Source organism: Schistocerca serialis, chromosome 1 (assembly GCF_023864345.2).
Source record: "Schistocerca serialis cubense isolate TAMUIC-IGC-003099 chromosome 1, iqSchSeri2.2, whole genome shotgun sequence".
Taxonomy (NCBI): domain Eukaryota; kingdom Metazoa; phylum Arthropoda; class Insecta; order Orthoptera; family Acrididae; genus Schistocerca; species Schistocerca serialis.
This window is the reverse complement of record NC_064638.1, coordinates 531,334,872-531,479,050: the sequence shown is the minus strand read 5'-3', so window position 1 is coordinate 531,479,050 and position 144,179 is coordinate 531,334,872. Positions and strand designations below refer to the sequence as shown.

Genomic DNA, 144,179 nt, shown 5'->3' with positions numbered 1-144,179 from the left:
CTAGTGATAGAAAAAATAATGTTCGGTTTAAAAAATACAACTCCTTGTTTTAAATTTTTGAAAATCACTAAACAAATGATGTTCCTAACTCCACAGAAAGAGTAACGTTTCTGAGCAGCCGTCCTAGGTTGTTTGCAGATGACACTGTCGTTTATCGACAAATAAAGTCATCAGAAGATCAAAAGAAATTACAAAACGATTTAGAAAAAAATATCCGAATGGCGCGAAAATTAGCAGCTGATCCTAAATAACGAAAAGTGTGAGGTCATCCACATGAGTGCTAAAAGGAATCCGTTAAACTTCGGTTACACGATAAATCAGTCATATCTAAAGGCCGTAAATTCAGCTAAATACCTGTTGTTGTTGTTGTTGTGGTCTTCAGTCCTGAGACTGGTTTGATGCAGCTCTCCATGCTACTCTATCCTGTGCAAGCTTTTTCATCTCCCAGTACCTACTGCAACCTACATCCTTCTGAATCTGCTTAGTGTATTCATCTCTTGGTCTCCCTCTACGATTTTTACCCTCCACGCTGCCCTCCAATACTAAATTGGTGATCCCTTGATGCCTCAGAACATGTCCTACCAACCGGTCCCTTCTTCTGGTCAAGTTGTGCCACAAACTTCTCTTCTCCCCAATCCTATTCAATACTTCCTCATTAGTTACGTGATCTACCCATCTAATCTTCAGCATTCTTCTGTAGCACCACATTTCGAAAGCTTCTATTCTCTTCTTGTCCAAACTATTTATCGTCCATGTTTCACTTCCATACTTGGCTACACTCCATACGAATACTTTCAGAAATGACTTCCTGACACTTAAATCAATACTGGATGTTAACAAATTTCTCTTCTTCAGAAACGCTTTCCTTGCCATTGCCAGCCTACATTTTATATCCTCTCTACTTCGACCATCATCAGTTATTTTGCTCCCCAAATAGCAAAACTCCTTTACTACTTTAAGTGCCTCATTTCCTAATCTAATTCCCTCACCATCACCCGACTTAATTAGACTACATTCCATTATCCTTGTTTTGCTTTTGTTGATGTTCATCTTATATCCTCCTTTCAAGACACTGTCCATTCCATTCAACTGCTCTTCCAAGTCCTTTGCTGTCTCTGACAGAATTACAATGTCATCGGCGAACCTCAAAGTTTTTATTTCTTCTCCATGAATTTTAATACCTACTCCGAATTTTTCTTTTGTTTCCTTTACTGCTTGCTCAATATACAGATTGAACAACATCGGGGAGAGGCTACAACCCTGTCTTACTCCCTTCCCAACCCCTGCTTCCCTTTCATGTCCCTCGACTCTTATAATTGCCATCTGGTTTCTGTACAAATTGTAAATAGCCATTCGCTCCCTGTATTTTACCCCTGCGACCTTTAGAATTTGAAAGAGAGTATTCCAGTCAACATTGTCAAAAGCTTTCTCTAAGTCTACAAATGCTAGAAACGTAGGTTTGCCTTTCCTTAATCTTTCTTCTTAGATAAGTCGTAAGGTCAGTATTGCCTCACGTGTTCCAGTGTTTCTACGGAATCCAAACTGATCTTCCCCGAGGTTGGCCTCTACCAGTTTTTCCATTCGTCTGTAAATAATTCGTGTTAGTATTTTGCAGCTGTGACTTATTAAGCTGATAGTTCGGTAATTTTCACATCTGTCAACACCTGCTTTCTTTGGGATTGGAATTATTATATTCTTCTTGAAGTCTGAGGGTATTTCGCCTGTTTCATACATCTTGCTCACCAGATGGTAGAGTTTTGTCAGGACTGGCTCTCCCACGGCCGTCAGTAGTTCCAATGGAATATTGTCTACTCCGGGGGCCTTGTTTCGACTCAGGTCTTTCAGTGCTCTGTGAAACTCTTCACGCAGTATCATATCTCCCATTTCATCTTCATCTACATCCTCTTCCATTTCCATCGCCCTTGTATAGACCCTCTATATACTCCTTCCACCTTTCTGCTTTCCCTTCTTTGCTTAGAACTGGGTTTCCATCTGAGCTCTTGATATTCATACAAGTCGTCCTCTTATCTCCAAAGGTCTCTTTAATTTTCCTGTAGGCGGTATCTATCTTACCCCTAGTGAGATAGGCCTCTACATCCTTACATTTGTCCTCTAGCCATCCCTGCTTAGCCATTTTGCACTTCCTGTCGATCTCATTTTTGAGACGTTTGTATTCCTTGTTGCCTGTTTCACTTACTGCATTTTTATATTTCCTCCTTTCATCAATTAAATTCAATATATCTTCTGTTACTCAAGGATTTCTACTAGCCCTCGTCTTTTTACCTACTTGATCCTCTGCTGCCTTCACTACTTCATCCCTCAAAGCTACCCATTCTTCTTCTACTGTATTTATTTCCCCCATTCCTGTCAATTGCTCCCTTATGCTCTCCCTGAATCTCCGTACAACCTCCGGTTCTTTTAGTTTATCCAGGTCCCATCTCCTTAAATTCCCACCTTTTTGCAGCTTCTTCAGTTTTAATCTACAGGCCATAACCAATAGATTGTGGTCAGAGTCCACATCTGGCCCTGGAAATGTCTTACAATTTAAAACCTGGTTCCTAAATCTCTGTCTTACCATTATATAATCTATCTGATACCTTTTAGTATCTCCAGGCTTCTTCCATGTATACAACCTTCTTTCATGATTCTTAAACCAAGTGTTAGTTATGATTATGTTGTGCTCTGTGCAAAATTCTACCAGGTGGCTTCCTCTTTCATTTCTGTCCCCCAATCCATATCCACCTACTATGTTCCCTTCTCTCCCTTTTCCTACACTCGAATTCCAGTCACCCATGACTATTAAATTTTCGTCTCCCTTCACAATCTGAATAATTTCTTTTATTTCATCATACATTTCTTCAATTTCTTCGTCATCTGCATATCTAAATACCTAGGAATTACAATTAAGAACAACTTAAATTGGAAGGAACACACAGAAAATGTTGTGGGCAACGCTAACAAAAGGTTGCGTTTTGTTGGCAGAACGCTTAGTAAATGTAACAGATCTGCTAAGGAGACTGCCTACACTACGCTTGTCCGTTCTCTTTTAGAATACTGTTGCGCGGTGTGCGATCCTTACCAGATAGGATTGAAGGAGTACATCGAAAAAGTTCAAATAAGGTCAGCACGTTTTGTATCATCGCGAAATATGGGAGAGAGTGTCACTGAAATGGTACAGGACTTGGGCTGGAAATCATTAAATCAAAGGCGTTTTTCGTTGCGATGGAATCTTCTCACGAAATTCCAATCACCAACTTTCTCCTCCGAATGTGAAAATATTTTGTTGACGCCGACCTACATAGGAACAAACGGTCACCACGATAAAATAAAGGAAATCAGAGATCGTACGGAAAGATAGAGGTGTTCGTTCTTTCAGAGACTGGAATAAAAGAGAATTGTGATGGCGGCTCGATGAACCCTCAGCCAGGCACTTAATGTGATTTGCAGAGTATCCATGTAGATGTAGATGTAGCCATCTTAATAAATATTCTTTTCGGTCATTGTTTCATCAGTTAAAGAGAATGACACGTTATCTGAAACACCATGTATACAGTTGTGCGAAATTTGAGGTGTTCACTGCGATTTAAATTTAATAACTTCAGTCGTTAGCGAAGCTGACCAACCGACTTTTGAGGTTGTTGTTGTTGTTGTTGTTGTTGTTGTTTGATAATGGTGGTCGTCAGTCTGAAGGCTGACTTGATGCAGTTCTCCACGCTACTGTGTGCTACGCAAGCCTCTTATTTTCTAAATAACTGCTGCAACCTAAATCCATTTGAACCTGCGTACTACATTCACCGTTTACTATTTTTATCCTTCACACTTTCCTCCAATATTAAACCCTTGATTTCTTGACGTCTCAGAATTTGTCCTATCAACCGAAGCCTTCTTTTAGTCAAGCTGAGTCACAATTGTCGGTCCTGCCCGATTCTGTTCAGTACCTTCTCATTATTTACGCGCCCTACCCATCTAATCTTCAACAGTATTATGTAGCAACGCGTTTCAACAGCTTCTATTCTTTTATTGTCTCATTTTCTAATCCATTCTCTCAGAGTTCGGACTACATTCCACTACCCTTGTTTTGCTTTTGTTGATGTTCATCTTATATGCTTCTTATAAGACCGTGTCCATTCCGTTCAACTGCTCTTCTAAGTCTTTTGCTGTCTCAGGTGCAATTAGAATGTCATCGGCAAACCTCAAAGTTTTTATTTGTCCTTCATATTTAATTCATTTCCAAATTTTTTCTTTGGTTCCCTTTAGTGCTTTCTCACTGTACAGACTGAGTAACATTGGAGGTAGGCACTGCCCTGTGTCACTCACTTCTCAGCTACGGCTTTCCTTAAATGCCCTTACAGTCTTATAAGTGAAGTCTGGTTTCGGTACAGGTCATAAATAACTTTTTCGATCCTATATTTTACTCCTGCTATCTTCGCTACCTTCAGAATTGGAAAGAGTTTAGTCCAGTCAACATTGTCAAAGCTTTCTCTAAGTCTATAAATGCTATAAACGTAGGTTTTCTTTTTTGTAACCTAGCGTCTAAGATAAGTCGTAAGATCAGTATCGCCACGCGTTTTCCTACATTTCTCAGGAACACAAGCTAATCTTCCCCGAGGTCGGCTTGTACCACTTTTTCCTTTAGTCTGTGAATAATTCGTGTTGTATTTTGCATCTATGACTTTTGAAGCTGATAGTTCGGCAATATTTACACGTGTCAGCATCTGTTACCTTTGGAATTTTATTATTACATTCTTCTTGAAGTCTGAGGGTATTTCGCCTGTCTCATACATATAGCACACCATGCGAAATATTATCATGGCTGACCCTCGTTAGGATATCAATAGTTCTGAGGAAATGTCGTCTAGTCCTTGGCTATTGTTTCAACTTAGGTCTTTCCTTGCTTAATCAAATTCTTTTCGTAGTATCATATCTCCTATCTCATATTTATCTACTTCCTCTTCTCTTTCTATAATGCTGCCTGCGAATTGGTTTCTCTTGTATTGCTCCTCTGTATATTCCTTCCACCTATCAGCTTTCCCTTCTTTGTTTATAATGGTTGTCCATCTGAGCTCCTAATATTTATACACCTGCTTCTTTTTTTCTAAAAGAAAAAAGGTCCCTTTAATTTTCGTAAAGGCAGCATCTATCTTTCCGCTAACTTCACAAGTTTCTATAGCCTTGCGTTTGTCCTCTAGTCATTCCTGCTTAACCATTTTGCACTTTCTGTCAATCTCTTTCTTTAGACGTCTGCAGTCCCTTTCTCCGATTTCATCTTCTGCAGTTTTATATTTTTCCTTTCATCAATTAAATCCAATGTCTCATGTGATATCGAAGGATTTTTACTCGATCTCGTCCTCTCACCTATGCGATCCTCTGCTCACTTCACTATTTGATATCTCAAAGCTGCCTATTCGTCTCGTAACGTATAATTTTCCCTGTTTCAGTCAATCGTTAGCTAATGCACCCTTTGAAACTCTCAGCAACCTCTACTTATTTCAACCAATACAGTCCGTCTCTCTTGAGTTTCCTACCTTTCTTGCAATTTCTGCAGCTTAATCTACAGTTCATAACCAATAAACTATGCTCAGAAACCAAATCTGCCCCTGGCAAGTCTCAGAGTTTAAAATCCGGTTCCGAAATCTCTGCCTTACCATTATATAACCAATCTTAAAACGTACGAACGCCTCCTGGCCTCTTCCACTACACATTCTTTTCTCATGATTCTTAAACCAAATGTTAGCGATGATGAAATTGTGCTCTCCGCAAAATTCTATCAGATGGCTTCCTTGGATTCCTTCCCCGCCCCGTCTACATTCTCCTATGTTTCCTTCTCTTCCTTTTCCTGCTTTCGTATTTCAGTTCCGCATCATAATTTAATTGTTCTCCCCCTTAACCATCTAAATAATTTCTTTTATCTCATTATACAATCTTTCAATCTCTTCATTATCTATGGAGCTGACTGGCATATAAACCTGTGCTGCTGTGATGGGTGTTGGCTTGGTGTGTATACTGGCTGCGATAATGCGCTCAGTATGTTGTTGATTGTAGTTCACCCACATTCCTTCTTTCTTATTCATTGTTAGACCTACTCATGCGTTACCACTATTGTATTTTTCATTTATAACCTTCCACTCACCTGACCAGAAGTCCTATTGACCCTGCCACCGAACTTCACTAATACCAACTATATCAGCTTCAACCTGTCCATTCTTGTTTTTAAATTCTCTTACCTGCCTACCTGATTAAGAGATCTAACATTCCACGCTTCGACCTGTAGAATGCCAGTTACGTTTTTTCCTGGTGACAACATCCGCCTGAATAGCCCCCCCCCCCCCCGGAATTTTACCTCCAGAATATTTTTCCCAGCAGAATGCCATCATCATAAGAGGTGTGTGAGAAAAGTAGCCAGACTGACAACAGTGTGAGCGACCTGGCAATGCTGTGTTACTTTACTTGTGTAGACCTGTAGCCAGACTGACAACAGTGTGAGCGACCTGGCAATGCTGTGTTACTTTACTTGTGTAGACCTGTGCGTTCATCCCTTCCGGATGCTCAGCTCCGTACAGCCATCACGTGGTTTTTGAGATAGCTGTATTTTTTGTTGTGTGTTAGGAAAATGAAAAAGTGGAATTTAGAACAACATTATGCCACCAAGTTTTGATAGCACTGAGACGTCTACACAAACGCCACTGTTTTCGGTCGTTAAGTGAAGGCCGTCGGCCACTGTGTAGTCCGTGGTGAGAGGTATTGCCTGAAATCTGGTATTTTCGGCACACTCTTGACACTATGGGTAGCGAAGTATTGAATCCTCTAACAATTTCCGAAATGGAAAGTCCCATGCGTCTAGCTCCAACTACCATTTCGCCTCAAAGTCTGTTAATTCCCGTCTGCGAACCTAATCACATCGGAAAGCTTTTCAAGCAAGTCACCTAAGTACAAATGACGGCTCCTCCAATGCACTGCCCTATTACACTTATGCACGTGATATTACCACCATTTGTATATGTTCTTATCGCTGTCCCATGACTTTTGTCACCTCGTTATATGTAAATGATAAGTAGAAAGCGTTAAATGCTCTTTAGGTCTCTTCGCAGATGTTGTGGTTGTGTGTAAGTAAGTAGCATTGCCAGAAGGCAGGTGGTTCATGCTCTGCCAGTTGACCATAAATGGTAATAAACGTAACACATTGCACGTACATAGGAAAAAATTCAATACCGTTCAGCTACCACATATGATGACAAACTGCTGGAAACAATATCTACAGTAAAACATCCAGATCGACCTTAAGTAAAAAGAGAACATAAAACAAAAAGTGGGAAAAGCAGATGCCAGGCTGAGATTTAGGAAGAATCTTAAGAATATGTAACTCATCCACAAAGGAAGTGGCTTATAGGGCATTTATTCGACCGATTCTTAAGTACTGTATAGGCCTGAGACAACCGATAAAGAAGACACAACGGAGAGCGGCGCATTTCCTCACGCGATCGTTTAGTCGGCGCGAGAGCGTTACCGCCGATGCTCAACAAACTCCACTGACAGACGTTACAAGAGAGGAATTGCGCATCACAGAGTGGTTTACTACTGAAATTCCGAAAGAGTACTTTCCGTGAAGAGTGCCGTGCGGTTCTAGGCGCTGCAGTCTGGAACCGGGCGACCGCTACGGTCGCAGGTTCGAATCCTGCCTCGGGCATGGGTGTGTGTGATGTCCTTAGGTTAGTTAGGTTTAATTAGTTCTAAGTTCTAGGCGACTGATGGCCTGAGAAGTTAAGTCGCGTGGTGCTCAGAGCCATTTGAACAGCTCGCCTATCACCGCGAGGAGAAAATTCGGAAACTTGAACCAATACAGAGGCTTCCCGACAATCATTCTTGCCATGCGTCATTCGCTAGTGGAGCAGTGTAGGAGGGACCAGTTAGTGGTAACAGATGTGACCCCCGCCATGCACCATTAGGTGGCCTGCGGACTTTGATGTAGATGTAGAACGATGTATAAAACAAACATAAAGACCTCAACATAGCAACGTCATCGAAATACAAAACTACCTGTACTACAGACTATAAAATTAAATGAAATTGCAATGAAATGAACACCCTTAGCCGCTTACAGGCGTTGACATACGTCAACGGGGACAGATTAAAATGAATGCCCCGACCGGGGCTTTTGTTCGTTGAATCTGCTCGGGGCGGACGTCGTAAGACATCCGTTTAAGTTCGTTGTTGATCGACTGACTCAGTTTTTTTGTTACAGAGGGCAGCTCTGACCGAACACGCTGAGTTACCGTGCCGGCATCCATCTGAGCCACCGAGGACACAGAGGATAGCGCGACTGCAGGGATTTATCTCTAGCACACCTCCCGCGAAAATCACCTTCTCAACGTATTGTCCCGCAGTACATTCGTAGTGCCCCCGCCCATTATACTCATTACTCGCGGCGCGTTGCCGATTCCCGTAAGAGTTCGGGAACTGTTTGTGCATTCGCACAGAAGAAGAAGATGATCAAGTGGCCGGTGAGTCTTAACTATACATACAGGGTGTTACAAAAAGGTACGGCCAAACTTTCAGCAAACATTCCTCACACACAAAGAAAGAAAATATGTTATGTGGACATGTGTCCGGAAACGCATCCTGTCCATGTTAGAGCTCATTTTATTACTTCTCTTCAAATCACATTAATCATGGAATGGAAATACACAGCAACAGAACGTACCAGCGTGACTTCAAACACTCTGTTACAGGAAATCTTCAAAACGTCCTCCGTTAGCGAGGATACATGCATCCACCCTCCGTCGCATGGAATCCCTGATGCGCTGATGCAGCCCTGGAGAATGGCGTATTGTATCACAGCCGTCCACAATACGAGCACAAAGAGTCTCTACATTTGGTACCGGGGTTGCGTAGACAAGAGCTTTCAAATGCCCCCATAAATGAAAGTCAAGAGGGTTGACGTCAGGTGAGCGTGGAGGCCATGGAATTGGTCCGCCTCTACCAATCCATCGGTCACCGAATCTGTTGTTGAGAAGCGTACGGACACTTCGACTGAAATGTGCAGGAGCTCCATCGTGCATGAACCACATGCTGTGTCGTACTTGTAAAGGCACATGTTCTAGCAGCAGAGGTAGAGTATCCCGTATGAAATCATGATAACGTACTCCATTGAGCGTAGGTGGAAGAAACTAAAATGAGCTCTAACATGGAAATTAAGCGTTTCCGGACATATGTCCACATAACATCTTTTCTTTATTTGTGTGTGAGGAATGTTTCCTGAAAGTTTGGCCGTACCTTTTTGTAACACCCTGTATACGAAGATGGTGTCTGTTCTTTCGGACGTCTAAAAATGAGATTGAAAGGTAGTGTAAAATGGCTAAGCAGGAATGGTTAGAGGAGAAATGTAAGAATTTCGAAGCATTTGTCACTAGGGGAAAAACAGATACCGCCTGTCCGAAAGAACAGATACCATCTTAGTATATATAAAATTAAATACCTCTTTGTAGCACGCTGCACTGTAAACCTCCACAAAACAGTACTACCGTTGCTGGAATGATTAAATAGCTACATTATGCATCCCTCACAGAAATTCTAAATCTGTGTCAAAACTGCATGTGAATGAACCTTCTGATTGCTTCACTTGAAATCTGCACCTAAAAATTACACCAGAAAACTCGTCACCTTTACGAAAATATTGCATTGTCAACCAGTGTTATTTGTCGGGTGAGCTTATTTTTACAATATCCGGCTCTGAGGTCACGCCTCTACAAGCAGAACTTTCAGAATTGGTATTTCGCGCTGAAACGGGATCCTGCAGCGAAGGTTTCGTTCGCAGTCACGCCGTCAATCGCGCAACAGGGAAGCAGTAGCGGGTGGAACTTGCGAGCAGACCAGGTTCCGTGATTAAGGCGACCCCGAGGGTGCCATCGGAAAGCCGGCCGAGTGCTCCTTTCTGCGCTAATGTGATGGCGCCGGCGAGCAGGGGCAGCGCAGCCCACCCGCCGGGCTCTCCATTAGCAGGCTGCCAGAACGGGGGCAGCACACAGGACGTGGCTGGGGCGCAGCCACGGATCTGAAGCTACAGAGAACGAGCCTCGGCTTCCGCACTTATCACAACAGGCGTGTCACACTAATGGTTCACTAACGTCTCTGAATACACCCTATGCTTTTGCGTGTACGAACCATGTTCGCCAGGCAAGAAGTTGGTCACGGACAGAGAAATCGTTACAAGCATCATTTAATACCGAGTAATTCCGCCATTAAGAAAATATAAAAATGCAGCAAATGCACCAGGCGAAAGGGAATACAAAAGTCTAAAAAACGTGATTGAAAGGCGGTGTACAATGGCTAAGCAGCAATGGTTAAAGGAGAAATGTAAGAATTTCGAGGCATATGTCACTAGGGCAAAAACAGATACCGCCTACACGAAAATTAAAGAGAGTTTTAGAGAAAAGAGAAGCAGCTGTATGAATACCAAAAGCTCAGATCGAAAATCAGTACTGAGCAACAAAGGGTAAGCTGAAAAGTGGAAGGAGTAAATAGAGAGGGCAGATGTACTTGAAAGCAGTATCATAAAAATGGAAGAGAACATAGATGAAAATAATATGGGAGCCATGGTACTGCGAGAAGGATTTGACAGAGCACTGAAATACATAAGTCGAAACAAGGCCCCAGAGAGCAGACACCATTCAGTCAGAACTACTGATAGCCTTGGGAGCCAGCCATGACAAAACTTTCACACGTGGTGTGCAAGATACATCAGACTAGCGAAATACCCTCAGAAGAATGCAATAATTAAATTCCAAAATAGCAAGAACTGACTGGTGTGAATATTACAGAACTATTAGGTTGTTTTAAGTCATGACTGCAAGATACTAACACGAATTCTTTAAAGAAGAATGGAAATACTGGTAGAAGCCGACCGCGGAGAAGATCAGTTTGGTTCCCGGGGAAATATAGAAACACGCGAGGCAATACTAAAAAATGGTTCAAATGGCTCTGAGCACTATGGGACGCAACATCTTAGGTCATAAGTCCCCTAGAACTTAGAACTACTTAAACCTAACTAACCTAAGGGCATCACACACACCCATGCCCGAGGCAGGATTCGAACCTGCGACCGTAGCAGTCCCGCGGTTCCGGACTGCAGCGCCAGAACCGCTAGACCACCGCGGCCGGCGCGAGGCAATACTAACCCTACACCTTAGAAGAAAGATTAAGGAAAGGCAAACCAACGTTTATAGCATTTGTAGACATAAAACTTTTGGCAATGTTGACTGGAATATTCTTTTTGAAATTCTGATGGCACCAGTGGTAAAATACAGGGAGCAAAAAGCTATATACATCTTGCACAGAAAGCAGATGCCACTTATAACACTCGATGTATGTGAAAGGGAAGCAATGGTTGAAAAGGATGTGAGACGGGGTAGCAGCCTATTCCTGATGTTATTCAGTCTGTACATTGGGCAAGTAGTAAAAGAAAGCAAAGATAAATTTGGGTAGGGATTAAAGGTCAGGGAGAAGAAACAAAAGCTTTGAGGTTTACCGATCACACTGTAATTCTGTCAAAGACAGCAAAAGACTTCGAAGAGCGCTTGAACGAAACGGACAGTGTTTTGAAAGGACGATATAAGATTAACATGAAAAGAAGCAAAACAAGGATAATGGAATGCAGTCGCATTATATCAGGCGATGCTGAGGGAATTAGCTTAGGAAACAAGACACTTAAAATAGTAGGTAGGTTTTGCTACATGGGCAGCAAGGTAACATGATGGCAGAAGTAGAGAAGATATAAAATTTACACTGCCAGTGGTACGGAAAGCGTTTCTGAAGAAAAAAAAATTGTTGACTTTGAATACAGAATTCAGTGTTACGAAGTCTTTTATGAAAGCATTTGTCTGGAATGTAGGCATATATGAAAGTGAGACATGAACGACGAAAAATTTTGACAAGAAGAGAACAGAAGCTTTTGAAATGTGGCGCTACACAAAAATGCTGAAGATCAGATGGGTAAGAAAGTAATGAGGTACTGAAAGGAATTGGGGAAACAAGAAATGTATGGCACAACTTGTATAAAAGAGGGGCACGTTCTAGGACATCGAGGGATCACCAATTTAGTATTGAAGGAAAGTGCGTGTGCAGGAGGAAGGGCGAGTATAAACTGTAGATGGAGACTAAGAGATGAATACGGTAAGCACATTCAGAACGAAGTTGTTCGCAGTAGTTATTCGGAGATGAAGAGGCTGGCACAGGATAGAGTAACTTAGACAGCTACATCCAACCAGTCCTTGGACTGAAGGACGACAATATCAACAACAATACCGCCCCTGGACTTGATAACCTCCTGGATTTGGTTTGGAAGTGTGTCCACAAGGTTATGCAGGTACGTCGCATGCAGGTTAAGCCACTCGCTGAAGATTTGATCACGTAATTCAACCAATTTGTGGCGATGCTGATGTCGGCGTTCTACCCACTGTTCCAATATGTCCCACATATTTTCTGCGGATTCAGGTCAGGTGGTATTGCAGGTCAATCGATGTGGAATAGGATATTGGTAGTGTTCAGGAAACCAGTCACATATTCTCCCAGCCCGACGAACTCTGCTGTTGTCGTCTTGAAAAACAGGGATATCAATTGCACGCTCATCATGCAAAAGTTGACTGAATGGTAACACTCGATCTGTCGGAATGTTCAAATATACATTTTCATTGATGCTAGTCCCCACCTCAGTGATAAGTAAAACACTCCAAAACTTCCCAGGTCCACCCTCGGCTTAAGCCTGACATTGCACACATTCAAAATGAAATGCTTCATTTGGCCTTCGGTGCCAGAGGCGACGTGCGTCATTTGAGTATAGAAAAAACCATGATTCGTCAGACCACATTACGTTCTGCCAGCCAGCTGCTCTCCACGTTCGATGATTTCTAGACCATAAAGAGGTGCAGTTTTACGTTTCTGTGTGAGAAATGGCCTCTTTCGAGGTGATCGACTCCAAATGTTCATCCCATGAAGTTCCCGTCAAAATGTTCTCTCGCTAACGGGCGGTGATGGACTTTCCTTCACTGCCTGCAGCAATTCCCGTGAGTTTGATTCACAATCCGTGAAACGCACATCCAAGTCCCTCCCCGATGGCATCTTCTTCCGGACCACAATTCTGACGTCTTTTTTCTAGACCACGAGTGTTACAACATAGCTTGTAGACACATTGAACTGTACGCCGCAAAACACCAATAAATCCAACAACTTCACACGCCGTGTGGTCATGGGCTTGGGTAAACACGATTGCCTGTTTTTGCCACTGTGTCACATCCTTACATTTACCCTTGTTTGCATAGAATGTCCACTTGAAACATAAATGTCCCAGTGATCGCTAGTACCTTACGCTCACGTAGAGGCAGAGCGCGCAGGATTGAGCACGTGACTCCATCACTGTGCGATCTGTAAAGACATAACGATTCATCTGCGCGTGCACACTGGAATGTCTAATATTTTGTCAGGTGAGCTTACTTCTCTGAGTTATCAGTGTGCCCGAATCGTTTTTGTGGGTTCTGTTTATTTATTGCCGGCCGGAGTGGCCGTGCGGTTCTAGGCGCTCCAGTCGAGAACCGCGTGACTGCTACGGTCGCAGGTTCGAATCCTGCCTCGGGCATGGATGTGTGTGATGTCCTTAGGTTAGTTAGGTTTAAGTAGTTCTAAGTTCTAGGGGACTGATGACCACAGCAGTTAAGTCCCATAGTGCTCAGAGCCATTTTTTTGTTTATTTATTTATCGTGTGATGACAGGATAAAATACTAGACAAGTACTTACAACTATGAATTACATTTCTACACACAATCTCTAGGTCATAATGGGTTGATGGCGCTAAGTCCAGATTTGAAATACAGTCAGAAGTTACTGCAGACAAATTGTGGAAGTCTTCCATTGTCCCTGAATGCTATGAGAGTACATTGAAATTTCATATGATGTACTATTTGCTGGTCTTCGCCGCAGTCACATTCAAGGGAGAACTTCCATCCCCATTGGTGCAGCAAAGCTCTCCATCAGTCCCAGTCAGTTGTGATCGGCTTCAGAGTGCACCACTGTCGTCGCGGTGGATGAAAACATACCGGGCGCTCGCATTGAGTTTTAATTAGTTGCTGATGCTCCAAGAAAGTTCATTCCTGCCATTGGTTGTTCTAGGCATCTTGCTTGTTCAAATGGCTGTCATGCAGGCTGATTGCCGTGCGCCACAATGGTTTTCTAGCCCTCAGTCGCTGTGGTTCTGATAATGAGGCTTCAAAATGAGCCAGTAATTCTGCGTTGTTTTTTTATTCTTGTCCACACGTTCAGCAGTGACTGTGATCTTCTTACGGATGGTGGAGAAATTTAATAAGAACCCGTAACCAATGCTTGTTTGTGGGACGAATACACCCTGTGTCACCCTGATGCGCATTGATTGATAGAGCTGTGTGCCAGTTATTGGAGTGTGAGGGCTGTTTAGGCAGATGTAACAGCAATATTCTACGACTGAGTACGCAAGAGCTAAAGCTGACGATCTGAGGGCTGTTTCTGTGGCACCCAGGCAGTTTCTGTTAACTTCTACATTGCGCTGTTCCGACTTTTCACTTTAGTTGTCACATTCCGGAGATGGACTTTAATGTCAGGGTCGTATCTACATATTTTTGAGCGTTGCAGTGTGGGAGAGTCTGATCTGTAAATGTGATGCTAGGTTCGTAGTTTCTTTGTGTATATCCAGTGGTGTAGAGTTGATACAAAGGTCTTTTGAGGATTCGATCAGAGAGAGTTATGTTTCAAGTATTCATCCTACGTGGGATGGTCATCAAGTTTGATGTTAATCTTCCGCTTATCTACAGCTTTGATCCTGAGCGATCAGCCTAAATAAATTTCCTGGGCTTTGTTTATGAATGATCGTATGTATACAAATTAAAAAGGAGTGGGGTCGAAATACAACGATTTCTCGATCAGAGGCTACGTAGGAAAGATACAAAAAGAGGTACTTTTCAGGTTCGTAAGATTGAACCATCAGTATCAGTTTACCAACCGAACATGGAAGGAGTAAGCAGAATGGGGTCTATTACATGCACATGATTCTGTGTAAAAAGAAATTTTTTATATCAATTTAACAACACTTTCTGAATAAAACTGACTTCCCGAAAGTGAGAACGACCGTAGTTTTGCCCAAATAACAATTACTTTTTTAAAATAGCTATGATATTCTTATTTTTAAAAGATCCAGCATAAAAAGTCTTTCATGGGTTTACTTCGATTAACTCTCATCAGATACCTCCTAGTGTCGTGTTTTTTAATAGTTTTATCTCCATTTCCTTTGTTATTACTGTAGTTTATCATAGATAATTTCAGTTGCAAATTTGTTCCACTGTTTTCTAGACTGTTCGAAACTGATTCTAAGTTTTTTGTCGTGTTTTCTTTACTGATCATATAGATGAATGGCAACTGGAAGTAATAAATCATCAACTGACTCCTTTTGTTATGTTTGTGGGTATTAAATTGGTCTTAAACAAGTTAAACAGAAGATTCTGTTACGCACAAACTTTTATGATGCATATGAAGCTTACTTTGCAAATGCCAGTTGGAGATCTGGGTGTTTCTTTGGCTCCCCATGTGTCATGTGGAAACTGTAGATCTACTTATTGATTGGAGACTCCATAAAGTCCGTAGAGTTAGGATAATAACTTGACACCAGTGCCTATGAGTTTAATTTGTAAACCACAGCATAGAAGATGATCATTATGTGGTTGAAAATCGATTTTGCTGTCAATAAACCATCAATATTACGGCCAACGCTGACCTTCCTTCTAATTTCTGTAGATCTACATACGAAGGATGGGTCTGTGGGACTTTAAAGAGTCCTTCGAATTTAGAAGGAGCCCACAAACCATCATGATGTTTGCTGCTTTTGAACTGTGAACATTTTAGACTACAAAAGCGCAAAGAAAAGGACAAATTTGGTTTACCCTACTATAGCTCATATATTGCTCCAGGGCCGTACAGTGCGGGAATTGCCTGTTCCATTACCACCAAGCCATTTACCAGACGAACAGTAACCAGATAGTGATAGTGACTCTGATTTCAGCGACTGTGACGAAGACTCAGCTCTGGAACCATATTTTCCGAAAAAGGAAAATTTGGATGACTTAATAGGCGATTTGCAGTTAACGAAAGCAAAGGTGAACTTTCATTTCTTTTAAAAGATTCTTCGCGCAGGACATGTCGAAAACTCTGACAAGGAAAAGTGATATGATGACAGGACATCTGTTAAGACATCTGGGAATGACTTCCATGGTATTAGAGGGAGCTGTAGAGGGCACAAACTGTAGAGAAAGACAGAGATTGGAATACATCCAGCAAATAGTTGCAAATGCTGCCTAGATGAAGAGGTTGGCACAGGATAGGAAATCATGGTGGGCAACATCAAACCAGTCTGATGACTGAAAGAAAAACTCCACGACATTGGCCCCTTATTTAGCTTATATTTTTCATGAATTTCTCGCACAGCATAGAGTTCCAAGCGACTGGAAAACGGCGTGGGTGACTTCTGTATATAATATGGGTAAAAGAAAGGACCCACAAAATTACAGACCAATATCTTTAATATCGGTTTGCCACAGAATTCTTGGACATATTCTCAATCCAATATAACAAGTTTCCTAGAGACGGAAAAGCTTATGTCCACGAATCAGCACGGTTTTAGAAAGCATCGCGCCGACCAGAGTGGCCGAGCGGTTAAAGGCGCTACAGTCTGGAGCCGCACGATCGCTACGGTCGCAGGTTCGAATCCTGCCTCGGGCATGGATGTGTGTGATGTCCTTAGGTTAGTTAGGTTTAAGTAGTTCTAAGTTCTAGGGGACTTATGACCACAGCAGTTGAGTCCCATAGTGCTCAGAGCCATTTGAACCATTACAAAGCATCGCTCATGCGAAACGCAGTTTGCCCGTTTCTCACGTGACATAATGCGATCTATCGACGGAAGGGCAAGAGGCAGATTTGATATTTCTAGATTTCTGAAAAGCCTTTGCAGTGATGCTTCACTGTAAGCTATTACCGATGATATTGGCATACGGAATAGGTTTCCAAATATGTGAGTAGTTCTAGGACTTCTTAAGTAATAGAACCCATACGTTGTCGTCGATGCCGAGTGTTCATCAGAGACAGGGGTTTTGTCAGGAATGATCTAGGGAAGTGTTATAGGACCCTTTTATTCTCTCTACAGAGCGATTCTTATTAACGTTGAAAAAAGCATCGTAGATGGCGCTGAATCAAGTAATTTAATATGAGACACGGCACCGCAAATATCGAGAAACGCCCCAAAAGTGGATGACAAATGCTGAACATGTGACTTTACCAGGTGACAGACCTCGCCGCAAGTGCAGCTATCGGTATTGTCGATACTACTCTCGTCAATAGGGAACAGTGCTACACATCGCTGGGCTAGGCTACTCCATTTTCGAAAATGTAAACCGATTCATCGCAAGCTTGTATTACCTCTGCCGCAAGCACTACTGCATCACATCTGACAGCGCAACAACGAAAACAGAGTGCCCAAGCGGAGCTATGTGCAGCACTGCCCCTACCGTCGGGAGTGGGATCGACAAGCCCAACAGCTGCACCTGCGGCTAGGGACATCACATAGTAATGTCACATGTTCAACATTTCTCATCCACTTTTATGCTGATTCCCGACATTTGCGACCGCTTGCGTCTTGTATTACATTATACATTATGTACTACTGTTGTGGCTCCCTTGGATACTGCCCACATTGAGGCTGACCCATCAGGCCGTCTCGAGGTGTGGCAGGGGGCGAAAGACATTCTGGAGGGCTGAACGGTAGGCCTCTCCAGTTTGTCTGACGAACAGGTTTCAGGATCTGTCTCCGGCTGATACTGATCTTGGGCCGGACATGGCTGCTTGCCCTGTTCCAGAGGTTGCCCCTCAGTCTGCAAGATATGGGCGGTCGCAGAGGGTGGGCTTTCTGGTAGTTGGGAGCTCCAACGTCAGGCGCATAATGGGGCCCCTTAGGGATACGGCAGCAAGAGGGGGGAAGAAAACCAATGTGCTCTCCGTGTGCATACCGGGGGGATTCATTCCAGATGTGGAAATGGTCCTTCCGGATGCCATGAAGGGTACAGGGCGCACCCATCTGCAGGTGGTTGCTCATGTCGGCACCACTGATGTGTGTCGCTATGGATCGGAGGAAATCCTCTCTGGCTTCCCGCGGCTATCTGATTTGGTGAAGACTGCCAGTCTCGCTAGCGGGATGAAAGCAGAGCTCACCATCTGCAGCATCATCGACAGGACTGACTGCGGACCTTTGGTACAGAGCCGAGTGGAGGGTCTGGATCAGAGGCTGAGACAGTTCTGCGACCGTGTGGCCTGCAGATTCCTCGACTTGCGCCATGGGGTGGTGGGGTTTCGGGTTCCTCTGGATAGGTCAGGAGTCCACTACACACAGCAGGCGGCTACACAGGTAGCATGAGTTGTGTGGCGTGGACTGGGCGGTTTTTTAGGTTAGATGGCCTCGGGCAGGTACAGAAAGGGCAACAGCCTCAAAGGGTGTGGGGCAAAGTCAGGACATGCGGGGACCAAGCAGCAATCGGTATTGTAATTGTAAACTGTCGAAGCTGCGTTAGTAAAATACCGGAACTTCAAGTGCTGATAGGAAGCACCAAAGCTGAAATCGTTATAGGTACGGAAAGCTGGCTGAAGCCAGAGATAAATTTTGCCGAAATTTTTACAAAGGCACAGACAGTGTTTAGAAAGGATAGATTGCATGCAACCGGTGGTGGCGAATTTGTCGCTGTTAGTAGTAGTTTATCCTGTAGTGAAGTAGAAGTGGATAGTTCCTGTGAATTATTATGGGTGGAAGTTACACTCAACAACCGAGCTAGGTTAATAATAAACTCCGTTCACCGACCGCCCGACTCAGCAGCATTAGTGGCAGAACTACTGAGAGAAAATCTGGAATATATTACACATAAATTTTCTCAGCATGTTATAGTCTTAGGTGGAGATTTCAATTTACCGGATATAAACTTGGACACTCAGATGTTTAGGACGGGTGGTAGGGACAGAGCATCGTGTGACATTGTACTGAGTGCACTATCCGAAAATTACCTCGAGCAATTAAACAGAGAACCGACTCGTGGAGATAACATCTTGGACCTACTGATAACAAACAGACCCGAACTTTTCGACTCTGTAAATAGGAATATAAAAAAGGGAGGAAGGTTTATCTGTTTAGCAAGAGTAATAGAAGGCAGAATTCAGACTACCTAACAGATCAAAACAAAAAAATTCTGTCCCGACACTGACAATGTTGAGTGTTTATGGAAAAATTCAAGGCAATCGTAAAATGCGTTTTAGACAGGTACGTGCCGAGTAAAACTGTGAGGGACGGGAAAAACCCACCGTGGCTCAACAACAAAGTTAGGAAACTACTGCGAAAGTAAAGACAGCTTCACTGCAAGTTTAAACGCAGCCAAAACCTCTCAGACAAACAAAAGGTAAACGATGGCAAAGTTAACGTAAGGAGGTCTATGCGTGAAGCGTTCAGTGAATTCGAAAATAAAATTCTATGTACCGACTTGACAGAAAATCCTAGGAAGTTCTGGTCTTACGTTAAATCAGTAAGTGGCTCGAAACAGCATATCCAGACACTCTGGGATGATGATGGAACTGAAACGGAGGATGACACGCGTAAAGCTGAAATACTAAACACCTTTTTCCAAAGCTGTTTCGCAGAGGAAGACCGCACTGCAGTTCCTTCTCTACATCCTCGCACAAACGAAAAAATGGCTGACATCGAAATAAGTATCCAAGGAATAGAAAAGCAACTGAAATCACTCAACAGAGGATAGTCCACTGGACCTGACGGGATACCAATTCGATTCTACATAGAGTACGCGAAAGAACTTGCCCCCCTTCTAATAGCCGTGTACCGCAAGTCTATAGAGGAACGGAAGGTTCCAAATGATTGGAAAAGAGCACAGGTAGCCCCAGTCTTCAAGAAGGGTCGTCGAGCAGATGCGCAAAACTATAGACCTATATCTCTGACATCGATCTGTTGTAGAATTTTAGAACATGTTTTTTCCTCGCGTATCATGACATTTCTGGAAACCCAGAATCTACTCTGTAGGAATCAACATGGATTCCAGAAACAGCGATCGTGTGAGACCCAACTCGCTTTATTTGTTCATGAGACCCAGAAAATATTAGATACAGGCTCCCAGGTAGATACCATTTTCCTTGACTTCCGGAAAGCGTTCGATACAGTTCCGCACTGTCGTCTGCTAAACAAAGTAAGAGCCTACGGAATATCAGACCAGCTGTGTGGCTGGATTGAAGAGTTTTTAGCAAACAGAACACAGCATATTGTTCTCAATGGAGAGACGTCTACAGACGTTAAAGTAACCTCTGGCGTGCCACAGGGGAGTGTTATGGGACCATTGCTTTTCACAATATATATAAATGACCTAGTGGATAGCGTCGGAAGCTCCATGATGCTGTAGTATACAGAGAAGTTGCAGCATTACAAAATTGCAGCGAAATGCAGGAAGATCTGCAGCGGATAGGCACTTGGTGCAGGGAGTGGCAACTGACCCTTAACATAGACAAATGTAATGTATTGCGTATACATAGAAAGAGGGGTCCTTTATTGTATGATTATATGATAGGGGAACAAACACTGGTAGCAGTTACTTCTGTAAAATATCTGGGAGTATGCGTGCGGAACGATTTGAAGTGGAATGATCATATAAAATTAATTGTTGGTAAGGCGGGTACCAGGTTGAGATTCATTGGGAGAGTCATTATAAAATGAAGTCCATCAACAAAGGAGGTGGCTTACAAAATACTCGTTCGACCTATACTTGAGTACTGCTCATCAGTGTGGGATCCGTACCAGGTCGGGTTGACAGAGGAGATAGAGAAAATCCAAAGAAGAGCGGCGTGTTTCGTCACAGGATTATTTGGTAAGCTTGATAGCGTTACGGAAATGTTTAGCAAACTCAAGTGGCAGACTGTGCAAGAGAGGCGCTCTACATCACGGTGTAGCTTGCTGTCCAGGTTTCGAGAGGGTGTGTTTCTGGATGAGGTATCGAATATATTGCTTCCCCCTACTTATACCTCCAGAGGAGATCACGAATGTAAAATTAGAGAGATTCGAGCGCGCACGGAGGCTTTCCGGCAGTCGTTCTTCCCGCGAACCATACGCGACTGGAACAGGAAAGGGAGGTAATGACAGTGGCACGTAAAGTGCCCTCCGCCACACAGCGTTGGGTGGCTTGCGGAGTATAAATGTAGATGTAGATGTAGATGTAGATTTGTCTCAGCGTCATCTACACTACTGGCCATTAAAATTGCTACACCAGAAGAAATGCAGATGATAAACGGGTATTCATTGGACAAATATATTATACTAGAACCGACATGTGATTACGTTTTTAGGCAATTTGGGTGCATAGATCCTGAGAAATCAGTACCCAGAACAACCACCTCTGTCGTAATAACGGGCTTGATACGCCTGGGCATTCAGTCAAACAGAGCTTGGATGATGTGTACAGGTACAGCTGCCCATGCAGTTCATCAAGAGTACTGACTGGCGTACTGTGACGAGCCGGTTGCTCGGCCACCATTGACCAGACGTTTTCAATTGGTGAGAGATCTGGAGAATGTGCTGGCCACAGCAGCAGTCGAACATTTTCTGTATCCAGAAAGGCCCGTACATGACCTGCAACATGCGGTCGTGCATTATCCTGCTGAAATGTAGGGTTTCGCAGGGATCGAATGAAGGGTAGAGCCACGGGTCGTAAACATCTGAAATGTAACGTCCACTGTTCAAAGTGCCGTCAATTCGAACAAGAGGTGAGCGAGACGTGTAACCAATGGCACCCCATACGATCACGCCAGGTGATACGCCAGTATGGCGATGACGATTACACGCTTCCAATGTGCGTTCACCGCGATGTCGCCAAATACGGATGCGACCATCATGATGCCGTAAACAGAACCTGGATTCATCCGAAAAAAGACGTTTTGCCATTCGTGCACCCAGGTTCGTCGTTGAGTACACCATCGCAGGCGCTTCTGTCTGTGATGCAGTGTCAAGGGTAACCGCAGCCATGGTCTCCGAGCTGATAGTCCATGCTGCTGCAAACGTCGTAGAACTGTTCGTGCAAATGGTTGTTGTCTTGAAAACGTCCCCATCTGTTGACTCAGGGATCGAGACGTGGATGCACGATGCGTTACAGCCATGCGGATAAGAGCCTGTCATCTCGACTGCTAGTGATACTAGGCCGTTGGGATCCAGCGCGGCGTTCCGTATTACCCTCCTGAACCCACCGATTCCATATTCTGCTAACAGTCATTGGATCTCGACCAACGCGACCAGCAATGTCGCGATACGATAAACCGCAATCGCGATAGGCTACAACCCGACCTTTATCAAAGTCGGAAACGTGATGGTACGCATTTCTCCTCCTTACGCGAAGCATCACGACAACGTTTCATCAGGCAACGCCGGTCAACTGCTGTTTGTCTATGAGAAATCGGTTGGAAACTTTACTCATGTCAGCACGTTGTAGGTGTCGCCACCGCTGCCAACCTTTTGTGAATGCTCTCAAAAGCTAATCATTTGCATATGACAGCATCTTCTTCTCGTCGGTTAAATTTCGCGTCTGTAGCACGTAATCTTCGTGGTGTAGCAATTTTAATGGCCAGTAGTGTACATCGCTTAGGGGATTTTAAATGTTAATAAGAATCACCCTGTACACATAATACACGAAAAGGACCTGACGGACGTATGAGTAGCAATCTGCGACTGTTTTTTGATGATGTCGTAGTATACAGGCAGGTGTCATTTCTAAGTGAATGTAGGAGAATACAAGACGACTTAGATAGAATTTCCAGTGGGTGTGATGAACGGCAGCCAGCTCTAAGTGTAGAAAAATGTAAATGAAAGCAGGTGAGTAGGAACAACAATTCGGTAAAGTTCAAATAAAGCATTAATAATGCGCTGCTTGACACAGCCATGTCGATTAAACATCCAAGCGTAAAGTTGTGTAGGAACGCCGAATGGTCGACTTCGGTATATTGGAAGACTTTAAGGAAAATGGGGTCACTTGTAAAGGAGACCGGTTATAGAATTCTAGTGTAGCCCATTCTTGAGTAATGATCTATTGTTTTGATCCACAGCAAGTCGAATAAAAGGAAAACATCATAACAATTCAAAAACAGGCTGTTAGGTTTGTGCCGGCCGTTGTGGCCGAGCGGTTCTAGGTGCTTCAGTCTGGAACCGCGCGACCGCTACGGTCGCAGGTTCGAATCCTGCCTCGGGCATGGATGTGTGTGATGTCCTTAGGTTAGTTAGGTTTAAGTAGTTCTAAGTTCTAGGGGACTGATGACCACAGCAGTTAAGTCCCATAGTGCTCAGAGCCATTTGAACCATTTGTTAGGTTTGTTACCGTTAGGTTCGATAACACGTAAATATTAGGGAGACGCTTCTTGAACTCAAATGGAAATGCCTGAAGGGAAGACGACGTTCTTTTCGCGAAACACTACTGAGAAAATTTAGACAACCGGCATTTGAAGGTGACTGAAAAACAATTGTAGTACCGCCAACATACATTTCGCATAAGGACCACGAAGATAAAGTAAGAGGAAGCAAAGCTCGTGCGGTGGCATATGGACAATCGTTTATCCCGACCCTATTTGTCTGTAGAACAGGAAGGGAAATGACTCGTAGTGGTATTAGGTACCCTCTGCCACGCACCATGTGGTGGCTTGTGGAGTATGTATGTGGATGTAGATTTAGGAATACAGTCACACTAACGCTGACTGGCGAGTTTACTAGGTTCAAAGATTTAGAGGTCAGTAGGGCCAGACAACATTATGCCTCCCCACACTATAAGACCTCGACAACTAAACCGACCCTGCTCGATTTGCTGGACGTACCCTCATATGGTGAGAGGTGGAAACACACATTGAACGCAGTGCCACTGAAAAGTGAGAACAACATACATACTGCACCAGCTATTTTCAAAATGGTTCAAATGGCTCTGAGCACTATGGGACTTAACATCTATGGTCATCAGTCCCCTAGAACTTAGAACTACTTAAACCTAACTAACCTAAGGACAGCACACAACACCCAGCCATCACGAGGCAGAGAAAATCTCTGACCCCGCCGGTAATCGAACCCGGGAACCCGGGCGTGGGAAGCGAGAACGCTACCGCACGACCACGAGATGCGGGCAGCTATTTTCAGCGAACAAGTTACTAGTATATCCTCTTGCAAGTAGACACAGACCTACTATAGGTTTATGATGAAATGCCAATAGTACGATTACAGAACACAACTGTACTCACTTGACGTGTCGAAGCTGATAGTATATACAGATGGCTGTATGCGCTATGTGGGTCTTGCAACAGGTGACAAATGTCTGGGAAGTATAGGCCAGTGTTCAGAGTGTCCATCGAGATGGTGTACCGTAGTACCTGACTCATTCGTCGTATATAGCATCGGACGATTGTTTGGGTCCCAAAAACTGATTCCGGTAACTGAATTACTATGCATGCAACCAGCAAGTTGCTTTAAAGCCGTGTATTTGGAGAATTTACGACGGAGTATTTGTTTTTATAGTGTTCAAGTGTTTAATCCGATTAAGCAATGTTTTGTGAGATTTCCTTGTATGTTCAATCATGTCTTATCTGCAAGGCACATAACTCTCAAGGCCGTGAGTGACACAAACAATGCAGCGCCACGGTTCTCCGACGATAACGCTACCCAGAGGCTCGCTTTCCCAGGCTCGCTCTTCCCTGTGACGAACGCCACACCTCGGAAGAACTGAGATATTCAAGATCTGGATGATTCATAATTAGTGCTGTAACAATACAAGGGCGATGTAAAAAAGAAAATGAGTAATAAAATATGCTGTCCGACATCATGTGGACTTAGATAAAGCTAATTATGAACACTAATCACTCAGCCACTTCCAAGTCTTCTCTCTTTAATCAAACAGTAGAAAGGTGTGATTTCTTCACATTATCCGCTCCCTTTTACCCATACTTTAACCTAAAGTAATATTCAAGTCTTTACCCGAAATGAAACATTTTTTATGGCACCCTTATAATACTTATTATCACTTTACACTCTCCGCCGAATTAACAATTCCCTTCCAAGGCCTGAGGCAATTTCATCGTTGACCTCCGTACATATATCCCTGTCTGGGGCAACTTTCTACTACCTTCCTGTCGAACATTTTACCTCACCTGTCTAACTAAAAGCATTATAATTTACATCTGCCTTCATCATCCTACACATATCCTCGCCCGTACTAACTATATATCTGTCTATTTTATTATTTAGAACTCTTGACAGATATAGCTGTTACTGTGCTAAACTTGCATGGTGGCCTCTATTTACTCGTATGTTACAAGATAATCTTGTTCTGTTGTGTCATCGTGAAACGCTTATGTGAATACAAGTCCACTCCAGACATCATACCTGTTTTAGATTCAAATGGTTCAAATGGCTCTGAGCACTATGGGACTTGACATCTGTGGTCCTCAGTCCCCTAGAACTTAGAACTACTTAAACCTAACTGACCTGAGGACATTACACACATCCATGCCCGAGGCAGGATTCGAACCTGCGGCCGTAGCGGTCACGCGGTTCCAGACTGAAGCGCCTAGAACCGCACGGCCACATCAGCCGGCACCTGCTTTAGAAGAGCCCCTTCCACAGACCACTGCATATGTCTTCATCCCAACTGGTCACAGTTCCCTCATCCTTATTAGCATCTCCTACCACATTCCCCGCAGGTAAGTACCTGCAGCATCCACCCTGAACTCGTGCGGTACTGTACAGAGTTATTCGTAAGTACCTCTGCGATTCCAGAAGACGTCTGCACAAAAACTGCAACAAAAAATGAAGTATATCAGAGGATAGAGCATAGCTCCAAGTTTCTATTCGTAATAAGCACCGTGGAGTAGTTTTACCAGTAGACAAGTGTGTCATAATATGTGGACAAATCATCTACATACTCTCGCATCAAATTAGCTCTCGCCTACAGATAGGCAACGAAATGAATAAATTCCAAAAGCGGGCTGCCCTCGAGCCATCTCCGACAATTCAGTGCATTGCGGGCACGTATTAGCATTTGCTGCATCACAAATGGTGCCCAAATGATGTCCTGTAAAGTGTGTTAAAAACTTGGAGAGATGCCCTGTCCACTGATATGAGTCTTTTTCCGCATGTTTTGTAGTTTTCTTGCAGTCGACTTCTGAAATCCTGGAGGTACTAATAAATAACCCCTCCACCCCAATTACAGAGAGCGAAATTGACTGTTGGGAGCAGAACATCACTGTACCAATGCTTCGGCTTCCCTTTATTTGTAATTTTATTTGGCCCTAAATCATGTTTTACGGGGACTAGGCTTCGACCTAGTGCGGCTTGGTCCTCGTGTGTAAGTGCACACTGTTGCCACAGAATCATTTCTGCCACAAGTGCTGTTCTGGTACCACCGTAAGAAGCAATGACTGTCAAACAAATACATGTCACGAATAGGGTTTATATGGCAACATTACGTTTCATTCACAGTCATCATGGTTTTGCAACGTTGTTGTTACGCATCATTCGCATTATGCATTCGATATATTGAAGTGTTGGACGTTGGCAAAAAGAGCTGTGGTTTTCATCATATTTGTACTGTGAATCTGCTATTCACGGCACGTCTTGTTTCATGCCCCCCTCCCCCCACCAACCAGCCGCAGTTGAGGTTGGGTAGGAGTGCGGTCGGCGGCCAGTGCTCCTGGCACCGTTCCGTGCCTGGATGGGGCAGTGTAAGATGGGACAGGGAATCTCGGGCTGGCCGACAGTCAGAGTACTGGACTGACCAGTGAGCGAACCAGAGAGAGAAGTCGGGCCATGGACTGCGAGCGACGGTGCATTCTGACAGTCGAATGTGACTGCCAAGCTGAGTTGTCTAGTGGACGGAGAGAACTATTCCTGTTACCATACGTACCTTAAGCAAGGCTGTCCATGTAGTTCACAAGTTGCGCAGTAAGCAGATGGAGGCAGTCAGTTGGTGGAGAGCCATGAAAAGGAAGCCCTCTCCAAGCTGGTACGCCAAGGAGACCATTGTGTACACAAGAAACCTAGTGGGATGCTTGCTGTCTATCCTTGGCGAGAGGAGAACGATTCCAGCGAAGATGCAGACAGGGTCTTTAAGATTACAAGAGGAGCACTGGCTGGGTGCTTTAGTGACTGACGTCACTATTTCAGTCGGTTGATTGATGCTGTGGTGTCACCGCCAGACACCACAGATGCAATATTGTTATTGTAAAGAGTACACACTGTGTGTGTCAGGTGATCAGTAATAGTGCATACAGGAGATCCATGGTTACACACAGCATTTTATGGTTATTGTGTGGTGGTGTGCTGGGCACCCAGATGTTTATCTAAAACTGATAATCAAATTGATTGTGTGTGTGTGTGTGTGTGTGTGTGTGTGTGTGTGTGTGCGTGCGTGTGTGTGCTGTGAGCATAATTGATTTTGTATGTACCGATGTACAGGTGGTGGTCTTGTTATTATTACACTGAGAGCATGACTGATTGTTTTAGGCCAATATACTGAAAATTATCTTGTTATTTTATCCTGTCTCAGTGATCTATTATGTATGTCAAATTGTACAGGAGAGTGTGTTAAAATTTTGCACAGGTAGTCCTAGAGATGATTGATAGCAGCTTTGCTTTAACGAATATTTGGTGACGGAAGTGGGTATAGATCTATACCAAACTGAGTGCTAATGTAAACAGCCTTAATAAAACCAGAAAGTTGGTTTTCCAGTTGTTAATTTCAGTAATTAAATTGTATCTTTTTCTGCCTGTGGCCAGGGGCCATATACTGTAAACAGTTATTGTAAACTATTATTGGCCCAATTCTATATTCTGGGGTGAAGTCTGTCTGATTTGTTTCCATCTACACCTACATGGAGACTGTACAAATCACACTTAAGTGCCTGGCGGAAGGTTCGTCGAACCACCTTTACAATAATTCTCTGTTATTCCGATCTCCAACAGTGCGCGGAAGAAATGAACACCTGTATCTATCAGTGTGAGCTCTGGTTTCCCTTATTTTATGATGATGATCGTTTCTCCCTGTGTGAGTCGGCGTCAACAAAATATTTTCGCATTCAGAAGAGAAAGTTTGTGATTGAAATCTCTTGAGAAGATCTTGTGTTAAATATATTTTATGTTGTTAGTCTCATGTTAAGCCCTGCCTCCAACAACTACATTGCACTATAAATTTTGTTATCATTTCTCTGCTGTCAACGAGAATACTTTATGCTGTATAAAGTCTGTTCAAATGTGTGGGAATTCCTAAGGGACCAAACTGCTGAGGTCATCGGTCCCTAGACTTACACACAACTTAAACTAACTTATGCTAAGAACAACACACACACACACACACACCCATGCCCGAGGGAGGACACGAAACTTGGCGGGAGGGGCCGCGCAATCCGTGACATGGCGCCTCGAACCGCGCGGCCACTCCGCGCGGCTATGCTGAATAGATTCTTTGTAAAAGGAGACCTCAGCTGCACAACCCACAGCCCAAGCCTCTCTCGACCCAAATCTTACACAACAGTTGGTAGCAGAGTGTGGTTGTACGTTGTGCCAGCAAGGGGTCCGCAGCAAGGTAGCATTAGGGACTGTGTCTTGCCTTCCCCCGTGTTGTCACACATATGGCTACCAGGGATGTGCGGGGCGTGAGTTGGCTGTGCAAGAAGGAGCTCTCATATGAGGTGGCGGTATGGGGAGGCCCCTGCGAGCACAGTGGCACATCTATCCCAGCAGCTTCAGCAGGTCATTGGTGAGCCTGTGGAGTTGACAGCTGGAGAGCACAAGGACATGGTTAGTGAGATTAACAGTATTTGATTGGTCATCCTTGATGACCCATCCAGACAGTCACCTGTTAGCGTGCTGATTCCGAGATTTTGGAAGGCATGCCAGCCCCAGATCGAATCTGTCTGGCAGATTAACAATGAGGGTCAGTCTGTCAGCAAGCCTTGACGTGGTATTTAGGCGGTTTCCCACATCCATCTATGTTAATACCAGCCTGGTACCAACGTCCTACCCCAGTTACACGATTTACAAACAAAATGTTTTCACACTATCACATGGATAACACTAGTTGCAGATAGTTGCAGTACACAAATTCCATTGAGTGGTAATGGGGTGGTAACAGGAAGGGCTCTGTCATCGACAATGCCAATTCTAATAATTAACATGCTGACTCTGTGTACATATGGGATAAAAACCAAAGGAAAAATTGTCAAATATCCTTGAGTTTGAGTTACTACACCTATTCCAAGAGGTGAGTCACTTCCGTGCGACAAATGCATGGTTTGTTAGACAGGACCACACAGTATGTGAATGATGTTGTTGATGTGTTGAGAATTGATGACAGGGTTCAAATGGCTCTGAGCACTATGGGACTCAACATCTGAGGTCATCAGTCCCCTAGAACTTAGAACTACTTAAACCTAACTAACCTAAGGACGACACACACATCCATGCCCGAGGCAGGATTCGAACCTGCGACCGTTGCGGTCGCGCGGTTCCAGACTGAAGCGCCTATAACCGCTCGGCCACTTCGGCCGGGTAGATTACAGGGAAACTGGGTTTGTGTTGCTCGTGTTGCTAGAGATGAACTAGAGTAGAAGTTTTAATTAGTGACTGATGACCTCAGATGTTAAGTCCCATAGTGCTCAGAGCCATTTTTTTTAATTAGTGATGTGTTAACTGCGTCTTCCATGTAGCGCAATGGGAGCTATTTTACTCTGCCTCGTGATGGCTGGGTGTTGTGTGCTGTCCTTAGGTTAGTTAGGTTTAAGTAGTTCTAAGTTCTAGGGGACTGATGACCATAGATGTTAAGTCCCATAGTGCTCAGAACCATCATCAGCTATTTTACTAGGTTGCTAGTTTTGTCAGGGTTTGTTCCACACTTCGTGGTGCCGTTTTTCTGAGCCACTTTGCCTGGTTTCTGGTCACGTGCTTCCTTACGATATTGCGTGGTGTAATATGATGCCCAATCATAAGACAGGGAATGCAGGGTCATCTTTGGTGATGTGCTTCGTGTAGTGGCTATTTGTTGGGATGGCATGTTCTGATCTTGCAGTGTATTGTTTGTTGTACTTGGTATTTCCATGTGGGTTTAAACTGCAGTATAAGTCTGTGTGTCACCCATGTTGGACTGGAGACACGTTGTGTGAGCCAGTTATGTCTCGAGCTCTCGTGCTAGCGCTTGGATAGGGAGAATAGTCGGCGATGACTGTGGCATTGCTGGCGCCGCTCTGTGGCTGAATGGGGCACTGCGAGACAGGAAAGGCGGTCCTGAGCTGACCAGCACTCAAGCTGAAGTAATGGCTTGCCTAGTGGGTTAGCTTGAGAGAGAAATTAGGCCTTGGAGTGCTAGCAGCAGCCCACGGGGCCTTCAGAGCAGTTGAAGGCAGTCACCTGGTGGAAAGCCAAGAACACAAAGCATTCTCCAACATCGTACACCAAGGAGCTGTCTACAGGATGTCACTGAAGGTCATCGAGTGGTAGCAAAAGGACAACGATTCCTATGGAGATGCAGACAGGGTCTTCCATATTACAAGAGGAGCACTATCTGGGTGCTTTAGCGACTGACAATAATATTTTGGTCAGTCGAGTGATGCAACATAGTGTACAGTGAAGAGTGTAGGCTGTGCATTGAGTGTATCAGATGATAAGTAATATTACATGCTGAAGGTTCATGAGTAAAGTGTGGCGTGTTGAGGTTGTGTGGTGGCAAGGTGAGCGTGTGGATAATTCTCTAAAAGCAAGGGCCATATTGATTTTGTTACTTATACGCCGTGAGTGTGATGGATGTCGTACAGAAGGTGATCTTGTCAGTATTACTCTGTGAGTGTAAACGGTTTTGTTTAAGGCGTTTTACCGAAAGTTATCTTGCTATTTTACCCTGTCTGAGTGACCTAGTTTGTATGTCATATTGTACAGAAAAATCCATTAAGAAATTGGCTTAGGTTGTCCTCTAGGTGGTTGATAATAGCTTTGCGTTAGTGACCAGTTGGGGATGGGCATGGTGGTACATCTGTATTTAGTTACGTGCTAACTTAAGTAACCTTAATTAAGTCAGAGAGTTGTATTCTAGTTGGTTGTCCTGCGGTTAATTGAGGAAGTTAAACTGATTGTTACTTTTCTCCCTGTGGCTAGGGGTCACGTATTGTAAATTATGATGGTCCGATTCTATCTGCTGCGGCGAAGTCTATTCGAATTTTGTTTTCATGGAATTAAAGGCATTCTATGTTTTTATTCTCTCGTTGAACCCAGCCTCCATGAACTGAACTGGGTGAAAAGTATTACTGTCATTTTTCTGTTATCAAGAAGAATATTATACGTTTAGTAAATTCTTTGTAAAACTGTCTCCCTATCTGCACGATGCCCAGCACGAACCCCACTCCACCCCGGTCCTACGCTACGACATGTTATGGCTATTCCATCGTGTACTACTGTTATTCGTGCTTGCGAGTTAAGATTACTAAGTTAAAAGACACACTGAGACAAACAGAGGGACTCATGTACGAAGTATAGGAATTTCTTCGCGACCTTAGACAATCTACATCTACATCTACATCCATACTCCGCAAGCTACCTGACGGTGTGTGGGGGAGGGTACCTTGAGTACCTCTATCGGTTCTCCCTTCTATTCCAGTCTCGTATTACTCGTGGAAAGAAGGTTTGTCGGTATACCTCTGCGTGGGCTCTAATCTCTCTGATTTTGTCATGGTCTCTTCGCGAGATATACGTAGGAGGGAGCAATATACTGCTTGACTCCTCGGTGAAGGTATGTTCTCGAAACTTCAACAAAAGCCCGTACCGAGCTACTGAGCGTCTCTCCTGCAGAGTCTTCCACTGGAGTTTATCTATCGTCTCCGTAACGCTTTCGCGATTACTAAATGATCCTGTAACGAATAGCGCTGCTCTCCGTTGGATCTTCTCTATCTCTTCTATCAACCCTATCTGGTACGGATCCCACACTGCTGAGCAGTATTCAAGCAGTGGGCGAACAAGCGTGCTGTAACCTACTTCCTTTGTTTTCGGATTGCATTTCCTTTAGGATTCTTCCAATGAATCTCAGTCTGGCATCTGCTTTATCGACGATCAACTTTATATGATCATTCCATTTTAAATCACTCCTAATGCGTACTCCCAGATAATTTATGGAATTAACTGCTTCCAGTTGCTGACCTGCTATATTGTTGCTAAATGATAATGGATCTTTCTTTCTGTATATTCGCGGCACATTACGCTTGTCTACATTGAGATTCAGTTGCCATTCCTTGCAACATGCGTCAATTCGCTGCAGATCCTCCTGCATTTCAGTACAATTTTCCGTTGTTACAACCTCTCGATATACCACAGCATCATCCGCAAAAAGCCTCAGTGAACTTCCGATGTCATCCACATGGTCATTTATGTATATTGTGAATAGCAACGGTCCTCCGACACTCCCCTGCGGCACACCTGAAATCACTCTTACTTCGGAAGACTTCTCTCCATTGAGAATGACATGCTGCGTTCTGTTGTCTAGGAACTCTTCAATCCAATCACACAATTGGTCTGATAGTCCATATGCTCTTACTTTGTTCATTAAACGACTGTGGGGAACTGTATCGAACGCCATGCGGAAGTCAAGAAACACGGCATCTACCTGGGAATCCGTGTCTATGGCCCTCTGAGTCTCGTGGACGATTAGCGCGAGCTGGGTTTCACACGATCGTCTTTTTCGAAACCCATGCTGATCTCTACAGAGTAGATTTCTAGTCTCAAACATAATACGTGTTCCAAAATTCTACAACTGATCGACGTTAGAGATATAGGCCTACAGTTCTGCACATCTGTTCGACGTCCCATCTTGAAAACGGGGATGACCTGTGCCCTTTTCCAATCCTTTGGAACGCTACGCTCTTCTAGAGACCTACGGTACACCGCTGCAAGAAGGGGGCCAAGTTCCTTTGCGTACTCTGTGTAAAAGCGAACTGGTATCCCATCAGGTCCAGCGGCCTTTCCTCTTTTGAGCGATTTTAATTGTTTCTCTATCCCTCTGTCGTCTATTTCGATATCTACCATTTTGCCATCTGTGCGACAATCTAGAGAAGGAACTACAGTGCAGTCTTCCTCTGTGAAACAGCTTTGGAAAAAGACATTTAGTATTTCGGCCTTTTGTCTGTCATCCTCTGTTTCAGTACCATTTTGGTCACAGAGTTAAAAGAGACGAAATTTTATCATCGATGTAGACTGCAAGAGCAAAGGCGTTTGGTATTTTACTCCGAACATTACACAACCACAGGGAATGGAAACCTGTCGCCAAGAAAGAGGCTGCAATCTCCGAGGAAAGGTATTATTGGAAGAAGAACTGTCACTCATTTTTACGATTTCCAGATTCACGTTATTCGGTCGTACTGTATTGGAATTTTACTACAGTGACGAGTGGGCTATCCCACAAGGCAAATGTGGCAGATGTTTTACACAACACGATGGCTTTCATAACGGCGTGCCATTCAAGTGGAATTCTGAAATCTGTAAGATTCAGGCACAGAAAAAGCAACGACGAAAGAGGTATTCTAATTGTGAAATCCAATAATGTAACACCTAAGGCAGCTTTTCTGAGAAAAATGCACATCACTAAAGAAAATCATCGTCGCTTTGTTACTGTTTATCTTGATGAAGCCTGGCACATTTACAATCTCGCCAGGAAGTACATCTGACAAGATTCGAGGGACAATATCTGTTTAAAAGTGCCCACTGGCAAAAGAAAGAGTCTTTGTTCTGTCATACAGAATCACCTGAATATGGATTTATGAAAGGTATAAGGTTAATATTTAGATCCAGTTACTAACACTGAGGAATGAATTGGAATGTATTTAAACAACAGTTTATTATATTCGTGTCCATTTCCACAGCTGTGTAATCAGCATGGCCGCCTGGCATGCGGAGGACTCTGGTTCAAGTCCTGGTAACACCAGGGATTTTCCCTTGGTGGGAGCACTTGAGAGGCGTCCTCTTAGCCTCGTGATGCCAGCTAAGAACTAACTTGAATGAGAAATAGCGGCTCCAAGGTCTACAAACCCGACAAGACTCGAGGCCCTCCGTACTGTATTCCAATGACGCAATTGGCTGAACACAACACGGCGGCCTTATCACTGCCAGTTAAACCTGACAGAAAATGTACAGGCCTAACTGAAGCGAAAGTTTGCATCATAGCACATTCGTAATTAAAGATGTGGGGAATTTACATGATGAAGACATTACTGATGTCGTAGGAGAAGACTGGATTAGGTACGTACGAGAAAATTGCTTACTAAAGGAAGGCACCTGAGAAAATTTAGTTGAAAACATTGTCATTGCTTCAAATGACTTACTGGATAGTGAGTTTTTGAATGCTCTTCGTTCTTAAGAAGAGAACAATTAAATAACAATACATTCCATTAAATTTTGTTTCCTGTTTCTGCCCCTTCGCCTTCCCCCCCCCCCCCCCCCCCCTTCCTCCTCGAATGCTGTAAACGCTGTTCTTTCTCTCCGATCCCTTTCCAGTCGTCTTCCCTTTTACTCTTTTACTCTCTTCTGATTAATACTATGCAGTACAGCCTCCCAGCTTACGCCGCCTGTGGCGGTAGTATGTTGGTGACAGATACGTGGAACAAAAGACACGTGTCTCTGCTTTCTTACCATGTTTAAAACTAACACGTAAAGCTAGTAAATACTTAAATGTTCAAATAATCGAAACTAGCTTTGCAATTCAACAGACGAGTAGCATTAGTGTAGTTTACTACAATACACCTCATAAATCTTGCGAGAATACATTAATATGGAGAGGTTGCTATTTTACTACTTTACTTTTTAAACATTTTCTTGGAGTACCTTGACGTCCGGAAGAAATTCGATGGAGTTCCGACCTGCCACCTAATGAAAATAATACGACTGTAAGGAATATCAGATAACTGTGTGTTTGGACTGAAGAGTTTCGAGCAAACAGGACAAAGCCTCTCATTCTAAATGGAGAGAAGTCTTCGGGCGTAAAAGTAACTTTGGGCGTGCTCCAGGAGAGTGTTATAGGATCATTACTTTTCACAGTAAATATAAAATGACGAAGCAGATTACGTCGGAAGCTCCATGAGGCTTTACGCGGATGATGCTGTTGTACACAGAGAAGCTGCGACGCTAGAAACCTGTAGCGAAATGCAGTAAGACGTGCAGAGGGTCGACGCTTTGTTCGGATGCAGGCTTAGTTGGAATCCCTTCGCTCCCAGCTTCAGGCAGTGTTGGCTTCGGTCACACAGCTTGAGGCTGTTGCCAATGGGCATCACTGTGGGGTTCCGGATGGGGGTTTGTTGGGGACGGCCAGCTCGTCCCACGCATCCCCCGATCGGACTACGACTGTGGTTGCCCGGGATACTGCCCGCATTGAGGCTGATCCCTCACCTGTGGTAGAGTGGGAGGTCGTCTCAAGGTGTGGCAGGGGGCGAAAGACATTCCGGAGGGCTGAACGGAAGGCCTCTCCAGTTTGTCTGACGAACCGGTTTCAGGCTCTGTCTCAGGCTGATAATGGTCTTCGGCCTGACATGGCTGCTTCTCCTGTTCCAGAGGTTGCCCCTCAGTCTGCAAGATCCGGGCAGTCGCAGAGGGTGGGCTTACTGGTAGTTGGGAGCTCCAACGTCAGGCGCGTAATGGGGCCCCTTAGGAATATGGCAGCAAGAGAGGGGAAGAAAACCAATGTGCACTCCGTGTGCATACTGGGGGGAGTCATTCCAGATGTGGAAAGGGTCCTTCCGGATGCCATGAAGGGTACAGGGTGCACCCATCTGCAGGTGGTCGCTCATGTCGGCACCAATGATGTGTGTCGCAATGGATCCGAGGAAATCCTCTCTGGCTTCCGGCGGCTATCTGATTTGGTGAAGACTGCCAGTCTCGCTAGCGGGATGAAAGCAGAGCTCACCATCTGCAGCATCGTCGACAGGACTGACTGCGGACATTTGGTACAGAGCCGAGTGGAGGGTCTGAATCAGAGGCTGAGACGGTTCTGCGACCATGTGGCCTGCAGATTCCTCGACTTGCGCCATAGGGTGGTGGGGTTTCGGGTTCCGCTGGATAGGTCAGGAGTCCACTACACGCAACAAGCGGCTACACGGGTAGCAGGGGTTGTGTGGCGTGGGCTGGGCGGTATTTTAGGTTAGATGGCCTCGGGAAAGTACAGAAAGGGCAACAGCCTCAACGGGTGCAGGGCAAAGTCAGGACATGCGGGGACCAAGCAGCAATCGGTATTGTAATTATAAACTGTCGAAGCTGCGTTGGTAAAGTACCGGAACTTCAAGCGCTGATAGAAAGCACCGAAGCCGAAATCGTTATAGGTACAGAAAGCTGGTTGAAGCCAGAGATAAATTCTGCCGAAATTTTTACAAAGGTACAGACGGTGTTTAGAAAGGATAGATTGCATGCAACCGGTGGTGGCGAATTTGTCGCTGTTAGTAGCAGTTTATCCTGTAGTGAAATAGAAGTGGATAGTTCCTGTGAATTATTATGGGTGGAGGTTACACTCAACAACCGAGCTAGGTTAATAATTGGCTCCTTTTACCGACCTCCCGACTCAGCAGCATTAGTGGCAGTACAACTGAGAGAAAATTTGGAATACATTTCACATAAATTTTCTCAGCGTGTTATAGTCTTAGGTGGAGATTTCAATTTACCAGATATAGACTGGGACACTCAGATGTTTAGGACGGGTGGTAGCGACAGAGCATCGAGTGACATTATACTGAGTGCACTATCCGAAAATTACCTCGAGCAATTAAACAGAGAACCGACTCGTGGAGATAACATCTTGGACCTACTGATAACAAACATACCCGAAATTTTCGACTCTGATGTACAGAACAGGGAATCTGTGATCATAAGGCCGTTGCAGCATCCCTGAATATGGAAGTTAGTAGGAATATAAAAAAAGGGAGGAAGGTTTATCTGTTTAGCAAGAGTAATAGAAGACTGATTTCAGACTACCTAACAGATCAAAACGAAAATTTCTGTACCGACACTGACAATGTTGAGTGTTTATGGAAAAAGTTCAAGGCAATCGTAAAATGCGTTTTAGACAGGTACGTGCCGAGTAAAACTGTGAGGGACGGGAAAAACCCACCGTGGTACAACAACAAAGTTAGGAAACTACTGCGAAAGCAAAGAGAGCTTCACTCCAAGTTTAAACGCAGCCAAAACCTCTCAGACAAACAGAAGCTAAACGATGACAAAGTTAGCGTAAGGAGGGCTATGCGTGAAGCGTTCAGTGAATTCGAAAGTAAAATTCTATGTACCGACTAGACAGAAAATCCTAGGAAGTTCTGGTCTTACGTTAAATCAGTAAGTGGCTCGAAACAGCATATCCAGACACTCCGGGATGATGGTGGCATTGAAACAGAGGATGACACGCGTAAAGCTGAAATACTAAACACCTTTTTCCAAAGCTGTTTCACAGAGGAAGACCGCACTGCAGTTCCTTCTCTAAGTCCTCGCACAAACGAAAAAATGGCTGACATCGAAATAAGTGTCCAAGGAATAGAAAAGCAACTGGAATCACTCAACAGAGGAAAGTCCACTGGACCTGACGGGATACCAATTCGATTCTACACAGAGTACGCGAAAGAACTTGCCCCCCTTCTAACAGCCGTGTACCGCAAGTCTCTAGAGGAACGGAAGGTTCCAAATGATTGGAAAAGAGCACAGATAGTCCCAGTCTTCAAGAAGGGTCGTCGAGCAGATGCGCAAAACTATAGACCTGTATCTCTTACGTCGATCTCTTGTAGAATTTTAGAACATGTTTTTTGCTCGCGTATCATGTCATTTCTGGAAACCCAGAATCTACTCTGTAGGAATCAACATGGATTCCGGAATCAGCGATCATGTGAGACCCAACTCTCCTTATTTGTTCATGAGACCCAGAAAATATTAGATACAGGCTCCCAGGTAGATGCTATTTTTCTTGACTTCCGGAAGGCGTTCGATACAGTTCCGCACTGTCGCCTGATAAACAAAGTAAGAGCCTACGGAATATCAGACCAGCTGTGTGGCTGGATTGAAGAGTTTTTAGCAAACAGAACACAGCATGTTGTTATCAATGGAGAGACGTCTACAGACGTTAAAGTAAACTCTGGCGTGCCACAGGGGAGTGTTATGGGACCATTGCTTTTCACAATATATATAAATGACTTAGTAGATAGTGTCGGAAGTCCCATGCGGCATTTCGCGGATGATGCTGTAGTATACAGAGAAGTTGCAGCATGAGAAAATTGTAGCGAAATGCAGGAAGATCTGCTGCGGATAAACACTTGGTGCAGGGAGTGGCAACTGACCCTTAACATAGACAAATGTAATGTATTGCGAATACATAGAAAGAAGGATCCTTTATTGTATGATTATATGATAGCGGAACAAACACTGGTAGCAGTTACTTCTGTAAAATATCTGGGAGTATGAGTGCGGAACGATTTGAAATGGAATGATCATATAAAATTAATTGTTGGTAAGGCGGGTACCAGGTTGAGATTCATTGGGAGAGTCCTTAGAAAATGTAGTCCATCAACAAAGGAGGTGGCTTACAAAATACTCGTTCGACCTATACTTGAGTATTGCTCATCAGTGTCGGATCCGTACCAGATCGGGTTGATGGAGGAGATAGAGAAGATCAAAAGAAGAGCGGCGCGTTTCGTCACAGGGTTATTTGGTAACCGTGATAGCGTTACGGAGATGTTTAATAAACTCAAGTGGCAGACTCTGCAAGAGAGGCGCTCTGCATCGCGGTGTAGCTTGCTCGCCAGGTTTCGAGAGGGTGCGTTTCTGGATGAGGTATCGAATATATTGCTTCCCCCTACTTATACCTCCTGAGGAGATCACGAATGTAAAATTAGAGAGATTAGAGCGCGCACGGAGGCTTTCAGACAGTCGTTCTTCCCGCGAACCATACGCGACTGGAACAGGAAAGGGAGTTAATGACAGTGGCACGTAAAGTGCCCTCCGCCACACACCGTTGGGTGGCTTGCGGAGTATAAACGTAGATGTAGATGTAGATGTAGATGTAGGGAGCGGTAATAGACCCTCAATATAAACAAATGTATTGCTAATACAAAGACAGGAAGACCCTTCATTGTATGATTAAAAAATTGCAGAACCTCCACTGGAAGCAATTACATCCTTAAAATATCTAGCAGTATGCGTACGGAGTGATTTGATGTGAGACGACCACATAAAATGATCGCGTGTAAGGTAGATGCCAGTATGAGATCCACTGGAAGAATCCTCAAGAACTTTAGTCCATCAACAAAGTAAGTAGCTTACAAAATTATCTTTCAAGCAATACTTGAGTATGGCTCATCAGTATGGGGTCCGTACAAAATGGCACGGACAGACCAAATAGAAAAGATGCAGAGAAGAGCAGCACGTTTCGTTACAGATTCGTTTAGTAAGCGCGAGTGCGTCACAGAGATGCTCAGGCAACTCCAGCGGCAGACACTGCAAGAGAGGCATTCTGCATCACAGTATGGTCTACTCTCAAAGTTTCGAGAGCGTACGTTCGTAGAAGACTCAACCAATATAATGCTTTTCGCGAAAAGACCATCGAGATAACTTAGAGAAATTCGAGCCCACATGGAGGCTTACCAGCTCTCGTTCTTCCCACGAATCGCACTTGACTAGACACTGGACACTGGTATACAACGTCTCTCCGCCACACACCTATTTGGCTTGCGGATCATAGATGTAGATGCAGGTGTACCGTTTCGCAGCTACCAAAAAATTCTTTAAAATAATTCATTGTCCGATTCTGGATATAAAATCTTTCTTGCAATCTGCTATCTGCCGATTTCGGTTGTCGTATCAGTGTCAGGTGAACGGCTTGTGTATACGTGTGCCAGACGGCATTGATTGATGGCACGGTTGCCAGGTCCGTTTCGACATGCACAAGTACTCAGGCAGAAAGATTCCGATTCGTTAAGACAAACGTTCGACGAGAACACTAGTGGCGGAAGCATGTAGAAAAGGTAGAAGAGATATGTTTCATACTTCTTCCTAAAGCCCATTTCGCTACTCCACGGCATAGTCCCACATCAACAACCATGCCTATCAAGACTGTATCCATGTCGAGATTGATAATGACTTAATCACCAGTCAATACCCTGCTGACATTCTACCCACGAAAAGCTTCAGTCAAGAAGCTTGTCCTGTTCCAGAGGTTGCCCCTCAGTCTGCAAGATCCGGGCAGTTGCAGAGGGTGGGCTTACTGGTAGTTGGGAGCTCCAACGTCAGGCGCGTAATGGGGCCCCTTAGGGAAATGGCAGCAAGAGAGGGGAAGAAAACCAATGTGCACTCCGTGTGCATACCGGGGGGATTCATTCCAGATGTGGAAATGGTCCTTCCGGATGCCATGAAGGGTACAGGGTGCACCCATCTGCAGGTGGTCGCTCATGTCGGCACCACTGATGTGTGTCGCTATGGATCGGAGGAAATCCTCTCTGGCTTCCGGCGGCTATCTGATTTGGTGAAGACTGCCAGTCTCGCTAGCGGGATGAAAGCAGAGCTCACCATCTGCAGCATCGTCGACAGGACTGACTGCGAACCTTTGGTACAGAGCCGAGTGGAGGGTCTGAATCAGAGGCTGAGACGGTTCTGCGACCGTGTGGCCTGCAGATTCCTCGACTTGCGCCATAGGGTGGTGGGGTTTCGGGTTCCGCTGGATAGGTCAGGAGTCCACTACACGCAACATGCGGCTACACGGGTAGCAGGGGTTGTGTGGCGTGGGCTGGGCGGTTTTTTAGGTTAGATGGCCTTGGGCAAGTACAGAAAGGGCAACAGCCTCAACGGGTGCGGGGCAAAGTCAGGACATGCGGGGACCAAGCAGCAATCGGTATTGTAATTGTCAACTGTCGAAGCTGCGTTGGTAAAGTACCGGAACTTCAAGCGCTGATAGAAAGCACCGAAGCTGAAATCGTTATAGGTACAGAAAGCTGGCTTAAGCCAGAGATAAATTCTGCCGAAATTTTTACAAAGGTACAGACGGTGTTTAGAAAGGATAGATTGCATGCAACCGGTGGTGGAGTGTTCGTCGCTGTTAGTAGTAGTTTATCCTGTAGTGAAGTAGAAGTGGATAGTTCCTGTGAATTATTATGGGTGGAGGTTACACTAAACAACCGAACTAGGTTAATAATTGGCTCCTTTTACCGACCTCCCGACTCAGCAGCATTAGTGGCAGTACAACTGAGAGAAAATTTGGAATACATTTCACATAAATTTTCTCAGCATCTTATAGTCTTAGGTGGAGATTTCAATTTACCAGATATAGACTGGGACACTCAGATGTTTAGGACGGGTGGTAGCGACAGAGCATCGAGTGACATTATACTGAGTGCACTATCCGAAAATTACCTCGAGCAATTAAACAGAGAACCGACTCGTGGAGATAACATTTTGGACCTACTGATAACAAACAGACCCGAACTTTTCGACTCTGTATGTACAGAACAGGGAATCAGTGATCATAAGGCCGTTGCAGCATCCCTGAATATGGAAGTTAGTAGGAATATAAAAAAAGGGAGGAAGGTTTACCTGTTTAGCAAGAGTAATAGAAGGCTGATTTCAGACTACCTAACAGATCAAAACGAAAATTTCTGTACCGACACTGACAATGTTGAGTGTTTATGGAAAAAGTTCAAGGCAATCGTAAAATGCGTTTTAGACAGGCACGTGCCGAGTAAAACTGTGAGGGACGGGAAGAACCCACCGTGGTACAACAACAAAGTTAGGAAACTACTGAGAAAGCAAAGAGAGCTCCACTCCAAGTTTAAACGCAGAGAAAACCTCTCAGACAAACAGAAGCTAAACGATGTCAAAGTTAGCGTAAGGAGGGCTATGCGTGAAGCGTTCATTGAATTCGAAAGTAAAATTCTATGTACCGACTAAACAGAAAATCCTAGGAAGTTCTGGTCTTACGTTAAATCAGTAAGTGGCTCGAAACAGCATATCCAGACACTACGGGATGATGATGGCATTGAAACAGAGGAAGACACGCGTAAAGCTGAAATACTAAACACCTTTTTCCAAAGCTGTTTCACAGAGGAAGACCGCACTGCAGTTCCTTCTCTAAATCCTCGCACAAACGAAAAAATGGCTGACATCGAAATAAGTGTCCAAGGAATAGAAAAGCAACTGGAATCACTCAACAGAGGAAAGTCCACGGGACCTGACGGGATACCAATTCGATTCTACACAGAGTACGCGAAAGAACTTGCCCCCCCCTCTAACAGCCGTGTACCACAAGTCTCTAGAGGAACGGAAGGTTCCAAATGATTGGAAAAGAGCACAGATAGTCCCAGTCTTCAAGAAGGGTCGTCGAGCAGATGCGCAAAACTATAGACCTGTATCTCTTACGTCGATCTCTTGTAGAATTTTAGAACATGTTTTTTGCTCGCGTATCATGTCATTTCTGGAAACCCAGAATCTACTCTGTAGGAATCAACATGGATTCCGGAATCAGCGATCATGTGAGACCCAACTCGCCTTATTTGTTCATGAGACCCAGAAAATATTAGATACAGGCTCCCAGGTAGATGCTATTTTTCTTGACTTCCGGAAGGCGTTCGATACAGTTCCGCACTGTCGCCTGATAAACAAAGTAAGAGCCTACGGAATATCAGACCAGCTGTGTGGCTGGATTGAAGAGTTTTTAGCAAACAGAACACAGCATGTTGTTATCAATGGAGAGACGTCTGCAGACGTTAAAGTAACCTCTGGCGTGCCACAGGGGAGTGTTATGGGACCATTGCTTTTCACAATATATATAAATGACTTAGTAGATAGTGTCGGAAGTTCCATGCGGCTTTTCGCGGATGATGCTGTAGTATACAGAGAAGTTGCAGCATTAGAAAATTGTAGCGAAATGCAGGAAGATCTGCAGCGGATAGGCACTTGGTGCAGGGAGTGGCAACTGACCTTTAACATAGACAAATGTAATGTATTGCGAATACATAGAAAGAAGGATCCTTTATTGTATAATTATATGATAGCGGAACAAACACTGGTAGCAGTTACTTCTGTAAAATATCTGGGAGTATGCGTGCGGAACGATTTGAAGTGGAATGATCATATAAAATTAATTGTTGGTAAGGCGGGTACCAGGTTGAGATTCATTGGGAGAGTGCTTAGAAAATGTAGTCCATCAACAAAGGAGGTGGCTTACAAAACACTCGTTCGACCTATACTTGAGTATTGCTCATCAGTGTCGGATCCGTACCAGATCGGTCTGACGGAGGAGATAGAGAAGATCCAAAGAAGAGCGGCGCGTTTCGTCACAGGGTTATTTGGTAACCGTGATAGCGTTACGGAGATGTTTAATAAACTCAAGTGGCAGACTCTGCAAGAGAGGCGCTCTGCATCGCGGTGTAGCTTGCTCGCCAGGTTTCGAGAGGGTGCGTTTCTGGATGAGGTATCGAATATATTGCTTCCCCCTACTTATACCTCCCGAGGAGATCACGAATGTAAAATTAGAGAGATTAGAGCGCGCACGGAGGCTTTCAGACAGTCGTTCTTCCCGCGAACCATACGCGACTGGAACAGGAAAGGGAGGTAATGACAGTGGCACGTAAAGTGCCCTCCGCCACACACCGTTGGGTGGCTTGCGGAGTATCAATGTAGATGTAGATGTAGATGTAGAAACTTTGCTTGAACTTGTAATCACGCAAATTCCTACCGACCGAATTTACTATCAACGGTCCATGGCCCCCTCCTCCCACCACCACCCTCCACCCCTACTTCAAACTGGTTGATAACCCCTGTTTTGCCATCGTCTTAACAACATTTGTACATTTGTAACATTAGCACATCTGCATTCAATGTTCAAGTCCAACAGTTTATACGATCAAAAGTTAGTGTACGTTTTTACTGACGCTCAAATTCCCCACATTTGAATACTTACAGATAATGGGGATTGGGGGGGGGGGGGCACCTGTAACATGACGCCAAATGCCACGGGCGATTACCAGTCAGTCTACCTGACCTGCGTAAATCGTTATCTATGTCTGTTAGATCTGGAAACTAGAGTCGTCTTCCCATTCTAAATAAAAGCTGCGATGAACACTTATGGAGGTGACACGCTTTGCAGGAGGAAACAATATCTTTTTTTGTGTACTGTATGGTCACATGATCAGTGAGATCATTACAGATGTTGCATTAATTCAGTTTGATGAAAGTGAAAATGTTAAGATTTTATCAACAATTTGACGTACAGCATTGGTACATTTGCATCTATATATAGTACATACTGCACAAGCCACCGTACACTGAATGGCAGAAGGTACTCTGTACCCTGTGCCACTACTAGTCATTTCCTTTCCTGTTCCACTCGCAAACAGAACGACGGAAAACCGACTGACTCTACGCCTACGCATGAGCCCTAATTTCTTGTATCTTATCTTCAAGGTCCTTATGCGAAGTTTATGTTTTCAGCAGTAGAATCGTTCTGCATCAGCTTCCATTGCAGGTTCCCCACATTTTCTCAGTAGTGTGCCTCGAAAACAACGTCGCCTTTCCTCCAGGGATTCCCATTGATTAATTTCAGACCACATTAGTTCAAACATTTTATAGGCTCATACATTTCAGTGAGGCTAAATAATTAATACAGCCAGAGTGGAAACACTAGACATTATAGTGTCGCAGAATAGTAAAGAGTTTGAAACGTGGAATATTGTCAAAGTTTCGTTGCCTATGCCGAGAGCCAGAGGCAGTAGGTTAGCCAAGAGGATAGCACATGTATCAGAATGTGTCGTCACGCAGGGGCAGTGGCCTGGTTACACACAACAGGCGAGAGAGAATTGCTTAGCACGCGGGTTTGTGATAGACGGAGACTTTTGTAGAGTGTAAGACAGAGGTAAAGCGTCAGCTGTACTGCATTTCATAACTTCACGTAAGTCTGCCGTAACAAGAGGTAAAGCGTCAGCTGTACTGCATTTCATAACTTCACGTAAGTCTGCCGTAACAATACGTAACTCTGTCACAAGAACACCTAAAGGGCGAGTACGACAGACAAATCAGCAGTATGAGTGGAACGAATTCGTTCGTTACAAACGAGCATGACGTCAGGACCAGCTCTGGTCCTCTCTGCTGCCACTGTCAATCATCAACCCAGGATTAGCAGACATTGCGACAGACTTGCTCGCCGCCAATGCAGACCACATCAGTGAGCCGTAGTCGAGATCGTGCAGGGCCTAGGCCCTGTGCATCCGCCGTCACAACCGGGTGAGCCGACGACGCTGGGGGATTGCAGCCCGTTTCGCCCGTCCACCGCGGCCGAGCCACCAGGAGGAGCAGGGAAGAAGACGGGGTGGGACAGAGTACACTCCGCACTACTAGAACGCCTCTCGTGCCGACAGCGCCGGGACTCCAACACGGAGCCTCCTATGCGCAGCGACCTGCTGTCCGCTGCCGAGCCAGCCGGCCAGCCGGGCGCCGCCAGCCACGCGCGGCCGAAGTAAAGGCATTCCACCTCTATGTCACAGCACGCGGCACTGCGCTAGCAAGACTGGTGCAGTCCGGAGCTGGTGTCATCACTCTGAGTCAGCGAGGACTCGGGGAAGGTCGTTGATATCACCAAGCTCAGCCAGCCTGTGTTACGTGGGCCACATTGTACTCGGCGGGAATAAAGGTGTCATGAATTAATAACGTTTCTTTGGCATTTCTGATGCGTCCACAGTCATTTCCTAGCATCCTGACAGCAGGAGAGGTCACCGTTCGGCTTCCAGTCCACCGTAGGCGACCGCGACCACCGGGGCGCCTACAAAATATTAATTTATATAATTCAGCGTAAGAAAATAAAAAAATGGGCAGAATGGTGCCATTGTTGCTTATACCACTTTTCATTAGTCATCAGCCTCCTGACAGGTGAGATGCAGTCCACCATGAATTCCTGACCAGTGCCAACCACCTCAATTATTTATTAGATACTTTAAAATGTCTCTTACGTTCTCTATTATTTTTGGATGCATTCCAATCTTCCCCTAAAGTTTTTATCCTCTACAGCTCCACCCATTACCGTGGAAGTTATTCCCTGATATCTTAACACATGTCTTACCACCATGCCCCTTCTTCTTGTCCCTGTTTTCCATATGTTCCATTCTTCGACGATTTTGCCAATAACATCCTCATTTCTTATCTTATCGGTCCACCTAATTTTAAACATCCTTCTGGAGCACCATATTTCAAACGCTTCGCTTCTCTTCTTTTCCGGTTTTCCCACAGTGCGTGATTCACTACCATAGTAAACTGTGCTCTGAATGTACGTTCTCAGGAATTTCTTCCTCAAATTAGACCTGAGTTTCGTACTAGTGGATTTCTTTTACACAGTAATGGCCTACTATTTATGCCCCCATGACTTCGACTGTTGTGTGTTATTTTGCTTCCATGGTAACAAAATTCCTTAACTTCGTCTATTATGTGGTCACCAGTTTTGATGGTAGGCTTATAGCTAATCTCATTTCTGCTACTCCTCATTACTTTCGCCTTTCTTTGCTTCATTTTCAATCCATATTCTATAGTCATTAGACCGTTCGTTCCTTTCGCCAGGTCATTCAGTTCTTCATCACTTTCACTGAATATAGCAATGTAATCTGTGTATCTTATAACCGATATCTTTTCAACCTGAATTTTAACCGTACTTTTGAAGCTATGTTTTATTTCCATCATTGCTTCTTCAATGTTTAGACTGACAGTATGGCTGAAAGACTGCATATCTGCCTTATGTTCTTTTTAATCCGAGCACTTCATTCTTGGTCTTCCATTCTTAATTCTCCCTCTCTTGTTTATATTGTATATTATCCGTCTTTTCCTAGAGCTTATTCCTACATTTCTAGGAATTTCGAACATTTGCACCATTTTACGCTGTCGAACCCTTTCTCTTGGTCGGGAAGTCACATGAACGTTTCTTGATCTTTCTTAATTCTTGCTTTCATTATCAGTCGCAATGTTAACAGAGTTAATAAAATCAAAATTGTCGAAAATTCTTACGGGTATCTTCCTCCTCCCCATCCTCCTCCCCAAATCTCTCTCTCTCTCTCTCTCTCTCTCTCTGTCTCTCTCTCTCTCTGTCTCAGAATCACCACAACTGTCGACAGTTCTTACTGGTATCTTCCTCCTTACTTCCTCCCACCTCTCCCTCTGTCTCTTTCCCTCTCTTCCTCCCTCTCTTCCTCCCTCTTTTCCTCCCCCCCCCCCTCTCTCCCTCTCTCTCTCTCTCTACCTATCTCTCTGAATGTGTGTGTGTGTGTGTGTGTGTGTGTGTGTGTGTGTGTGTATTTTTCTGCTTTTCTTTTAATTTTCCCTTTATGTGATTAACAATGGACAACTGAGAAGGCTGTATTATTTCTTATGAAAAATTATGTGCATTTCCACTGTACTGTCTCTGAGCTAGTTCTTGTCTATATTTTCACTTATTTTGTATTACGTTATACAGAGCTTGGACCATCTCGTGGTCGTGCGGTAGCGTTCTCACTTCCCACGCCCGGGTTCCCGGGTTCGATTCCCGGCGGGGTCAGGGATTTTCTCTGCCTCGTGATGGCTGGGTGTTGTGTGCTGTCCTTAGGTTAGTTAGGTTTAAGTAGTTCTAAGTTCTAGGGGACTTATGACCCCAGCAGTTGAGTCCCATAGTGCTCAGAGCCATTTGAACCATTTAGAGCTTGGAAACAACAGAGTAATTTAGTCATAAACTGAGATAAACTCGTATTAATAAACTGCCAGACAAAAAAATGGAGTACCCAGAATGGGAGGAAGAAACGATATGAAACTTCACGGTTTGAAATGGTATAAGGCATTATTTCGGTCATGAGAAAATCGGATCAAATGTAAAAAGAACTTAGCAATATCAACATTCATATCCGTATAACGTTGCATCCCTCTGGCCTGGATATATGCGCTGATTCGGCTGCGAAGAGTGTCATAATGCTGTTGTATCATGTCTTCAGGCAATCTCGTCCAAAAGTGTCAGAACTGGTCCTTGATATCGTTGATACTGGCACTGAGACAGAGTTGACATCCGAGCTGGTCCCACAGACCTGGGATCTTGCTGGTCGCAGAAGTACCCCAGCACCATGCAGACAGTTTATAGAAAAACATCCCATTTGCACCTCCTGCCGAAAAGTAGCACCATGATAATGTAATAGTTAGCACATGACCATGCAGGATGTTCATGATCTATCGCTGTGCCATCAGAGTTCCAGTCATGCCCTGAAATCATACTCAATGGCTCCCCACACCATGCTGCCAAGAGTAACACCGCTGTACCTCTCCAAACGTTGGAAGAATGTGTCCTCCCTCCAGCATACTGCCATAGTCGCCGATGATGGTCATTTGGTAGTGCAGAACCGTGGTACATAGCAGGACATAATGTGGCATCATTCATGAGCTGTCTACGCTTCCTAGTGCCGGCACAACTCGTAACACAACCGTTTGTGTTGTGGTTTTGACGGCTGCCTATGCACGGGATGTTAATTTCGTGTAATGGCTGCTGCTACTCTCTGGCCAATAGTGCAAGAGGGCAAAAATGTGGTAGGGAGTCTATTACTTGTTCTTGCGTTGCAGAACTGAAGTGAAGGGGTTACAATGTGCTTGGTGCATCCTTTTGGCGGTCAGATCTGACGACAAGTATGTCTGCTCACACGTTTCCATGCAGTCCAAGATCAGGGCATTCTCGCATCCAAATGCCCCACAAATTTGGATTCGACCATCTGGTCAAATGAGGAACCACAATGAGGCCCCTTTCAAGCTCCATCAGGTGCTGATAACGCTGTCTCATACCGGTACGCGACATCTCCATCTCCTTCACTGTGATCACTCCATATCTGACACTGTTCAATCCCCATGTGTACCTTACCAGGCCTGGTAATATCACCAAACGTGAACAACATTAATTCATTGTGTTAGCTGTTTTACCTGTCACAGAAGGTTGTAGCTCTAGTCATTTACATACCACCAATGGTGTGTATATATATATATATATATATATATATATATATATATATATATATATATATATATATACGACGTTACATTGATATGCAATCGTGTCTTCTGGGTGATTCACATTCTGGTCGGGCAGTGTATATTACAAAAATATATAGCATTCTTCACAAATTACTCAATTTCTTTAAATCAGATATTTCACAAACTTTATCCAGTGCTGTGAAATGCATGTAGTGCCTTATGCTTCATGGTAGAAAATATGTTTGAACTTCACTCAACATAATCTGTTACTAGTTGTAGTAACCTCTTTTTTTAGAGTTTCGTAATATTTTACAAACAGTTTTATGGTGCATTTAAAATAAGCTTAGTCTTTTGACAGTTCAGTATTGAGTGGTTGTACGGAAGCTGAACATGCCAACAGACAGCAATAACACTACACCTACCTTAGGTCATGGCTGCCAGTCATCTGCCAGGTAAACATTCCCTGGTGGCAAAGAAACGACTTTACTTAACAAAGCAATTGCACCAGTGAATCTTTTATATATACTCACAGGATTAGTGTAAGTGGAGTCATCCCAATAGAAGAATCTTCACTATCCTCTTCCTTGGAACTGGTACTGGAACCAACTGAAATGACCATCTCTTCAACCTGTTCTTCCAGCAGCCCTTCACGAATCCATGACTCTTCAACCGAGAGGGGCAATTAAATGAAAACCAAATACCCACTACAGCAGGACCATTGTGTGCTTCCATTCAAATGTAATCACCACATACATTAAGATATTTATCCCCCTATCAGATGAGATTATCGATTCCTGTTTCACATAGCCTGGTCGGCTGTTGACGGATCCACAACTGCACACACTCTGGCACTTCTCCATTTGGCTGAAAGGGACGTCTACTCATGTCTACCTTCAAGTCTCCAAAGATGTGAAAATTACACAGGGAAAGAACCGGGCTGTGTGAAGGATGCTGCTGTGTTTCCCAACCAACCACTAAAGCATAGGCTTCAGCCAGTTGGTAGTATGGGTGTGGGCATTATTTGCAAAAGGAGATTGCACCTGACAGCATTCCGACTACTCTCCGGCAACAGTACCAAATAAATCCGAAGCTCAGGATACGAGTTCTTCTTCGATTGCAGGGGCCCTCTGTTCGTCCAGTTCCTTGAGCATGGAACTACAATCAATGCACACTGCTATTACGACGCTTTACAGAAACTGTGACATGCCATAAAGTCAGAACATCCAGAAATGCTGTCAGGCAGAATAATCCTGTTGCACTATAATGGCCACCCCCACACCGTTAATCAGATGAATGCTACACTTCAGCATCTTGGGTGGGCATCACTGCAACATCCTCCACACAACCTGGATCTTTCACCATGTGATTTTCACGTCTTTGGAGACCTGAAGGCAGATTTGTGGACATCGGTTTCAGTCAGAGGAGGAAGTTCTAGAGTGTATGTGGTTATGGAGCCATCAGCAGCCGACTGTGTTCTACAAAACAGGAAATGTCTTAATGTGTGTGGTGATTAGTTTCTCCAAACCACTATGTTGCTTCTCTTGATGATACATGTCCGCTACGAAAACTTTACGTGCTGGAAACCAGCTTGTGGGAACAATTTCGAAGTGACGACTTATCCCAACTGAACAGATCTGCTTCTTTGAGGCTGAAAAGATGTTTATTTAAAGTTGGATATTTCTGGCGTTGATAATAAACATACACATGTCTGTGCACTGCGATCAACTGGAATGCGTCCATCTTGATTACAATGTTTTCTTTTCTTGCCCGGAGTCTGTAGTAAAGAAAAAGCAGGCGTTGCTTCTTCGTTCACGCCTTGCTCTCTTTCCTTCTCCTTCCCAGTTCTCAGCTCCATAGATCACTGAATGTTAAATGCAGCAGCTGTTCTGTCCACCACTTTTGTTACATCTAAAATCGTATCGCTACTATTACATTCGAGTTCAAAGTAACTGCGCACTGAGCACGCCAATTCACAGCCTTTTCTACAGGTCGGAATTCCCGTTCCAACGTTCGATATCTACACAGCCGGTGAACGTGTCCTTGGATGGCCTCTTTTATTGTGAGTCACATGTTCATAGAACAATCGTTCTCAACAGTTGACGACTGCAGATCACTTCAACACCAAAAAATACCACTTCACAACGAAAGTTGAGGAACATTATGCATCTAATGCACGGTACCACTTGTTACTGTTCATCCATGGTGTAGTGACAGGGGTGGTTTGCCAACCAAACTGTTGGTTGCGCGGTGGGGAAATCCGGCTTGTCACTGGTGTTACCCAACAATGGCATCGCGTCCGCTCTAGAGAGCCAAACCTCAAAAGTCGCAACTAATTTTGAACGCACTATAATGCACAATGTTGTCTTGGAGGAACAATACTGAATGTATGATTTTTTTAAATCATCAGTCTTATGACTGATTTCATGTGGCCCACAACGAATTCCCATCCTGTGCCAATCTCTTCATCCCCGAGCAGCATTTTCAACCTATGTCCTCAATTATTTGCTGGACATACTCCGTCTTCTATACGGATTTTACCCTCTACATCTCACTCTAGTACCGTGAAAGTTACTCCCTGATGTCTTAACAGATGTCCTACCATCCTGTCCCTTCTTCTTGTCAGTGCTTCCCTCACCGATTCTCCAGAGAACCTCCTCATTCCATATCTCATTAGTCCACCTAATTTTCAATATTCTTCTGTAACATCACATCACAAATACTTAGATTCTCTTCTTTTCCAGTTTTCCCACAGTCCTTCTTTCACTTCCATACAATGCTGTACTCCAAACGCACATTCTCTGCAATTCCTTCCTCAGATTAAGACCGATGTTTTACACTAGTAGACTTCTCTTGGCCACGGATCCCCTTTTTGCCAGTGCTAGACTGCTTCTGATGTCACCCTTACTCCATCTGTCAGTGGGTTATTTTGTTGCCTAGGTAGCAGAATTCCTGAACTTCTTCTACTTTGGGAACACCAACCGCAATGTTAAGTTTCTTTCTGTTCTCATTTAAGCTACTTCTCAATATTTTCATCTTTCTTTGATTTAGTCGCAAGCCGTACTCTGTACTCATTAGACTGTTCATTCCATTCTGCAGAGACTGTAATTCTTCTCCACTGTCACTGAGAATAGCAACTTAGGCAGCATATCTTATCATTGATATCCTTTTACTATTAATTATAATTCCACTCTTGAATCTTTCTTTTGTATACTTCTTCAATGGATAAATTGAACAGTATGGGCAAAAGACTACATTCCTATTTTGTAGCTTTTTAAATCCAAACACTTCGTTCTTGGTCTTCCACTCTTCTTGTTACTTCTTAGTTCTTGTACATATTGTATATTGTCAGTCTTTTCCTACAGCTTACACCTACTTTTCTCAGAATTTCGAACGTCTATCATGTATGAAATAGTAATTGATAAAAGCTTCAGAATATGGTAGCCAGGATGGGTGATTGCAATGGTGGGTGGTGAGGCTGGCAGTCATAGGTCAAGATGCCCACAAATCACCTCCTTGGGCATGGCTGCAGTGAGGTGGCTGTCCAAAGGTGATGAAAATAGGGTTTCAACTAATCTCTTTACTTCATAACAAACTACAGAGTGACGAGGATACTTGAAGTTGATGAAAGATGGACTCTGCTGGCAAAAGTGTACTGTTTGCCAGTAATGAACAGCGTGACGGCGGCAGTTGGCGAAGGCATGCTGCTCTCAGCATGGCAGCCATAGTGCTAATTTAGGTGTGAATGGTACATGAAGGACAATGCACAGAGCCTGCGGCAACTGGGCTCCTTCGTGCTGCTCAGCATGAAGTGTGCTGGGGCAGGCAGGACCCAACTGAGGATGAAGGCAGCCCACAACGGTAAAATATGCCTGCATAGGGTAATGAACAACAATAGTCTTTGCCCATTCAGGGTGAAGATGGCTCGGTATCTAGAGGACAAAGGCTCTTACCACGTCTTATGAGGGTGGACTGTCAATGACAAATGACAGTCACCCAGCCGGCCGGGGTGGCCGAGTGGTTCTAGGCACTACAGTCCGGAACCGCGCGACCGCTACGGTCGCAGGTTCGAATCCTGCCTCGGGCGTGGATGTGTGAGATGTCCTTAGGTTAGTTAGGTTTAAGTAGTTCTAAGTTATAGGGGACTGATAACCTTAGAAGTTTAGTCCCATAGTGCTCAGAGCCATTTGAACAGTCACCCAGCAGGTGCCCCACTGTTTGGAAGTCACTAAATCAGCAGCATTCCTACAGCACAGAGGGTGGTGACCAGCAGCTAGTGAAGAAAGAGTTTGGTGCTGGCAGCTTCCTGATTCATCTCAGTTCTAGCACAGATCTCCCCTTGTGGCTAGTGTCTGTTGATGCCTGACAGTGAGTGTCTAAATTTGACAGTGTACATCCAAATATGGTCAACAATCATTTCTGAAATGGTAGCACTTTTGGCCTCTAAATCATAACAGGATTGAGTAATCATGACATCATTGCTCCAGCTTTCTTATCACGTCAGCAAATTCACAGCCCTGGCAGTGTGGTAATGGTGTCACAACTTCTCCTTTCACAAGCCCTGGTCGATGACTTCCGCAGTGTCAGTGTACAGAACACATCTTCTTGCACAATAATACCTACTACGAATTTTTTGTACAATCCTTTCTATGATGTCTTTTGATATGACAGTCACAGCTGCTGCTTCACCAGACTGAGTCATGGTGCAATACAAACATCAATTTCATATTTTGCTTTCCTATTTTACTGGAAATTCTGTTTTTCATTTGCAGTATCCTGTTAAGCAGAAATAGTCCAGTCCATTGTGAAAGTTCTTTGATCATTATTAGTGGCTGTTATGTATTACATAGTTTCTGTCAAGGCTTCATTTTAAAGCCAGCGAATATCACTACTAGGTAAACAGAATTTGATTAGGGTATGGTAGATTCGACATATTGGCTCTTGTATACAATTTGTGATTAAATGTTGATCTTGTCACATCTTTCACTTAAATGTGTAGTTTTTTCCTTGTTATGCAATACTGACAATGTTTCCATGGTTGTAACAGTACTCAAATATACATAATGATCAATATTGTAGACATATGTCATAATTTTGAGGGTATTGACACATTTGATGTTTGTGATAGCATATAAAATGTTGCCTGTATTGAAAGCACAAATTTTCCTTACTGCACACAAGACCAAAAATTTTGAAGAGTAAATTACAAACCATATTTCAATTTTACTTCATAGTAACAAAGAATAATTTATTTCCCTATAATTTGATTACCTGCGATTTTTGTGAGTTCTGATGGAATGCAGCGATTACTGTTGAAATATAAGTTAATTCATGGCATTAACAATGAGTTTATCTCACTTTTAATAACATAACAACTTTTGTCATCTTGAGCAGGAATTCCACATCATAGAAATCAGACTCAAGTGACCGAAATAGAGTAAAAACAAGTAATCAGTGTTATCAGTGCTATCGAAATATAATCCTCCAATTCTATAGACATGTTTTGCAACTTAAAATTCTGACAGTTAACAATTATTTCTTAATACAGAACACATAAAAATTCTCAGCTTATAATGTTACACAAAGTAAGAGAATTTTAAAAAATGGTATGATAATTTAAATCATTGTTTTTTAGGTCTTCTACTTAGCATATTTTTTTAAAAAAATTATGTATGTATTTCAAGCACATCACATTTAATCACCAGAAGCTATTGAATGAATAATACTGCATTTGCTATTAGTTTCAATGAACATGATTATCGTCAGCTTATGTAAATTTTCTGTGCATAATTACTATCTCCTTCAGATACATACAAGCTGTGGAACAACACATGCATAAAACATTCTGGTTTGCATATTATTGAAGTGTGCTTACCATTTATACAGTAGGGCAAAATTCCAGATATATCAATATTATTAGCAAATCCTATGCTCAGGTTTCAAATACATAACATTTGTATCCATTACTGCCTATCTCTCATATAATGCAAAGGTACAATTTTTATGTACATTCCACCAGAGCACAAGAAAGTTTTGACAGCCTTCAAAATTATGAAATATTGTTAGCAGTTTTAGATCCACAACCAATTTCACTTGGTGCACACCTTACCATTATGGATGGTGCCAATTGCAGGATTATTCTCTTAGTCCCTATGCTATATCCATGGAGCAAGAACCAACTCGCCTTGCCAACTTTTTTATTAAGGAAACTACGATAAACTACCAACAGTAAAAAACTCTTCAAAACCAACAAAACAATAAGGATCTCTTCTGCAGATCAAGCAAATAACACCTAATTCTTATAATGAGAGATCCCTTCGACTCTATACCCATACAACAGTTTGATGTCGAAGTTGGCTGTTAGCAGCTGGTAGATAGCCTAACACAATGGAAGAGACGACTCACAGTCGTTACAGAAGAGAGGATTGTCGAGATGGCATACCACTGGACTGGCCAATCGTCTCTACACTCGGCAAGTCAGGAACTGCCTGCTCAATGCCTAGTTGCCACTTATCTAGCCCCAGGTGGAGGGATATTTCTGGGACTATTTGCATACACGTGATCGCCAGGAAATAGTTCATTTATCGTCGCGCCCCTTTCTCTGCTACTGGCTGATGCCCTCTGAAAGACGTTGGCCATACCTTTGCGTTTCTTGTCAACTGTGGTAATTGCTTGTAAAAACTCCTGCGTTGGCCAGACTTCACAGTGGAGTCAGCAACCCGCATCGCTGGTCTGTCTGCGGAGTTGCCGCTGCAGTAGGCGTCTGTGGTGGCTGCAGCAACCCACATTTTTACAGAGATGAAGCCCATTCCCTACAACTACTCTCACAACTGATGATAGACAAATATATATGCTATTTGTTAATTTTGTACAAATAATTTGCAACAGCAAAAGTCTATAGTCTGAGAGAGCCACACCTCTTTTCCAAATCGCTCATCGAAGAAAGCATGATCCAATAAAGTCATGGAGTAATTGAAGGTATGAGCCATAGCAGTTTCCCGCTCATCTTCACATGTAATGCTCACAAACTGTTCTAACACCTGTATGTAGTGTTTGTTGTCCACTGTGCCATGACTGCAAGCAATATAGTCACGTAAACGATAGTGCACTTGGAAATCGTACTTTTTGTCTATACAGAACGGACTTGAGAAGCTGGCATGAGTTTTTCATAGCCCAAATGCAATAATTCTGTGCACTGAGATATCAATCCAAGTGAAACCACGCCTTGTCAGATCAAAACCAGTCACCAGGGTCCTCTGCTTCTGGCATTGAAGATAACATGAATCCCTGACAGACAGTTGTACAAACCTTAGGTTATCTGTTGGTGAAGATAAATGATTTTATGCATTTCTAAAACTTTTAACTTTATAAAAATTTTTAATTGTCTTCATCACAAAACTACATTGCATTACAATTAATTACTAATTTCACTTGCTAAACAACCACCTTCAGGTCACTAATGGTAAAGATTGTGTCTACATACACTGCAAGCCAGAACACCATCTTCTGAGAGTATATCTTGGGACATGCTCATTAATAGCCAGATTTCAGCACACTGTTGGTTTTACCAAGGAATTTTCAGAGTACAGTTCTGAACTACATTTATAAAGAAGTGTAATTGACTACAAAATTTACGTATCCTTAGTACAAAGTGTAGCCTACAGTATAAGCAGCCACAGCGTCTTTACCATGAATGTTCCAAAGATGGTTAGCTAGCAATCGAAACTAGTAATCAATTGTAATGTAATGCATGTTTGCAATCAAGAAAATTCGAGGATTATATAATTTTTTAAAAGTTTTAGAGACAGTTACAAGTTTTCATTCCCCACAGGAAACTACTCATGAACTGCATGAATTCAGCATCTTTGTATCATCAACCACTTGTAAAATGCCATCTGGACACTAGAAGGGGAAAGACAAGAATGGGTAGAGAGTCATCACACAGACTTCATGGAAAGCAAAGAAATGCAACTTGTACATCGATCAGTGTTTATAGTGTTAGAACTTTTAGTCATTCGCTTTTGTTGCAGTGGTTTCTGTAATTTCGATGGTGGATCTGTTTTCTCCATCCATAGATACTGTACTATGAAGGCATTCAGAGTTTCTACGTAATATCATTGAACAGGTAATTAATTAACATACTGTCAGCTGTACCAAAGTATTTTGGTACTCACAATTTGCTAATGAAATATTTTGCAAAAGGTAGTCTCACTTCACTTTATGTCCACTTACTAGGGAATGGTCCAATAATACATTCGAAACCCACCTTGAATTTTTTTACACAGGAAGAAGACTACTAAAGAAATGCACTGTCAAAACTTTAGCTGCTAAAAGGCAGTGCAAGTATTAAAACAAAAAGCTGAAAGTTGCCAAATTCGTAGCGCGCCAGGCGGCGATAGAAATGTACACCCGCACTGGCGCTGTAGCAACTGCGCATGCGCAGCCAGGCACGCACACACACACACACACACACACACACAGACAAGAAGTCGGGAGGACATATGTAAACAGGAAACACGACACAGCCCGATCGTAATTTGTAAAGGACGTTTCAGGTTACCGTTCGTTGATAATTCCTCTGACACTACAGTACATAGTTGCTATTCTCTCGAATTAGTCACTAAAGTAACATCTATTTCAAGTTATGAGTTGCTTTTTGCAGTATTCGTAATTATTGACAATGCAGATAAAGCTGAATTAATATTTATTGTGCTTTTGTAAGGCATGCCTGTTAATAGTACGGTGCCTTTTGTTTTTTTCCTTCCAGTATCACAGCAATGTGGAATCCAGTTAACATTCTCACTTTAGCAATGATGAAATATGAAGAACGTGGTTTCCAGCCGAAATCACGTACTACTCTTGAGGACATACATATGTGTCATTTCTAGTTGATTTCCTTCACATTTATTCGAATGATATCGCCATTTCGTTTGAAACTGTAGATACATTAAAAGAAATAGGGAATAACTGTCACAGTTCCATGAACTGTGGTTCCGACGACTTCAGTTGTGCCAGTAACAGTTCTGAAGAAAAATACCTTCCAAACCTAAACGAGAAATATGTGCTACAACAGCTTTCAGCGACAAAGAAAAGGCAGTGAAATGTTGGTTAAATGAAGGAGCAGAAAAACGTTTTCAGTTGTGACATTGCATTAATAAGTTATTTGTTAAAACGTATTGTATACCAGGAGTAAATCTAATGATTGTCTCTAACTAGAAGTCTGTAAATGTATGTGTATACGAATTAGCTTATTTTAAATTGGTCTAAACTTGTAAATACTTTGACATGTCCTATATCCTTGTAAAAAGAGATCTACGGATAAATAAAGCTACTGCTACTACTACCAAAAAGTTATGCATTGTACAAAGGCGTTTTCGTTCCGTAAAATTGGAGCGTGAACTGTACAAATTGAAGAATGAATTACATGCAGTAAGAAATATGCGACAAACGGAAACCCGAAACCATCCGAAAGAAAAACTGTTCGAAAAATTCAAAACTGCTCGTGAGAAGATATGCACCGTCACCGATGGAGATCTACAAGAGTGGGTCCTCCAAATTGCACCTGACATGAACATCGCTAATTTTCAGGCTGGCTAAGCAGGTTCAAGAAATCGTACATAATAGGAAGTCGCAAAATTACCAAGTTTACGTCACGTAAACGTGTAGAGCAGCTGACAGTGAGAGACACTGCTATAGAGAAATTCATAGCTGACGTAAAGAAGAAACTTGCTGTTATCCTCGCAACTGTTGTATATAATGCTGATCAGCCATGTTCTGTGGAAGAACTGCGTGCACACCGCACTTTATAATTTCAGGATGAAAAAAAGTTCACGATCTCCACGCATGTCACGCTTCCATACAATCTGAGACACTTAAATGCTTCCTTCCCTGTGCCATTTTGCATACTCTGACAACAACAATGCACTCGCTATGCAAAATAATCCTCACCGAATAACAACGTTTCGTATTGTGGCTCTAACAAGATGGAGTTGTATCCTGTATGCCGAATATTAGCTCCAAAAACTAAAAACTAGTAACACAGCGTTCATAAGCAATGTTATCTACCTCGTGTTCTCTTCCGTTCCATCTAGTATAAACGATTCTACCCATACACAAGCAAATGGTAGTGAATTTTCTGTAAATGCTCATTTGCACATGTTCGCTTCCATTTGCTCCATTGTAAATCAGGTTTTAGGTACTTAAAATTGGTGTCTGTGAATTCCGGATAATTCCACTACATGGCACTGCTTGAGTGATTCGCCGAGTCGCACGCTAGGCGGGTAGGGCTGTACAAACCGCTGTTATAAGTTGTTCTTCAAGTGGCAAAAATGTTTGATTTCAACATTTTTTATGAAATACTTGCAGAACCTCTTAGCCACTAAAATTTTTGTAGTGCATTCCTTTTATTGTCTTCTTCCTGCATGAAAAAATTCAGAATAGGTTTAGACATGTCCTATTGAGCCATCCCCTCGTCAGCTCATCTTCCACCAGCAGAAAACAAAATTACATCCGCATTTTTCATGTTTTAAGACAATTTTAGGCAACTGAAATTCAGACAGGCATAGTGACATTATTGCTCAAATGAGCCATAAGTGATAGTAAAGGACACTTGATGAGAAAAACAGAGATCAAACTTCTACATAAAACTAAATGGAACGAGTTATGTTGCCGCCAGGGTAGAAACAATATATTACAATGATTACTTTTTGTGAGTTCTTTTCTTTTGTCTGCCATATGCTGCTGGTTTGACAACTTAGTGGCATGCCTTTGTGCATGTCAACTACCACCTGAAAATGGCACAACAGCTGAAATTGACCAGTAGTTAAATGTAAACAATAATTACAGTTGATAGCAGAAATGTTGTCCTTTCATGAATTTTGTACAGGTTTGGTGCTTGCCTGAACAAAAATATTTCTTCCTCACTTCATTGCGGATCATATGTCCTCCAAAAGAGAAAGACTCTTCCATAAGGCTGTGTCAAATTTTGACCACTTCATAGTACTGGCTCATGGAGTCAGGTCCATTATGGGAGAGTAAGTAATGGAGATAGTAATAGGCAGAAGGAATCTGTTTAACATCACAGAGGAAAGAGTTGGAGTTCAATTACTCACATATGGTGCATATTCATTTTATGATTGCATTTCATCGTTGGAAACTTCACAGTCAAAGTATTTCTTGTCCCTAGTACATGTCTATCTAAACGTTTTTCGATTAAATATTCTTTTCATATGATATACACATACTGAGGAGATCCTCAAGGACACAGAACATGGCATCAACTAAGAAAACATACTAATAAATATTTACAAGAAAGAAGATTTCAGATTGTTCCTTCCAGAGATCCTTAGTGAAAAGGTCATCATATATGTGGGATAAGGAAATAAGTGAAAAATTTGAAATTTGTTTGCTTTGTGAGGCAGTATATTGTTGTAAGAAATACATAAATATCTATAGAACTACAATAAGTGCATATGACAACTTTTAGACTGAAGTTCATAGCATAGCATGTGACATATGACTAGACATGGAGCCTGTGTCCACTGAATGACAATATCACAGTTTACGCAAAAGTCCTACATACATTATCCATATGTCCCATTAACTGACATAAACCACTTCATGATGGAGGTTCATATTGACCCAACTGGGTAGCCATGCATGTTAAAGTGTCACTTCCATGAAGGGGAGTTGCACCAGCCCCAGATCGAATCAACCCATCTTTGGCTGACGAGTCGTGCACATTTACAGTGCTCATAAAGATATGTGTTTCATTGAGTAATAACAATTAATTAAGGCAATGTTACATCATAATTAAGTAAATTCATGCCTGCTGTAAGCTATCAATTGGAGGTTTCACATTTTTTTGCATACTTTCCGAAAAAAGTGAACATTTCATTGGCACGAATTTTGGACTAGGATTTGTTTGCATTGTGATATACTGTAAGTTACGTGATTGTTTCAGTAAAGTAAAGGTTTGTGTTGTTGCTGTATTCTTATATGCTATCAATTTGATTCTCTAGTAAGTAGCTGAAGTGAAAAGTTCTGAAATAAGTGAAAAGTTTATATAGAGTAGGCTCAGTTCTTTGTTTACTTTTTGTTTTGTCATGTGAACAATACAGGTTATATCAGTTTTTGAATTAGTATCCAAACTTTAGGCCTAAACTTTCTAAGAAATTTAATATATTAATTGAGTAGTCTATGAGGTAATTCTTGCCTTAACTTAGACTAAACCTAAAATTTGTTTTCCATGAATGAGAAGTGTATAACTTGCCATAGGATTGTTAGTTCCGGGATGTGGTGAGAGGGGTTTTGCAGTTTCATTCATGTGGTTGATTGTAGCATCTTGGGAATTGGGGAAATAAACAAAGCTCATTGGATGTGTAGGATTTCCTGTAGAGATAGGAAGATAGCGGAACAGGAGGAGAAGATTGCTGCCCTTCAGGTGGAACTACACTCATGTTCATAAATTAAGGATAATGCTGATACATGTTGAAACAGCGCTCTGGTGGGCGGTTTTTGGGTTTAAATCACCTCGTGGTGTTACCATGTGGGGCATTTGACCTGCAGTCATCACATGGTGGCGCTGGCAGCAGGCCACATACGCAGAGGTGTGTTGGTGCATGTCAGAGTATGGTGCAGCGAGTAAGTGTGCAAACGTTTTCAGACGTGCTAATGGTGACTGTGTGTCGAAAATGGCTCAAAGTACACATATTGATGACGTTATGAGGGGTAGAATACTAGGGCGACTGGAGACTGGTCAAACACAGCAGGTCGTAGCATGGGCCCTCCGTGTGCCACAAAGTGTGATCTCAAGATTGTGGCAACGATTCTAGCAGACAGGAAACGTGTCCAGGCGTTACAGTACGTCACGTCCACAGTGTACAACACCACAAGAAGACCGATATCTCACCATCAGTGTCCGCAGATGGCCACGGAGTACTGCAGGTAGCCTTGCTCGGGACCTTACCGCAGCCAGTGGAACAGTTGTCTCCAGATACAGAGTCTACAGACGACTGAACAGACATGGTTTATTCGCCCAGAGACCTGCAAGGAGCATTCCACTTACCCCTGGTCACATGGGAGCCTGTAAAGCCTGGTGTCAAGAACACAGTACATCGTCACGGGAACAGAGGTCTCAGGTAATGTTCACGGATGAGTCCAGATATAGTCTGAACAGTGTTTCTCGCTGGGTTTTCATCTGGCGTGAACCAGGAATCAGATACCAACCCCTTAATGTCCTTGAAAGGGACCTGTATGGAGGCCATTGTTTGATGGTGTTTGATGGTGTTTGATTGGTTCATGTACACCCCTGCATGTCTTTGACAGAAGAACTATAACAGATCAGGTGTATCGGGATGTCATTTTGCACCAGTATGTCCGCCTCTTCAGGGATGCTGTGGGTCCCACCTTACTCCTGATGGATGATAATGCATGGCCTCACCGAGCTGCCACCATAGAGGAGTGCCTTGAAACAGAAGGTATCAGGCGAATGTAGTGCTGTGCCTGTTCTCCAGACCTAAGCCCCAACGAGCCCATCTGGAATGCTCTCGATCGACTTATTGCTGCACATCTTCAAACCCCTACGACACTTCAGGAGCTCCGACAGGCACTGGTGCAAGAATGGGAGGCCATGCCCCAGCAGCTGCTCGACCACCTGATCCAAAGTATGCCAACCTGTTGTACGGCCTGTGTATGTGCGTATGGTGATCATATCCCATATTGATGTCAGGGTACATGCGCAGGAAACAGTGTTGTTTTGTAGCACATGTGTTTCGGGACGGTTTTCTCAACTTATCACCAATACCATGGACTTACAGATCTGTGTCATGTGTGTTCCTTATGTGCCTATGCTATTAGCGCCAGTTTTGTGTAGCGCCACGTTGTGTGACACCACATTCTGCAATTATCCTTAATTTATGAACATGAGTGTAGATAAAGCGAAACAACGTCGGGAAAGGTTAAGGGGGGAGAAGGGAAAAGAGAGGTGGGAAGAAACAACAGGTTACAGAAGTAATATGAATAGGACATTCTCAGACAGTGTGGTTGTGAATGTGGAAAACAGGTTTGATCTGTTGTCACAGTTGGAAACTGATGAGCCACAAATAGATGTAGGAGTAGGCAGAACACAACAAACTATCAAAAAGTGTTTGAAAAGTAAGAAGTCAGAGAAAGCTGTGAAGAAGAAGAAGAAGAAGAAGAAGAAGAAGAAAGTTTTGTTGTTAAGTAGTTCGCTGGTAGAGGTGTTGGACAATTGTTGCAGGATGAACTAGGGTCAGGTTAACAGGTCACAAGCTTTTTTTTAATTTAGTGCAAGTCTAGATAGGGTGATAGAGGATGTAGGTTCACTTTGCAGAGACTTCACAAAGGAAGACACCATGGTAACAATGGGTGGGGTGGGCAACAACACAGATAGGAACCCTAATTATTCAACTGAGAGTGACCTGGTAAAGATAGCTTCAGCAACAAGACATACTGGTGTTGGACTGTTCTGGGGCGCCATGACCGGTCTCATTTAAACTCTTCTGTTAGGAGAGTTAATTTAGAGGTGGATCGGCTGCTGGGATCAGATATCTCATATCAGTGTGGTTCCTGTTGACTCTATCAGCAGGTGGGACTAATACTAGACATGGTCTTCACCTTAACAGGAAAGGGATGGGAAAACTGTCTGGGTTAATAGCAAATAACTTAAGAAGGGGGGGGGGGGGGGGGGCACTGTCACAAGTGGTAACGTACCAGTGGTTACAAGTGACAGATCAGCAGTTTTTTAGGGTAGTAAGGACATAAAAAAAGGTTCATAGACAGACTGAAAAAGACATTCACATTGATAAAACAGGCAGTCAGAAAGCAAATTTTAATGCACACAATTGATACAGACAGCCTCTGATTGAAACTAGAGTCAATAAAAGAAATGGCAGGAAATTTAGTTTCACCCAGTTATAATTCAGCCAGTGCACAAAATCAGTTATCGTTATTGCCTCAGAAAATTCGAAGACTAAGAGGTAATGTTTCCAGAATGAGATTTTCACTCTGCAGCGGAGTGTGCGCTGATATGAAACTTCCTGGCAGATTAAAACTGTGTGCCCGACCGAGACTCGAACTCGGGACCTTTGCCTTTCGCGGGCAAGTGCAGGTTCGCAGGAGAGCTTCTGTAAAGTTTGGAAGGTAGGAGACGAGGTACTGGCAGAAGTAAAGCTGTGAGTACCGGGCGTGAGTCGTGCTTCGGTAGCTCAGATGGTAGAGCACGCGAAAGGCAAAGGTCCCGAGTTCGAGTCTCGGTCGGGCACACAGTTTTAATCTGCCAGGAAGTTTCACTAAGAGGTAAGCTTAATGAGTTCCTTATTTGTGTTGAAGAATTACAGTTGAGCAAACCAATTGATATAATTTGCTTTTCTGAACATCATGTGACCACTGATATAGTTATGATAAATATTACAGGATTCGAGTTAGCTTCTTACTTCCATAGAGAAAATATGGAGAAAGGAGGAGTTGCCACATTTGTCAGAAACTGTTTTGATTTCAAGAATACTGATATTAATAAATTTTGCTCAGAGCAACACTTAGAAGCTCGTGCAATAGAAGTAGTATTTCATAAGTCATTTATAATAGTAGGTATATACAGATCACTTTCAGGAAATTTTAACCTCTTCATAAAAAATCTGGAAGCTATGCCGTCCCATCTCATGGTAAAAAACAAGGAAATAGTGGTTGCTGGTGATTTTAATGTGGATTAATTAAAAAGCCCTGTCAGTGAACAATTATTGCAGTCAGTAACACTATTATTCAATTTAGTTCCTACAGTGAACGTTGCTACTGGGATATGTAAATGCTCCGAGATGGCTGTTGATAATATCTTTGTACACAAATCTAGGGAAAAAAGTCATATCACAAAACCAATAGTAAATGGGGTATCTGATCATGACATGCAGCATCTTGTGTTAAAAGTTGAAAGATGTCAAGATAAAAAAATCTGTTAAATTTGAGTACAGGAAGGTAATAAATACGTCAAAAATTGAGAAATACAGGAAATTGCTCAAAGACATGAACTGGATAGATGTTTACAATACTTCTGACTGAAATAGAAAATACAAACCATTCATTAGTAAAGTTACCTCCACTTTTGAAAATATTTTTCCCCTAAAGGTAACTCAACTCACACAGAAGTCAAAAAATAAACTGTGGTACTCAATTCATTAGATAATAAATTAGAGACTATTGGCATTTTCTGTGACCTGTCAAAAGCCTTTGATTGCGTGAGCCACAGCATTCTCCTAAGCAAATTATAATATTATAGTGTCACCAGCAATGCTGTGAAATGGTTTGAGTCTTATCTATCTAACAGGAAACAAAGGGTGTCGTTGTAAAATATCTGTTCAGTAAGTAATCAGACTTCATCTCGCTGGGAATTAATTATATGTGGTGTTCCTCAAAGTTCCATCTCGGGTCCATTGCTTTTTCTTGTATACATTAATGACCTCTCATCTGTTACATTGCCAGATGCCAAGTTCGTTTTGTTTGCAGATGATACAAACATTGCAATAAGTAACAAATCAAATGCAGATTTAGAAATAGCTGCTAATCAAATATTCACTGCCATTAATAAGTGGTTTAAAGTTAATTCACTGTCATTAAACTTTGGGAAGACCCACTATATGCTGCTCAGAACCTGTAGGAGATTTCCTTCAGCATGTGTATAACATATGAAGACATGCAGATCAAAAGGTCAACGGTGTTAAATTTCTGGGATTACAATTCGATAATAAACCCAGTTGGTAAGGGCATACAACAGAATTGCTGAAGAGCCTAATCAAGTCTGTATTTGCATTGAGCGTGATGCCAGATGTAAAAGATATAAATATAAGAAAAAACTTGCCTACTTTGCTTACTTTCATTCTATTATGTCACATGGAATCATATTCTGGGGTAACTCATCAAACCAAGCAAAAGTTTTTAGTATGCAAAAGTGTGTGATAAGAACATCATCTAGAGACCTGTTCAAGGAACTTCATATTCTAACCACTGCTTCTCAGTATATTTATTCCTTAATGAAATTTGTTGCAAGTAATATATCTCCATGTTCAACCAATAGCTCAATACATAGTATCAATACTAGGAATAAGAACAATCTACATAAAAACCTAAAATCACTTAGCTTGGTCCAAATATGCGTCCAATATTCAGGAACACACATTTTTAATAAATTTCAAGCAACCATTTAAAACTTGGTTTCAGATAAAGCACAGTTTAAACAGGGCAACTCATTCTACTCTATAGATGAATACTTTGACAGAGACTGTTAAGCCAGCTTAAGTAAAAATATTTCCATTCTGACAGAAAATTCTGTAAATATTAGCTGTTCCAGTAAGTATTATATTCAAATGTTTTATGTTTTTATGTCATACTTTCTGACACATTCCACACCCATAAGAATTATCCCATTTTTTTGGGTCTATGAAACGAAAACTGGATCTAATCTAAATTAAAAATGAGGCTTGCAGTCTGAATGTGGTTTCCTGGTGGCTTCCCATATACAACTAGATGAATTAGTTACATGATTTGTAAACATTTAGAAAACTTTCACACACCTGCACATACTCTTACTACATACAGACAGTTGGGGTACATCCCAAGGGGGTAACAGAGTGGAAAATGGAAGTGCATCTGGCCACCCCTCCCATTAATCACTAATAACCATGAAAACCCTGCACAGATGCAGGACAAAGTCACAAGAAAAGGAGAGTGGAGGCATAACCTTCCCAGACGCAAAGTGGGTAGTGTAATATAATAAGCTGCACTGTCAGAGTCTTCTTAATCTTACGGTCAGACATGTGTACAATTCTTTCTATTGGCTTATTTGTGACTGAAAACACTTTGCTTGTCATTGACCACTTGCCAACAAGATATGTTTTGCCACTATGGTTAAAAGTTGGGTTTATACAGGGTGTTTCAAAAATGACCGGTATATTTGAAACGGCAATAAAAACTAAACGAGCAGCGATAGAAATACACCGTTTGTTGCAATATCCTTGGGACAACAGTACATTTTCAGGCGGACAAACTTTCGAAATTACAGTAGTTACAATTTTCAACAACAGATGGCGCTGCAAGTGATGTGAAAGATATAGAAGACAATGCAGTCTGTGGGTGCGCCATTCTGTACGTCATCTTTCTGCTGTAAGCGTGTGCTGTTCACAACGTGCAAGTGTGCTGTAGACAACATGGTTTATTCCTTAGAACAGGGGATTTTTCTGGTGTTGGAATTCCACCGCCTAGAACACAGTGTTGTTGCAACAACACGAAGTTTTCAACGGAGGTTTAATGTAACCAAAGGACCGAAAAGCGATACAATAAAGGATCTGTTTGAAAAATTTCAACGGACTGGGAACGTGACGGATGAACGTGCTGGAAAGGTAGGGCTACCGCGTACGGCAATCACAGAGGGCAACGCGTAGCTTGTGAAGCAGGTGATCCAACAGCGGCCTCGGGTTTCCGTTCGCCGTGTTGCAGCTGCGGTCCAAATGACGCCAACGTCCACGTATCGCCTCATGCGCCAGAGTTTACACCTCTATCCATACAAAGTTCAAACGCGGCAACCCCTCAGCGCCGCTACCATTGCTGCACGAGAGACATTCGCTAACGATATAGTGCACAGGATTGATGACGGCGATATGCATGTGGGCAGCATTAGGTTTACTGACGAAGCTTATTTTTACCTGGACGGGTTCGTCAATAAACAGAACTGGCGCATATGGGGAACCGAAAAGCCCCATGTTGCAGTCCCATCGTCCCTGCATCCTCAAAAAGTACTGGTCTGGGCCGCCATTTCTTCCAAAGGAATCATTGGCCCATTTTTCAGATCCGAAACGATTACTGCATCACGCTATCTGGACATTCTTCGTGAATTTGTGGCGGTACAAACTGCCTTAGACGACACTGGGACCACCTCGTGGTTTATGCAAGATGGTGCCCGGCCACGTCGCACGGCCGACGTCTCTAAATTCCTGAATGAATATTTCGATGATCGTGTGATTGCTTTGGCCTGTCCGAAACACACAGGAGGCGGCGTGGATTGGCCTCCCTATTCGCCAGACATGAACCCCTGTGACTTCTTTCTGTGGGGACACTTGAAAGACCAGTTGTACCGCCAGAATCCAGAAACAATTGAACAGCTGAAGCAGTACATCTCATCTGCATGTGAAGCCATTCCGCCAGACACGTTGTCAAAGGTTTCGGGTAATTTCATTCAGAGACTACGCCATATTATTGCTACGCATGGTGGATGTGTGGAAAATATCGTACTATAGGGTTTCCCAGACCGCAGCGCCATCTGTTGTTGAAAATTGTAACTACTGTAATTTCGAAAGTTTGTCTGCCTGAAAATGTACTGTTGTCCCAAGCATATTGCAACAAACGGTGTATTTCTATCGCCGCTCGTTTAGTTTTTATTGCCGTTTCAAATATACCGGTCATTTTTGAAACACCCTGTATATTTAATGTGAAAGCATTGCTAAAGTGCGCCAGTTTTTATCCTCACGTCGAAACTAAATTACAAATCAATGAGGCTGGGAATGTAACTTATAGATGTACATATTGTCTCATGTAGTGACCTTCAGAGCCAACGGCTTTGTCGCAATTGTAACACCGATTCCTGTCAGATCACTGAAGTTAAGAGCTGCTAGGAGGTCTGCTGAGCGCTGTTGGCAAGCGGTGTGCACTGAGCCTTTCTGAGTCAAACTGAGGAGCTACTTGATTGACAAGAAGCGGCTCCAACCTTGGAAATTGACATATGGCTGGCAAAGCAGTGAAGTGACCACATGCCCCTCCATATCCATATCCAGAGACGCTTGTGGGCTGAGGATGCCACGGCGGCTGGTCGGTATCATTGGGCCTTCACGGCCTGTTTGGGAGGAATTTAGTTTTCCTTTAGTGGCCTTTAGAAGTTTCTTGTCATGTAGACCATGCGGATAGAACACTGAATATCTATATCATAATTTACGTTAACTTTTACTTTCCACCGATTTCACCTTATGTGTGTTTCGCTCTTCAGTCCACAAGTTTCATCAGAGTAAACACTCGTTCTTTGTGTGTATTGTTCAGACCAATACAAAACACAAATTTCACCATCTTTAATAAGTTTTGAGCTGCAGTTTTACTATAGAAATGAATCTGTTATTGTCTGCTGGTAAATCTGAAGTTTTAAAAGTTTCAATGACACTTCTCAACATTGCGAATTTATTAGGCAGTTTTGGTTCACTTTAACACAAAAAAACGCATTTTAATCTAGATTCAGCGTTTTACTTCAATAATTCTAAAATGATATAATGATTTGTAGGTTGTGTTTTTGGGTGTTCAACTTGCAAAACTATTAGAGTATCAAAACTCATGCAGTTGTATATGAACTGTATACAAAAAGGAAAGTAACCATTCACCTTATTCATCCATGGCTTTCACGAAAGTCCTTATTAAAGTATTGGTCTTCTCTTCCCCTTGAGAGTGAATGTGCAATCGAATAGCTTCCATTGTCTTAGTAAACACACAAGATGCAGCAACAAGGACCACCACTGTACAGGGGTATGCCATAAAACTGTTGAATATTCTTGTTCAACAAATATAATCTTTTTTGGATTCATGAGTTTCCTTACCCGAAGATGAGAACTCTTTGTTGACTTTAGACACTTGACTTTAGACACTTGACTTTTGATGTAGAAGTTCGTCGTTTTATATGCATTTTTCGCCATATTATCTGCAGTAAAACAGTTATAACTAGCGTATTATATTACTATAAAAGATTTAAATTTTTAATATTCTCAAAGGTTTATTGCTGCATTGTCTGCACAGAAACTTAGTATATTAGAAACTTCCAAAATGTGTTCATCTGAAATAAACTTAAGTTTTCCGAAAATAGCATCAGCTGTTTTATTATTGTCATCATAGAAGCTTAATTATTTCTCCTTCAACCCAGACACATCAGGAAAATATCGTATCGATACAGGAAAGCATTTAATGTTGCTTTTATTGGAAGCATCTCTAAAAACAGATATAAATGTATCACCTTTTAATTAATTTTCTAGCAGTTCTACCAAATGCAAGATCCAGCTCATTTTGTACCGATATTGCACATGTTGTGCACCCACAATGAAATTTTGGACGTAACTTGGCGTCTTTGAAAACTGTGCTTATAACTTAATGTTACCTTCAGTAGAACATAGCTGTGGTTATACACAGCTCTACTCTACATAAATTAAGTTCACTGCCGAGACTTTGTCGAGATGTTTATTTTATAAGAAATATTGTACAAACATTTGACGACATCCATGCAATGTTTATTGTTCTATGGATGAATAAATCAACAACCAACAAAGAATGTTTTATGCTAGAAAAATTTGCAATCGATTTACTTTTGGAAGTTGATGCAAGAGAAAGATCATGGTTATGTCTTGATAAAAAACCTTCGACCATGGATACTAATAGACTGGGCAAGCAGTGCAGCGGCTATACATCTGGCGTGGCTGCAACATAGAATCACGTGACTGTTGGCAGAACGTCGGCGGGAGTTCAAGGCAGCATTCTGATTCCTGATTTCACTTCCAGTATTTCTCAGTGGATTTCCTACTAACTTCACCACATTAAATGTAGCTTATGTAAACACAGCTAGAAGTGATAAATTATTGCGTAACCACTGTACAAATTTAGTTTTACAGCCATTACTTCACAATGAACTTTGTGAACTTCTGAAACACTTTCGATGTTCAGCAATATATTCGCCGCGAATATTTCAGTGTTATCAATTATGAGATGCATTCTCTACTAACAATACGCGTTATGCACTGCATAAAATGTAAATATTGCGTGTGTGTGTTTTAGTGCCTTGGTTGTAGAAAGTGTTATAGACTTCATAAATAGGCATAAACAACGAAACCTGTAACGTAAACACACGTGTTCACATCGAATGTAACGAACTCAATTGTGTCGTTCACCCACAAAACGTAAAGCAGTTTCATTTGAAAGCACTTTCTTGGTTTAAACAGTTTGTTTCGTAGATGTATCAAATAAGATATCTACAAAATCAGTACCTACCTACATGAATACTTGTTCCACAGATCATGAATACGATACTTCACAATGATGTGTCAGTTTAATGAAAGGTAGACCTATCATTACATGACAATTCTTCCAATCACTTATTTATACCTAAAAAATCGTCTACTGTGTAGGAGCTGTCATTCATAGATTCTTTTAGTTTGATTTTAAATGCTGGTTGGCTATCTGTCAGGCTTTTAATGCTTTTTGGTAAATGACCAAAGATTTTTGTAGCAGCATATTATTTATCCCATACGTTACAGCTTATTATCTGGAAACTAACATAGGCCATACAACTACCTTTTTGCAAATGGTATTCAGTATTTGTTTCTGATATTCGTATGTTTTGTAACTGGGAAGTACAAAATAAAACTAAACCCTGATGAGAAATCAAACCCCTAACTTGTTTTTGCAAATTATTCTTTAAAATAATACCAGCATAATTCACCCCTTTTTGTACCAAAGTCAGATTTAATCCAGGCTAGTAAAAATCATCCTTTCTTCTTATGTAGTAGCAATGCACATTGCCATTGCTTTTGGAGTGGGAAGGGTTATTGGTAATAGATATCTCTCTCTCTCTCTCTCTCTCTCTCACACACACACAATATATGTGCATGTGCGGATGAATATGTGTGTGTGTGTGTGTGTGTGTGTGTGTGTGTGTGTGTGTGTGTGTGTGTGTACCTGTCCTTTTTTCCCCTCTAAGGTAAGTCTTTCCACTCCCGGGATTGGAATGACTCCTTACCCTCTCCCTTAAAACCCACATCCTTTCGTCTTTTCCTCTCTTTCCCTCTTTCGTGACGAAGCAAGCGTTGGTTGCGAAAGCTTGAATTTTGTGTGTATGTTTTTGTTTGTTTGTGTGTCTATCGACATGCCAGCGCTTTCGTTTGATAAGTCACATCATCTATCTTTAAAGTGCTTCGAACAGATGCGTGTGTGCGCAGTAGGCTTGAAATCTTTTCGTTTCACTGCCTGTATCCACATCTGCCTGCGCCCTTCATCCTTTGGAAACCTATACGAAAGAGAAGAAGCAGCTTTGTAGCTTACCATTTCAAGAAATATATACGATTGCAATGTGCGCCTGGAAACACACACAGCACTTCAAACCGCCAATTTACGTAACTGTGGCGTTCTGGGTAAGGATATGACACACACAATAGTTTATCAGTATTAAAGAAATGCCGCTAAATTATACTAATAATACTTACACGTGAAATTTAATGTTACTTCCCTTCACAAAACGCTCGGTACAACCATAAGCACAACAGGATACCACCATTGTTTTGCCAATAGTCACGTGGTATAGCAGTAGAGAAATATACGTCATGACCAGTCTACCAGTATCTATGGTCGAAGTAAAAAACATTCTCATCGCCCAGTTCCCTCGTTTTTTGTTGAAAAGGAAGCAATACACACTGTACACTTTGCCATCCCCCCTCCCCCACCACCTTTAGCTAACCGACTTTTGAACTGATTATCGCCTAACCATTCATTACGAAATGTGCGCTTACATTTCGCTTTTTTCCTTTAGGGTTTCATTGTGTCATTATGTTGTCACCACTGCATACACTGTCACTGGTTTTTGTAATCTATTAAGCATTTCACACATGAATCGGACTTCGAAAAACCCTAAAATCACGAAAATATGAATAACGTTAGCCTCTTACGAAACCGCGAAAATACGGAAGATGTAAACACTCCTTCACTCGCTCACTCCGTAAATTCACCTACCTAGTCTGCGTCATTATGGCAACGATGAGGCGAAATAATTGGCTTTTCTAATGCATTGTTTAGTCGCTCTCTGGTGTATTTTATACATGCTGGCTTTGGCTAAGAAGAGAAAGGTAATGAACTTAAGAATATGGAAATAAAACTCTAAAACTACCGAGCGAGGTGGCGCAGTGGTTAGACACTGGACTCGCATTCGGGAGGACGACGGTTCAATCCCGCGTCCGGCCATCCTGATTTAGGTTTTCCGTGATTTCCCTAAATCGCTCCAGGCAAATGCCGGGATGGATCCTTTCAAAGGGCACGGCCGACTTCCTTCCCTGTCCTTCCCTAATCCGATGAGACCGATGACCTCGCTGTCTGGTCTCCTTCCCCAACACAACCAACCAACCAACCAACCAAACTGTAAAACTAACCAAAAATTAGGGACTTGTGTGTCGCGTTATAGGGTCACGGGACAGTTATGGAAAGGTAGAGATGTTCCCTACAAAATTGAGGCATGTGGCAACCTTATCTGTCAATTACGTGGTTTATAGAAATAATGTATGTACGAACAGCATAGGAAACTTCTTAAATATTCCGAAATTATTAAAACACACTATCGCCATTGAAAATGTACCTAGTTAAGACAGCAGACACTTATATTAAGTGAAATAATAACATTTCTAATACTGTAGTTTGCGTACAACTGCCAAAATAAAAAATTGGGTCGTGATCAAAATACTGGAAACTTTTTAAACACTGTTAATATTAGTAACCAGTATTATGAACTATTATTTCCTAGTTCTATAAAAATACGTTTTTATATAAGCTTATGACTATATCAAGGAGGTTGCTTTCTAAACTCCCTGATTAGTACACGTCGGCTCTACATAAAGTTGTATTTATTGTTCATCTGTGACAACCTTGTACTCACCAATCAGAAACGTTTGGCTGGTGTTGTTTGTAACACGAAGGTCAAAGATAATAACGTGATCAGATGAATGTAATTTGATAGACAGTGTTTTTGTTAAAATTTGCTGTTGGACTGTTCAGTGTAATTTTTATTAAAGTTTTTTTGCTGCTGACGGTGGTATATGTTTGATCTTTGCTTATTACTTTTCAGAGAAAATGACCTAAGCTTTTACGTTTGTAGAAGTATGGTGCAGTAGTTTGAAAGTGTTTGAAGAATTTTATGATGTTAATGTCTAGCTGTTACTTGGCCGGTAAGCACAGTATCGTGATTTGTCAGATTGTGTTACGAACAAAAGTTTATTTTCAGTGATAGCGTTGTCATGATTATCATTCGCTGATTACCCATAAACAGGATGCTGTACATCGTAATTGTTCCACACCCACCTTCGAAAACAGTGTCACTGATACCGTGATATTTGTTTTTTAATTTTCAGTAATATTGCCCGTATTCATTACCAAATTCGAGAAATGACAATCACAAGTGAAGCAGGGCCTTCCCGTAGTGGCAGTGAACCAGGACCTTCCAGAAGTAACAATGGCGAAGAAAAAGAAAAAGACAAGGAAAAAGACGAACGAATGTTCGAATGTAACATTTGTTTAGATACTGCAAGAGATGCTGTAGTGAGCTTGTGTGGTCATCTGTTTTGGTATGTTGCTACGTTTTTCTGGAGTTTCCTACTTTGTTATAACTACACACACACACACACACACACACACACACACACACACACACACTGGAGTAGCAATAGAAACAGATTCTCCTTGCAGTGTACCGGTATTCTTAGTTATGTTACCATCTGTCATCTGCTGGTTAATATCAAATAGTTTATCGTGTCTTCGTAACAACTATTCCACATATTCAGTGATTCAGTGTTTCCAATTCATATTATTGTGAAACACTTCCCCTTTGGTTCTTATTCAGATATACAAGAACCCAGATCTGATGAGCAGGATGGGTGTAAAACTGCTACTGTTCAATTTTTTTTTATGTTGGGTAGCTCACATTGTTACTAGACTGATATGTTTGAGGAGGTAGTTCTTAGGAAGCTGCACTACTGATAGTTCTTTTCTTTAGTGCCTCCCACTATTGTTTTAGTAGTATTATTCCATTGACTGATTTGTTACTGGTTTTATTGACCACACCCACAACACCAATGAAGCAGAGTGTCACAGTGGTTAGCACACTGGACTGGCATTTGGGAGGACAATGGTTCAAATCTTCATCCGGCCATCCTGATTTAGGTTTTCTGTGATTTCCCTAAATTGCTTCAGGCAAATGCGGGGATGATTCCTTTGAAAGGGTATGGCCGATTTCCTGCCCCAACTTTCCCTAATCCGATGGGACCAAATTACCTCGCTGCCCCCCCCCCCCTTCACTAGCCTCCCCCCCCCTCAAATCAGCCAGCCATAGCAACATGTCTCCCTAGTGATTTTCTTGAAAAAAATTTCGTTAGCATATTGTACTGTAATGCTCACAATAACAAAATTCTTGAACTTGTGAAACTATCTGTATAAAAACTCCCATTTAGATCCAACTGTCACTTTAACACATTGGTCAAGTAATTCAAAACTGTGCAGCAGAGGTACATAACAAGAGAACCGATAACTATTACACTAGAGCCTACAGTAAAACCACTCACTTTTTTATAGCACTTGTATATAAAACAATTGCTAGACAGATGTCTGTGCAGTATAGTTTTGTGTGTTGACTGTCAGTGTTCAGGATGATCTTCCGTATCTTGTTTATTTGTATCTGTACATAAGCTATTAAAAATTCAGGATGGTCGGATAGATATTTGAGATTATCATGTAGTCTTGATGTAGTGATGTGGCAAATGTGCACAATTAGGGGTAGAACATTGAGAATAATTATAAGACTTAGTACAGTATAAGTTTTCACATAATAGATTTCAATGTTAATTTGTTTGTGTCAGGAGATTAAGGAGATAGTTTCGGTAGGTTCAGTGTTTCCATTAAAAACTCACTGTTCAGATTTAACTGTGGATAGTAGATTTATATGGGACTCAAAAATTAGTATTTGGTTCTGTTATTTTGCTACTGGTATGAAATTAGCGGCAGGGATTTAGTATCTTGAACAGATGTCAACTAATTAAAGGACATGTTATTGGCAAGCTATTACAAATTGAAATTCATGTTGCTATTTCGTGCCACCATCAGCTTTAAACAGTGGAGGTTCCACCTTTTTGTAGTTTCTGTGTAGGAATTCGCTTTGTAATCTTAATTTATTAGTAGCATTGATCTTCATGCTAGAAATATAACTTTCCTATATGCTTAAATATAATTTCAGATATTAAATGTGTATACTGCTTTGTGTTTTGAAACATGATTCTCTTAAGGCTTACATTATTTCAGTTGGCCATGTTTACACCAATGGCTTGAAACGAGGCCAAACCGTCAGATGTGCCCTGTATGTAAGGCTGCAATCAGCAAGGAGAAAGTAGTTCCATTGTATGGAAGAGGGAGCACCAAACAAGAGGATCCTAGGTAAGTTTGTTGCTGCGTAGTTCATGATTACTTCATGCAGTTGTATATGACTGTGTCTACTTGTTGCTGGCTTATCTGACCTGTTTCCTTTGCTTGGAAGATGGTAGAGATTACGTTGGGAAATACAGAAGCGTCCGATCCTGCCCATCTGCTTTGACCCATGACGTCACAAATACGGCTGAAATGACCATAAACCACGATACCAATATGGCGCATATAAACTCGTTACGTACACATTATAAAGACGAAAATACATTGAAAAACAAACACCCACACGTTCCACAAAAAGCCTAATGACACTAATGGGACATGCGTGGGAAATTGGGGGTTTTTGGGTGGGGCAAACTAAATATAAACAAATTTAGACACCCACCCCCATACAAAACCACGCAAAACGACGAAAAAAAACATCACAAAACTCCCCAAGTTCCTCTAAACACAATATCATCTGGAATCGGACATTTCCCTTGACCTATATAGCTCAACAGCAGCTCCAGATCCCATAAATTGAGATCGAACACTTCCATTGACCTATATAGGGTGAGTCGCATAAGACGTAACACACCCATTATACTGTTGGCGATTGCACATATCGACAAGCGGTGTTCGGCGAATCATATGGGCACATACTGTGGTACATGCACAATAATCACAACGTTTATATTGACCGAGATAATGAGGCAAGTACATCTTTTTTAAATGGGATGCTATACTTTTTTTGCCATCATTCGAATGCTCTGGAAAAGACGCATATAGTGATTTAATGTATATTGCTATTGTGATTCAAACTTCGCTTTAAAGACGATGGGAAATATTGTACGATTGAAGGTCAAGGCGGTCGGAAGCAGCTGCAGATTGTAAGCATGCCTCGCGCGACCCGCAGGCTGAATTGCTGTGCTCTATGCAGCATGCACTTCCTACGCCACGTAGGTAAATCCTCATCCGCCCTCTTTTAAGCAAAGTTTGAATCACAATAGCAACATGTGTTACATCACTATACGCGTCTTTCCCAGAGCGTTCAAATGATTGTAAAAAAGGTATAGCGTCCCATTTAAAAAACGTACTTGCCTCATTATCTTCGTCAGTATAAATGTTGTTCCCCCATAGTCCACTATGATTCGCCGAAAACCGCATGCCGATACGTGCAATCGCCCCTGAAATAAAGGGGGTGTTATGTCTTACACGACTCACCCTGTATAGCTCAGTAGCATCTCCCAATCCCATAAATTGGGATCAAACACTTCCCTTGTAGCTCAAAAACATCTCCCGATACCAATACCAACATTCACAGCCACACATTGGGATCGAACACTTCCCTTGACCTATATAGCCCAACAGCAGCTCCCGATCCCATAAATTAGGATCAACAGGGTGTATACGACCCGGGAGATCTGGGAAAAACCCGCGAATTTTTTCGTCCGGGAAAAACCCGGGAATTGTTTAGAATTCCGAGAATTTTTCATTGTTGTAGTTTTCAGTTAAATTTTTGTGATTTTGGCTGGTAAGAACTGATACTCTACTGCAGAATAATTCTGCAGCAACAAGACATGATCAAGAGAAAAATAGAAAACGGAAATGAAATTTAAGTTGCAAGGGAAATGAGTCGTATACAACAACAAAACACAGTGCTCAGAAGAGCGTCTGCCAACAGCAAAGTGAGTCAAAGGCTTTAGAAAGACTGCAATGCTTCCTAACAACAAATTGCCTTCGATGAGCGTGACGTGACAACTGTTTAAATTACATTCGTTTGAGCAGTTATGGGCAGGCTCCTGGGCTTGAGCAGTTGCTTCTGGTTACAGAAGTGTGGCTAGGTGCTACTATCTAGTATTGTCTCAGTTCGGAAATATAGTAGATCTGGAGCTGATGCACAGAGCAGTCCAAGTTGTTGTGAGGAAGTGGATCGTCTTCACATGACCTGTGTTTATGTTCCTCTTCGTTTATTGCTCTCACGTTAAATGAAAACAAAATCGATTTTTGTGGCCGGGCGCTAGCAAATGAATTAAAATACGCTCGCATAATTACGGAAGGCTGAAATATGTTATTAGTTTCAGATTTTATTTCCACCTTTCTGACAGTCAAGCATTAATTGGCTTTGAAGTTATTTTTGTCGGTTTGCTAAAGAGATTTGGCTTTTATTAAATCTTTTCCGTTGAGGCAGTCAGTTTATTTGAAACAAAGTGTTTAATTTCAGTGTTGGCTAGTTTCAACAGTTCGCTGCATTTCAAGCGCACGCATGGCATTATGCCATAATAAAGAACCAAACATAAGATAATACAGTACTGGTACTCCAAGAAAATTAGCATCCGAACCTGGACATACGAATGTGCACATTAAGCCGAATTATGCATTTTAGTATGGTTCATGAAATTCCGATGCTCTTGAAGCATCCTCTGATGTCTTGTTTCTTTTATGTCATAGTGTAAGATCTTTTAATGTTTTACACGTAGGAACATCGGGTTTCCTGCATCATCGTAGCTGCGCAAGTGCGGTGATGCCTGTTATCTGGCGCTCTCTGGCAACTGCTGAAACGAACCTCTTTCTAACACGTCGCAGGAAAATGTTGCTATTGGTGTTTTGAAAAGTGTTACATTAAAAAGTAAATTTCTGTTTACGCAAGATGAACTATGTGCGAGAATGTACGATGAATTTCTTAAATCACAAAGTGTTTGACACTCATTTAAAAATCAACTCTTTGAGGACGACCATTTAGAAGAATTTTGGGCCCAGAAGATCAGACCTTTACATCATTATTAAAAATTTACTGGCACATTTGTGTGATGTATCTTAAAGTGTAACATACGCAAAAAAGATCAACATAATATGTGGCAGCTTAGCTTCTCTTCCAGCTTATTAATCTTCTTATGTGAATGCTATGTATATTAATTTAAACTATTAACTTTCATTATTTGTGTATTCGTGCTAGTTAAGGATGATCTTGCTATTGACTGACTGCATCATGTGTCTTATGCTGTCATCAGCTGCCTAGATCATGTGACATGAGCTATGACTGGCTTATGAAAGTGCATCGCAATCTCGATTTCAGTGCTTCAGAAAGTGACATGCGGTATTTGTTGGAATTCAGATTTATACCATCGTAATATGAAAATATGCAGTGTACATGCTGCTGCACATCAAAGGTCTTTCAAAACACGTTCCCCCCACCCCCCCGAGTTTTGTTTTCTAAAGTGCCGGGAAATGCTACGTCGGTATATAAAACCATAAACATTCAAGGGATTTATGACTTTTCCAGTGCCAAAGAAGAGTATACTGTTCCTGAACACAGAAAAAGTGTATTTTCACCTGGGAGAAAGTGTATTTTAAACTGGGAAATCTGGGAAAAATCCAGGTTTTTTTTTTTTTTTTTTTTTTTTTTTTTTTTTTTTTTTTTTTTTTTTTCCCCCCCCCCCCCTTGTCCACGTATACACCCAGATCAAACACCTCTCTTGACCTATATAGCTCAAAAACATCTCCCGGTACCAATACCAACATTCACAGCCACACATTGGGATTGAACCCAACACACAACACATACAATAAAAATAAAGAAATAAAAACTTACCACAAAAAAGTTCCGGCACCACAAACTAGGTTGGCCACCTCTCTCTCTCTCTCTCTCTCTCTCTCTCTCTCTCTCTCTCTCACACACACACACACACACACACACACACACACACACACACACACACACACACAAACCAACGAAAAAATACTCAACCAAAAGAAAGACTGGACCCACCCAAACCTCACCCCCCCCCCCCCCCCACCCAACCAACCCAACCTCACCCCAAAATAAAACAAAAACCAAATGCAACATAAAAAAATCTCAATCACACACTACAACTCAACAAAATAGATCCTCCACAACTAAAACACAAACCAACCCCCCCCCCCCCCCCCCACACACACACACACACACACACACACACACACACAAACACTCTTAACACGAAATAAACCACCCACCCCACCCTGAGCTGCAGCCACCAACTCAAACCACCCTAACCAACCACTTTCAGCATATACATTTTACTAACAGCCCTTAAAAAACCAGGAAAACACAATAGCCCTCAGGGACACTCTTCCGCCAACAGTACTCATCTAAATGAGACTGAAGGTTGGAAGAGTGCCTCTTCCCCCTCCCAAGAACTGACTTAACAGCCCCTCTCGTTGATGGTGTAGAATGCTTCCGTTGTAAACACACCAGGATCTATACCAGCTCTCTTCAACACTTCAATTCTGCCATTATTGTAACATAAAACACCAACACATCCCATAGCAGAATCTTATGTTGGCTTCATACACCCAATTCTTAGCAGCTGATGTTTTGTATTGAATGTCAGTTTGACAGCTGTCACGAAAAAGAGCATATTACACACAATACCATCTTTGTCATTGCTGTCATATAATCTTACAGATTTATTGCCACAGTTACCACATGCACACGAATTACTAAAATATAACACATAATTTCTAAATCAGTTATCCTAAAACCACTATTCACTTCGTCTTTAGTGGACTGAAACTCTTCACCAGTTCAAAGTTTCTTCTGTGAACTGCTCATCATCTTAGCTTCACAATTATCTTCCAGTGAATTATGTTGACTCACTTGTAGAAACTGTTCATTCACACACAAATGGTGAGCTGTAGCCACTTTCTTAGACATTTTATCACTATACCTTGGTATTTTAAATGGTAAACCATACAAAAAAAGCTTGAACACATTCATAATTCTCACACTAACAGCAGAACTGAAATGTTTATATTTCTGCAGCACAGACAGTAACAGCTGCCAAAGATAGCTGCGAAAGATAGCTAGCAAAAGGCAAAGATAACACGACTTACACGGGTCCACGTTGTTGTTGTTGTTGTGGTCTTCAGTCCTGAGACTGGTTTGATGCAGCTCTCCATGCTACTCTATCCTGTGCAAACTTCTTCATTTCCCAGTACCTACTGCACCCTACATCCTTCCAAATCTGCTTAGTGTATTCATCTCTTGGTCTCCCTCTTCGATTTTTACCCTCCACACTGCCCTCAAATACTAAATTGGTGATCCCTCGATGTCTCAGAACATGTCCTACCAACCGATCCCTTCTTCTAGTCAAGTTGTGCCACAAACTCCTCTTCTCCGCAATTCTATTCAGTACCTCCTCATTAGTTATGTGATCTACCCATGTAATCTTCAGCATTCTTCTGTAGCACCACATTTCGAAAGCTTCTATTCTCTCCTTGTCTAAACTATTTATCGTCCACGTTTCACTTCCATACATGGCTACACTCAATACAAATACTTTCAGAAAAGACTTCCTCGACTCTTATAACTGCCATCTGGTTTCTGTACAAATTGTAAATAGCTTTTCGCTCCCTGTATTTTACCCCTGCCATCTTCAGAATTTGAAAGAGAGTATTCCAATCAACATTGTCAAATGCTAGAAACGTAGGTTCGCCTTTCCTTAATCTTTCTTCTAAGATAAGTCGTAGGGTCAGTATTGCCTCACGTGTTCCAACATTTCTACAGAATCCAAACTGATCTTCCCCGAGGTCGGCTTCGATCAGTTTTTCCATTCATGTGTAAAGAATTCGCGTTAGTATTTTGCTGCTGTGACTTATTAAACTGATAGTTCAGTAATTTTCACATCTGTCAATATTTGCTTTCTTTGGAATTGGAATTATTGTATTTTTCTTGAAGTCTGAGAGTATTTTGCCTGTCTCATACATCTTGCTCACCAGATTGTAGAGTTTTGTCAGGACTGGCTCTCCCAAGGCCGTCAGTAGTTCCAATGGAATGTTGTCTACTCCCGGGGCCTTGTTTCGACTCAGGTCTTTCAGTGCTTTCTCAAACTCTTCACGCAGTATCATATCTCCCGTTTCATCTACATCCTCTTCCATTTCCATAATATTGTCTTCAAGTACATCACCTTTGTATAGACCCTCTATATACTCCTTCCACTTTTCTGCTTTCCCTTCTTTGCTTAGAACTGGGTTTCCATCAAAGCTCTTGATATTCATGCAAGTGGTTCTCCTTTCTCCAAAGGTCTCTTTAGTTTTCCTGTAGGCAGTATCTATCTTACCCCTAGTGAGACAAGCCTCTACATCCTTACATTTGTCCTCTAGCCATCCCTGCTTAGCCATTTTGCACCTCTTGTCGATCTCATTTTTGAGACATTTGTATTCCTTTTTGCCTGTTTCATTTATTGCATTTTTATATTTTCTCCTTTCATCAATTAAATTCAATATTTCTTCTGTTACCCAAGGGTTTCTACTAGCGCTCATCTTTTTATCTATTTGATCCTCTGCTGCCTTCACTATTTCATCCCTCAAAGCTACCCATTCTTCTTCTGCTGTATTTCTTTCCCCCATTCCTGTCAGTTGTTCCCTTATGCTCTCCCTGAAACCCTGTAACAACCTCTGGTTTAGTCAGTTTATCCAGGTCCCATCTCCTTAAATTGCCACCTTTTTGCAGTTTCTTCAGTTTTAATCTACAGTGCATAACCAATAGATTGTGGTCAGAGTCCACATCTGCCCCTGGAAATGTCTTACAATTTAAAACCTGGTTCCTAAATCTCTGTCTTACCATTATATAATCTATCTGATATCTTCTAGTATCTCCAGGATTCTTCCATGTATACAACCTTCTTTCATGATTCTTGAACCAAGTGTTAGCTATGATTAAGTTATGCTCTGCGCAAAATTCTACCAGGCGGCTTCCTCTTTCATTTCTTAGCTCCAATACATATTCACCTGCTATGTTTCCTTCTCTCCCTTTTCCTACTCTCAAATTCCAGTAACCCATGACTATTAAATTTTCGTCTCCCTTCACTACCTGAATAATTTCTTTTATCTCATCATACATTTCATCAATTTCTTCGTCATCTGCAGAGCTAGTTGGCATATAAACTTGTACTACTGTAGTAGACGTGGGCTTCGTGTCTTATCTTGGCCACAATAATGCGTTCACTATGCTGTTTCTAGTAGCTTACCTGTACTCTCATTTTTTTTATTCATTATTAAACCTACTCCTGCATTACCCCTATTTGATTTTGTATTTATAACCCTGTATTCACCTGACCAAAAGTCTTGTTCCTGCTGCCACCGAACTTCGCTAATTCCCACTATATCTAACTTTAACCTATCCATTTCCCTTTTTAAATTTTCTAACCTACCTGCCCGATTAAGAGATCTGACATTCCACGCTCTGATCCATAGAATGCCAGTTTTCTTTCTCCTGGTTACTACGTTCTTCCGATGCTTTTTGACACCAGGAAGTAATAAAACATCACAAACAAGAAGAGTGTCATCTAGTGGTGTTGCGCAGTGATTGAAACAAGGGAGATTTTTTTTTATCATTTGTAATTCGAGTTAATCCGTGAAAATTGTAGACAGTATTTCTAATATGCTACAGAACTATCTGGTGGCAACAAAATTTTTTATCGTTTTTGACAAATTTTGTTTACACCTCTCTTAACGATATGCGGTCACAATAGCTAACAATTATCATCTACACTTCATTGTGTTGAATATTTGCATATTTTCTGACAGATTTATTATTACCTTTTGAATGGAAATATGCTTAAGACTTTTTTTCCTGTCCTGACCTGTGAAGACCATTTCACTTGGAATTTGTGGAAGATTCATTAGTAAATCTGATTTTGTTTGTAAATATTTATTGTATATTCTTGTTTTCTGTCATGTTCATCATGCTGGAGAATCATCTTGTTATATATCCATAGAATAAAAAGTACATCGTATCTCATCTAATCCCAGCTTGTTTTATCTCCCCTCATTCCTTTTCTCTTTAATTCCATCTCGGCTACCTCCCAGGATACACGACCTTACTGCAGGCACCTGCTTACCAGGCAGGAGAACTCGCATAACCGTTGTGGCTGGGGGCTATGCCAGCAGTTGCATAGCTAATTGTAGGGTCACCCAAGTCAAACATTTCTCGGTGGAGGGACCGGAAAATGAATGTCACACAACCTACTTAAGGAAGGGCTGTGTTTTTCCGGGAAGCTCCAGCAACAGTGGTTGGATAAAGGCACAGCGACCCTGGGTTTCCCAAGATGGGGCTGGCCAGCACCACCAAACCTCTTCCTCCATAAATTCTGGACCTAATTCAGGGACCATCGTTAGGCTCACCAGTGGAATGTTGTGTTTTTTGGAGTGCAGGACTACTGTCTGTACAGGAAGGATGAGGTTACTGGAGACAGGGCTAAATGTGGAATGGCTGTTTTTCTCAATGATAGATGACACTCTTCACCTTTTCCTATTACCATGGCATTACAAGCAGCTGCAGTGGAAGTTCTCATACCAGTTAAGATCACAGTGTGTTCTTTACATCTTTTGCCTCACCTTCACGTACTGGGCAGTGAGGAAGGTTACACCCTGAAACCGTTCAGAAGGCATTAACAACGGAATTGGTACATACCACTTCACACCATCAGGAGCCCACTAAGCTGTCCTCTCTATCCATGCAACCAACTCATCTCATAAGTAAGGACAACTCTTAAAAAAAGTCATTCAAAATCGAAGAAAGTGGCAGCAAAATCATTGGATTGGTAAGCACTCTCACTTTCTGATTGCAGATACTGATTTCCACGTGGAGGAACTAGAGTGCTGGGCACCATCTGTGTAGTGTTTCCTCTGACCTCTTGGATAAATCACCATCACCAAGGGAGAAGGACAAGAACAGCTGATGCTACTCAATGGCTCTAACAGGTCTTTCTGTATTGGAGTGAAACTTAGATGAGTACTAATTGCAGTTGGAGGAATTGTAGATCCTGGTCCAGAAAAGATTGTTCATCATCTGCTTACAAGAAACTCATTTTAAATTCTTCGTCACATCTGCATTAAAGGACTACCACCTCCAGAGGTAGGATGATGATACTGGAGACAGGGCAAAGGGTGGAATGGCTGCTTTCATCAAAGAGAGATGACACTCCTCACCAATACAGCAAGTTGCTGTGGAAGTTCTCACACCAGTTAAGATAAGAGTGTATTCTTTACATTTCCCACCTCGTGATCTGTTGGATGCAGATGCACTGACAGAGCTCTTTCAGGCACTCCATGCTCATTGCTATTCATGGATGACCTCAGTGCACACAATGTGCTATGGGGCTTAGCTACCACTTGCTGCAGGGGTCAAATTATCGAGCACCTCATCCGGTTAGTGTGTATCTGCTGTTTGACCTCTGCTTAGATGACATAATTTTCTACAGTTATAGGGTCATCTTCACTCAGTGACATCTGTTTTTGCTCCCCAGCTTCTACAGACTCAGTTCAGTGGGAAGCGGCCACAAATTTCCAGTCCAGTGACCACTTTGTGGTCTAGGTCCAACTGCTGACTTCGATGGAGATAGTCAGGAGACCACAAAGAGGGATGCTTCAAAGGATAGATTGGTCACAGTACAGTCAACATGCCACCTTCAAACAGCAGGAGGTGATAAAGCCTGTTACCTGCACAATCCAATGAGATGCCACCATTTGCATTCCCCAGTCTGGCAACCACCTCAGGTGACAGCATGCTTTTTGGTGGAATAAAGAATGATGCTCAGCCATCAAAACCAGACACACAACTACGCAGCTATTCGAACACCATCCTACTACAGAAAACGTGTGCCTTCGGATCAGTAAGAGCACAAGTGAGATTAGTGATAAGAGAATGGAAGGGGAACTCTGAGAAGGAAGTCTTGATGTCCATTAATCATTTCGCTTCCACTACACAAGTTTGGGACTCAGATTGATTTCAGACAAGGGCAGTACACCTCATTTCAATCAGACATGTTTTGGTGGACAGTGCCCTGTCACTTGGAAGGAAGCACTATTAATTCCCTTATGGAAACCAGGCAAGAAATATGCCAGCCCTAGTAGTTGTCGGAATGTATCCCTTATCACCTGAATAAGACAGACATTAGAGCGCAAGTTCAGTATCTGCCTCATGTGGCTCCTCTAATGCTGAGATCACCTTTGCTTCTAATAGTGTGGTTTCATCTGTTGCTGTTCTGCCCTTTACAACTTAATTCTTCTGGAGACTGAGATACAGAAGTCTTCCTTACAGTGCAATCATTTAGTCACTATGTTTTTCAATCTTGAAAAAGTATAAGAAACCACTTGGAGATAAAACATCCTTCACCAACTTCATGAATGGGGACCTTGTGGATGTATGTCACTCCTTAGTCAGTCAGTTCTCAAAGAAAACCACTTTTACTTTCTCCCTGAGGTAGTGTACTAAGCACCACACTGTTCGCAGTTGCTATCAATGGCATTTCCTCTGCAGTGAGGAGCCCAGTTAGAAGGTCTTTGTTTGTGGATAACTTCATGACCTTCTACTCCTCCAGTTGTACAGTGTCCACGAGGCAACTTCAGCTGACCATAAGAAGGCTGTAAACGAGGCCCAGCAAAACTAGTTTTAGGTTCTCACTTGAGAACACTGCTTGTGTCAACTTCAACCATGCTCATCATAGTTTTCACCCATCGTAGCTCACAACGGGGGACACTGTTTTAAATTTAAGGGCAGTATCTGCCTTTTGGGCCTACTATTTGACTTGAAATGAACCTGGCTCCAACAGCTGACCACATCTGTGAACAAAGGGCTTCAAATTGTTGAATATTTTGAAATGCCTCTACAGAAAGCAGGTCCTACCTCCTGTGTGTTTTTTTTACATGTGAAGTTACATAGGACCAAATTGAGGAGCAAATCTCCAAGGTCATTGAAAGTGTCAGTACATGAAATTACAGCAGATAAAAATAAAATGTTTATGAACCCAAAAAAAGTCAAGCCATAAGTTTGCTTAAACCCAATCAACAATTCAACAAGAATCAGCTTATTTTTCAAGGATCTCCTTGACAGAATAGGAGTGACCTATGAGGAAACTATTCATTTTTGATCTGAAAGCGCGTGCATTACTGCTAGGATTTTTGAATTATTGTGGTAGCTTATTGAAATGGATGAAGCGTTATATTGCACACCTCTCTGCACAAGAGTTAAAGAAGTCCGATCCAAATGCAGGATTGATTTCTGCCAAGTATTAACTGAGTGAAAAAGATATGAACAGCGGTATGACTTTTTTAAATGGCTCCCTGTATTTTTTATTCGTTAATTCATTTCCTTTCCTAAAGACCTATTCAAATATGTATCACAATGTACCATTCACTGAAACGCAACATTATTAATTACATAACACAACATTGATTTTGAGCCCAGGATCACAAACTCGTCCACTTTCTGGAGTTGTCAGAAAGCAAATGAAAACAAAGTAAAAACATAACACAAAATTGTCTTTGACTCTCCTGTACCATTGCCCAGGAGTAGAACATTCAAAGGTGCTTAAAGTGGTGACCCTGGACACCAATAAACTGGTGCACATGTTGAATGAAAGAATTATATACTGCTTCCAGTGTTGCCTGCTGAAGGGAATTACAAGCAAGCACAATACATTCCTGCATGTCCTCTGGAGTTGGAATATCACAATAGACAACGTCTTTAATGCATCCCCAAAGAAAAAAAGTCCAGAGGATTTAAGTCACGAGACCTAGCAAGTCAAGTAACTGTTCCTCCTCGACCAATTCACCTGGCAGGATACCTTCAGTTCAGAACACGACATGCGTGCAAGGCATTATGTGCTGGACATCCATTGTGTTGATACCACATAAGAATTCTGGTTCTTAGCGGCGCTTCATACAGAAGAGGGGGAACAATTCGTCTGAGGAAGTTGGCATATGCAGTGCCTTTTAGACTACCATTAATGAAATAAGGGCCAATAATTGTAGTACCAAGCATCCCCCATCAGACGTTAACTCTCCATTTACGCTGATGTTCCACCTGTCTAAGCCATCGTGGGTTGTCACTGGACCAATCTACATCTACATCCATACTCCACAAGCCACATGACGGTGTGTGGCAGAGGGTACCTTGAGTATCTCTATCGGTTCTCCCTTCTATTCCAGTCTCGTATTGTTCATGGATAGAATGATTGTTGGTATGCTTCTGTGTGGGCTCTAATCCCTCTGATTTTATCCTCATGATCCCTTCGCGAGGTATACGTAGGAGGGAGCAATATACTGCTTGACTCTTCGGTGAAGGTATGTTCTCGAAATTTCAACAAAAGCCCGTACCGAGCTACTGAGCGTCTCTCCTGCAGAGTCTTCCACTGGAGTTTATCTATCATCTCCGTAACGCTTCCACGATTACTAAATGATCCTGTAACGAAGTGCGCTGCTCTCTGTTGGATCTTCTCTATCTCTTCTATCAACCCTATCTGGTACGGATCCCACACTGCTGAGCAGTATTCAAGCAGTGGGCGAACAAGCGTACTGTAACCTACTTCCTTTGTTTTCGGATTGCATTTCCTTAGGATTCTTCCAATGAATCTCAGTCTGGCATCTGCTTTACCAACGATCAACTTTATATGATCATTCCATTTTAAATCACTCCTAATGCGTACTCCTAGATAATTTATGGAATTAACTGCTTCCAGTTGCTGACCTGCTATATTGTAGCTAAATGATAAGGGTTCTGTCTTTCTATGTATTCACAGCACATTACACTTGTCTACATTGAGATTCAATTTCCATTCCCAGCACCATGCGTCAATTCGCTGCAGATCCTCCTGCATTTTAGTACAATTTTCCATTGTTACAACCTCTCAGTATACCACAGCATCATCCGCAAAAAGCCACCGTGAACTTCCGATGTCATCCACAAGGTCATTTATGTATATTGTGAATAGCAACGGTCCTACGACACTCCCCTGCGGCACACCTGAAATCACTCTTACTTCGGAAGACTTCTCTCCATTGAGAATGACATGCTGCGTTCTGTTATCTAGGAACTCTTGAATCCAATCACACAATTGGTCTGATAGTCCTTATGCTCTTACTTTGTTCCCACTGTGGGGAACTGTATCGTGTATCGAACGCCTTGTGGAAGTCAAGAAACATGGCATCTACCTGTGAACCCGTGTCTATGGCCCTCTGAGTCTCGTGGACGAATAGCGCGAGCTGGGTTTCACACGACTGTCTTTTTCGAAACCCATGCTGATTCCTACAGTGTAGATTTCTAGTCTCCAGAAAAGTTATTATACTCGAACATAATACGTGTTCCAAAATTCTCCAACTGATCGACGTTAGAGATATAGGTCTATAGTTCTGCGACATCCCTTCTTGAAAACGGGGATGACCTGTGCCCTTTTCCAATCCTTTGGAACGCTACGCTCTTCTAGAGACCTACGGCACATCGCTGCAAGAAGGGGGGGCAAGTTCCTTCGTGTACTCTGTGTAAAATCGAACTGGTATCACATCAGGTCCAGCGGCCTTTCCTCTTTTGAGTGATTTTAATTGTTTCTCTATCCCTCTGTCGCCTATTTCGATATCTACCATTTTGTCATCTGTGCGACAATCTAGAGAAGGAACTACAGTGCAGTCTTCCTCTGTGAAACAGCTTTGGAAAAAGACATTTAGTGTTTCAGCCTGTAGTCTGTCATCCTCTGTTTCAGTACCATTTTGGTCACAGAGTGTCTGGACATTTTGTTTTGATCCACCTACCGCTTTGACATAAGACCAAAATTTCTTAGGATTTTCTGCCAAGTCAGTACATAGAACTATACATTTGAATTCATTGAACGCCTCTCGCATAGCCCTCCTCGCACTACATTTTGCTCCGCATAATTTTTGTTTGTCTGCAAGGCTTTGCCTATGTTTATGTTTGCTGTGAAGTTCCCTTTGCATCCGCAGTAGTTTTCTAACTTGGTTGTTGTACCACGGTGGCTCTTTTCCATCTCTTACAATCTTGCTTGGCACATACTCATCTAACGCATATTGTACGATGGTTTTGAACTTTGTCCACTAATCCTCAACGCTATCTGTACTTGAGATAAAACTTTTGTGTTGAGCTGTCAGGTACTCTGTAATCTGCTTTTTGTCACTTTTGCTAAACAGAAAAATCTTCCTACCTTTTTTAATATTTCTATTTACAGCTGAAATCATTGATGCAGTAACTGCTTTATGATCGCTGATTGCCTGTTCTGCATTAACTGTTTCAAATAGTTTGGGTCTGTTTGTCACCAGGAGGTCTACTATGTTATCGCCACGAGTCGGTTCTCTGTTTAACTGCTCAAGGTAGTTTTCAGATAAAGCACTTTAAGAAATGTCACTCAGTTTTTTGTCCCTGCCACCCCTTATGAACGTTTGAGTCTCCCAGTCTATATCCGGCAAATTAAAATCTCCACTCAGAACTATAACATGGTGGGGAAATCTACTCGAAATATTTTCCAAATTATCCTTCAGATGCTCAGCCACAACAGCTACTGAGCCAGGGGGTCTATAGAGACATCCAATTACCATGTCTGAGCCTGCTTTAACCGTGACCTTTACCCAAATTATTTCACATTTCGGACGTTCCTTGTCTTTACCTGTCCTTTGTTTGAGAAGGAACATTCATCAGTAAATAGAACATTGGAGAAGAAGTTCGGGTTGGTGAGGATTTGCTGCTGTGCCCACTTACAGAACTGTACACGATTCTGAAAATCATTCCCATGCAATTCTTGATGTAGGTGTACATGTTAAGGATGGAACCAGTGACATGTAAGAATACCATGTACACTGGTTTTAGGAATGCCAATCTTGTGTTAAAGTTGTCGTGTGCTCACATGTGGATTCATAGCAATGGAAACGAGAACAGTAACTTTAGCAGCTTTGTCTGTGCAAGTGCTACAACAATTGCATTGTCGTGGGTTGAAACTTCCCGTTTCCTGAAGCATCGCAACAAGACGAGAAAAAATCTGTTGGGAAGGTGGATTATTGTCAGGATATCACTCTCTCTACATTTCCACTGCCTGCGTAGCATTTCGCCTACCTTCAGCGACAACAATAAAATAAACATTATGTTGATGCAGTTTGTAGGAAGAACAGCCTTTACTGTATGCCTACTCTACACAACAGTATTTAAAAGGACTAAACTACTGTACTAAATGTACTCGTACATAAGAAATTAGTATTGCAATTACTGTTCTGCTAACTTATATTCCCCATAGATGAGTAGCAGTTCTACCTTATCTTCATTGGTGTGCATTCTGCTCGCACAACTCTTCAACTGACGATGTTTGATGGAATGATGGGTGTGCATTCTCCTTATGTTTACATTTGTCCTCTGTCAATGTCAGCACGTGGATGTGTTCCATTACTCCAAGTACCTGCACTAAGCGCTGCGAGTGTCAATGTCAATGTTGTGTTATGTGATTAATAACGTTGTGTTTCATTGAATGGTACAGTGTGATACATTTTTGAATAGGTCTTTAGGAGAGGAAATGAATTACCGAATAAAAAATACAGGGTGCCATTTCAAAAAGTCGTACTGCTGTTCATATCTTTGTAAAAAAACAAAGCCACAACGAAAGCAATCGTGCTGATTGATGTCCCTCTGACAGCTAAAGAGCATTTGCTTGAAAAATTTTGTATTTTGCATCTGCACAAACAGTTGTTTATGGTGGTAAAGATAAATGAGACACCCTGTATATTGAGAGACCAATGTCAAAGTACCCAGACTCATGAACAGGGGTCGATAAGAAGTTCATGAACTTAACACTACTTATTGACCGAACCACCTGACCTGAGTCAAAAATATCCTTTTAGAATGTGAAGAATTACCCCAAAACATAATACCATATGATGCAAGCAAATGAAAATAAGCAAAGTAGACTAATTTTCGTGTGGAGCAATCACGTACTTCAGATACCGTTCGAATAGTAAAAATGGCGGCATTAAGCCTTTGAACAAGACCCTGAACATGGGCTTTCCACTACAGTTTACTATCTATCTGAACATGTAGAAATTTGAACTGTTCAGTTTCACTAATCATATGCCCATTCTGTGAAATTAAAACATCAGGTTTTGTTGAATTGTATGTTAGGAACTGTAAAAACTTGAGTCTTATTTTGATGTAGCGTTAGTTTATTTTCTACAAGCCATGAACTTAGGTCATGAACTCCACTATTTGAAACCTAGCCAATGTTGCACACAATATCCTTTACTACCAAGCTAGTGTCATCAGCAAACAGATATATTTTGAGTTACCCGTAATACTAGAGGGCATATCATTTATCTATATAAGGAACAGAAGGGGCCCCAACATTGATCCTTGGGGCACCCCCCACTTGACTGAACCCCATTCAGACCCCACAGCACAGCCATTCTCAACATTGTGAATAATGACCTTTTGCTGTCTGATGGTAAAGTAAGAGGTGAACCAATTGTGAGCTAGTCCCCATATCCCTTCCTCCCTTTTTATAAAGCGGCTTTACTACTGAGTACTTTAATCGTTCAGGAAACTGACCATTCCTAAAGGAAAAATTACAAATATGGCTAAATACAGGGCTACAATGTGCATCACAGTACTTTAATATTCTGCTAGGCTCTCCATCATATCCATGAGAGTCCTTAGTCTTCAGTGATTTAATTATTGACTCCTCCCCCTTGTCTGTATCACAGAGGAGTGTTTCAGACATCAATCTCGGAAAGGCATTTGCTGAGAGAGTGATATGATTCCCTGTAGAAACTAAATTTTTATATAATTCACCAGCACTGCTCAGAAAAGATTGTTACATATATCTGATTTATCAGTAACAGAAATATTTTTACTACGAACTGACTTTATATCATTCACCTTGTGCTGCTGACCAGATACTTCCTTCACAACTGACCATATGGTTATAATTTCATCCTGTGAATTAGCTATTCTATTTGTGTACCACATATTCTTTGCCTTCCTAATAACGTTTTTAAGCGCCTTACAGTACTGTTTGTAATGGGCTACTGTAACTTGATTGTGACTTCTTCTAACATTTTGATATAATTCCCGTGTTGCTCTACACGACATCCTTATCCCACTAGTCAACCACCCATGCTCCCTTTTATTGCTGTAGCCCGTTTGGTATGTTGTAATGGAAAGCAACTCTCAAAGAGCATGAGAAATGCATTAGGGAAAGCATATTTGTCATCTATGTTATCGGCACTATAAAAATCCTGCCACTCTTGTTACCTGACAAGGTTTAAAAAACTGTCTATTGCTTTTGGATTAACTTTCCTAATTATATGTGACATTTGTTTGAGTACAAAAGCATTTTAGTGATAAAAATTGTGCATTATGGTATGAAAGGCCGTTCACACTTTTACTAACAGAATGCCCATCTAGTAATGTAGAATGAACAAAAATATTTTCTATGGCTGTGCTACTGTTCCCCTGCACCCTAGTTGGAAAAAAAACACAATCTGCATCAGATCATATGGATTTAGGAAATCTACCAACATCCTTTTTCTTGCAACATCATATACAAAATTAATATTGAAGTCACCACATATAACTAGTTTCTGCTACTTCCTATAAAGTAAATCAAGAACCCTCACTAGTTTGAACAGAAATGCTCTGAAGTCAGAGTTAGGGGACCTACAAACAACAACAATTAGAAGTTCAGTTACACTGCGTTCAACTGTCTGTGCACAACATTCAAATATCTGTTGAGTGCAGTGCCATGATACGTCTATGGACTCAAATGGAATACTGGTTTGTACGTACATGGCCACTCCCCCACCCCTCAAGGAACTCCTTGGAAAACAGCCAGCTAATCTGTATCCTGGTAAAGGAAGTCTCTGAATCGCCAATTTATTTAAGTGGTGCTCCAATATATCAGTAATTTCAAGTCAGCATCTATAAGCAGTTCACTAACTTTATCTCGAATAACGCTTATATTTTGATGAAATACGCTAATTCCTTCTCTACTTGGAAACATGACGTCCTCTGAAGGTGAGCCCTTAGGTAGAGGGACTTCCTCTAAGCAACTATACTTATCAACTGACTTCAATCTAAAAATGGTGCAGCTCTAACACCAACTACTACTGCAATGTGAGATAATTCTGGTGAAATTTGTACAGAGGTGCAAACCGTGTTCAGAAAGGATAGATTAAATAAAGTACATGGTGGTGTGTTTGTGCCTGTTAGTAGTAGTTTATCTTGCAGTGACGTTGAAATTGATAGTTCCTGCAAATTACTATAGGTGAGGTTATACTCAACAATCATACCAAAATAATAATTGGTCCCTTCTACCAATCCCCCAACTCAGATGATATAATAGCTGAACGGTTCAAAGAAAACGTGAATCTAATTACAAATAAGTACCCCACTCATACTGCTATAATTGGTGGAGACTTCAATCTACCCTCGATTTGTTGGCAAAAATACATGTTCAAAGCCAGTGGTAGACAGAAAAAATCTTCTGAAATTGTACTAAATGCTTTCTCTGAAAATTACTTTGAACAATTAGTTCATGAGCCCACACAAATTGTAAATGGTTGCAAAAACACACTTGACCTCGTAGCCCCAAATAATCCTGATCTAATAGACAGCGTCATGACAGATACAGGGATTAGTGAGCACAAGATCATTGTAGCGAGGCTCGAAATCATATCAACCAAAACCTCTAAAAATAAATGCAAAATATATCTATTTAAAACAGCAGATCAAAATTCGCTTGATGCCTTCCTAAGAGAATGTCTCCATTCCTTCCAAGCTAATTATAGAAGTGTAGACCAGATATGGCTCAAATTCAAAGATACAGTATTGACAGCAATAGGTAGATTCGTACTGCATACGTTAATAAGAGATGGAACTGACCCACCGTGGTACACAAAACACGTCAGAACACTGTTGCAGAAGCAACGAAAAAAGCATGCCAAATTCAGAAGAACGCAAAATCTCAAGACTGGCTAGGTTTCATGGAAGCTTGATATTTAGTGCGTATGTCAATGGGAGATGCTTGTAATGGTTTCCACAATTGAACATTGCCTCAAAATGTTGCAGAAAACCCAAAGAGATTCTGGTCATATGTAAAGTACACCAGTGGCAAGAAACAGTCAATACCGTCGCTTCGCGATAGCGATGGAAGTATTACCGATACTAAGGCAGAGTTACTAAATACAGTTTTCCGTAATTCCTTCATGAAAGAAGATGAAGTAAATATTCCAGAATTCGAAACCAGAACAGCTGTTAGCATGAGTGACATAAAAGTAGATATCTTAGGTGTTGCGAAACAACTCAGATCACTAAGAAAGGCAAGTCTTCCGGTCCAAATGGTGTACCAGTCAGGTTCCTTTCAGAGTATGCAGACACAATGACACCTTTCTTAGCAATCATATACAACCACTCACTTGACAAAAGGTCTGTTCCCAAAGACTGGAAAGTAGCACAGGTCACACCAATATTCAAGAAAGGAAATAGGAGTAACCCATTGAATTGCAGACTCATATCATTGACCTCAATTTGCAGTAGGATTTTGGAGCATATACTGTACTCGAACATTATGAATCACCTTGAAGAAAATGGCTTATTGGTGCATAACCAACACGGATTCAGAAAATATCGTTCTTGTGCAACACAGCTAGCTCTTTACTCCCATGAAGTAATGAGTGCTGTCGACAAGGGATCTCAGATCAATTCCATAGTCCTAGATTTCCAGAAGGCTTTTTATACCGTTCCTCACAAGCGACTATTAATCAAATTGCGTGCATATGGAGTGTCGTCTCCGTTGTGTGACTGGATTTGTGATTTCCTCCCAGAGAGGCCACAGTTCATAGCGATAGATGGTAAATCATTGCGTAGAAAGAAGTGATATCTGGTGTTCCGCAAGGTAGTGTCATAGGCCGTCTGCTGTTCCTGATTAACATAAATGATCTAGGTCATAATCTGAGCAGCCTCCTTAGATTGTTTGCAGATGACGCTGTAATTTACCGTCTAGTAAAATCATCAGACGATCAATTCCAATTACAAAATTATCTGGAGAGAATTTCTGTTTGGTGTGAAAAATGGCAATTGGCACTAAACAAAGAAAAGTGCGAGGTCTTTCACATGGGTACTAAAAGATACCCGATAAATCTTGGGTATATGATAAATCACACAAATTTAAGGGCTGTCAATTCAGCTAAATACCTAGGAATTACAATTACGAGCAACTTAAATTGGAAAGACCACATAGATAATGTTGTGGGGAAGGCGAAACAAAGACTGCGCTTTGTTGGCAGAACACTTAGAAGATGCGACCAACCCACTAAAGAGACAGCCTACATTACACTTATCTGTCTTCTGCTGGAGTATTGCCTCGCGGTGTGGGATCCTTACCAGGTAGGACTGACGGCGGGCATTGAAAAAATGCAAAGAAGGGCAGCTCGTTTCGTGTTATCGTGCAATAGGGGTGAGAGTGTCACTAATATGATAACGCGAGGTGGGGCGGCAGTCACTGAAACAAAGGCAGTTTTCTTTGCGGCGAGATCTATTTACGAAATTTCAATCACCAACTTTCTCTTCTAAATGCAAAAATATTTTGTTGACGCCCACCTACATTGGGAGTAATGATCATCATAATAAAATAAGAGAAATCAGAGCTTGAATGGAAAGATTTAAGTGTTCCTTTTTGGGATAAGTGCTACTGACTGTCTTACAGATGTTGTACCTCAAAATACACAACCAGGGACAGAACAAATTGCCACCTTCACATCTTCATAGGCCTCAAGTGCTTGTAAGCTTCAAGCAGCGCAAGAAATGTACCTTCCAGAACAGTTTACAAATAAATTATGATGAGTGATGAGTAGTTGTATAACATTATGATGGCCCTGGAGTGGTTTCACGGGCATCACAGTACACAGTTTCTCATATGTTTTGACTTGCTCAGTACGCTACAAGGGACTCGTCAAATGTAAGTCATCGACCAGAGATTCAGTTCATCCATAACACCTTACTGCCGCTCCAAAACCATAGTAAGGAGGTGGTATTTTGCTGGATATCTGAACACACGGGAATACAGAGAAGTGACATAGGCAACAAAGCAGCCAAAGAAGCCTGTTGGGATGGTATTGTATGCCAATGTGTTGTCCTCTTGCACGCAATCATCTCTCATTGTGTGGTGGATGAATCGTGCATTGGTAGGGGACTGAATGGATGGAGGCGGCAGACAAGAAACTGCGGTCACTCAGATTGATGACACGGGCAGGGCAGACAGACTTCATGCCGGCCGCACCTATGATAAGAGGTGCTGCTCACAAAACTGCACATATAACATAGTTGCCTCTTCCAACAGGAGCCACGACCACTCTGTGAAATTTGTGGGTGCCACATTCGGTATTTTGGCTGTGTGTGCCTTATATATTGGCATCAGGGCAGGCCTCAGTTTGGCTGGAAATCAGCCAACTGTCCTCACTGACACCAGTGTCACACATTTTGTTTTTGAGATGATGTGAACTTTTGGGCCTCCTCCCTGAATAGCTGGGGAGGAAGGACTTCAGTGCATTATAAACAACGCCACCTATGGGGACAACATTCATCTGCATCCTCCCCTCGCCCACAAGAGAATGACATGGTAAATTCTTTGTAAGGGCACTGATGATGCTGTTGAGTGCTCCACATCCAAAAGCACCACCACCATCCATCCATCATGGCTCCCTGCCTGAATCATTTCTTTATCTCAGATCTTTCACTCTTACTGTGTTTTTCTACCTGTTACTGTTCCACCTCCCCCCTCCTCTTTTTCTCCCAGCACATCTATGTTAAAACATGTGCAGCAACTCACTGCTTACTCCATTCCAGCGTGATAGGTCTTAATGCTCACTTGTCCTGTTCTTCCCTCTACCCACTTCCTAACTCACTGCTCCCCTCTGTTCCAGCACCAACCCACCCCCTCTGTGATCACTACTTACAAGCATTAGCTGAAAGCATCTGAATATGAAAGTGGTGTGTGTCTGCGTGTGCGCGCGCGTGCGTGTGCGTTTTACCCTTCATGGTTGTGATTCATTGTCTATTTACTGTCAGCTCATCGTAAATGATCCGAGATCATTTTCTGTTTCTCAAGCTTTTTAACAAGTTTTCATTAGATTGCTTTCATTTCTGCCTAACCATTTGATACCCAGCATGGTGTCAGATAGTATCAGAAGACATTTCATAGGGTATACATGCAAAAGGGGATGGCTGAAAAGGGGGTTGGGGGGGTTGGCGGTCAGAGATGGTAGTGAGAGGGAGGGTGGGGGGGTGAGATGGATGGTGGTGGTGGTGGTGGTGGTGGTGGTGGTGGTGGGGATGTGTTATATATGTATGTGAGGGCGAAGCTGCAGGTATTAAACAAAAAATCTTTTTAAAAATTCATATAAAATGATTTTGCTTGTTTTATTGTTCTATTTTGTAGGATAATAACAGTTAAACAGATATTATCAGGTGAAAAAACACTGAAATAAACCTGAAATTTAACGTTTCTCTCTTATAATCTTGTCAACATTTTTAAAATCCATCGAAATATTTCAGACTCGAGACAAAAAAGCAGAAAAAGTTATTAAATATTAGTATATTTTGAATATACCAAGTTTTTAAATTGAACTAAAAATATTTAATAATTTCTCCTAGCCCCATATAGATTCATAACCCCATACAGATAGTCCTTAAAATTTATTATTGTGAAATTTTAGTTGTTGTGAAAATATTTGTAACATATCTAATGCAAGAATAGTTCATTTCCATACTATTATCTATTGTAACCTGAAGTTTCGGAACTATCTGTAATGGGTTAGGAAGTTGACTGGGGCTAGGAGAAATTATTTTATACTTTGTTTTCTGATTTTAAAATATGATACATCAAAAATATACCTTTATTTAAATAATTATTAATACAATACATTGAAGATAAAGATGTTCTACAGATACATAGAATAATACATCTGTGTTACGCTGTCACTTTACAAGCACTATAAATCACGAACACACGTGTCAGTAATTTTGTGAATGTTCCAATTAATGCTTTCAGGTACAAGATTCCGCCACGCCCTCCTGGACAGCGTACTGAACCTGAAAATAATGGGGTATGTATTTGTTAGTCACAATAATTCCACATTTCATGATGTGTAGCACTAATTTGTAGAAGATATTGCCTTTCTGTACACAGTTTACACAGCATTAATTGTTTGAGTATTACAATTCGTTTATATTGTCATTTCTTTCTGTCTTCTTTGTCAGAACTTTGGAAGACTTTTTTTTAAATAAACTTTTGAACTGAGAAGTAATAGCTTCTATAACATATAGAACTGACATTAAACCTTACATCTCACTGACCACTAGATGTTCCCAATGCTTACATTTTGGACACGTCATTCCACTGCATGGCAGATCGAAAATCAGGAAACTGTGGATGACCATTTCACAAAGGTTATCATCGTGAACATCCACATTTGTGTGTAAATAGTATGGAACTCCATGATCCACATTCATTGATTTGCCCAGAATTTAAAAAGAAAAGAAAGTACAAGAATATAAAATGATTGAACCCCTGACATATACTGAGGCAAGGAAAAAATATGAACAAATGCATCTAGTGAGCATGATGACACAGCTATCACTCAGCCTTCCTCAACTTTTTTGAAACCAAATCTAACATGTGCTACAAGCTAAAGAAGAAGGAGACAGAACAAAAAATTATTAGGAGGAGAGATCTCCGCCCTTCTTGACGACCAATGTTACAGACCCAGCAGGAGCCTCCAAGCAGATACAGCAGGAGACACTTCATATACCTCAAACAGCACAATAGAGAAAGCTCCAATCCACCCATTCTTCCTCCCAAAATGTAGCAGATGTACACTCAGATATTCAACAGTGGTTAAGACAGAGTAAGACATTGGGACAAGGAACTGCCCGGTCAGCTTCTTACTCGGACCTGCAAACTTGAAAATCTACAAAAAAAGAAACAGGTGCAAGAGAAAACAAAAGAAAAAGATCAAGCCAGAGAAGTAACTCATCGGTCGTGTCAAAATCAGAACTCTCCTTGACAGCAGATGAACCTATAGACATTACCCTAACCACACAGGATGCATTAGGAAACTTAGCAGATCATCATATTATCACCTTCATCTTCACTCACCACGCTGTGACCCTTATCAGGGGTTTTACAATGGAATATGATTGTCATTTCTGAACACCTACTTCTTGATTCATGTTCAGATTAGATTAGATTAGATTCAGTTTTCGTTCCATAGACCCAAAAATGAGATGATTCTCATGGGTGTGGAACATGTCAGAAAGTATAACATAAAAAACATAAAGCATTTGAATATAATACTTACTATCCTGATCATTTGTCAGGAGATTTTCAAAACAGGTGAATACATTACAGTGAACGGAAACTGCTAATATTTACAGAATTAATACACTGTCATAATGAAACATGGTTACACACTCTCAATAAATTTACCACACACAAAATACCTGATCTTGACTGTTGTGACCAAGAGCTGTCAGAAAAAGTTTTACTTAAGCTGGTTTAACAGTCCCTGTTAAGATATTCATCTGTAGAGTACAAAGAGTTGTCTATCAAAAAGTCTTTCAAACTCTGTTTAAACCAAGCTTTAGCTGAAACCAAGTTTTTAATGGTTGCTGGAAATGTATTGAAAAATTGTGTTCCTGAATATTGGACGCCGTTTTAGACCAAGGTGAGTGAGTTTAGATCTGAATGTAGATTTTTCTTATTCCTAGTATTGATACTATGTATTGAGCTGTTGGTTGGAAATAGAGATATATTACTTGCAACAAATTTCATTAAGGAATAAGTATACAGAGAATCAGTGGTTAGAATACAGTTCCTTGAACAGTTTTGTACAAGATGTTTTCATGAATTTACACCACAAATGATTATTATTACTCGCTTTTGCACTCTAAAAACTTTTGCTCGGTTTGATGAGTTGTAACCCCAGAATATGATTCCGTGTGACATAATAGAATGAAAGTAAGCAAAGTATGCAAACTTCTGCGTATTTATATCTCCTATATCTGACAGCATTATCACTGCAAAAACAGACTTGTTTAGGCACGTCGAGAGTTCTATGGTATGCCCTTTCCAACTGAATTTATTATCGAGGTGTAATCCCAGAAATTTAACACTATCGACCTTTTGATCTGCATGTCTTCATATGTTATACACATGCTGGAAGGAGATCTCTTACAGGTTCTAAATTGCATGTAGTGCATCTTTTCAAAGTTTAATGACAGTGAATTAGCTTTATACCATTTATTAACGTCAGTGTAAATTTGAATAGCAGCTATTTCTAAATCTGCATTTGACTTGTTACTTATTGCAATGTTTGTATCATCTAAAAACAAAAAAACTTAGCATCTGGCAATGTAACATACAAGAGGGAGTGAGTGTACACATGAAAAAACAACGGACCCAAGATGGAACCTTGAGGAACACCACATGTAATTAATTTCCAGTGAGATGAAGTCTGATTACTTAATGAACGGGTATTTTGCAATGACACCCTTTGTTTGCTATTAGTTAGGTGAGACTCAAAACCATTTTGCAGAATTGCCAGTGACACCATAGTATTCTATTTTGCTTAAGAGAATGCTGTGATTCACATGTCAAAGGGTTTTGACAGGTTACAGAAAATGCCTGTAGCCTTTAATTTGTTGTCCAATCAGTTACGTGTGATGGTTGGAACTTAAATAGTGGCAACTATTTATTCACAACCGATACAAAAGATTTACTTGTTGGCACCTGTTACTGTCTTTCAAAGTATCACCAGCTGTGTGTGGAAGGCATAGTATACCGTTAGCAGAGCCTGTTCTGTTCATGGTGCGAATGAAACAGTCTACTGCCTGTCAAATCTCTGGAACAGTTCTGAAGCGAATGCCACGAAGTGGTTCCTTCATCTACGGAATCAAATCAAAGTCACAGGGACTTAAGTCCGATGAGTATGGTGGATTGTACAGTACTTCCCAGTCCCATCAACCGAACAGAGCAACCACAGCTTGCGCTGCATGCACTCGTGCAAAATGATGGGTGGGTTGCGCAGAAAGTGTCGCCGCTTCTTTTGCAAAGTTGGTCGCAGGTGATGCTCCAAAAACGAACAGTAATATTGTGCATTGGCGGTCTGCCGTGGAGGAATGTAACGCATTACGATAACACCATCACAGTCATCCACGAGAATCACCATAACTTTAGACCGCTCCATTCGCACCATCAACAGAACAGGCTCTGCTAACGGTATACCACACCTTCCACATCGCTGGCAACGGGTTCTACACAAAGCTGGTGGCCACTTTGAAGGACAGTAACAGGTGCAAACCTGTAACTCTTTTTGTATCGGTTGTGTATAAGTAGTTGCCAATATTTTAAGTTCCAACCATCGTACATTCTCACTGTAAGTGTAAATAGCTTTCTCTGTGTCGGAACCCTTAAGAAACCGAAACTGTAACTTGGACAGTATATTACTTGCAGTCAGAAGCTTAAGGAGAAGCTTGAACACAGCCTTTCCAAATATTTTTGAAAAAGTCGGCAAAAGTGAAATTGGCCGATAGTTTGATGGTATCTCTTTATCCCCCTTCTTGTGAAGAGGCTTAACCACAGCATATTTTAGTCTGTCCGGAAATGTTATGCTGATAAGAGATTGATTACACAAATAACTTTAGACAGAACTCAACTATCATGAGCACTCTTTGATTAACTACATTGATATGTTAATGTACCCACTAGAATACTTACATTTTAAGGATTTTTTGATGAATGCAGACTAACCATGTAGTTTTCCTTACCGAGGACTTCTCCATTGCAATTATATATGTGCTGGAAATCATAAGATTCTCATCTATTTTTAACTTTCTAGCAATTAATAGAAAGCTCTTCATATTCAATATGATTACATTGCTCTGCCAAATACAGTGAGATAACACTTCATAAGAAAGTGAATTCATGCATGGACAATGACATTAAGAAGCTCTGTAAGCTAATTAATAGAAAAATACCTTCACTGTGAGACCATCATTCATCAGTTCGTTAGACTGAGATGATGTCATCACAGCTATAGAACATACAAAAATAAATAGTAGTGGTAGTTAAGAACACATTTTTACCTTCACAAATTAAAATTAGTTTAAACTTTGGAAGCTAAAAATAGTCTGTTTGTAGTGTTTTTGCTAAGTAATATTTCATATTATTCCATTTCGAAATGTCTTTAACCATGACATAGTCCTAATGTTACTTAATCATTGCCTTTCAATTACCCACAAAGAATCAATAACACTGATTGTTGCAGTGTACCTGATCTTAGAGTATTTCGATCAAAGTTATACGAACATTGCCAAAATGTAACCATCTCTTCAATATAAATTTAAGTTTGTGAAGTATGTTATAGTCTCAATGTTTCGTCTACAATGTGCGGGTCAAAATGATCTGGAAGTGTCAAAACACACGTGCGTCAGTGGCAGGTGGTAGGAGAGGCTTGTGGCCTTGAGTAGCGTTCTGCCCACCCTATCAGCAGCTGTGGACGCAGTTGGATCCTAGTCAGAGGTGAGTGAGTGTTTATTATTAACAAATAATGAAAGAAATAATGAACTGGGTCAATTGCATGTTGTATCATATGTTGTACTAGTTTTTTTATAGCCAATTTCTTTTTTATAATATTATGTGAGTGAATCTTTGGTTTTCCTTTATTTTACATTTTTAAACCCATCTGAATTGTTTCAGCTATGGCGAACAGCACACATTTCCTACCCAATGAAGAAATTCTACAAGAATTCAAAAGATTTACCAGTGCTAATTTTGATGACGTGGAACACTTTCCTGAAGAATTATCTAACACTGACGATAAAAATAATGTGACACAAAAAGACGTCAATGAACAAGGATGCCTTTGAAGTCCTTGCAGAAGACAACATTATATTGAAGCATCATTTTTTACTCCACAAGATTATTCAACCTTAACATCAGAAGCGTATGAGCAGAGCTGAAACTTGATGCTGGGGGAGCCACTGTGATGATTATTCCCTGGTCATGTTGGTCTGATGGGAAATGAAGCTGCTGACACTGCTGCCAAGGCTGCAGTCCTCTCGTACCTCGGCCCACTAGTTCTTCCATTTCCTCCAGTGATGAGTGTGTTGCTGTCTGTTAGCAGGTGGTGGCACTTCGGCATCACCACTGGTCTTCCCTTCATGGGGAAAAAGCTCCAGGGAATTAAACCTCTCCCAGTGGCTTGGATGATAACCTCTGAGCCCTCTCGCTGTGAGATCATTTAGTTAGGTTGCGTATCGGGCACTCTCTTTTTTAATGATCACCATTTGTTAAGTGGTGATCCCCCACCATGTTGTGTTCATTGCTGTCAACCTTTGAAGATTCACCATTTCATTATGGAATCCCCCCCTGTTGTATGTTTTCCATCTAAGTTATTGGCTGTTTTAGCAAACGAAGTTCGGTCTGTTGACTGCATGTTACTTTTTTATCTCTTGTAGCAATATGGCGAAGGACATTTAATCTTTAGTTCATGACCTCCATTGTCTCTTTCTCCAAGTCCCTATTTTTAGCTGTATTTCCTTCTGTCGATTGGGCTTAACATGTAACCGTTTTTAGCGCCTTTTTTGTTTTTGTGTTCTATGGTTCTGACATAGGCGCATATGACAATAGTTGTTTTTGCACCCTAAAACAAAAGAAAACTTCATGTTGGGCAAAGAAGAAAACTATCTGTACTGATGTCACTCTTTTACCATCCAGAAAAGTCAGATCCCATCAAGGAACATCATTACCCGCTTACCTAGTGCCAAAGGAGATGCTCAGAACCTGGTAGGTGAGTTAAATTGTTATCCTTATTCATAAACCAAGCCATTAGTGTTCAGTTTGCTAATGGACAAATTGAACGCAGTGAAGCTTAATACAAGTCTGACCAGTGGTATATGGGAACCACAGGTGCCACTAAATTGAAATCATTGCTTGGCCTTCTGTTTTTTAATGGTGTTATGAGGAATTCAATCTAGTGTGTGCCAATTTTGTGATCATTTATGTTGAAAAACAGATTTGTGTTCCTAATTTGCTGCCTAAGATTTGACTCAAAAGCATCCCAAGCAGAATGAAAAAAGGAAAATGAAAAATGTGCAGCATTTCTGGAATTTCGGGAGTTGTTCAACCAAAATTGTTCTGTATATTATACTGCTGCAGAATATGTGACAATGAAATAATTCCCAGTCTCGGGGTTAAATGCCTCTTCAAGATGCACATTCCAGCAAAACCTGACATATACGGGATGAAAATTGTATCGATCTGTGATGAAAGAAGCGCCACCTTCTGTTTCGTATCCCATAAATAAGGAAAGGAACAATAACTTGACAAAGTTTATCACCTACCCAATACGTTCTTCTGCTGAGACAACCTCTCCATCTTCCAAATTGAAGTGTCACTTGTGACAATTGGTTTTCATCTCTTAATCTCTAGAACTTTATGATGAGCTCTGTAAATGCAAGATCACCATGGTTGGTACACTGTGAAAAAAAAAGTATGAAATTCCTCCAGGACTCATTGCAACCAAAGGCGTATCATTGGGAACTTGTATGTTTTATTTAGCAGCTTGTAAGGATGTTAGTTTTGTACCACCAGAAAAGAAAGTGATTCTACTATCATTGATACACACTACTAGAACTGTGAACACAGACACCAAAAACATGATATCGTTAAAATTTACAACTGCACAGAAGGTGGAGTTCATGTTTTCAACAAGTTGTGTCATAGCTATCCAACAAAAAGAGTTGCTAGAAGATGGCCAGTGCACTATTTCTACAGGGTTACTGGATGCTGCAGAAATAAATGCCTTCATACTGCATCGGATAAATATTGCATGACACAAATTAGCCGATCCAGTTTTATGAATTCGTTGACATACACATTGCTTTACCCCTCATGAAACCTGTGGGTAACCAGTGAAAGGCACCCAGAAATGTACAAACTTAAATAAGAGGAGTTCTGGGGATTCCAGAGCCTGCTGAAACTGCCCCTCCCCCACCCATCGGAGCTGGAAAGAGATAATGTCAGTGCACAAACGAGAGAAAAACACACAATTCCTGTGAGTCATGTGGCTTGCCAGTTTGTAGTCTACATGATAAATTAATTGGCTATGCTTTCGGTTTGAACCAGAGTAAGTGTTCGAAGACTGAAGAATATATCACTTACCTAATCTAGTTGTACCTAGTCATTTACATATGTTGACATAGTTGTTAAGTAATGTTTGCTTTCTTCGTAATGTATTTTTGCTTATGTCTTTATGTTACACAGTTGTTACTTTTTTCTTTGTGATTCTGTGTATCATTTGTAAATTTACATTATTTATTTTGAATTTTATAAGATTGTATAATTTTAGACTAAGTTTTCACGTAGTTTTCAAAAATATTTCATAAGAGGTGGAAACTTTTTTTTTCCAAAAAGATTTTGGGTTTTCAACATTTTTTTTTTTTTGACTTGCATTTTATAGTATGTTTTTTGGCATTTATTTCTTAACAATTGGAACTTGTCTCTCCAAAACATTTAATAAAGTTGTATATTAAAAATGTGTACTTAATTGTTTCGTAAAATGTTGAAAACGACAATTACCTAAAAAACGAGTTGGGTTAAAAAGACGCAACATTGTCCTGGAGTTTCATGTTGTTGACTGAAGGTTAGAATGTTTTGATCATGCACTTTTTTGCATTGCCTCTGTTTCTCTCTGTACTCTATGTGATCAAAAGTATCCAGACACATCTAAAAATGTACTTTTTCATATCGGATGCATTGTGATGCCACCTACTGCCAGGTACTCCACATCAGTGACCTCAGCAGTCATTAGACATCATGAGAGAGCACAATGGGGCACTCTGCGTAACTCACTGACTTTGAAAGTGTTCAGATAATTGAGTATTACTTGTCATATGTCTGTACGCAAGATTTCCACACTCCTAAACTTCCCTAGGTCCACTGTTTCCGATGTAATAGTGAAGTGGAAATGTGAAGGGACTCGTACAACACAAATGTGTACAGGCTGACCTCATCTGTTGGCTGACAGAGACTGCCGACAGTTGAAGAGCGTCGTAATGTGTAATAGACAGACATGTATCCAGACCATCACACAGGAATTCCAAAATGCATCGGGATCCACTGCAAGTACTATGACAGTTAAGCGGCAGGTGAGAAAACTTGGACCCCCCCCTGCGGGTCTGGGGGGTAAGAATAGGCCCGCGGTATTCCTGTCTGTCATAAGAGGCGACTAAAAGGAGTCTCCAGTGTTTCAGCTTTTCTGTGGTGGTCCCCTCTCAGGTTTGGCCTCCACCTTTTCCAAATTTCTGTTGATAGTGTGTGCTAGTTGGGGAAGGACACCTTACATGGTGTTTTTTGTTTGTCCCTCATGCACCAAGGTCTTGCATGCTACTTATGTCATGTACGGGGCTTTGCACCCAACATTTTACGGGTTGCCTACTTCTCGTCTCCTGCGCTGTCCCACCCTTTGTGCCCACGACAATTCTGGTCCATTTCAGCACCCAAAATCCAGTGCGGTAGCCAGTCCGTCCTGGTGGGGTTGTTATGTACTCTCTTGGTGGTAGCCCCCTGACAACACAGGGATCGCACTACTGATGCCAGAGGTGAGACCTCCCTGTGTATGCCAGGGAGTAGGTGCCCATCCTTTCTGAGGTACCAGGACTCCCAGGCCATATTGCCAGGTGGCCCTTGCTGATGCTGGGTGGTGCCCATGGGTAGAGCCGCTGGTCGAAGTGGGTGGCATCAAGGTGGTTGACCCACAATGAAATGGGTTAAATTGAATCACGCTGGTGGTTGCTCGGCCCCAGCAATCTCAGAGTGAGTAAGGAATGATTTCGATGTTGCGACCTATGATTCCCGATCGTTGCCCTCCCAGGCCACACCTTGGGAGGACTGTAGGGCGACCAGGTCTCGCGAGCCGTATTTGCCTCAGTACCTAGTTTGCAGCAGGACTGATGAAGCGATCTTTCAGGCAGCGAAGCCACAGTTTTTTGTCGGCCATCTAGAAGATAGGTTTGGGGAAGTAGCGGCGTTGTCCAAAATGCGCAGCGGGTCGATTTTGATCCAAACGGCCTCTCCAGCCCAGTCGTGGGCGTTGCTCACCTGTGACAAGCTGGGTGGCATCCCTGTCTCGATTATACCCCATTAAAGCCTTAACATGGTCCAGGATATTATTTTCCATCAAGACCTTCTTTTCCAGTCGGATGAGGAGCTACGCGCCAACTTAGAGCGATGGGTGTCCACTTCGTGCGGTGCGGTGCGTGCCTAGGGAACCCAAAGACAACAGGGTTGCTACCAGTGCCTTCATCTTGGTTTCTGAGGGTGGCTCTTTACCTGAAAAGGTCAAGGTGATGGTTTACCGTTGTGACGTGAAACGATACATCCCTCCTCCTGTGCGGTGCTTCAAGTGCTGGAAGTTTGGCCACACGTCATCTCGCTGTACCACCAGCGCCATATGCAGGGATTACACGCGGGCGCTCCTTGTGTGCCTCCTCCCACTTGGGTCAGTTGTGGGAAGCACCATTCCTCCTGCTCGCCTGACTGCCCTGTTCTCCATAAGGAGCTGCAAATAATGGAGATAAAAACCCTGGACGGGCTCATCTATCAAGATGCAAAGAGGAAATACAAATGACTTCATCCTGTTCCAATGACTACATCATATACTGTGACTGTGACTTCATTGCCCCTGTTGGCGACAGCTGTCCCTGCATTTGTTAAACCTCCAGTGGGCCCTCAGGGTAAGAAGGAAGAGTTTCAGGTTGCCTCTGTGCCACCTGTTACTACCAGCTCTGTGTCTGAGGATGATTTGCAGATTTTGGCGTCCCCCGATGACCTCAATCTCCCCTGTGCCTCAGATGCAATTGTTCTCGATTCAGACTCTCCTGGGTGGCAGTAGATGACACAGTGGTGTAATCTGCCTCATCGGTCCCTTCACGACTTTTTCAGTCGCGGACAATCTCATTCTCCAGTGGAATTGCAGCGGTTTTTCCACCACCTTGCTGAGCTCCAACAATTTATCAGCCTTCACCCATTCTTCAGCATTGTTCTCGAGGAAACTTGGTGTCCAGTGATTTGAACCCTGCCCTCTGTGACTATCGTGGTTATTATGAGAATCGGGCAGCTTATGCGAGGATATCTGGTGGAGTCTGCATCTACGTCCGTAACTCTCTTTACAGTGAGTGTGTACCTCTTCAAACACCTTTAGAGGCTGTCGCTATTCGGGTGTGGACACCTCAGGCTGTTAGGGTTTGCAGTATCTATCTTCCACCGGATGGTGATGTCCCACAGCATGTATTGGCTGTGCTGATAGCCCAATTGCCACCACCTTTTCTGTTACTGGGCAACTTTAATGCCCATAACCCTTTGTGGCGTGGATTGGTGGCAACAGACAGAGGCACAGTTGTTGAACAAGTGTTGGCACAGCTCGACCTTTCTCTCTTAAATAACGGTGCCTCAACACATTTCAGTGTGACGTGTGGCATGCACTCAGCCATCAACCTTATGGTCTGCAGCTGTGGGCTTCTACCATTTGTCCAAAGGAGTGTGGATGACGACTTGTGCGGTAGTGACCACTTTCTGATCTTTCTGTCACTACCACAGCAACGCTCTTTTGGGTACCTCCCTAGATGGGCATTGAATAAGGCTGATTGGGACACGTTCGCCTCCATTGCCACTACTGAGCCTCTTTCTCATGATGCCATTGATGTAGTGGTTCACGCAACAACCACCGGTATCGGACGGTCTCTTCTCTCTGGGCTTGGGCTTTTCCCTCTCCCACCTCTTTTCTGGGCCCATCTACTTATACCCCCGTGGTGTGTGCCCTGCCCATGCCTTCAGCTGGATTTGGACAAGGCCTGAAAGGCTCAGTCCCTCCTGCGGCCCTTTGCCGACGCTTTCTTTCCATCCTTGCTGCGTTTCACGACTCTGACATAGTGTATATCAACGGTCCGATGGTTGTTGGTCGAGTTGGTTATGCTTTCTCTTGGGGATCAATCTGAACAATGCTCCTTGCTGGATGGCTGTAGTGGTTTCACTGCAGAACTGGTAGCCATCTCTCGTGCCCGAGAGTATATCTGCTACTGCTCACGTGAGTCCTTCATCATCTGTAGTGACTCCCTGAGCGGTTTACAGGCTATCGACCAATGTTTGCCTCGCTCTAATCTGGTGATGGCTATCCAGTAGTCCATCCATACTCTTGCCCACTGTGGCCACTCCGAGGTTTTTGATCTCCAGCCAATATTGCAGCAGAAAGTCCTTGGTACCTGGGGTGAAGAATGGTGCACCCTGCCGTCACCCAACAAACTTTGGGTTCTCAAGGAGACTACAAGTGTGTGGCACTCCTCCACATAAGCCTTTCACAAGGACTCAGTTGCTCTCTGCCAGCTATGCATTGGCCACACCTGGCTGACGCACGGTCATTTATTGTGCTGCGAGAACCCACCTCTGTGTTGCTGGATCAGCGTTGACAGTGGTCGACATCTTGTTGGACTGTCCGCTTTTCACTGTGCTCAGGCAGACGTTTGCGCTGCCTGATACACTCCCTGCACTTTTAATGGATTACGCTGCAATGGCAGGCTTAGTTTTGAGTTTTATTTGAGCAGGGGACTTTTGTCGCTCAATCTAAGGGTTTGTCTCTTTTTGTGTGTTGCGTCTGACCTTTGGCCTACGGTTTTAGATTGGGTTTTTTAGTGCGAATCGTGGTGGTTGGCTTTTTCTTTTTTTGTTTCCATGGTCAGCAAAGCACTGTAATGCTCTGTGTGCTTTTATTTCCTTTTTTCTGGTCTTTGTCTGTGTCTTCCTTGTTCTGTATCGCCCCTTGTCCTCTCCGTTGCTTGTTTTTATTCCTTGTGGACATTTCATGGAAGTGGAAAAAGGGACCGATGACCTTTGCAGTCTCGTCCCTTCAACCCCACAAACCGACCAACCAGAAAACTTGGATTTAATTGTCAAGCAGTTGCTCGTAAGCCACACATCACACCAGTAAATGTCCTATAACGCCTAGCTTGCTGTAAGAAGTGTAAACATTGGACGATTATACAGTTTAAAAGCGTTGTGTGGAGTGACGAATCATGGTACACTATATGGTGATCCAATGGCAGGGTATGGGTATGGCGAATACCCAGTGAACATCTACCAACGTGTGTGATGCCAACAGTAAAATTCGGAGGTGTTGGTGTTAGGGTGTGGTCATGTTTTTCATGGAGGGGGGGCTTGCACCCCTTGTTGTTCTGCATGGCATTATCAAAGCATAGGCCTACATTGATGTTTTAAGCACCTTCTTGCTTCCCACTGTTTAAGAGCAATTCAGGGATAGCGATTGCATCTTTCAACACCATCGAGAGCCTGTTCCTAATGCACAACCTGTGGCGGAGTGTTTACACGACAATAACATCCGTGTAATGGACTGGCCTGCACAGTCCTGACCTGAATCCTATAGAACACCTTTGAGACGTTTTGGAACGCCGAATTTGTGCCAGGCCTCACCGAGTGACATTGATACCTCTCCTCAGTGCAGCACTCCATGAAGAATGGGCTGCCATTCCTCAAGAAACCTTCCAGCACCTGATTGAACGTATGCCTGTGAGACTGGAAGCTGTCATCAAGGCTAATGGTGAGCCAATGCCTATTGAATTCCAGCTTGACTGATGAAGGGCAGATGAAATTGTAAATCATTTTCAGCCAGGTGTCGGATACTTTGGGCACATAGTGTAGGTTGACTAGCTGCAATGGGGCTGCTAAATCAGTTGCACCTCTAGTTTAACTGTCAATTCCTCATTTAAACAGGATTACTATTCATCATGTAATAATGGTCATTGGACATGAAGTAATTAGCCGTTCCTGTTACATATTGATTGTTGCCATAACTTCATCCAGAAGTCATCATGCATGCACTACATCTCGGGCAGTCCTTTGGAAATAGGTTCTAACAGACAGATAAGAGAAGGGTTTCCACAGTGGAAACTACCGAATATGGAAAGAAGGACCATAGGCATGGTAAGAAGAAAGAAAGACTAGGAATGTCAAAACTGAAGAAAGAAAAATAGTAGATCCGAAAGAGAGATACTCATCTCATCCATCACCCCTCAGGTCCCTCCCTGGGAGGTACTTGACCAGTGAGCTGTAGGACGAAGGTGTTTGCCAATCCTACAGAATGGTCACCACCATATTCACCTCCACAAGCCTCAAAAAATATATCTAACACCCTACTATTGACAGCTTACAGAAAGCATAGCAACACAAACAGTAACCCCCTCCTATTAGCTGAACTTCTGAGAAAATTCTGGCTTAGGAACAATAAGTCTTACTTGCTCTACATTGGATTCAAAAGAGATGAGATAAGCAGGTAGCTAACCTTACTCTAAGTTAAACTAACAGCCCCTAAAAAATATATCTGAACTCGGCCATGCATCAAAAATGATGTATATTATCGTACTACAAAAACTCTTCACGGACAGGGTTACTTCTAACCATGAGAAAAGTGTACGAAACTGCACAGAACATCTTAAGGTACAGTTGCAAAATAGATATATATCTCAAGTCATATGTATCCATTTGCTTCTAGTAGGAGATTAGAATATTGTGAGAAATCAAACAGTGGAAACTACAGGTAAGAATATCAACAGTGTAGGAAAAGATAGATTGCTACTTACCATACAGATAACATGCTAAGTTCCAGATAGGCACAATTGAAAGACACTTACGCATAAGCTTTCAGCCACAGCCTTCACCGGAAAAAGAGAAACACACAGTATTCATTAACACAAGCAAGCACCTCATATACACGATCGCCGACTCCAGCAACTCAGGCCAGAATGCAATTATCACATGGGTTGGTAGAAGAAATGTGGAGGGGATGGGGAAGGGGAATGGGAGCAGATAGCAGTGTATGGGTGGAGGAAGAGAGGGGCACTGTCTAGCAGAGTGTGCAGGGACTGGAATGGCAACAGTTGCTGTGTCAGGAGGTTGTAGAGCAGGGAGTTAGGGAAAACAGAGTGAAAAAGGAGAGGAACAGGGAAAGAGTAACGGGTGCATTGCCAGAGGGTGGCAAACAAAGAATGTGGGATATGAGAATGGGGTGGTAGAACACAGGGATGGGAACTGTTGGGTGGAGGGTGTGGGGACAGTATGTTACTGTAGATTGAGGCCGGGATAATTACATGGGTGGAGAATGTGTTATAAGGATAGGAGAATGTGTTGTAAGGAACACTCCCATCTGCACAGTTCAGTAAGGTTGGTGGTGGAGGGAGTGATCAGGTGGCTCGAGTATTGAAGCAGTCATTTAAATCAAGGATGTTATGTTCAGCTGCATGTTGTGCCACAGGGTTGTCTCCTTTGCTCTAGGTTGCCCATCTTTCTCCGCTCCTCTCCTTTTTCACATGATTTTCCCCATCTCCCTGCCCCACAACCTCCACATGCTGTACCTGTTGTCATTCTAATTCCTGCAAACTACACCAGACAATGCTCCTCTCTTCTCTCACCTGTACACTGCCCCCTCCAAATTGCTCATTTCATCCCACGTGATAGTTGCTTTCTGGCGCAAGCTGCCAGAGTTGGTCATGTGTGCGTGAGGTGTGCTTGCTTGCGTGAGATAATGTTGTGCATTTCTCTCTTTCCACCAGAGACTGTGGACGAAAGCTTATGTGTAACTGTCTTTTAATTGTGCCTGTCTGCGACATAGTGCATTATCTTTATGGTAAGTAGCAATCCACCTCTTCCTTTGTTGTTAATACACTGTATCGTCAAAGAAACTGGTATAGGCATGCGTATTCAAATACAGAGATGCAGTCAGCAATGCCTATGTGAGACACCAAGTGTTTGGTGCATTTGTTAGTTTGGTTACTGCTGCTACAGTATCACGTTATCAAGATTTAAGTGAGTTTGAATATGGTGTTATAGTCAGCACATGAGTGATGAGACACAGCAACTCCGAGGTAGCGGTGAAGTGGGGATTTTCCAGTATGACTGTTTCACAAGTGTACTGTGAATATCAATGTGTTTTATCAAACATCTAATCTCCAACATCACTGCGGCCAGAAAAAGATCCTGCAAGAACGGGAACAACAATAATGGAAGAGAATCGTTCAACTTGAAAAAGTGCAATCCTTCTGCAAAGTGCTGCAAATTACAATGCTGGGCCATCAAAAAGTGTCTGCATGTGAACAGTCCAATGAAACATCATCGATAAGGGCTTTCGGAGCTGAAGGCCCATTCGTGTACCTGGGATGAGTGTATAACACAGAGCTTTACACCTTGCCTGGGTCCATCAACACCAACATTGGACTGTTGATGACTGGAATTATGTTGCCTGGTCAAACAAGTCTCATTTCAAATTGTATCGAGCTGATGGACGTGTTTGGGTATGGAGACAACCTCGTGAATCCATGGACCCTGCGTGTCAGCAGAGGAATGTTTTAGCCGGTGGAGGCTTTGTAGTGATGTGGGGCATCTGCATTTGGAGTGATATGGGACCCCTGATATGTCTAGATACGTCCATGTCTATTGTGCATTCCAATGGACTTACACAATTCCAGCAGGACAATACGATACCCCACATGTCTATAATTGCTACAGAGCAGCTCCAGGAACACACTTCTGAATTTAAACACTTCAGCTGGCCATCGAACTCTCACACATGAACATTATTGAGCATTTATAGGATGCCTTGGAACTTACTGTTCATAAGAAATCTCCACCCCCTCATACTCTTGCAGACTTATGGACAGTCCCGCAGGATTCATGGTGTCAGTTCTCTCCAGCACTACTTCAGACATTAGTCGAGCCCATGCCACCTCCTGTTGCTGCACTTATGTGTGGTCGCGCGGGGCCTACACAGTATTAGGCAGGTGTACCAGTTTCTTTGGCTCTTCAGTATATTATGAGAAAGATAGATTGCTACTCACCACGTAGGAGGCATTACGTCGCAGACAGGTACTGTGCAAAGACTGCTAAACATTTATGCTTTCAGATAGAAACATACTTCTTCAGAAATATAAAATGCACACACATTCACACAAGCATAAAACACACACACACACACACACACACACACACACACACATACACACACATGGCCTCTGTCTCCAGCAAACTTGAGTTGATCCACAGCAGCCGGGGACAGTGGCGATGTGTTCGGGAGTAGTGCTTGCTTGCTTGCTTTTGTGTGTGTGTGTGTGTGTGTGTGTGTGTGTGTGTGTATGTGTGTCTTCACACTTCTGAAGAAGGACTTTTTGTATGAAAGTTTAAATGGTCTGCAATCTTTTTGTATGAAAGTTTAAATGGTCTGCAATCTTTTCATTGTGGCTGTATGTGACTCGACGCCTCCCACAAATGCCCCTTAAAATTGCCTCAGTGTGCTGCAGCGTATCATCAAATGTATTTTCGTTTGATTGTCTATCTCTCAAATGAAGATGGCAAATGTGCCGTGTAGCTTGAAGATAAATAATGTTGAGCACATACTCAAGTGCGAAACTACATCTCGTTACAGAAAGTATCTGTGTTGTGGGTGACATGTTGTCTTTTCATTCTGAACAAACAATTTGGATTATTTAAAGTGTGTTCTGTTTTATAACAGTTTTGAGTTGTATTTATAGACACATTTGGCCGACAGTACGTGGCTTCCTTTAAGAAGCATTCAGGCATCTGCAGGTGAACACAGGTTATATGGGTGTTGGTATGATTGTGTGGGTAGGATTGTTTTTATGCGGGAAGGTGCTCCTCTTCACATTGCACAGCCAGTCAAGTGACTGCTGCAGAGGCATTGCAGAAATGCTAGAAATATCAACTGTCATTTCCCAAAAGCTTGACTGTCGACATCACCTGATCTTAATCTTGTGACTTCTGGTAGTGAGGTTATCTCAATGACGTATTCAGTGCTCCAGTTACAACATAGCTGAATTGAAGGCACATGCTGCGCAACACATTCTGAATGTGAGTTCCGAGAAGCTTCGATCTGTTTTGGAACGTGCTGTTTCTCAGTTTCATCTTGTGGCAGAAAATGGTGGACAGCAAATTGAACATGTTTGCACCAGTCTAACAACACTTAGAAACCAATGTCATTGTGCTTTTTATGCAGTTTTTTTGGCAGAGGAAAACTGATTTTTGCCATCTTATTTACAGCCTTGCCATGGTGGGTAGGCTTACCTAATAAACATTGTGACAACTGTTGACTGCCAAACGTGTGCAGTTACACACATTGAACAGAACAGATAGTGTAATATGCAACTCAAACCATAGCCATAATATTACATTTCATCCATCATCTGTAGTTGGCCCCATTTACTTTGACGACTACAGGACCATCCTGTTCCATGACTTAATCTCTGCGTCATTAATGTGCTGTTCAGATATGATGTCATACTGGGCAGTGGTTCTCTTTTACAGCATTTTGAAACACACTCTCTAAAAATGTAGGACCACAGAGTTCACTATTTTAATGTATGAATTACGTTTGTTATTTTAAGGGCAGTTTGTTTGCCCTCTACGTAAAATTACAGGGGGGGGGGGGGGGGGGGGGTCAGTTGTTACCTGTGTTGATTATGGAAATATACAGGGAGTTTCCTGAGTAAGATAAATCACAGTAAATATGATAATGCTGTCGCCACACCACTCTCCATTTTGTCTTACTTATATGTACAGCGATAGGAAATAATTGCAACATGAGAAGCCACGAAACTGCTTCGCTGTCAGTGAAAGAGTAGCTAGCATTTCATCATCGAAATAATACAAATAGAATTGCAAAATGTAAATTTAAAGATTATTGTGTGTAAGAAGTAGAGACCATGATAAGGAAGTCTAAATAGCCAGAAGTATAATGGACACCTAAGTGCCTTGTCAGCATCACTCTACATTATTCAGACAAGACATGAACCCTCCGAGGTCAGCAGCAGTCCTGTGTGTTGGTAGCTTGGAAAAGAGCACCCCAGATGGTATCCTGAATATCCCTAACAGATGCTCAATTTTCACTTAGGTTAATTATAGACTTGAGGCAATTGACCTTCCATCTGAAATTAACCTTTTCACCTTCTTTTAACAGTATTTAAGTATTTATAATTAGTCTTTAACTTAATATAAAATTTACACGTGAATGCATAGCTGAGCATAAATCTGTCCTTTTTGTAGGTAGGTAGTTTACAAAACGTTAACACAATGTTGCTTGTACTTAATTCTGTGAAAATATCAGTACATAATCTTTAATCTTAGTAAATGTCAGAAATATCAGAGAAATTGATTGCAAATTGATGACAACCAAAATCAAACTACTGAAGTTGAAATTGTCAGCAGAGTCATGTTACATGTGGGTTCCACCAGTTTAATTTAAATGTGCGAAAATACAACTCTTGTGTTATTCTTACAATAGTAGAGTCTGATTTAGATCTTTGATTATTGATTTGTAAATTTTCTTTACGTGAATCTGTTTTACTTTTTCAAGAATGGCATTAGTTGCTTGTATTTCAGCCTTCAATTCTAATCTTTGACCATTTAAATTAGTATTTAACTGTTTTAGATCTGCTTTCAGCCTTATTTGCGAATAACTTAGTACTGAATTTGTAACCTTGTTACTTGAAAAACTCCTTTTAAATTTGCTATTAATTTTTCACCCAAATTCTTAAACAAATCTTGTAAGTGCACATCCATACCTCTCATCACTGCAAGTGAACAGTGACAACAAGATTAGGTTTTCCACTAATGTTTTCTTGTAAAGAGTTCTCACACACTGACAAGGTTAATTCTCTTAAACAATATTCGACACACCAGTGCCCTGTAACTACTTACACAGCACACCACCACCACCACCACCACCACCACCACCACCACAACAACAACAACAACAACAACAAGCTGGAATCTGTGCTGGGCAAATTGCATTTCTGTGAGTTGATCCATGACTGGTACTGCCATTTCTCGGTGCCGTGGCGTAGATGTGGGACTGAGGAAACAATTGTAGTCCTCATTGTCGATCACGGCCACCACCGATTCGTCAACTTCACTTAGTTCTTCTGTAAAGTAATTATTGTTGATGAATTTATAACAACTCCTGAACAAATATGTCCATATCCATACTTTTTAACTGCATTGTTGGTGATAGATTGTGCAATGCAGTGTAATTTTTGCTGTTGACTCCATTACCAAGCACAACAGTGCTATTAGTATTACATTCTTATTTCAAAAATTATTAATTCCTTCTTGATGTTCTTTATTATTTTTATTCATATTTCATTGACTTTTCAGCAAAGGAATATTCTGGGTCCTTTCACTGGGTCACCAGAATGGATTGATGTCAAACTTCCTGGCAGATTAAAACTGTGTGCAGTACTGAGACTCGAACTCCAGACCTTTGCCTTTCCCAGGCAAGTGCTCTCAGCACGACCCACAGTCTGTCATCGCAGCTTCAATTCTGCCACTACCTCGTCTCCCGTCTTCCAAACTTCACAGAAGCTCTTCTACAAACCTTGTAGAACTAACGCACCTGGAAGAAATGATACTGTGGAGACATGGCTTAGCCACAGCCTGGAGGATGTTTCCAGAATGAGATTTTTCACTCTACAGCGGAGTGTACACTGATGTGAAACTTCCTGGCAAATTAAAAGTGTGTGCCGGACCGAGACTCGAACTCAGGAGCTTTGCCTTTCACGGGCAAGAGCTCTAGCTCTGAGCTACCCAAGCACGGCTCACGACCCATCCTCACAACTTCAATTCTTCCAGCACCTCATCTCCTACCTTACAAACTTCCAGGGCTGGTAGTTCTGCAAGGATCGCAAAAGAGCTTCTGTGAAGTTTGGAAGGCAAACGATGAGGTACTGGCAGAATGGAAGCTGTGAAGATGGGTCACGAGTCATGCTTGGGTAGCTCAGATGGTAGAGCACTTGTCCGTGAAAGGCAGAGGTCCCGAGTTCGAGTCTCAGTATGGCACACAGTTTTAACCAGCAGGAAGTTTCATAACGGCGCACACTATGCTACAGAGTGAAAAACTTCATTCTGAGTTGGTGTTGTAATGCACGTAACTTAGAACTTCTATGTGGTGCAGCTTAATTTGAATTTAACAATTTCTTGTAGGTTGAATGTCAAATTAAATGTTCTTCAGCATGGTTGCCAGAATGGAGTGTTTCCTAATGTGAATATATTGTTTTTAGATTATGATTGCCATTCCTTTTCAATCCCGAAGTGCTTCTTGAGTTAATATTCAGACTAACTATGTTCTTATTGAATACTTCTCTGTTGCAGTTGTATCTCTGCTGGAAATCTTGAGAATCTTACCCATTTTGAATTTTATATCAGTTAATCTTATTATATTGCTCTGTCAAATACAATGAGATAACACTTCATAAGAATGTGAATTTGTACAGGAACAATGGCATTAAATACCCTCTGTACAGCACTGATATATCCAACTTCTTTTTTTTTTTTTCTTTCAGTAACATGAGTTTGTCATAGAAGCGCTGTTGTGTGGCACACCTCACGTCTCCAACCCAGGTCAGCTGCAGCACAGAATCAACCACTAAACTCATAAGTGCCATGAAGTGTATCAAAGCTGCTGACTTCATGCCGCCTTGCAGGATATGGCAACCATTCATACCCATATACACGTACTGCCAGCCATGAACTTCCAAAGGCTACGCTATTCTAGACTTATATTTAAAAAAGCGATACTTTTACTGCGTTGATCAGCGATTTGGTAGATTTTGTGCAACACTTCATACCCAAGTGATATGTTATGTTACACTATCCAGAAGAAATTTAACAAACACAGACTATCCAACAATGTGTATAGCAATACAAGAATTACAATGTTTAGACCATCTTCTTGCATCACATATGTGGCAAAAATAGATTAAACACAGAACGAGCATGCAGAAGTGTTTGTACACTAGTCACATCGAACACCTTCAATAAGTAGACTGCAAATTTAGACAAGTGCTATTCAAAACTCCCATTGGCTATTCAAAACACCCATGATCAACTATATATCCGTCCCAGTACAGTGATATCCAGCGTTTTTCTTTGGACACTAAGTCTCATCGGAATTCCAGGTTACGAGCTGATTGAGAAGCTCACCAACAAAGCAGTGGGGTTGATAACACTGGAACCAGGTATTCCAAATGCTGACTTAAGAACATACAATAGATGCTAGGTCTTGAAGAAATGGCAAGGTAGTATATAATTCAGTGGAGTACAGACTATCAAACACACCACCAAGGTCTGGCAGACTTCACAGCGAAAGTCAAGAAGTGAAGGTATTGCCGTAGGTCATCTCAGAATTGGGCATCATCCTGTAATTTCTACTATGACAAGGACAGCCCCTGCAGTGTGTCTGTGAAGCAGCATTAATGGTTTGCCACATCTTGAATATTGTACAGCTACTCAAGACCTGTAACGTGAAAACAGACGTAGGACACCACCTATCATAGGTTCTAATGTATGACAAAACAGCTATAAACCATGAGCTACACTACCTATGAAGGATTGGCTATTGTAATAAGATTTCAAGTCAACACAGTCATGTTGGCTGAGGAGTGGGAGGGGGCCTTCTTGCCTTCAACATGACTCCGAGGTGCCACCCAGTTCCTCCTACACTACTGGAACTCGACATGGACAACAAAATACCTCTATTACTAAACATAGTATACTGACTACGTATACTAGGCTACCAATTAACTTTTTATATAATAATCTTGGTTGTATTTTAACAGTTGAATTTTAGTAGCCTAATTACCCAGTCATGTATGTAGTGCAAATCAGATAAGTTTGTTGTGATTATTAAAAAAGAGGCTTGTAACTACACCTTTGGACACCATGAGAGGCTTGAGGAACTAATAACCACATAGTTGAGTCCCTTTACATTTCTAGTCTTCATTACATCGTGTCCACTTCAGATAAATTTCCGTTCAAATGAAACCCCACAACACAACATGTTTTAAAAAAGTGCAAAAACAACACTGTTTCACAGATCAGGTTTATTATTCATATGCATATATAAACATTTATTGATATCATTACCACCTCTGTGGCAGGCCATTAAATCTTTTTGTGATTAGTGCTACAATTTTGAACTCTTTCGACAAATTGACACTTTCCACCACACCACACAGAGAGTCTCTCTCTCTCTCTCTCTCTCTCTCTCTCTCTCTCTCTCTCTCTCTCTCTCTCTCTCTCTCTCCCCCCTCCCCTGTCTCCCTCTGATGTCATGAAAGAGAACACAGAAATAGGAATACAGAAACATCTCCCAATAAAAGTAACTCTGTTTCTGTCCTGTCCCATACATGTAAGACACCATCTTGTGAATGCTTTTCCACTACCTTCATCCCATTGTCACCTAGCCATATGCTTGTACACCAATACATCTCCCATTCATGTGGTGGCAGTATCATTGGAAAGCATTACTACCAGTATACTACTAACTCCAAACATATGAGGCCTTTATCTTCAAGAATACATTGAATTATATCCTTATACTTGAAGAGAATGGAGGAAACTGCATCACCCTGACTACCCCCAAGACCTTCCATCTCATACAGTCTTAAATGACCCTCGATATCACGCACTCCACTGCGACATAATGGAAGGTGCAAGAAGTTTGACTTTAAAGAAGGGTGGTGCAAGGGATGAAATGCGGCAACAATAAAACCTCAAGGTGTTGAAGATGATCTGCCCGTGTACCAGGATTTGATCTGAAGAGAAGTGAGTGGACGCCATTGAACAGGATAAGAACTGGTCAGTCCAGGTGCAGTGTTCTGATGCACAAGTGGGGACTCACTCTCCAGCCTGTGACTGTGCAGCACAAGAACAGACCATTCAGTGTATTGCCAGCGACTGCCCTCTGAGAAAGTACCCAGGGCATTTCAGTGATTTTATTAATGCTGCTTATCTGCTATCAGTTGGCTTCATTCAGCAGATGCTGAACTCTGATTAAATGTATTTGTTTTAATTAACAGTCCTAATTTTATAGTTCAAATGTCCTCCATTTACTATTCTTGAATTATTAACTTTAATAATTCAAACATATTATCCCTGTGCCTAAAACCTTAAATGTATAATTGTAAACTGTATGTATTTCAATATGTTTTGTTACGCATGTCAATCACATCGCGCGCTAGCAGCCCATGTCTGGTGTTTCAAGCGTCAACTTCGCGTCTTAATATCTCGGGATGTAATGGGAATATTGCGATTTCAATCAACGCCATTGTGTATGTGCTTTGTCATGCTATGGATTTCTGAAGAAAAAATATAGGATGTCCATTTAAAAAAAACATAAATTTGTGTTAAAAAACACATATGCTTTTGTTTTAGAATGTTTCCAAATATGTACATTCATGGGCCCCAGCCCTACATTGATACCGGTGAAAGTCGTTTTCCAATAGCTGTTATTGTTCCAGAGATATTTTGGGTGGACAAGATAGCTGAAACGCCCTGTATAGGGAAACATTCCACGTGGGAAAAATATATCTAAAAACAAAGATGATGTAACTTACCAAACGAAAGCATTGTCATGTTGATAAACACACAAACATACAAACAAAATTCAAGCTTTCGCAACCTTAGGGGGAAAAAAGGACAGGTATACACTCGCGCGCCCACCCACACACACACATACACACATACACACACACACACACACACACACACACACACACACACACACACACACACACAAGCAGACATTTGTAAAGGCAAAGAGTTTGGGCAGAGATGTCAGTCGAGGCGGAAGTACAGAGGCAAAGATGTTGTTGAATGACAGGTGAGGTATGAGCGGCGGCAACTTGAAATTAGTGGAGGTTGGGGCCTGGTGGGTAACGGGAAGAGAGGATATACTGAAGGGCAAGTTCCCATCTCCGGAGTTCTGACAGGTTGGTGTTAGTGGAAAGTATCCAGATAACCTGGATGTGTAACACTGTGCCAAGATGTGCTGGCCGTGCACCAAGGCATGTTTAGCCACAGGGTGATCCTCATTACCAACAAACACTGTCTGCCTGTGTCCATTCATGCGAATGGACAGTTTGTTGCTGGTCATTCCCACATAGAAAGCTTCACAGTGTAGGCATGTCAGTTGGTAAATCACCGTCTAGGTTATATGGATACTTCCCACTAACACCAACCTGTCAGAACTTCGGGGATGGGAACTTGCCCTTCAGTATATCCTCTCTTGCCGTTACCCACCAGGCCTCAACCTCCTCTAATTTCAAGTTGCCACTGCTCATACCTCACCTGTCATTCAACAACATCTTTGCCTCTGTACTTCCGCCTCGACTGACATCTCTGCCCAAACTCTTTGCCTTTACAAATGTCTGCTTGTGTGTGTGTGCGCGCGCGCGCACGCGCGTATTCCTGCACGTGTGCGCACGTTCCTGTCCTTTTTCCCCCTAAGGTAAGTCTTTCCGCTCCCAGGATTGGAATGACTCCTTACCCTCTCCCTTAAAACCCACATCCTTTTGTCTTTCCCTCTCCTTCCCTCTTTCCTGGTGAGGCAACAGTTTGTTGCGAAAGCTTGAATTTCATGTGTATGTTTGTGTTTGTTTGTGTGTCTATCGACCTGCCAGCACTTTCGTTCGGTAAGTCACATCATCTGTGTTTTTTTATATATATAATGCGTATATAGCAATGAAAAATAGTTATTTCTCCAGACAAACTAATAAGTTACGTTCGTGATTCAGATTCATTGAAGACATCATCTTGACTCCTATGGCTGAATATCCATCCACTGCCCCTCCAGAACTTTTAACATCTGATTGTATCGGTCTCCATTTCTCATGGGTCTGTAAGAAGCTTTGATCATGTGTAGCCCACCAGTCACCAATAGCATGTCAACTTTCACAATTGCCACCCCAGTTCGTACAAAAAAATGCTATCCTTAGAATCAGATGTGTGTTTACATAAGCATTGACAGAAAGCTACATTCAAAAATGTTTGAGCTCTAGCAAAAGCTTCACTTGAAAACTGATAATTATTATGTATTTTGTAAATTGAATAATTTTGAAAAAAAAAATATAAAAATTCGAACATGAATGGAACATATAACTACCTAGCATGTGACCCAAAACCAGATCTTCCATTTGGTATACTGCTGATTTCATGGTGCATCTTGCAGTTCTCCACTTGTTAGTAATTACCATCCAGAATTTGAGTAGTTCATCCTACACCTTTACATTGGCTTCAATTCCTAACATCCACTTCACATCTCTCAAATTGATGCTCTGTCATGTACATAGTCTGCACATCATCTTGGTTTAATCCCAATACCCCTCTGGCTCCCCAATCCCATGCCCTGCAGATCATACCATTTTCACAAGTCCTGTCTTGTTTAGCTACCAGTGTCTTTTTACTGGTCTTCTCCTGCACATATAATTGTGGTTGGGATCTAGATTAAGAATGCAAATAAATACGTTGCTGTGGGTACTGTGGTTTACAGTTTGTTGCTTCAAAGACTGAGTTTGCTGTCAAGAAGGCAAAATTTCTCTCAAACTTATTACAGTAAATGATATCCAGTGCATTGCATATCATTGGCAGCCTATTGTGGATGCTGCCTTAAGACTTAGTAAGATTATGTCCGCACATTTTCACATTGTGGCATACAGTTATGCGAGTAGCGTGTTCATGAATCATAGTACTGCTGCTCTAGTTTAGATGACTTTTTTTAAAATTCCTCATAAATACACACACATTTTGCATGTGTCAGAGAAGAGGAAAAATGTGACAAAAAACAAGTGAAATCAGGACTTGGTCATATACATTGAATTTACATTCACTGTAATATTCCTGTAATACGCGTTTCATAATACCCTCAGTCAATGGAACTTATAACCACTCATTTGAGTTAAGACTAATGTAACTGCATCAGTTTTGGAAGTCATAGCATGATTAGAAAATTAATTTGGCAGCACAGTAATTTGCTACTATTCTAGTGCACTGAGAATAATGTGGCACACTACTGAAACTCCTCAGGGCACAATTAAGCAGTCCATCAGTAGCTCTTACATCAGTCTTCTCACAGCAAGTGAATGACTGTTAAGGTTTGCCCATTATTTGCTGTGAACTTTGTATTTTGCAAAGATTTACGATCCCTCCAAAGTAAGCCTCTAGCCAGTGTCAAGTACAGTATAAGTTGCGATGGGATGATTTAGCTATAAACACATCACTTGCAACATTGGACATTAAATTAAGCAAAGTGAGGCAATAGTGTGGCAACCTTTCTGCCAGGACAGCTGCTAAGGTCTTACAATGTTGGAGTTTCATACTCTTATTTCGTCGCTTGACAAGTTATATGACTACCATACACTGTGTCTACTTCATTGCATCTTAAGTGTTCATACATCACAGTATATTGAATGAGACGTAAGAACCTATCATGTCATTATAATCAAAACACAAGGTCTGTCTTACCTAGTATCCTAACTGTGTCCCCCCAACCACACACACAGACGAAACAAAAGCTTCCACAGGCTCCATCTGTGTTATTACTGTCTGCCTCTGGAACAAGCTACCCTGCACTTGGTGCACAAGTCAGTGCCCTGTTACATTTGAGGAAAAGCTGAAGTACTTCCTGTCTGTGTCGTACCTTGTCCCTAAAAATTAATGTATATGGGCAATTTACCTCTGTCAAATAGTAAAGCAAGTGCTGTCATCTTCTCCCAGTTTTTTTATATATATATATATATATATATATATATATATATATATATATATATATATATATATATATATATATATATATATATATAAACAAAGATGCTGTAACTTACCAAACGAAAGCGTTGGTATGTTGATAGAGACAATAAAAAACACACACACAAATTTCTGCTTTCGCAACCAAAGGTTGCTTCATCAGGAAAGAGGAAAGGAGAGGGAAAGACGAAAGGATGTGGATTTTAAGGGAGAGGGTAAGGAGTCATTCCAATCCTGGGAGCGGAAAGACTTAACCTCAGGGGAGGAAAAAAAGGACAGGTATACATTCGCGCGCGCGCACATACACACACCCATCTGCACATATACAGACACAGGCAGACGTATCATTATATATCCCCCTCGCCCCCCCCCCCCCCCCCTCTCCCCTCAATTTTGGAATCATTGATGCCACTACCATTTTCCTGTCTTCATTGCTTGGATTTTTATCAGATTCTTCTTTCTTTCCCTCTTCACCCCATCTCTCACTCCAGTGCTGTTATTGTTCGTAGTTCAAATCTACATTCCTGTAATTTGTCTTTAATATTATACTAGCCAGGAATGAAAATCAATCATGGTTTTTTTTCCCTTCACTCTTTATACCATAGTAATTTCTAAATGATGTGTTCTATATTAGATGTAATTTACAATATGTATATCGACTCTAATTTTGCAATGTTCAATAAATAAATAAATAAATGTACCACATTGCTAACTGGCATTTGGCAGTCAAGGAGTACGCATTGTAGTGCAGCTGTTGTAGTTATGTGGCTTCAATCAGCTCCAGTATATTCAGGTAAATAGGGTCAGACATTAGATACACATTTCCTACTCTTCCACTAGAAAATTTGTATTGTAAGCTGCATAAAAGTTATATGGGTTTCACGCATCTAGCAACAAGTTTGCTCTTGGATGCAGAAATTTAAATATTACTTTAATGCTAATACAGTGCAGTCAGACTGTGCACTATAAATGTAAATATCTGTATTTATTTGATGAAACTAATGTGTATGTCTTCTGATGTTATAGTTAACTACACACAATCAGTTTGCCTTATTTCATCACTGCATTGTGTTAACTCAGAAGGGTGATTCATTGGTGTGGCCATTGTATCCATCTCTTTACAGTAAGTGTATGATTTTTCAGTTTTGTCCCTCAGTTGCTGATAAGTGTGTTTTGCAGGGATTCCCAGGCTTTGGTTTTGGAGATGGCCTTCACATGTCATTTGGCATTGGTGCCTTTCCCTTTGGTATCTTCACATCTACCTTCAATTTTGGTGATCCTAGACCTAGTGCAGGTGAGTGATAGTGCGTCTGCACACACTAACAACAACTCTTAATTCAAAAATTGAAGTCCAGTTGTAGAAAAGTATGTAGGAACTGTAAAGACTGGCCATACTAATGAATTTCAAACTGTTTTTTTTTTTTTTTTGAGATCACATTAGATTCTGCAATGTGTTTCCAGACATATTGATTCACTCTTACTATTTTGTTGGTAACATATTGTACAATACCACATTCATTGAGGCTAATGTTCCATCTCTCATCAAGAGTTGCCTGCATGCTTTCGTAGAGACTTTTCAACCTCAAACCATACAACCCAAATTTACTTACTCTGAACGCACTAGAGAAAGAAACTAATGAGCCTTAGATGACAGTTGTGCCTCTCTTGAATAGTCAAAGTATGAGAGCAAAGAAATGTCTCAGACACTATCCATAACCAGCTCCACACATGGATCCTAAGACAAATATCATGTGACTGACGATCTACACTTTAGCCATGGAACCCACAAGTACTTGTCGCACCACACTGCAAAACTCCTTTTCAGTTAATCATCACATCTCTGATGATTCTCTGGACTCTGTAGTAGGTTATCTTGACCCTTAGGCCCTGGTGGTCTCTGGCTGCTAGAGAGAACCATAATATTTGGATATTTGGCTTCCGGAATCCCTCAGATACCTGAAGACATGGTTTAATCAGCAAGGCAAAGCTGCACTGAGAGGGGCTAAGGGCGAGGTTGTTGCTCATAGCACCACGGCACTTCATCATGCCTCGTGGATCTGTAAAAATAATTTCTGACATGACCGACAGCTTCACAGTATCAACAAGCAAAGGAATGTGTGAAAAATACCAATCAGAAGAAAGGATAGATTAATAGGACATATGGTAAGACACCAGCAAATAACTGCCATAGGTATCTCACAGCACGAAAGTCATAATTACCCAGTTGAAAGAGCACACAGCTCACTTTAGAAAATTATACGATGTAGAACTGGTGCCAGATGATCATGCCACCCTCTACTTCTGACAAAAGTCACGGCGGTGAAGTGGCGGTACATGACAATTGCTTGCATAGAACCAGCACAGTAAAATGACTCAATTTGGAGATGCGAAAGACTGACAGAAAGATTTATTGTGTTGTGATGTCCCCATAACACCGTGAAGTAAGTTGGTCGATTTGCCATTGTATCAACAGAGTCAGTCCAACATGACAGCAAGGAATGGTGTACTATTCGCTGCCAAGTAACATGTCTTGATAAGTGTGATCATAAAAAGATTCTAAGTGACAAGAGCCAGAGATGAGTATCATACCTTGTCAATGGCAGTTGGTTTCAAACTCTACATGAATTGTTGCTGACAGTGAATGTAGATCCATCTCAACTAGTTTCTCCCTCCCGGAGGACACGACCTCATTGTACACACCTATAGTGCTGGTAGAAGTGTTTGCATGCTTCACTGATGGTGAGGACTATGCCGCCTTGGCAGATGCGCCTCATGAAGAATGTCTCTTAAGAATGAGATTTTCACTCTGCAGCGGAGTGTGTGCTGATATGAAACTTCCGGGCAGATTAAAACTGTGTGCCAGACCGAGACTCGAACTTGGGATCTTTGCCTTTCGCGGGCAAATGCTCTACCATCTGAGCCACCCAAGCACGACTCACCCCCCATCCTCACAGCTTTATTTCTGCCAGTACCTCTCTCAAGTTAGGAAACGGGAAGGCTACGTTTTTCCCAGGGAGCTCCTCCAACAATGGTTGTGTACAGGCAGTGCTTGATTTGTGACAGTACGCACTGGTACACCATACCAGTACCTCCAATGAAAAAAATTAGAACCACAGTTTTTGAGATGTGGTACAATAGACCTTTTGCTGTGGCTGAAGTGATGTAAAACAAATGTTGCATTCACACTTTTTTAATGTGTCAGCGCAGTGGTGTGAGATTCGGAGAGTGGGGACCTTGACTTTACGGCCTGGTTCTCAAGGAAGGCATATACCTCTATAAAATAAACCTCAGCCTCGAGGAGCGCTACAATGTTGATGAGGTGAATAGCTGTTAAGTTAAAACAGTCCCTAGTGGGCACCTCAGGGGTACCTACTGCTTCCCCCCTCCCACGCACCCCCTCCTGAGCTTTATAGGTTTGATCAGGCAGGCAGGGCTTTGTCGAAGTTAACATATGTTTCGCTAGCAGCTCTTCAGATTTCCATAGAGTGACATAAATTCACACCTACTCCTGGCAGGATGGGTGTAGCTACACCCACCCAACAAAGAGGACTTGGTTGGACAGTCCACCTGAGAAGTATTCTCAGATTTATAGTAACATGGCACTAGTCTGCTATAACACTTTCATTGTAATCAAGAGAGTAGAGAGAACTTGCGAGAAGATTTCCCATTTTTATATTCACAAGGCTTTGAAGAGTATGAGTACTTAAAAAAGTGTTTAACAACTTCTTAGTGGAACACTTCTAGTTGAAATTGCCTAGTCAAACCACATCCCTAACTTTCTGGGAAGCAAGACTAACCTGTTGTGGCTGAGCTGCATAATACCCTTAACTTCTGTAAAGGCATGGTTACCCGCTCTTATATAATGGAGCTGGACCTGGAGGAATTACTTGAAGAATAGAAAGATATGGTGTGACAGAAATGCAAAACTACGTGAAGAGTGTCAATGGCACATTGAAAAAAATCTACAACATATTTTTCTAATGTTCAAGACTCCGGAATTGCTTGAAGATATTCTAGCAGACCATATCTGTCTTAAGAGTCTACCATTTGTTCCCAACTCAATTCTAAGTTTCAGGTGTCAAAGATTTAGTCATGCCACTATGGCCTTTAACAGGAGGACTGCATGTGGAAATTGTGGAGGCTCAGCTGGTGAATCAGGCAGTCCTTTATCATCTTAATTAAACATGCCTGTTGTGGTTTAAGCCTTTGGTAGCTGTGCAGTTTCACTGACCATCACCTGAAATTAATTTCGTAGGATCTGCCCTTAAAGTGAATATCCAGAAGCTTTTCAAAATTCGAAGGTCACCCACCTTTAATCACATTATCCTACTAGTGGTAACCAGGTTTCTTACAGCCTCTATTAAGGTTTACAAACAGTAGATAGTATAGATATATGCAGAGGTTAATATTTGTTCTCTCTTCAGAAAGTAAAAGTGCATGCAGTACAAATGAAAAGATCATAAGTTGCTTCACAAGAATTTAAGTTAAAGAAAGAAAAAAGTCACAGAACTGTTACCGTAGTTACAAATACACTGAAGAGCCAAAGGAAGTGGTACACCTGCCTAAAAGTGTGTAAGGCCCCTATGAGTACGCAGAAGTGCTGCAGTACGACATGGCATGGACTCGACTAATGCTTGAAGTAGTGCTGGTGTGAATTGACACCATGAATCCTGCAGGGCTGTGTCCGTAAATCTGTAGGGGTAGGGGTACGGGGGGGGGGGGGGGGATTTCTTATGAACAGCACATTGCAAGGCATCCCAGAAGTGCTCAATAATGTTCATGTCGGGGAGTTTGGTGGTCAGCAGAAGTGTTTAAACTCAGAAGAGTATTCCTGGAGCCACTCTGTAGCAATTCTGGATGTGTGGGGTGTCGCATTGCAATGGACATGAATGGATGCAGGTGATCAGACAGGATGCGTACGTACATGGTACATGACGACTGTCAGAGTAGTATGTAGACATATAAGGGGTCCCATATCACTCCAATTGCACACGCTCCACACCATTGCAGAGCCTCCACCAGCTTGAACAGCTCCTGCTGACATGCAGAATCCATGGATTCTTGAGGCTGTCTCCATACCCATACACGTCCATCTGCTCAATACAATTTGAAACGAGACTTGTCCGACAGCCAACATGTTTCCAGTCATTAAAAGTCCAATGTCGGTGTTGACAGGCGCAGGTGAGGCATAAAGTTTTGTGCCGTGCAGCCATCAATGGCACACGAATGCGCCTTCGGCCCCGAAAGCCCATATCGATGATGTTTCATTGAATTGTTGACACACTGACACTTGTTGATGGCCCAGCATTGAAATCTGCAGCAGTTTGCAGGAGGATTGCACTTCTGTGAAGTTTAACAATTCTCTTCAGTCATTGTTGGTCCCGTTCTTGTTTTACCGGATTCCTGATATTCACAGTACACTCATGAAATGGTCGTATGGGAAAATCCCCACTTCGTCACTTCGGAGAAGCTGTGTCCCATCGTTCGTGTGCCAACTATAACACCACATTCAAACTCACTTAAATCTTGATAACCTGACGCTGTAGCAGCAGTAACCGATCTAACAACTTCACCGGACACTTCTTGTCTTACATAGGCATTGCCTGCCACAGCGCTGTATTCTCTCTGTTTACATCTCTCTGTATTTGAATATGCGTGCCTGTACCAGTTTCTTTGGCACTTCAGTGTATTATTCGACTAAACCAAAACACACACACATTTTTATGTCTACTGCTCATAACTATAAAATATGTTCTCTCAGCCTAATTTAAATGAATGGATCACAGACACAAACAATTCCAAAGGCTGAGCTAAAAAGCTAGACTGGAGCTGTACTAAATGAAGATTAAGAGCAGCATGAGCAAAACAACAGATTGACTGAAATGGCACAAGAGTTGGCCTTTCCTCCATAATATTACGCAATTTTTGTTAATTTAAAATAGTTTTTAAATTCAGTAGATCAGAAAGTTCATATTTTATTGTTTATTGAGTTTGTCATTACATTTTATTTGTATATAATGGTAATCCTGGAAATTTACAGTAATTTGGCTGTAATTGGCAATGAATGTGTGGACCATGTGAAATCTTTAATTAATAATATATTTTCAACTAGTTGAGTTTGGTCTAATGTAAATTCGTTGCTGGAAAGAGGAAAATAGCTCTTTAATTTGAAAGTTGTGTTTCCTTCATTGCCTATTAGTGCATCAGATTGTTCTGTATGACTAGATGTATGAATTTTTTTTTTTAAATTGTTGTATCTTTTGATTTTCATTATTTGCGACAAAACTAATTAGTTCATTGTGACCAGAGCAACAAGCTGAATAATAAAGTTTTGCAGGCAAAATTTGTTTCTTCAGTTTTGATAATTAGCATAACATCGGAATTTTGAATCGATAATTTGTGTAAATTTTATTTGGACCATAACATATGATATAGGGGTGTGCTCAAAGTGTACAAACTGCTCCAAAGATCTACAGTGTAGAGCAGGTAGTATAGGGTTTTTAATAAGGAAAGGAAAATTTAAGAGTTGAAAGTTTTGAGATGTATACCCCATGATGAAGATGAGAAAGCTTTCAAAGCTTTGCAACCTGCAACCGGTAAAATGTCAGGCACCAGTGTGATGGCTCCATGCAAACACAGACCAGTGATTCAAGTATGGTATATGCACTTACTAGGGTACCTATGAGGGAGAAGCTACATTGGAACCCAAAATTATTCAGAATCTGTCAACGTTGGACTTGAAACCTCAGCCAGATACCACTGCACACCATCAGAAGCCCACTAAGCTGCCAACTCCATCCATCCAAGCAACTCCAGCCATAAGTAAGGAAAAACTCATACAAAATGTTGTTCAAAATTGAAAGCAATAGTAGCAAAACCGTTGGATTGACAAGCACTGTCCCTTTCTGTTGGTGATTTTACGGTTGAGGACACTGATATCCACATAGAAGAACTGGAGAGCTACAACCATCGCTAATCAGTGGCTCCCACAGGGACTTTCGATTTAAAAGAATTAAGACAATTTCGTATGTACTTGCAAGAAACTTATTTTAAGTTCTCCAACACACATACATTAAGGTACCACACCCTACAGGGAGGAAGATGTTCCTGGAGACATGGCTAAGGGGGGGAGTGGCTGTTTTCATCAATGACAGATGAGACTCCCCTCCCTCTCTGCTCTTACCGTGGCCATACAAGCAGTTGCAGTACAATTTTTCACACCAGTTAAAATCACAGTGTGTTCTTTATGTCTTCTACATTATAATTCATTGGATGTAGATGCACTGACGAAACTCTTCTGAGCAAATGAGGTCATGCACTGGTTAACATACTGGACTCACATTCAGGAGGACGACAGTTCAAACTTGTGTCCAGCCATCCAGATTTGGTTTTTTCACAATTTCCCTAAATCACTTAAGGCAAATGGCAGGAAATGGCACGGCCAATTTCCTTCTCCGTCCTTCCCAGCTCCAAACTTGTGCTCCATCTCTAATGACCTTATTGCTGACAGGATGTTAACCACTAAACCCCTCCTCCTAGAACTCTTCTGGGCACTCCCTCGCCCATTCTTCCTCGTGGGTGACTTCAGTGCACCAATGTGCTGTCAGCCTCAGTTACCATTTGCTCCAGTGGTTGAATTTATCAAGCATTTCATGTGTCCAGATAATATCTGCCTTTCGAACTCTGGTCAGATAACACTTTTCTACAACTAAAGGGTCATTTTCAGCCATTGACCTTTATTTTTGCTCTCCAGTTACTGCATGTTTTGGAAGGTGTGTTTTTTACCTTGAAAACGAGTATGACACCACTTGGAGATACAACATGCTTTGCCAATTTTATAAACCGGTACTAAGTCAACATCTGCCATGTCTTACTCAGACCTTCCTCAAGGACTATTGCTTTCAATATCGCATTGATGATACCTGGTCTGTGTTCAGGAGAATGGAGTCCCCCAAGGCAGTGTACCTAATGCCACACTATTCACAACGGCTATCAGTGGCATCTCCTGCGCTGTCAGGAGCCCTCTACAATGACCATGGATCTTTGTTTGTGGATGACTTCACAATCTTCTTCTGTTCTTTTGGTTTTACGATAACACTGAGGCAGCTACAGTTGGCCATCAGGAGAATGGAAGTTTGGCCAGCCAGTAAAACTGGTTTTAGGTTCTCATCAGAGGAGACTACGCGTGTCAATTTTAACCATGCTTGTTGAAGTTTTAGCCAACCAGAGCTCACAGTGGGAGCAGTATTTTATGTTTCAAGGATAACATTCGGGGACCTACTATTTGATTCGAAATTAACTTGGATCCTGAAAGATCTGCAGGTGAGGGCTTCAAATCATTGAATAATTTGATATGCCACAGTGAAAAGATTAATGGAGCTAACAAATCATGCCTCCTGCAGTTTTAGAGGGCATTCGTCGGATTACAGTAGTAGTGTTTATGAATCAGCCCATATTTTTTCCTTCAAGATGTTAGATGCTGTCGACCATGAGGAATTTGAATATCGACTGAGCGTTGTGGACCACCCCATTTCAGAGTTTGTGTGCAGAGGCTGGTGAACCAGCACTCTGGATTTGGTGGCACCTGTTTCTGGCCGACAAGCCTTGAAAATTTCAGTATTCCCTCAGTTATTGGCAATTAGTGCAGCAGCCCACCCCGACTTTGAGTGGCTGTTCAGGAATCAGCCCCATGCAATCCAGCCATTCGGGATAGGTGTTGCTGACTGTCTCAAGGATCTGAATATATCAAACAATGGAAAATCCACGATGGAATGTAACAATATTAGAGAAGGAAAGCTGCTACTCACCATATAGGGGAGATGCTGAGTCGCAATAAGCACAATAAAAAGATTCACACAATTATAGCTTTCAGCCATTAAGAACTTCGTCAGCTATAGACACACACACATACACACACGCGCACACATACACTCACGTAAATGCAACTTGCATACATGTCTGCAGTCTGAGCCAGCTGAAACCACACTGCAAGCAGCAGCACCAGTGCATGAGGGGAGTGGCAACTGGGTGGGGGTAAGGAGAAGGCTGGGTGGGGAGGGGGAGGGATGTATGGTGGGAGTGGCGGACAGTGAAGTGCTGCAGTTTAGACGGAGGGCAGGAGAGAAGGTTGGGGGGGGGGGGGGGGGTAAGTAGCGGAAAGGAGAGAAATTAAAAGACTGTGTGTGGCGATGAAATGATGGCTGTGTAGTGCTAGAATGGGAGCAGGGAGGGGACTGGATGGGTGAGGACAGTGACCAACCGTCTTTGAAAATGTGTTCCGCTACAGCTGATTTTTCAACCTGTCCCAATCTACAGTTCCTTTTGTGTTCCGTTAGGTGGGTATTAACACTCCTTTTAGTTGTTCCAATATAAACCATGCCACAGCTACACGGATTTTTATACACACCTGGGGTAGCTAAGGGGTGTCGTGCGTCTTTCACCGATCTTAAACTTTCATTAATTTTCTTGGTAGGTCGAAAGATTGTCTCCAGTTGAAACTTGGCCAAAACTTTACCAATACGGTCTGTTATGTTATGAATAAATGGAAGAAAAACTTTTCCAGCTGACGGTTGTTGTTGTTGTGTATTTTCGGACACTTTTCTTCTAGGGTGGAGTGCTCGATCTATTTCCTTGTCAGTGTACCCATTTCTCTTGAAAGCTGTTCGCAAATGGCTTAATTCATCTTGCAAGTAAATTCGCTCACAGATGTTATTAGCTCTGTCCACTAAAGTTTTTATGACTCCTCTCTTCTGCTTAGGATGATGATTTGAATTCTTATGTAGGTAACGATCGGTGTGTGCGTCTTTCCTATATACCTTGTGCCCTAGAGTCCCATCTGCCCGTTTAATAACCAATACATCCAAAAAATTTAGTTGTCCATTACTCTCTTTCTCCATGGTGAATTGTATCCTTGGATTGAAACTGTTTATGTGCACCAAAAAATCACTCAGTTCCTCTTCAGCATGATTCCATATCACAAAGGTGTCATCCACGTATCGATACCATTTCAAAGGGCTTTTCTTGGCCGACTGCAGCACCTGTAGTTCAAAAAATTCCGTAAGTAGATTAGCAATAGCAGGGCTTAGAGGGCTACCCATGGCCACCCCATCAATCTGTTCATAATACTCGTTGTTATATTGAAAATAAGTCGAGGATAGACAATGTCGAAACAAAGCTATTATATCAGTAGGAAACATATCAGCTATGTAAGAAAGAGCTTCGTCAACAGGGATCATGGTGAACAGGGCTACTACATCGAAACTGACAAGGATGTCACTTGGACTAATTGTGATCTCCCTCAGTTTTTCAATAAAATGCATGGAATTTTTAATATGAGTGTCAGTTTTACCTATATACGGTTGCAACAAAGAAGCAAGATATCTAGCCAGCTCTTGAGTAGGAGCTCCAATGGCACTTACTATCGGTCTCAATGGGACATTGGGCTTGTGTATCTTAGGTAACCCAAACAGTCTAGGAGGGTAAGCTTCAGTTTTGCAAAGGTATCTTTTATCTTCTGTAGGAATGGAAGAGCTTTTTATTAATCGCTGGGTAGCACTTAACACTTTCGTTGTAGGGTCCTTTTTCAGTTTTTTATAGGTGGTGGGATCCAAGAGGTCACTGATCTTTCTATGATAATCCTCACTCTTCAGCATGACAGCAGCATTACCCTTATCAGCTGTAAGTACAATAATATTCCTGTCCACATTAATCTCCTGTAATGCCTTCCTTTCTCCTAGGGATAAATTACTGCTGGGTGGCTTGGCTATACGTAATATCCTAGCTGTTTCCATCCTGATTTCATCGGCAGAATGCGGTGGTAACAGACGAATCCCTGCTTCTATATTGGCAACAATATCTTCCGTGGGAATCTGTGATGGAGTGATAGCAAAATTTCCTCCTTTCGAAAGAACAGAGACTTCCTCCTTGGCTACTTCCTTTTCCAACTGCCCCTCTTTTTACTCTGTTTTAACTGCCTGGGGATACATTGAGGATATTTTTTTCTGCTACACCCTATTTTCTGTTTTAGGGGTAGCACTCTGATGAATAAGTGGATGCTATTCCCCTCATCATCACTTTCACTGTTACAGATGGGGTAGGGGGGGGGGGTGACAAAACTGTGAGAAGGATGGCCCTCATTGTGTATAGAGCCCTCGGGACAGTTGCCTTGCCCCATCTACCCACTGACCTGATTACTTCTCTCACTTTATTTTATTGTTGTCAGTCCAACGGATAGCCATTACATTTTTAGCCTTCTCACTTTTACTCTGAAGCCCTGTTTACACCAAAGCACACACAAATGAATGCGCATTCGCTCTGGTTTGAATGCTATGTGCATGACATTGGATTGTGTGCAGGTTGCATTCGCATGTGTTCACTTGTGATTCAGTTGTTCTTGGTTTCAGGACAAACTATCAAAGGAAGTTCACGTCCTCACCGATTCGGCACAATCTTCGATAATAGACACTTGCTTTTCCACAGTGTAATGTTTTTTTCGTGCAAACTGCTGTGATATAGTATTTTGTTGAGTTATTTCGGAGCGACGGCGTGGCTAGATGATACTGCTTTCCTTTTAGTTGAAGAGTACAGACCCCACAGGTGTTTGTGGGATCATAATCCTCATCATAAAAGTATTGCCAGTTGACATTGTCTATACATAATACTCCAGCACATCAACAGTCATTACATAGAGAATATGGAATGCACATTGCAAGTGAATGTGCGTTCACCTGTGCACACTCATGTTCGCTTTGGTATAAACAGGGCCGATACAAATCTCCCTGCCAGAAGGCAATCTTCACTCTGTAACTGTCTTCACCCAAAATTGGCTTCGCATGGTCACATGGGTAGGGCTTCTCTTGCTGTCTTGAACTATGTACTAGCCCAGACCATACACTTTTACTTCCCTTCCAATTATATCTCAGCTGTAGCACCAATATTGCTTTTAGGACATCAGTTTTACCACTCCTACATCACTTTTATAATTCATGAGCGCCCCCCCTCAAGTATACACCAGGTGTGTGTGTGTGCGCGCGCTCACGCACGCCCCCCCCCCCCCCCTTTTTTATATTTGCTTATTAGAAAGTAAAGTTAATTGAGATTATTATTCCAATTTTTTTCTTTGAAATTTAAACTACAGATGGTGTAAAAAAAAAAAAAAAAAATTAAAGCCGTAAGTAGTGGAATTCGAGTGAAATTGGATTTATTGTGTCATTCTTTGTGCAAAGTTGAATATATTGATCATTTTTTACAGTGCAAAGGGCCTGGTAAAGTATTTAAAAAATATAGAAAGTCTATATATATATTTCTATATAAAGTGAATAACTGATGAAGTGCATCCTAACAAAAACCTGAGAAAAGTGTGTCAGAAGAAACAAATCACGACAGAAATACAGGTTTCAGAATTGTGGGCAGAGGCACTTAAAAGGAAGCATACTTCACTGCATGGAGTTTCGATAGTCAACACTAATGACACTGAAAAAGTGGTAGACTTACAGGCTGTGTCTAAATATTGTTCTGCATGTTCCTTGCACAAGAAACGTAATGATGCAGGTAAAGAAACAGAATGGCAAGAAGCTCACAAAGCTGTTTGTAACAGGAATTAATGTAGACTCCAGTGGTGGTATAGAAGCTGTTGGTATGAAAATCATTTTCAGTAGGTCTTCGGAGAAAGTATGGTGTAAGATACACACAGTATATAGGAGCTGGAGACTCTAGAGCTTGCAAGAATGTAGTTGAAAATCAGCTCTATGGAAATGATTGCACTGTTAAAAATCTGGAGTGCTTAGGCCGTATTCAGAAGAAGATGGGCGGACGTCTCAGATGGCTTGTTGCAGACAATAAAGGCAAGCTACTAAAGGATGGGAAGCCATTGGGAGGTAAAAACAGACTAACAAAGAAGAGAACTGACATTCTGCAAGTCTGTTATGCTGCTACAGTTTGAAATAACCTCACTGATTTGGAAAGTATGAGGAAGGTAGTATGGGCTATTTGGTTTCATTACTTGTCAAGAGACACTATACCACAACATGGTCTGTTTTCTAGTTAATGGTGCAAATTTCTGAAAAGCAAGGAAAATGGGGAAGCTTACAGCCATAAAAATAACCTTCCCTTGGAGGTTGCAATCACTATTAAAACAACTTTACAAGGACTGGCTTCACCAGAACTGCTAAGAAAACGTCTGCATGGAAAAATGGAGAACCAAAATGAAAGTGTCAATGCAAAGTTTATTTGGAAGAGATGTCCAAAGACTGTGTTTGTTTCCTATTTGGTAGTGAAGATTTCTGCTTTGGAAGCTGCAGCAGTGTTTAATGAGGGGAATGTGGCAAGACTTCACACCCTCGGCAAGTTAGGCTTTACACCTGGAGTCTTCACTGAGCAGATACTGCAGATCATCAATGAGCAACAGATCATGAAGGTGGAGATTTCAGTAGAGAATATAGAAAAAATTGTTAGCAGAGGAGTTAAAAGAGCTACAGATGATGATGATGATGATGATGATGATGATGATGATGATGAACTGGAATATGGACATGGCAGTTTTAGCTAAGGTATGATTTTAAAAATTTTAAATACTTCATCCAAACTTTAAAATGATTTTTCTGCAACTTAAATTTTTCTCCTTTCAAGAACACATCAGAAATTATTGGAAGGATTTTGTTGATATTTGGCACACCTATTCTTTTACATGGAAGAAATATTTAAAAGGAACAAAATTTTAATCTGGACATTATAATCAGTTTTCTGGTTGATATTATATGGAAAATTTGTCCGTTAAAAAAAAAATGTTAAAATCCAAAATATCATAGAAAATAATACAAATAATTTACCAAAACATTACTGCACTTGTTGTACATTTATTATTTTAGATTACTTTACCATAAAAAAAATTTGCCTGGAAATAACGAAAAAGTGTTACTTAAAATAATAATGTAAAAAAAAATTCAAAATTCTCTCACAGCATTAAAATTCTACTAACGATTCTGTAAAAATTATTTAAAGCATATTGGATACTTATACAGTGTGCAAAATTTCAGTGACATTGAACAAAATATGATAGAGATATGGATTTACGAAGATATCAGCATAAGAGTGCCACCATATTCCCCTTAAAAGGGGGGGGGGGGGGATGTCTTGGAAAAAAGTATCAAAATTGTAACTCTTCATAGACCACTCTGCCTTGGAATGTGCACTTTTGTGAAACTTTGGGACACTTTAAAATTGATTGACTGGCTGAGACCTGAACCTGAACCCTTATGTGAGCACACACTTTTCATCTATCAGGAAGATGATACATGTGAATTCTTTTTAGTAGGAATTACTGTGGCATTAGAAAGCTCATTAGCATTTCATTCAAAGACATTAATAAAGTAAAGTAAAATTAGGTAAATATTTGTGTAGTTGTCTTAATGCATGTAGTAAAGCTGTAAATTTTTAGTTGTAATTGCATTTGTTTCTTTGTATTTTCTAGCTCCTCGTGGAACACCCCAGTTTGAAGAGGAGCAGTTTCTGTCAAAAGTGTTCCTTTGGGTTGCAATTATTTTCATATGTTGGCTGTTGATGGCGTAATATCAGCACTCATGATCACAGAAACCACTTCACGAGAGCCTTCTGTAAAAGTTGTTTAAATTTTTTCAAATATTTATATATGTATAAAGAGAAATATGAAGCACTTTTATTGTTATCAGTTGTCAAATGCTGAATGTATATGTGGTGGTATAACATTTTCTTATCATGTATCTTATATATTATTATGTATATTGTCACGACATAGATAGATAAATATTCTTTATAACTGAATTGCTTGATTTTTCATATCATCTTTTCAGGTGTATATAAATAAGGTGCATATAAATGCAGTGTTTTATAATATTAGCATTAGCAATAAATGGTTGGGAATATGCAAAATTTTGTCTCAAGGAGCTTTTTGTTGAAAGAAGATATGTCATTTTATAGTAGGTTACCATATATCTGCAAGGCATAAAAAACAGAATGGCATTGCAAAGAAAACTGTTCTTTGTTTTCCATTGTAAGTGAAATAATGCTTTTTACTAATAATGAAGTTGCAATCCATTGTGCTACTAGAATCCTAAACTCCATTAAGGGCAGCCATTTATTTTGTTGATGTTGCATTTATTATATGTAGATTATCGAGTGGTGTTCAGTATTATAGAATTTGTAACCCTTCATAAATTGTGAATATTATGTATTTGAATTTTAAATTGGGCTTCCATTACCTTCATATTTTATGCCTTGCTACCAGACTAAGTCAATGGATAGGTTATGTAGAAAGATAAATCTGAAATATATTTGTGCCAAATATTTGCACTTGCATTCCAGACATCACATTCATGTAAAATATATACAGGGCTGTTCAGTTAGTATTCTGTAGATGTATGGAGTAGTTACTAACATTTTAACTGAGACCTTCTTTATTATTAGTCAAAAGCTCCTCCCCCACCCCAGCTCTACTTACACAACCTTTTAAGATAATATTTTCAATTAATATTCTAGCTTGGATAGCTCTGTAGTTTGATGATACTGCTTATAGTAATCATAAATGTCAGATATCATGCTTCATTGCACTAAGTTTCTTTATTCAAGTTAATGCATCCACAACTTTCACAAAAAATGCCTTATATTATTCTTACTGTCACATAGTAAATCCAAGGGCATATAATGTATTGGCCAATTTTAGAAGATTTAGTTCACAATCAGTCCTCCATCAAAAGTAATTGTAGCGTATGCTTTCTTGTACACAATGAAAGTTAGACTATAACCTTTTTTGTGTCCTGTGACGTAACATTTTTATATAGAGGGAAATTAAAGAATAATGAACTAAAATTCCAAGGAAGCTGTTTCTTACCAGGAAAAAGAGCATGCATGTACAAGAAGAGGGCATATCCCGCCATCTCTCTCATAAATATATTTTCTGTGATATATTCATATTCCTCCTCACCCTTGCTTCTTCCAACTGTGGATCAGGACAACTACTGCTATTTATATTTCAGACATCATCTTGTCTTGGTGAGTCCCATAATAAATTAATTTTATTCATTTTGCAGTAATACTTGTGCTATTTTAATCTTTTAGTCTCTGAAAATACTAATAATGTCTGATGCAGTTCAACACCCACTCACTCTTTCTGCAATTCCAAAAACATAAATTTATTTCCTGTTACTTAGCTTGTATACTTTATTCAGTTGTTGTAGCTGTAACTCCTTTCTCTTCCAAGATTCAGACATATGATGCTCACATACATGAGGACAGTATCTTCAACTGAGAGTACATTACTATTACAGGTCAAAATAATCTTAGAAATAACACACCTCGAATCTGCTACACTTTTGCAGTAGTCTGTATTTATGTAGTTTGTGTTGTCAAAATTTCACTTTCTGATAATAAGTGTTAACTTTGTTTCCAGAATGGTTGGCTCAGTCAGCAAACCACACACATCTGATGTGTAATTTAAGTATATGTCGTAACTTTTCATTTGGAATTTATGTTACATTATAAATAATGAAGAAAATAAAAATGTATAATCACAAAACAGTTGAACAGTTAACAGGCACTTCAGTGTGCTTGCAGAGTATGCTGAAAAAATAATAGTTCCACTTTCTGTCACCACATGAGAATGTTGTGCTGAGAGTAGTGAAAATGTGAAAGGTTTCCTGTTTTGACATCAATATGCTGTTTGTCACTTGGTGACACATGTAGATTCCTTTCGGGAAGTGACTGTAGGTGTAATGGTTAAGAAGGGTGAAATGTTCTGCACAAAACACAATGTCTGCTAAGAATAGAAACTGCACTGCAGGTAAAATTATCAGAACAACAGCAGTAGCAGCGCTGCATTGCGGGAATATCACCGAGGAGGCAGCTGTGAAAAGGCCCTATGTCAATAAGTGGACTAAAGAATATGACCAAGAAATCTGAAGGAGCACAGGAGAATTTGGTAGCGCAGCAGGGAGAGGGAGGCGGCCCATTCCCATGGCAGTTGTTGTCGAAGTCTACAACTGACCAAGCAGCACATACCACAAATTCTGCAGGCAGTGCTCAAGCTGTGTCACAGAAATTCTGTCTCCCCTGGTCAACAGTTGAAATGATTTTGTGGGGTATTCGACACTGGTATCCCTGCAAGATTCAGAATGTGCACCAAACGAAACCTCAAGGTAGGCTTTAATACTGTGACTTTGCCCTACATTTTTTTAAATGTGTAGAAATGAATGAAATGTGGCCAGGGAATATTCTTTGGATGAATGAAGCACATTTTACTCTGCACGGTACTGTGAATGCAATATAAATGTTGCACTGGAGTTCAACTCTGCCACATGTACAGGAACAGCCACTGCACCCAGCTTATCTGACTGCGTGGTTTGGTTTAACAAGCTCCTTTTTATTCCCAAAGAAGATTGACTCTTTATGGCCTGTTAGGTGTATGCAGACATGTGGACATTAAAAGACCTCCTTATGCTACATGTGGTCCCTGCTTTGTAGGAACACAACTGTGTCCACACCGCTGCTGTCATGCAAAATCACATGTCACTTTACAAGTGAAAGATTTGCTTCAAGAAACGTTTGGTAACAACCACATCGTCTCTAGGAAATTTCAAGATGTTAGGCCTTCCAGATGCCCTCACCTAATTCCATGTGACTTATGGTTGTGGAGGTATCTGAAAGATCTTGTCTATCAGGGATGTTTCTGAACTCTTCCTGATCTGAAAGATAGCATACAAGACATGTCACTCTGATTACATCAGATATGCTGCGAGCAACTGTCATCCATGCCATGTTATGGATGAAGTATGTTGCTGAATCAGACCGTCCGAGGACATGTTGTAGTTTGTGACCATATCCTAATAAACTTGCCAGAACCACCATTATCACGTGTTTGATCGTTCCTTCCCTTTTCCTACACCTGTACCAATCCCCCAGTGATTACAGTGCCATATTTTCACCTGGTGGCAGAAAATGGAACTCCCCCCCCCCCCAGCATACTCCACAAGCGTACCAGCTTAATGAACATACCTATGATCTTTCAGTGTCCTGCGATGTATACACACTACACTGCAGCACTGGCAACATGCGTCAGTTTAATTATAACCACCTGGTACGTAAAAACATACAGACCACACCATTATACGAGGGCTATCCACAAAGTACATTATGTTTTGGAATTAAAAATAAATAAAGTATTGGAAAAAAATGTATTATATACAGATGAAATCCACACTTCAATACTACTTTTCTACATAGTTGCCATTTAAATTAAGGCACTTCTCGTAGCGATGGACAAGCTTGGAAATTCCTTCGTCGTAAATTTCAGCCGCCTGCGCCTTCAACCA

At 41.7% G+C, this 144,179-nt stretch overlaps 1 protein-coding gene across 2 annotated transcripts; it reads left to right on the top strand.

The window, feature by feature from the left end:
- The first annotated feature begins 73,780 nt into the window (after window positions 1-73,780).
- Window positions 73,781-140,637, top strand: LOC126474981 (E3 ubiquitin-protein ligase RNF185-like). 2 transcript variants are annotated; one of them, XM_050102528.1, is made up of 7 exons: window positions 73,781-73,886; window positions 74,007-74,106; window positions 74,290-74,502; window positions 76,229-76,360; window positions 99,181-99,235; window positions 127,021-127,135; window positions 140,309-140,637. In XM_050102528.1, the coding sequence occupies exons 3-7, from the start codon at window positions 74,324-74,326 to the stop codon at window positions 140,404-140,406; spliced, it is 579 nt and encodes a 192-aa protein (XP_049958485.1). In that variant the 5' UTR covers window positions 73,781-73,886; window positions 74,007-74,106; window positions 74,290-74,323; the 3' UTR covers window positions 140,407-140,637. The 2 variants fall into 2 exon arrangements, with proteins under 2 accessions (XP_049958485.1, XP_049958475.1); XM_050102518.1 differs by lacking the exon at window positions 73,781-73,886 and having other exon boundaries at window positions 73,893-74,106.
- The last annotated feature ends 3,542 nt before the right edge of the window (window positions 140,638-144,179 follow it).

Coding starts and splice junctions, on each gene's coding strand:
- LOC126474981 (XM_050102528.1), top strand. CDS start 74,324: ATGACAATCACAAGTGAAGCAGGGCCTTCCCGTAGTGGCAGTGAACCA. Junction 74,503..76,228: donor TTGTGTGGTCATCTGTTTTG/GTATGTTGCTAC, acceptor ACATTATTTCAG/TTGGCCATGTTTACACCAAT. Junction 99,236..127,020: donor CTGAACCTGAAAATAATGGG/GTATGTATTTGT, acceptor TGTGTTTTGCAG/GGATTCCCAGGCTTTGGTTT.